General features: G+C 50.3%; 5 protein-coding genes and 3 non-coding genes across 13 annotated transcripts; 5 read left to right on the top strand and 3 right to left on the bottom strand.

Annotated features, from left to right (window-relative positions):
* Positions 1 to 12404: 12404 nt before the first annotated feature.
* TRNAH-GUG (transfer RNA histidin (anticodon GUG)) lies at positions 12405 to 12476 on the bottom strand. The gene has a single exon. It is a non-coding gene; the product is annotated as a tRNA-His (tRNA).
* A 660-nt stretch (positions 12477 to 13136) lies between these two features.
* On the top strand, positions 13137 to 13208 carry TRNAH-GUG (transfer RNA histidin (anticodon GUG)). Its single transcript has one exon. It is a non-coding gene; the product is annotated as a tRNA-His (tRNA).
* Positions 13209 to 14739: 1531 nt separating this feature from the next.
* On the top strand, positions 14740 to 14811 carry TRNAH-GUG (transfer RNA histidin (anticodon GUG)). The gene has a single exon. It is a non-coding gene; the product is annotated as a tRNA-His (tRNA).
* Positions 14812 to 20053: 5242 nt separating this feature from the next.
* Positions 20054 to 39582, top strand: SHF (Src homology 2 domain containing F). 5 transcript variants are annotated; one of them, XM_019756651.3, is made up of 7 exons: positions 20054 to 20189; positions 29367 to 29508; positions 31755 to 31961; positions 33504 to 33644; positions 34892 to 35063; positions 35208 to 35327; positions 38787 to 39582. In XM_019756651.3, exons 1-7 carry the CDS (start codon positions 20082 to 20084, stop codon positions 38971 to 38973), a joined length of 1077 nt encoding a protein of 358 aa, XP_019612210.3. In that variant the 5' UTR covers positions 20054 to 20081; the 3' UTR covers positions 38974 to 39582. The 5 variants fall into 5 exon arrangements, with proteins under 5 accessions (XP_019612210.3, XP_074183904.1, XP_088653313.1 ...); XM_019756657.3 differs by lacking the exon at positions 20054 to 20189 and adding an exon at positions 20272 to 20904; XM_074327803.2 differs by lacking the exons at positions 20054 to 20189; positions 31755 to 31961 and adding an exon at positions 20241 to 20904.
* A 1786-nt stretch (positions 39583 to 41368) lies between these two features.
* On the bottom strand, positions 41369 to 72557 carry DUOX1 (dual oxidase 1). The gene is made up of 33 exons (XM_074327807.2): positions 71829 to 72557; positions 69281 to 69364; positions 68917 to 69081; positions 67932 to 68119; positions 67547 to 67748; positions 67219 to 67385; positions 66786 to 66846; positions 66562 to 66658; positions 65497 to 65587; positions 64320 to 64422; positions 63756 to 63928; positions 62454 to 62629; positions 62130 to 62248; positions 61364 to 61501; positions 60530 to 60643; positions 59568 to 59767; positions 58722 to 58907; positions 55989 to 56214; positions 55624 to 55717; positions 55180 to 55355; positions 53180 to 53249; positions 52659 to 52784; positions 51917 to 52095; positions 51408 to 51638; positions 50761 to 50860; positions 50475 to 50524; positions 48973 to 49100; positions 45223 to 45376; positions 44582 to 44811; positions 44181 to 44339; positions 42865 to 43020; positions 42517 to 42645; positions 41369 to 41826 (listed from the first exon to the last, which is right to left on the bottom strand). The coding sequence occupies exons 1-33, from the start codon at positions 71884 to 71886 to the stop codon at positions 41704 to 41706; spliced, it is 4653 nt and encodes a 1550-aa protein (XP_074183908.2). The 5' UTR covers positions 71887 to 72557; the 3' UTR covers positions 41369 to 41703.
* Positions 72558 to 73805: 1248 nt separating this feature from the next.
* Positions 73806 to 84494, top strand: DUOXA1 (dual oxidase maturation factor 1). The gene is made up of 8 exons (XM_088797186.1): positions 73806 to 74423; positions 74742 to 74819; positions 80637 to 80813; positions 81127 to 81184; positions 81850 to 81984; positions 82235 to 82448; positions 82697 to 82914; positions 83594 to 84494. Exons 3-8 carry the CDS (start codon positions 80667 to 80669, stop codon positions 83848 to 83850), a joined length of 1029 nt encoding a protein of 342 aa, XP_088653312.1. The 5' UTR covers positions 73806 to 74423; positions 74742 to 74819; positions 80637 to 80666; the 3' UTR covers positions 83851 to 84494.
* Positions 84495 to 84549: 55 nt separating this feature from the next.
* DUOXA2 (dual oxidase maturation factor 2) lies at positions 84550 to 88631 on the bottom strand. The gene is made up of 6 exons (XM_019725307.3): positions 88480 to 88631; positions 87306 to 87363; positions 86895 to 87029; positions 86434 to 86647; positions 85909 to 86123; positions 84550 to 85297 (listed from the first exon to the last, which is right to left on the bottom strand). The coding sequence occupies exons 1-6, from the start codon at positions 88624 to 88626 to the stop codon at positions 85104 to 85106; spliced, it is 963 nt and encodes a 320-aa protein (XP_019580866.2). The 5' UTR covers positions 88627 to 88631; the 3' UTR covers positions 84550 to 85103.
* A 319-nt stretch (positions 88632 to 88950) lies between these two features.
* Positions 88951 to 108761, top strand: DUOX2 (dual oxidase 2). 2 transcript variants are annotated; one of them, XM_074327808.2, is made up of 34 exons: positions 88951 to 89087; positions 89693 to 89769; positions 90063 to 90152; positions 90402 to 90566; positions 91125 to 91312; positions 91461 to 91662; positions 91825 to 91991; positions 92378 to 92438; positions 92576 to 92672; positions 93112 to 93202; positions 93470 to 93572; positions 94134 to 94297; positions 94891 to 95066; positions 95264 to 95382; positions 95744 to 95881; positions 96093 to 96206; positions 96387 to 96589; positions 96861 to 97046; positions 98159 to 98384; positions 98464 to 98557; positions 100318 to 100505; positions 101111 to 101180; positions 101612 to 101695; positions 102214 to 102392; positions 102485 to 102715; positions 102894 to 102993; positions 103712 to 103761; positions 104021 to 104148; positions 104402 to 104555; positions 105666 to 105895; positions 106141 to 106299; positions 106633 to 106788; positions 106892 to 107020; positions 107326 to 108761. In XM_074327808.2, exons 2-34 carry the CDS (start codon positions 89706 to 89708, stop codon positions 107446 to 107448), a joined length of 4629 nt encoding a protein of 1542 aa, XP_074183909.2. In that variant the 5' UTR covers positions 88951 to 89087; positions 89693 to 89705; the 3' UTR covers positions 107449 to 108761. The 2 variants fall into 2 exon arrangements, with proteins under 2 accessions (XP_074183909.2, XP_074183910.2); XM_074327809.2 differs by having other exon boundaries at positions 88994 to 89087; positions 89699 to 89769.
* Positions 108762 to 116599: the final 7838 nt, after the last annotated feature.

The raw sequence follows: 116599 nt of genomic DNA, 5'->3' as shown, positions 1-116599 counted from the left end.
TGTTTCTGCAGCCTTTCATAGTCTTTCAAAATATTTTTCTATACTTTCACTGTTTATCCTCATAACATTCCTGTAAGCAAGTCAGCTACTAATCCTATTTTAGGTACAAAGAAAAATGGACTCAAAAAAGATGAACAATTTGTCTGAAGTCATACAGCTAATTAGGACGGAGCCAAGATTAGAGGCTAGCTCTGGTCATTTCCATGGAAGCTGGGCCTTAACTCTCCTAAAGCCTGGGGGTTTCTCCTGGAAAATTAGGTGGCCTACCACAAACCCATCTGGGAAATAAGTAGGGAATAAATAATATATGATTTTATTCTCCCTGCTTTTACTTCTCTCTTGATTACTGGAAGAAGCAGGCAGAACTAGAACTTCCTCAGGAACTTCCAATGTTGGTCTTAATGGAGTAGTTTGTCTTTAAAGAATGACAGATGTATTCTGAGGGATCGCATCTGAATTGGTATTTAGAATTAATACCAGTCTTCTCAAACACTTCCAAACCTTCCTCCTGAAGACAACAAAAAAAGCTAGATAAAATATATAAAACAGCAGTTTGCAGGCATTGCAGAGTGACCAATGGAGACAGAACTTGAAGGTCTATGATCCTGAAGAAAAGGGAAGCATAGCAGTTGAGTTCCACATTTGTGCTAGCTCTTTTTCTGAGGGCATTTTATTTTCCAAATCACAATGCAGTGAAATAATACCCAAGCAGTCTTATAAGGTTGAAGACAGCTAGAGTTTGGAGTTTGGGGCAGCCAAAATGGCTGCAATTTGAGGGGAAAATCATCAAAAGAAGGAAAAATCCTGCAACCAAGTTTTCAAGTCTTGGTCAACTTACAAGTTGTATATGTTCAAAACAAGACACCAAGAAACAGCAAAAAACAGTAGCTGGCATGCTAAAGACCTGAGAAGAGATTTCAGCAGCTGTGTGGTGCTGGTGAGGTAAGTGTTAGTTTCAAGCCCCACTGGATGTGGACCTTGATAAACACATCAGTCTTTCTACTGAGACCCTAAAAGGGCCATAGCCCAATAATAAGAAACATACCTTAGGAATAAAAGCTATGCCCTAAGGGAAAGGCAAAGCTGAAATAACAAGCATAAAACAAAGCCTCAACAGGGTCAAGTCAATCCATTTCTACCCTATACACCTGACGAGAAATACTAACACTTTTCAAGTATATATAACATCATCCAGAGCCTCCATAAATTTACAATGATAATGTCCAGCATCTACTTTAAAATTACAAGAGATATTCTAAAAAAATAGGACCAATTGACCAATACCAAGAGAGGAAAAAAAAACATATAATAGAAACAAATTCATAAATGACTTAGATATTGGAGACATCAGACTGCAAAGCAAATTCAACAGTACATGAAAAGGATCATCTACCATGGTCAATTGTGATTTATTCCAGGATGCAAGGATGGTTCAATATCTGAAAATCATTCCAACAATGCGAGGGAGGAATTGGGAGTATATTGACTTTAGGTGCATGAAGAACGTTTACCAAGATAGTCCGTATTCTGAGCCCTTAGAACATTTAAAAGAATTGATATCATACAAAATATGCCCAAGGACAAAAAGGTATTAATTAGGAATCATTAACAAAAAGATATCTTGACAGTCCCTAAATATTTGGAAATTAAACATGATACTTGTAAATAACCTGAGTCAAAGAAGTCACAAGGGAAATTAGAAAATAATTAAACGGAAATGAAAATATATCAAAATCTACGAAATACAACTGAAACAGTACTTGTATTAGAAAAGAAAAAAGGTCTAAAATCAATTATCTAAGAAGACATCATGCACTAAAGAAAGGAGCTAGGTAACTTTGAACACCAGCATCCTTCTGGCACCCCTGAAGTCTTCCCACGTGGGTGACCCCCTTCTTGAGCTTTAAGAAGTTCTTTACACTGTTTTGGTCTGCCAGTGTTAATGTAGTGCTAATGTCATTTAGCCGCCTCTGGAGAAAATGTGAAAATTTGTTAAAACGAGGTATAGAGCTTATATTTAAAGCCTTTCTTCTCTATTATCAGAGGGGAAGTTCCTTGACAGGAAAGGCAGAAAGCCAACAAACTGAAAATTCCAACTTTCTCATTAAACACAGAGAGCCAACAAACTAAAAATTCTAACTTTCTCATCATTGGCTCTTGAGTGGATATATTACATTATCTTGTTATCTGTTAAGCACGAGGAGAGATTTGAAAATTATACTACTTCCAAGAAGATGGTTGAATGTATCAAAGTACCAAGGAGGAGTCCTTGGAGTCCCTCCTGTTCCTTCCTTGCTCAATTCCTTCTGGCCTCAGCAACAGCCAGGATCATAAAATGTTGTTATCTGGAGGGTGTGGAACAGCAAATTATAGTGTTATATAAACTTTTAGAGCAAAATGGACCTTTAACATCTTCCTGCTGCACATAACTGCAAGTCAGCAGGTATTGTAAGTCATCAAGCCATAGGCAGTGCCTGGTGGGCATGGCATAAGGATTCTGCGTTCTGCTGATTGTGCATTCAGGCCCTCAGTGAACCCAACAGCCTATCACTCACCTCCATTTTTATGGAGATGACATCCAGTCTCTCTCTATAACCCTGACCTTGAGAAGTCTCCTCCCACAGTTCTGTATTCCCAGAAGCCTGAAAGTCATTTGCACTTAAATGACCCACTGGTGTCTCAGTGCCAATATGTGCTAAACAAGAACTTACTGTTATCTTCTCAGATACCACCTCATTCCAAATCCCCTCCATTATCCCCTAAGTAAAGCATTCCTTATAACTTCTCTCTTTGTGTCACCCCACCCACACCCCCACTGGCACTTTCCCTCACTTGGCCTTGTGTTGAAGTTACGTATGTGTTAGAGCTAGGTATAGAGTTTGTATTAGAGCTAAGGCCTTTGTTCCCTGTCACCATGGGGGATATTCCTTGAGGGAAGAGCATGTGAAGGAGAAAAAGAGACATGGAGTAGAATGCAAAGGAATTTAAAGATACATTTCTTCCATGTCACAAATTGGATAGGGTTGACCCTGAATCCCAAAGCCATTTGAATTACTGGGGGCAGTTAAAATGGCAGGTTTTAAGTGGTGGTGATAACAAGTGCTTTCCAAGGACTCCATTATTTTTATAATGTCTTATATATCTAATTATAGTTTATTTCTTGAAATGTTTGCCATTTCTCATGTAATCCTGATGCTTTTTGAATTTTGCCTGCAAGAAACTTAAGCTTTTCTCTCTAGCTTTGTCCCATATTTGGGTTCCTTTCAGAGTGATAAGACACTGAATGTGTGAAGGGTATGGAAATAGAGGATGGAGATGATAAATGCCCCTTCATACTGCGACACTGGGCTTGGCCAATTCAATGACCATGTGCTGGACAACCTGTTTTTTCAGCAGAGATTTTTAAAATACTGTCGTGCGGGAGACCCTGCTTGCTGCGCCATTTGTCTTGCCGGGCGACCTGCGGGGTCTCTGCTCCCGCTCCCCACACAAGAACGCAAGATATGGTGATGCCAAAAAGGAACACCCACGGAGCCATAGGTAGGGGAGTCATACCACTATATTCTCTCTGGTGGCACTTATACTCTTACTGGAGGCTGGATCCATACTGTCCGCAAACCGCCATCCACGCTTGCCAGCCCAGCCGCCATCTTCTTGCTAGCCCCCATTCTCTTCTCCTCTCTTCTAGCGTAGCCACAGCAGTTATATTAGTGGCCAATGGCTCACTGGTTACAGCTGACGGCCAACTAGCCACAGCTGATGGCCATCCAATCACATTGATGGCCATTTACTACCTGAGCCAGCACCTGACTATGTGAGGCTGAGAGCCTGGAAACTACTTTCTGGGGCTCTGCCCCCACAAATACCTAATTGAAAGACCAGTCAAATGTTATCTGACCACAGAAAGCAGAGTGAGAATACGGAATAAGGAGTTATAACTTGTCTGCCCTGGTATTAGGGATTTCTGTCTTCTTTCCTGTCCTCTGCTTTTACTTGCCGTTCGTAATTTATCTCTCTGACTCTATCTTCCTCCCTCCCTCTTTTCTGTCTCTCCCTCAAACCCCTTCCTCTCTGTTTCCCATCTCTCCTTCTATTTAACTTTGCAGTGTTCCACCTGAGAAAGCTGTGATAGAGAGAGCTCTGGGAAAATAGGTTCCAGAACACCTGTGGGGGCTGCCTCAGTTCTTGCAGAGCAGAATTGGTGTCCCAGGCAAACAGTGCTACGGGCATGTGTGTCAGGGAGCAGGTGGGCAAGCAGTCTCAGCTGTGTGATGGGAATGGACGAGGCTTGTGGAGAACCCAGTGAGGCCCTACAAGCAAGCTCACATCTTCTAGAGACTCTGCATCAACAACCATCTCCCACAATTAACCATACTGTGGATTAGAATCTTTGATCTCTATTTGTTGAACTCCTTGGGAGACTTTTGGCTTGGATTCTGATTAGAAAAGCCTGACCTCTAGTATTCCTTATTGATTTACAGTTGACTAATTTCCGTGGCTAACCTGTGAGGTGACAAAGTCTAAGAAAATTAATGTTGGTGTCCTACTCCTGACCTTTCTCCTAGATACTCTAACTGTATCCCATTGGTGAAAATCTACCCTTGTTTCGAAAACAAGTGATAACAATTAATCCTATTTGTTATGAAGCATTTCGGGGTTTATCTCTCTTGGGGATTTTTACTTACAAGACATGATTGGAACGATTTGGAGTCAGAGGCTCCGTGGGTACAGTGACCTCATGACTTTGGAAAAAGTATTTAACTTCCTTGAGCCTTAATTAACATTTCTGCAAAATGAAAGTGTTGATAAGCACATCTGCCTACAAAATTGGGCATGATTGAATTAGGAAAAAGTGAAAAGAAAAAACTATTTGTATAAATGGTAAGGTGCTCCAAAAAATTTAATAGCTAAAGTGTAAAGATCCCAATATAGATCCTTTACTTTTTTTTAAAAGTTATATTGTTCACTTATCATATTTCAGGCAATGTTCCATGCCTGAAATGCATTTCACACATTTTCTTATCTAATCCTGACCACACACCTTTGAGGAAAACTGCTATCCCTGTTTGCCAGATGAGGAAACTGAACCTTAGAGAGATGAAGCAATTTGCCAAAGTACCAAAGTGAGCAAATAATAGAGCCAAGTTTGAGCCCAAAGTCCTTGCTCTTACACAACTCTCTACTCATCCTGCCCCAGCCTCCCATGCCTCCGTCATCTCTTCCTGTTCTCATACACTCGTCTTTTAAGATCTAACTCAGATGACTCCCCTTTTCCTGAAAGCTTTTGGACTCAATTTCAGGCCCTAGTGAACTCAAAATCCTCTTTTATTGCCTGAGCTACTCATGTGTCAATAATACGGCATCTTTTATAGTTTTGTCTAACATTGCTGTTTGTCATAATGTTTTATATTGTAGTCTGGAAGGGGAAAATGGCAGTAGAATTCCTCATTGCAAATTGTGGGGTTTTTTTTTTAATTATCTTGATTGACTCTTTGTCTCTGAAGTTCCATTAGAGCAGACACCCCAGAACCTAGCACACACAAGCTGTGTAAAAATTATTTGTTGAAAAACAGAAACTCTTAGAATATGTGCCTAGATTGTCTGGAGCAAAGGAAAGTGAGAATGTCTGTTATTCGAAAAGTATACAGCACTTAGCATAGTGCCTGGTACAAAGTAAGCATTCACTGGGTGATGGCTATCTTGTCCTAAATAAGTAATATTGCAGGAATTATTAGGGCATCTTAGGAGGAGCAAGGAGAAAAGGAGAGACAGAAGTGGAGTAATATGGTGGTTGCTGGGGCTCTACGTAGAGAGAAGGTCATGCTTGTTGAATTTGGTCTTTTTCTCTCTAGCTTTGTTCCATATGCAGGTTCCTTTTAGAGTGATAAGTCACTGAACGTGTGAAGGGTGTGCTGGGCTTGGCCAATTCAATGACCATGAGCTGGACAACCTGCTTTTTCAGCAGAGTTTTTTTAAATACCTAATTGAAAGATCAACCAAATGTTATCTGACCACAGAAAGCAGAGTGAGAATATGGTTAAGTCCTAAGGATTTATAACCTATCTGCCCTGGCGTTAGGGATTTCTGTCTTCTTTCCTGTCCTCTGCTTTTACTTGCTGTTGGTAATTTCTCTTATCTCTCTGACTCTATCTTCCTCCCTCTCTCTTCTCTGTCTCTCCCTCAAACCCTTACCTCTGTATTTCCCATCTCTCCTTCTATTTAACTTTGCAGTGCTCCATTCTGGCCTGGAGAGTTTACTGGTGTATTAGTCTGCTTGGGCTGCCATTAACAAAACACCATAGAGGGGCTTAAACACCAGAAATTTATTGCTCGCGATTCTGGAGGCTGGAAGTCTAAGAACAGGGTGCAGCATGCCTGGATTCTGAGAAGAGCTCTCTTCCTGTTTTGCAGATGGCCTCATTCTTGCTGTGGCCACACATGACAGAGAGAGTGGGTGAGCTCTCTGGTTTTTCTTCTTCTAAAGTCATTAATCCCACCAGGAGGGCCCTACTCTCATGACCTTATCTAACTTAATTACCTCCCAAAGGCCTCATTTCCACATACGGTAACAGTGGGGATTAGGGCTTCAACACTCGAGTGGTGGTGGGTAGAGGGGATACAAACATGCAGACCAGAACAATATGCAACTACCACCGTACAGCTTTTATTTTACTTTAGTCTGTACAATTTTGACTATTAAAAAGAGATCTTTCAGAAACTTGACTTTGTTTCCAACCACATGAAATGCATACTTTTGAAAGCACAAAGTTCATTTTTTAACTGACACAAGGCTCAAAGATATTTCACTCATCAGTTTACAGATTTCCTTATGAATGTGACTACAAATATCTTCCCATATATTTGATGTAGGAATTGAAACAGAATATTAAGTCTGCTTTTTAACAAATTTAGAGCAGCAGGATCTTTGCTGAAACCATATTTCTTCCTGTCAAGCAAGAGCTATTGTTCCCTTAAGGGAAGTGGACATTATGTCTGTAACATTGACTATCTTAAAAAGAGAAATTAGGGGGAGCTCCTTTTCCCATGTTACGAGTCCTAGGTTTGAATTCTTTGTCAAAAGATCTTTTGTGATTTAGAAAATGCACAGGATGATAAGGTGCATTACCTTAAGAAAATAGCTGTTCAGATCTATTGCATATAATAAACTATATATGAAGTCTGACAGTTAAGTTCGCGAAATTGTTGCAATGATGTTGCTAACCTTTTTTGATATCAGAGGGATTATTCATTATGAATTTGTACCAACTGAACAAACAGTTAACCAAGTTTACTATTTGGCAGTGCTGAAAAGGCTGCATGAAAAACTTAGACGACCTGAACTTTTCACCAACAATTCATGGCTCTTGCATTACAACAACACACCAGCTCACACGGCATTATTTGGGAGGGAGTTTATAGCCAGTATGGGAGCACCCTCCCTATTCACCTGATCTGGCCCCAATGACTTCTTTCTTTATCTGAAGATAAAAGAAATATCGAAAAGAAGACATTTTGATGACATTCAGGACATCAAGGGTAATACGACGACAGCTCTGATGGCCATTCCAGAAAAAGAGTTACAAAATTGCTTTGAAGGGTGGACTAGGCACTGGTGTCAATGCATAGCTTCCCAAGTGGAGTACTTCGAAGGTGACCGTAATGATATTCAGAATGAGGCATGTAGCACTTGTCCTAGGATGAGTTTGTGAACTTAATTGTCTGACCATAATTGTGTGTGTGTGTGTGTGTGTGTGTGTGTGTGTTAATTACATAATGAATTATTGGTGGATTAGGAGCAAATAAACGTATTGAACATAAACAGTCAAATAATCCTTTTTTAAATTTTTATTAAGAAATATAGCTAACATACAACATTATATCAGTTTTGGGTATACACCATAGTTGTTCTACGTTTATGTACCTAAAGAAGTAATCACCATAAGTCCAGCAACCATCTGACACCGTACCTGCTATCACAATATTATTAACTACATTTCCCATGCTGTACATTACATCCCCATGACTTATTCCAGATTTTACACCTGGAAACTTGGACCACTTATTGCCCTTCACCTTTCCCCCGCTTTAAAAAATTTTTCAGTTACAGTTGACATTCAATATTATATTAATTTCAGGTGTGCAGCATAGTGATTAGACATTTGTATAATTTAAGAAGCAACCCCCTCTGACTAGTCTAGTGCCCACCTGGCACTATACATAGTTATTATATGACTACATTCCCTATGTTTTACCTGACATCCCCATGACTATTTTGTAACTACCAATTTGTACTTCTTAATCCCTTTGCCTTTTTCACCATCCCCCAACTCCCCTCCCATCTATCACCCAATAAATCTAGTATCCATCTGACACCATACATAGTTATTATAATATCAAATAATCCTTTTGCCACATGACTATAACATTCAGACCAAAAACTATATCTATTATTCCTTAATAATTATATAGCCAAATTAAATGATATACTTTCTCATTTAAGGTAACTAAGCTTTTTAAAAAATTAATCTTCCAAATATCCCTGACCTTTAAAAAGTGCTGCAATACATCGTAAGCCTTAAAAAGTGTTAGTTTTTTGTTTTTTTAATTATTTTAGGAACACTGCAGGATATGAAAAAAAAAGCACTCTGAGGAGTCTTATTTTTATAAAAGAAAAACACTCCATGCCATGGCAAGTGAATGCTGCCTGCCTTGGAGGCCCGCTTGAGCTTGGCACCCAGGCACCATGGGCCCAGTGCAGACACTGGTGAGGTTTTGTCAAGTACTGTCTATGTCAGAACATTAGAGTTTGACAAAGTCCTATGGGGGAAGGAGAAAATGCTCACAGAATCCATGTCCTAGCATGATCATTAATAAATTCAATTATTAATTATCACAGTTAACCTTTATGGAGAGCTTACTTGGTGCCAAACTCTGAGCCAAGGGCCTTTCATACATTATTTCACTGAGTCCTCCCAACCCCCTACGAGGTAATGACTGCTTTTTTAAGCCCCTGTTTTACAAATGCTGGAGCTTAGAGAAGTTAAGCAACTTGCCCAACTGCTGTTAAGTGGAAATCTTAGATATGAATCCAGACAGTTGGGTATTTTCTCAAATAGAATTACAAACCTCCAGTTGGTAGGTACCACACTTGCCCCCGGCTCCCCTGAAGTCCCAGAGGGCATTGATTGAGCATTGCACAGTTGGGGGACTGATTCAGCCCCTCGGTTCACATCTTCTCAGGAAGTTGCTCCAGTTCCTGAAAAAGCCTTCTGCAAACAGTGTTACAACAAAGATAAGTGTAATCCAGCATTCTGCTAAAATGAATTAAGATAACTAATTAATAATAGGAAAGGACCACCAGTCTGGCACCAGGTTTGAAGTCTACAAACTCCACGTATAATTCAGGCCACAGGTTGAGTTCTCAAGAACTATTCTAGGTGGAGGGTCTGCACTCTGTAGCGTAAAAGAGTGGAACTGTGCCTGCGAGAAAGTTGTAACGGAATGGTGGCTGCCATCTTCTCTCTTCACTCCTCTCCCACCTCCGCAAGCAGTCCCAATCCAATCCTGCCCAGGGAAATCACTGTCCATATCATCTTTTTGAGAAAAGGAGAGGGAAATGGAGTCCAACCTGGATCAGACTGGAGCATGGAGAGGAGGGGCCATACCTGAGACATGTACTGAAGAAGGACAGCACAGATAAATGGGAAGCCAACAGTCTTTAGAGCTAATGCCCCCTTTCTCTTTTCCCTTTTCTCCATCCTCTGTCTTCCTCTTTCCAGCCTGATCAAAATCTGTCCTCAAGAAAGGATCTGAGATCTGCTTCCTCACTGGAAACAAAGTCAAGAAGTACCCATGTGGTTTCTGTGCCCTGTTAAAGGGCTTTTAAGAATCAATGAGCAAGTCAGGTAGGTAGGCTTTGTCTTGTTCAGGATTAATTCCCCAGTGCCTAGATCAGTTCCTGGATCCTTCAACTTTTGTAGGCCAGGGATTCCTTCTTGGGAACCTAAAATCGCACACCTCTTGGGACCCTAAAATCGCACCCCTCTTGCCTCTGGGCTGTGGGCCACAGGTGCGGGATAGAGCTTCCAGCCTTAGCACTCGACACCCACTTCCTGGGATGCAGCGCCTCCTAGTGGAAGTCCAGAGCTGCTGCCTCCTCCCTAGATTCCCCCACACATGGGCCTTTCTGCGACTCCCCCTAGATATCCATCTTCTCATCCTCAAAACCTCAGTGTCACCCTCATCAATGAGGCCCAGTAGACTCGGGCAGGTCCCTTCTAGTAACCCCAAGTACTCACAAGATGAACGATAAAGGGCTGCAGTAGTGCCAGGTAGTTCCTCTAGACGAGGGCAGCACTTCTCAAACTTTAAAGTGCAGATGAATCATGTAGGGAAGTTTATAAATCACAGTTAGCATCTTCAGGGTTTGCCCCTTGAAGGTTTGCCTGCCTCTTGCCCAGTGCTGAGACCTAAAGAACAGATTGAAAAGACCACATTGCCAGAATCAAAAACTACAAAACATGGGTTTAAAATAAGAGGTCAAGGGATGGAAAGTGCTGACTGACTGCTCAGAGAGGGTGTCTCAAAGAAACAGATGAGGTCATCCAAGGTCAGGGTCTCTAACTCTCATCTTTGCCAGCCTAGAAACTCCATTTTGTCAGTGTACCCAGAGATAAGAAGACTCCAGGGAAATGAATCATACCAACCAGATTCTTAAGAATCTAAATAAAAAACCAACAGTAAGAGCAGCTAAGCTTGTTCAGAGCAATGCTCTGCCCTACAGGAATGTCTACATGGGCAGTCAAATCATTATCAAAAGTCTATTTTGTGGCCTGAAATCAGAACAAGGGGAATCAAGTGAGTGACCTTAGAAAAGGGTATAATGAAATTTTGAGAGCTAGATGCAGCCATCTGCAGGATAATAGTTATACCTGCCAAGAAGATTAGCAGTTGGAAGTGCAGAAGAACACCTTCCCCATCTATTACTCTTCCTGCAACCAGGAACTTTCTGTTTAGCTCTCTTTTGAGCGTTTCTGCCCTGAGAATACACTTCAGTCACCTTGGATGGATGTGAATGGCTAGAGTGGGCTACCTCAGATAGTGTGCTTGTGGTTTATATTTTCTTGGTTGACTGTTTTTACTGATAATACTATTAGAGAGTGACTATTCCAGACTTTCTCTCCAGATTCTGGGGGCAGCTCATTGCCCAGTACCCAGGCAGCTGCAGGAAAGGAGTAGGGGGATGGGGGCAGGGCCATCAGGGTATAAAACAGAGTCTGTCCTTGCTTCCCACCCTGACACCTTATTCCAGCCTGAGGATTTAAAAACCTTCAGTGTAGTTATTTGATAAGTGATCAGAGGAATGAGTTATCACATTTCTATTGGCCGGTTTTTTTTATTGTTGGTGATGTTGATTTCCTATATAAAAAAGAACCTTAAATCAGTCATCCAAAGTCTGGTAGTTTCTCAGGCTCACCTTCCCCATTCTGTTCTCTTATGATCTGAGCTGTCCTGTTGTGTGGCTTTAAACTCGTTAAATTTAGGAAACTGTCAGTGGGACGGTCTGGGAATATTACAGCCCTCAACAGTATTTTCCTCTTACAAGCTATTCAGTAAGTCTTTGCTGATAGAGTGGGTAAAGGGGGCACAACCCCATTGCAATGTCCATCTCTCCCAGGAATGCTTCCTGACTTGCTTTGCCATCTCCCAGGTCCCCTGGGAGTAGCTAGAGAGACTCATTCCTCACTACCTCATTCCCTCCTTGACATTGATACAGATACTGCCAGCTTGAGAGCCATATCCAAAACTTCCATTTTGCCTAATGCCAGATGATAGACCTAAATTTGTTGAGTTTGGATTTTTTTTAAGTGCTCATAAGCCAACTAACAAATAAAATTGGCTTTAAACCTGAGGTAGATTAGGAAAAAATCCTCAAGGGGAAAACACTGTCCCACCTAGGAAGTTGTGGAGATGGAGGCCACAAACTCATTAGCATTCCTCATAGTGGCTATGGAAACCAGCCCCTCCAGTGCTGTCATGTTTTCCACTTGTCACAGTGTATTGTCTACTCTGAATCTTCTAACCCTTACTAAGTGTTTGCACATTGTTCCTGTAACCCCTACACTCCAAAATATTGACGAATAGAGAACGCAATGTATGATTTGACCCTTGATAGGGGCCAAATGAGAAAAGAGAAAAAGCACACAGAATAACGTCCTAAAACAAGAACACATCACGGCGAAGGTTGGCTGATTCACCGGCAGATAAAGAACTAGAATGAGAAAGTAAAGCCCCGTAGTTCATTTTTTGCCGCATTTTAATTTAGGTTCTGAGTAAAGTCGAATTCAGATAGGACATAACAGATGATGTAAAAGGGCGCCCTTGCCGTGCCATTGTTCCCACAATGCCGTGACTCGGATTCGAACCGAGGTTGCTGCGGCCACAACGCAGAGTACTAACCACTATACGATCACGGCGAGCTACCGGAACGCCGCGAGGGTGGGGGCACCGAATGCTGTACTCGTTCACAAGACTGCCATTCTAGTGTTCTGAGACTGACCGTTGTTAACTAGGTCCTTCCAACCCCAACGTCGAGTAGGGGCGCCGTGAACTCCAAGGCCCAAGTCTCCGCTGGTCGTCCGCACGGACCGTAAAAGAAAGGACAGAAAAGTGCTTTGCAAACGAAAGGACTCCTATGATGCTAGGCCTACGATCGGACTCTCGCGGAGCTGGCACGGATGTGGGGCCTCGGAGTCGCCCAAATGGTGGCCCTGGGTCCCTTTCACACCCACCGTGTCCTGGTGCTCACATTATCTGAACGGACTCTGGTTGGGAATGGGGCTGTCTCTTAAATTCTACAAGTAGGAAGATCAGCTCCGACCCACCGCCCAACTTCCTTCGAGATGCGGGGGGAGAGAAGGGAAATCTCCAGAACAGCTTCCCGGGAGATGAAGCTGTGGGATCCAGCCTGCGGGCGAGTGGAGACTGAAATCAAGAAAGCAAGTAGACTAATGCGCCTGCGTACACTGGGGGAGCAGTGATGTGAAATGGGCGGGAACAATGACATGTCGAGGGGCGGAGCTTTCAACACAGAAGATGTCAGGCGAGGGAAGAAAGACTTGAAACCCCGGTAGCTCGCCGTGATCGTATAGTGGTTAGTACTCTGCGTTGTGGCCGCAGCAACCTCGGTTCGAATCCGAGTCACGGCATTGCAAAAGCAATGGCACGGCAAGGGGTGCACCTTTTATCATTCCACTCCGTTTTATCTCGAGTTTTTAACAACATCCTGGGAAATGGATCCTGATCATTTTGTGACCGTGGGAAATGACGTTTCGCCAGCTCTGTCTGTGGACTTGCGACAAATAAAGGCTACCGGTTACTCTAGGGCTACGAGCGTTATCATTCTTGATGACAAAGCACAGAGCACTCACAAGGCTGTGTGGCGACAGATATGTACAAATTTCCCTGGCAGCACTGGAAACGGACTCCCAATACCTAGGAAGAGAACGCTTCGCAGAGATGGTGACCTTTAAAGTAGTTCCTAAAGGCAGAAAGGGTCAAGCAGCCAGGATAATCTCTTGTGCAAAGCCTTAAAGAACTATCCTAATTTCTCTTTGTAAATCTCTCTTGCCCACCCCCACGACGCCCAAAGGCCCTGGCCTGACAGGTAGTAGACGGTTCTCAAGGACCTGTTGTGTGAATGAATGGAAGGAAGGAAGGGAGGGAGGGAGGGAGGGAGGGAGGGAGGGAGGGAGGGAGGGAGGGAGGGAGGGAAGAAGGGGAAACGACACTGAGTTAGGGCCACGAAATGAGCTGGGAAAGGTAGACGAATTTCCTGCAGTCTGGGGGATGGGAGTGAAGGATGGGTAAAAGGATCCGTGTTTAGCAAGATCCCTCTAGCGATTCTGTACGGTGTGTGTGCGGGGGGGGGGGGGGGGGGGCTGATTAGAGCAGATGACATTGGAGGGATTGGTGGTCACTGTGGATTTACTTGTTAAAACCGGTGGCACGTTCTGTTTAGCAAAATGCCACTGCCTACTGTGAACTCGGCCTAGTTCTTAAGAGTCGCGGGGGCACTAATGTACAAAAAGTAAAACCCGGCCCTGGCCCTGACCCTAATGATGCGCAGGGGTACGGCAGAGGTGGGCGCCGGGTCCGGTGGGAGCACTGCGGAGGGAAGACTCGGATCCGTTGGGGGAGTAAGAAAAGCAGTAAAGAAGTGGGTGTTGAGCGGGAGGGGAACGGCAAGGTGAGATGCGTTCGAGTCCTTGCTACAGAGCCCGCCGGGTTCTGGAGGCGTCCACCTCCTCCGCAGAGGCGGCGTTGGGTCACTCCTAGGGGAATCAGCAGGGAAGAGAACCCCTGAAAAACTTCCCCTCCAGGCCCAAGGGTCTCCTGAGTCGTCCTCCAAGGAATGGGAATTACACAGCTTGTGAACACTTTTAGCTCCGGCGAGTCCGGCCCCTGGGTGGCCAAGTAGTTCCCCTTAAACTTCCACTTCATTCACAAGGAACCTGCCCTTCCCCACTGCACCATCACCATCTGCTGTGGCTAATAAACCAAAACAAGAAAGAACTTGAGCAACTGACGAGGGCGCAGTGCGTCTGCACATTTTCAGACTCGGCCTTAGGCTGGAACCCCGCCCCATAGGCGGGCCTTTTGATGACGCGCAGACTACGAAGGCCTATAATTATTGAAGAGGATATTCGGAAAGCCGTGCTCGCACAGCCTCGGTAGCTCGCCGTGATCGTATAGTGGTTAGTACTCTGCGTTGTGGCCGCAGCAACCTCGGTTCGAATCCGAGTCACGGCATTGTGGGAACAATGGCACGGCAAGAGGCTTAGCTTTTTTAATCCCTGTTTTTGAATCCTGACCGGTAATATTTTGTGTATATTATAACTCGCTTCACTTTTCTTGACATAAACCACCGCATCTCTCTACTTTGAAAATTGAATCACCTCTAAGGCAGCCCACCTCCAGTAATTCTCATTTAACGCTCTGAATACAGCTTCAGATCAACCAGTCGAAAACCGGTGTCTAACTCATTCTACACAAGTAAAACAGCGCTCCCGTGACCTTGCAATTGTTTTTCTTTTCGTGCATTTTTAAAAAATTGGGTTGTTCATTTTTAAATAGAGAATACATGTGCACAAGTCCAGCGAAAATAAGTCTCCCTTTCATTTTTCACCCCACCCACCAATTATTGCCGGTTTTCAGTATATCTTTCCATGACAGTCCTCGTGTAAACAAATACTTAAATGTATATGCAAATGCATTCTCCCTTGCTTCTTCCCTCCTTTCTCCTCTCCAGAAGTCAGACAGAACTTGAGGTAATAGATTTGCACTGGTAAGCAATCTCCCTTTACAGAAAAGAGTACACATACCTGGAGGGAATCTCCACCCATCCTGATCCTGTCCTTTTTCTCTCCCAGCCCTGGCTCCCTGCTGGAGAGGGTGGGAGAAGTTTGGGATGGTAAACTAGGGGAAAGGGATTCCTTACTGTGCCCATAAAAACCTTTGGATGGGAGCTTGGGCTCTATGGGGAAGCAGCCCTATTTTGATTTCAGACTGGAAGGGCAGGGAAGCATCCCTGGTTTGGCATTGGGAAGAGGGACTTGACTTGGTAATCCATTTGGAGACCCTCTACTTCCATCTCTTCCCCAATCTTATTGTCAGGATCCAACTGAAGTCATAAAGCAATGAAATTAGAAAATTCAAGTTCATTGAAGGCAGAATTGAATCTTACTATGTTTGTGTTCCAAGCATGCAGCCTCTGCCTAAATATTTGAACAGAGGTTTCTTATGGAGTCCATAAATTAGTGAAGTGGCCGGGTTTGCTTTAAATTATATTCTTTCAACATGGAACCATGTCATTTTCATATAAGACAAATAGAGAAAACTTTGCCCAAATGAAGCTCCATCTACATCCAGAATCTCTAAGAACAGAGTGCATATGTAAGTGTACTAGGATATGTTTATTCTCCCAACATTGTGGACAGAGATGGGCCCAAGGCAAGGCAAGGACCAGACTTAGAAGAAGGCAAAACCCAGAAGGAATCAGAGCTCAGGACAGGACTGGGCATCCAACGTTAGGCAAACAGAAGTGAGGACACCCTAATCAGTAACCAGTAAGAAAAGTGAGGACTAAGGAGTAGGCCTTGGGCATGCACAAATTGAAGAGGTTAAGGGAGGAAGAGAGGATGTGGCCTGAGAGAAAGGAGGAGAAGAAGAGTGTCATTTTACGGAAAGTTTGGGAGAAGGTGGTTTCAAACACAGAGGAGGTCAGCAGACGCAAATGCCACAAAGCAGAAAGAGGATTGGGACAAAATCATTGGGTTTGACGCTTAGAAATCATTGTTGACTTTTAAAACCTTCCATGAGAGCAACTGAGCAATGTGTATCAAGAGTCAGAAAAAAATGTATACTCTTTGCCCCAATAATTCCACTTTTGGGAATCTCGCCAAAGGAATCCTAAGTTTGGAAAAGCTATCTGCATAAATGTTTATTTCAAGTTATTTAGAAAGAAGGAGAATGAAAATAGACTAAAGGCTCAAAAAAAAAAATGCTGAACTAAACTAAGGTATGTTCATTTGATGATCTATTAAACAGTCATTTTTAAAGTATAAAGTCAACTTTTAAATATCATTTCCAACTAAAAAGAGTAAGATTCTCTTAAAGAAATGACTGATTACAAGTCTGCAGCAGGGGAAGTACAAGTTGAGTCTGGAATATCTTGTGTGAGAAAGCGAGTAAGTGCTTGAAGATTGATGGAACCAAGTCAAAAGGACACAGAAGCCTTCTGAAAAGGCTTCTATTGGACAAATTTGGGACAATTTGATCATCAAAAAGAATATTGAATAGCAATGAATTACATCACATTGAATAAAAAGGAATTTTTGAGACCATGGGAGGTAGGGAGGGAAGGGGGGAGAGAGGGAGGGAGATAGAGGCAGAGAAGAAAGGGGTGGGGGGCGACTGTTCTTTACAGAAAAATTTCAGATAATAAACATAGAAGAAATGACAGAACTAGAGAGTCACCATTTTACAATCCCAGTATAATAACAAATGTAAGCATAAATCATCATGGAAGCTAAAACCACTGGGTAAAATATTTTTGGGAGCAAATAGTTAAAACGTCTTAAGACATCACACCAGAACTCACTTTAATTTGTAAGTTGATGAACTCCAACTTAACCAAGTGATCAAGCCTAGCATCACCAATAAAGGGACAAATGTGCACTATTGGCTTGCCAGTGTGACACACTGGGAAGTCCACAACATCCCCTATGTAGGTGTCTTTTCAAAACTGAAAAGTTTTTTCAAAAATATTTAACCTGAATCTAATCATGAGGAAACTATGGGAAAATCCAAAATGTGGGACATTCTACATGACAGCTGCCCTGGGCACTGCAAAACAATCAATGTCATGTAAAACAAACTAGCAACAATAAAATGGAGAACTGTTCGAGATTAAAAGAGACTAAAGAAAGTTAAACAAATGCAATGGGGTAATCTTGACGATATATCGATATATATATATATATATATATATATATATATATATATATATATATCGGTGTATATATATGATATTTTGGGAGGAAAATAGAAAAAATTAATATAGACTGTATAATAGAATATGCTATTGTGATAATGGTCTTATGGCCCTAAAAAAGAATTCCTTATTCTTAGGAAATGACTGCCAAAGTATTTAGAGCTGAAGTGTCATGAGAGTTGCAACTTGAAATCAAATGGTTAAGGAAAAAAAGAAAAACGATAGAGCAAATATGAATCTAGGTGAAGTGTAGACAGATTTCCACGGTACTTTCAACTCTTCTGTAGGTTTAAAATTTTTTGAAAATGTTGGAAGAAAATAAAAATTATGTAACAAAAATGGGGAAATTATTCAATGTTAAGTAAAAAAATAAGGATATAAAATTGTATATACAATTAAAGCTATATAAAATAAGAACAAAAGAAATTATCTTTATCCATTTCAACATTTGTAAAGCTCCTGCCACATGACAGGCTCTGCGCTACATGAGGAGAACACCCTGTTCCACTTCAGAAGCCTGATTCTATGGCGTAATGACTGACATGCTTAACATTAACATGCAACCCTTTGGATCTGGCCAATTCCACCCAAATCTCAGAAGAGCTTTGCTATGACCGCCTCACCTCTGTATCCCTGGTTCCTAGCAAGCTGCCTGGCCCCATGAGGTGCTCAACAATGCCTGCTTCCAGGAGCCCACGCTCTGGTGGGGCAGGAAAATGCATTAACAGATCATTTAAAACAAGATTAAGTACATGATGCATATAGGTATTACGAGTATAGATTTTTAATTATCATTTAAACTCTACCTTTATGATATCTTTCCCCTCTTCATCTAACTTTATTTTCTGCTCTTCCCCACTATGAATCCTCCCCTTCTTTGTGGCTTTCTGGTTCCCACCTCAATGCCTTCGCTCAGTTAATGCTGACCTCCTAGCTTGGAATAATCTTTCACTCCTTTGCTTTACCTGTCTAAATGCTACCCAGTTCAGTTCTACCTCCTCCATGAAGTCTGTCTTCTTTTGTGCAGACTTCATTGATTCTATTTCTCTGAACTGTCAGCTGTACTTCTTAAACATATGTGGCTTCATTTGACACCTTCCACTGAAAGCATTTTACAATTTTCAAAGCCTGTTCACATCCATCACTTCCCCTAATCCTCACACAACAGTCATCATGCCCTTTGCAGATATAAGGAAAGTAAGGTTCAATGGTATTGAGTATCTTGCCCAGAGATCTGACTACGGCCTACAACTCTTCGACTCAGGAGTCAGACACCTGGTAATTGAGACCCTCCAATATGGATTAACTGGACCATTCTTCTGGTATTTATTATTACTGTCAATTTTTGAAGCTGCCTATTTTTACAATGTGCATATGTTATTTTCTCTATATAGTTCATGAAGCCAGGCAGAATATCAGATATTTCAGTATTTCCTACAGCCCTGCTACTCAAAGTGTATGCAGGGACCAGCAGCATCTATACCACCTGAGAGCCTATTAGAACTACAGTCTGGGACCCCACACAGCTAGACTTACAGAATCAGAAACTGCAATTGAACAAGTTAGCCAGGAGATTCATGTTCACATTAAAATTTGAGAAGCACTGTCCTGTAATGCCAACTAGAATATGCATAAAGCAGAAACTCAACAAATATTTTGAGACCTGGGGTCCTGGGAATCCTAGGGGGTTCTCAGTTTTGCCATCACATCATTCTCTACTCTCCCAGTTTTGAGCCCCCTTCCCTTTGAGGGACTCTTCACTCCCTCAAAAGGCAGATATGAGTCTAAGAGTGAGGGAGACACTGAAGTAGTGCCCAGGGAGATGATGGTGAAGTGAAGCTGCTACCTTCTCAGCAGAGCGAAAAGAAAATGTTGGAGTCTGCTTCAGGGCTACAACATTTCTGGGGAGAAATTGACTTTACTTCTAAGACAAAAATGCCTATCGCTTGAGCATCCGAGACTCGGGAGGATAAGAGGTTTATGATAGACAACGTTGGAACTGTTTCTAGACTTGATTTATTGACTTGTCTGTTTCTATTGTCACTAATCTGATTGACAATGAAACCTGGGATGTGACTTGAAGTGATTTCTGCGTGTGCGGGATGCAGTCAGGGCCTGGTGGGCCTGCTCAAAGCTGGTGCTCCGGTGCATGAAAGACGTTTGAGCAAGGGCTGTTTGCTTGTGAGCGGGGGGCGTGTGTGGAAACGACACGGGAGAAGTGGGTGCCTCTAGAGAGTTGATTATAATGGGAGATGTGTCTGCCTGGCTTGGGAAGCAATGTGGGTTCCAGACTGTGGGTTGAGAGCAGTTGAATGGGAGTAGGTAGGTGGGACTCCCACGGTAACACGCGGGATCAGACACATCTTAGGAACAGCCCCTTTTCTCGCCCCCCCCCCCATTTTCCTCCTAGGATATCATTTCCCAGTTAGGGGACCTTGTGGGAGGGGCCCGAGGGCCGGTAACCCTGAAATCTGAGGACTCCCCTCTTGGTGTCGCGCGCGAGCTGGAAGCTGGGGAGCTAGAACAGATGGGGACAGGTGCGCCCCCCACAGGGGCACGCGTGGTGACACGTGGCGGATTCATCCTCAGTCCAGGAGTGGCATCCCCTGCCCTGGGGTCGCCCACTTCACTTCTGGTGAGTCCACACGTCTGGAAGCCGCTGCCCCTCTTCTCCGCCGGGGCTGGGGTAGGTCGACCCTGTTAGGGAGCGGAACCCCGCCCCTCCCTTGTTACTGACGAGCCCCGCCCCCTCCCGCCAACCGGCGGAGCTCCACCCTCTCCCCGTCCCCCGCTTCCCGCCCCCCGCCCCCCGCCGGACCACAGCGCTCCCCTCGCTCAGTCTGGCCGGCCCCATGTTACTGAGCGGAGCTCCTCCGGCGGGCTCCGGCCCGGGGCCCCGGGCGCAGGGGACCGCGGGGAGCGGCCCGGGGGGATCGCGCCGGAGCGCCGGGGGTGCAGGAGCCGGCCCAGGAGGGGGTGGCAGTGGCGGAGTGGCCAAGTGGCTCCGGGAGCACCTGGGCTTCCGTGGTGGGGGGGGCGGCGGAGGTGGGAGCAAGCCGGCGCCCCCCGAGCCGGACTACCGTCCCCCCGTACCCTCCCCGGCCGCACCCCCCGCGCCACCTCCGGATATCCTGGCCGCCTACCGGCTGCAGAGGGAGCGCGACTTCGAAGACCCCTACTCCGGGGGGCCGTCCGGCACCGCTGCCCTAGCCACCCCGGCGGTTCCCGGCCCCACGCCGCCCCCGCGCCACGGCTCGCCCCCCCACCGCCTTATTCGGGTAGAGACCCCTGGCCCCCCAGCGCCCCCGCCCGAGGAGCGGATCTCTGGACCCCCCGCCAGCAGCGACAGGGTGAGTGCCGCGCCCGGTGGGGTTGTCTAGGAGGAGAGGTGGTTGAAGGTCTAGAGCTTTCGAGAGGGACAAAGGTGGCCTGGCCGGGGCCGAGCCCCTCGGTGTCATGATAACTGGCGGACACGTTCTTAGTCCCTGACCCCGGGTCTCGGAGCCTTCATCCACCTTTGTTCAGATTCTCGACCTACTAATCTGGGACGTGCGCCCCAAACTCTGCCTCTATCTCCTATTATCGCCCCAGGACTTGGTGACCCTACTCCTCCCGGATTCTGCTCCCCTCATCGCAGCCCCTCGGAGTCTAATCAGCCAGCCTTTTTCTAACGGGATTGGAGCTTCCCCTCCTCTTTAGGGCCTTTCTATCCTCTGGGAGCAGCAGCTCACCCTTTGATCTCTGACCCTCCCCCCCTCCAGGGCAGAGCCTGTACAAAGCTCCACTCATCCTCCTCTAGGAGCCCAAGCATCTTTGCAGGTGCTGAAACCCCAGGAAAGAGGTGAAGGCTGGGGTTTCTCCCTGTGGATACAGCAAGAGCTGGTCTTGTCTCACCCAGTGGTACTGGAGCTGGGTGGACTGTTGTTCTTAGGAAGCCAAAACAGGCAGCTCTGCACCAAGGATGCTGACCACTGAGGTCCAGGCAGGCCCACTCCTGCACTCCTTCCCTTGTCCCCCCAGGTGTGGGAACAGTCAGTGCTCAGAACCTGTTGCCCAGAAGGAGCTAAGCAGCTGAGCCCACTTCTCCTCTCCTCTTGACCTCTCCGGCAGGGTCCATTCTGAGGGAGGCTAGAGCCTTTTGTGGATCTGCAGGCTTGGGGTAAAGAGGAGAGCCAGGCATTCACTGTTCCGGAGAACAACCACTGTGCCTCAGAGGACCCTGTGGGAGAAGCTACCCCCTGCCCAACCCCAGTTTGGCCTTATCCCTCCTTAACAGCCGAAAGCCATCCCCTCTAGCCCTAAATTCTATGACAATGACTCTGGGCCACTCTGGCTCTGTTATCCTTATTCACCCCTGGGAGCTCGGCTCTGAGGATTACTCCCCTCTCCTCAATAGAGAACACAGTTTTATTGGATTGCGGAGAGCAAAGTTGCCATCTAAAACCACTGACTCCAGAATTGAGACTTTCAGCCCAGAGAGCGCCATTCTGCCTGATTTCCTGGATAAGAGAGATGTGTCAGGGTCAGAGCAGAAGCCTCAGGAATGTGAATTATTTTTTCCCTAATTCCTGCCATGGGGCAGGGCTGCCCATGTTGGGCCAGGATCTTAAGCCTGCAAGAGTTTGTGCTTTCTTCACACATCCTTAGTCTCCTCTCCTTCCTAACTGTCCCCTACCGTTGTGGGATGTGATGGTGGTGGTGGCAGTGAGGCAGAGGGAGCATTAGGCCTTGTTCTTACTATTGACCAGTTAGTCTCCTCCTCCCTGACCACTGCTCACTGGCACGTGGGCCTGAGTGGTCCCTGGCCCTCTTCCTCTGTTCAATATCTTGGAATGGCTTAACAGGCTGCCCACCAAGCTGTGGGCTCCTTCAAGACAAGGACCATGTCCTCCTCATGTCTGTGTCTCCCAAGTGACTGACAGAATGCTTGGCATAAAGAGGGGTGCATAAATACATCCTGAATGGTGCCTGTCCATTGCCAGGGTGACCAACGTCAGAGATTCCCCTAACTACAGCACCCCTTGTACATTTCCCCACAGAGACCTCCCAAGGAAGGGGCTGAACCCACACAAATGTGCAGAGACCCACAGACTCTTTTCAATGAAGGCATCCATCCATGTTTCACCCGGAGTCGGCTCTCTGATCTGTGGACTGTTCAGACGTTGGGGGCCCAGAGGTGTCTGAATTCTTTGTTAGCTGCAGGGATAGGAATGAAATCCAGCAGGATCTCCCAGGAGCCACACATCTGTGGTTTCTTTACAGAGTGTAATGAGAAGGACCCAGGATGCCATCCAAGCCGGCCCAGGTACAAGGAGGCTATCTCCGTGGACCCTGACCTGGGGCCTCCCACCATTCAGAGAGAGCAGCTTTAGGAGCAGAGTTTGGGAACCCCAGAGTCTTCCCTTAGGAAAAGCCCAGACAAGATACCTCAGCCCCTTACCTTAAACCCAGGTGTCAGCACATGCCTGCAGAGCTCACACAAAGTGCTGCCCCTGGGTAGTGAAATGGTTTGACCCTGGCCCGTGAGGCCAGACTGAACTGGTGTTTCTGTTCTGTGTGTCTGCTTTCTCCCTATTCTCTGTTTCCCCTCCTCTCAGACTGTCAGGTCCTCTTGGCTTGTTGCATTTGGGTCACTTCCTGAGGTGAGATGGGGACTGAAGACCAGAAAGTGCCTTCGGTTGGCCCATTTCTCTCCTGGAGCCCATTGACTGGTGCTGGGTGGGGCAGAATCCTCTGAGAAGGGCTGGGTCATGAGGTTTGATGAAATGGGTGGAAATGCTTCTGTGATGAGCCAGAGAGATTGAGGAGAAATGAGCTCAGTGAGTGTGGGGCAGGAAAGAATTGGGACTTAGACAGGATCCTGAGAGGCCCAGGGGGCTCAAGACCATTAGCCTTCTCCCCATGCAGGGCTCTGGCTGCTGGCCCACCCTGAGACCCACTGCTGCTATTGTCAGGGTGACCATCTGGGCAGGCCTGGCAGGGCAGGTGTGGGAGCAGCAGGAGCCGCGCCCTGCACCCGGCGGACAGACAGGGCCTCACCATCTGGCCGCAGGAAGAGCTCCCTCATGGTACTGGGCCCTATCTGGCCGCCAGGCCATGGTCTGGCAGAGGAGTTGGAGAACTGGGCCTTCCCTTGCTTGGCTCCCTTTTCTCAAACCTTCAACAGGAAAAACCTGGTCTAGGAAAGGGGGATGGGATGGGAAAGAGGCCTGATTGGATGAAGCTTTGTGCTGCCTGTGACCATCTGCACAGTGTGTCTTTTGCCTCCATCATTCCAAGATGTGTGTGTGTGTGTGTGTGTGTGTGTGTGTGTGTGAGTGAGACACACAGAGAGACAGAGAGAAAGAAAGAGAGGTGATGTGAACAATAAGACAGTAAGACAGGCACCCTGTCTGAATTGAAACTAGGGCTCTTGTTCTTAGCTCATAGAGGGGCTTCTGGGGTTCATAAACCTCCAGAAATTGGTACATGAGCATTTTTCTGGGAAAAGGCTCACAGCTCTCAGATTCTTCTCATGCAGGTACACAGGGCCCAAAATATTAAGAACTTTAAAAAGAGCTATACCTCATAGACAGTATCCACGTGGACTTTGATCCTCTAAGCCCAAATGTTGGAATGAGTGAATAGACAAGTAGGAAGAGTATAGTAAAATGAGGGAGATATGCAGGTGTCCAAAGTCAAATAAATCAGGCCTGCCCTGGGGTTAGGACGGTGGGGGGCGGGAAGTGCTCTCCTTTAGCCAGTGTTCATTGAGTGTTTGTGTATCATTAAGTGACAGATTAAGTGACACCTAGGCGCTGAAAGGGACTCGCCACCCAGAAGACCTGGTCCTTGAGTTTTTTGAGTTTGCTTGTTTGCTTTAATTTTCCTTGTTAAGACTTCCACAGAGTCTAGGAGTCTGATCTGTTTATCTCGTGCATGTCCTCCAATGAAAGTAGAGGGAGGAGAAGAGAAGAGACCAGATCAAGGGACGTTGGTGGCCAGACCTCTTAAACCTTTGTAGCCTGGGCTGGTCCTCTGTGCTGCTATTGGTGCTTCCGAGAGGGCTGAGACTGAGACCTGTGGGGTTGCGTGGCAGGCCTGTCTGCTCTACCCAGCGCCGCCTCCTCACACGGCAGCACTCATTCCCTCTAGAAGACATCTACAGCTTGTTGGCTTGGCCAGTTACTCAGTGACACCTCAGCCCTGGTGCTCCACCCATGGGGAGCCAGGAACAGCTGGGATCCTGTGGACTGTGGATGGGAGCAGCTGGCTGGGGCCTGGGCTTGGATCGGTACCTGCTGCCTACTCCCGTTGCCCTCACCACAGAACCAGTGTCATATCATGTGAGAGCAGAGGTGGGGCCCAATCCCTACATACAGAGCCTGAAGCCCAGACATGGGGCTTCACAGCACCTCAAGGTGCTTGAGTCTTTTGGAGCTTGTTCTGTGTCTGTCATTGGGAGCTCCTGGAGGATCCAGGAATTTGGTCTTTTCATGTTTAATAATATAGTAGCGGACATTTACTAACACCTATCTTGTGCTTGGTACCATCTTGAAGTGGCCGACATCTATTAGACCAGTGGGTCCTTACAACAACCCTATGAGGACAATTCAGTTACTATCCCCAGGTTGTATATAGGGAGACTGAAGCACAGGAATGTTGAGTCACTCTTGCCTGGTTTCACAGCTAGTAAGTGGAAGAACCAGGCAGCCTGACTCCAGACTGGCTGCCGGCACCATGCCAGGGGACCCTTGCACTTATGGAGAGGAGCCTTGCAGAAAAGAGGTGTTCACTAAGCATTTGCTAGTGAGCAAGGGAAAGGGGGCTCTTACAGGAGGAATGAAGGGTATATTCTGTGCTCAGTTCACCAATTGCTGAATGCTGAAGGCCGGCACTTGTCACCCAATCCCAAGGTAGCCACAGACACATAAAGGTCTGAAAAGGGTTGGCAGCATCGAGTGCATGTCTGTGATGTTTGAATATTTTACAAGCATGGCATTGCTTTGTAATTAGAAAAGAACAATAGCAAATTTGTTTCATGTGCAGGAATTTCCCTGGCAGATAAATTGGGAAGGGCATTCCAATAAGTGGGAACAGAGGGTGCAAAAAGATTGATCTCTTGGAAGGTAGATAATATACCATTACCCAAACTGACAGACTTTCAGTAAAAAAGTCATTTCATGATTAAATACTTTGGACAAATGCTAAATTAAACAAAATTAGACTCCTTTCTTTGTTGCAGGGCTTCTCAGAGCCTTTAACATGCTGACATGTATTTTAAATGTACAAGTAGAGGAGAGAAGATGCTACATTTCCCAATTTTTCTGGAAAATCTGTGGTAAGGCACTGAGAGTTAGGAGACCTGGGTCCCAGTCTTGTTTCTACTGCTCCAACCTGTGTACCCTGGACAAGCACCTAAACTCTGGGGCCTTAATGCCTGAATATAAGAGATTATCATCAAGGCTAACATTTATTGAGCACCAACTCTGTGCTAGTCTCTGGGCTGAGGACTTTTACATTGTCCTCTTCCCAAGCTGATAAGCTAGGTACTAATACTGTCTCCATTTTATAGATCGAAACAAAACAAAACAAAAAACAGAGGCTTCCAGACATTAAATGTAAACTAAGGAAAGGGGTAGTGGTAGATTTTGGAGACACTGTAGAGCCAAATCCTATTATGGCTGCCCCCTTGCTCCCCCTGGACTCACAAGCCCCATGGGGTGGCGTTGGATGCGGGGGTGGGGGGTGTGGGGGGACATTTGTCAGGAACTCAATAGCAAGGCCCAGCTGCAGAGTGGAAGGTCCAACCAGATGGTGGGCCTGTCAGCTACCTCAGGAGAGAGTCAAAGCCTGACAGCTGCTCTGGGAGAGGCACTGCCCAATTGGAACAGGCACAAGAGCCGGCTCCTGGAGGCACCCTGCTGGGTAGTAGGAAGGAGGGGGATCTGGTTGGCAGGAGGTATGGGGACAAGGGGACCCTCTGGACAGCCGCTACTTACAAACTAGTTTGGAAATTTCAACAGCATTCTGGCTCTACCAGAGGGCTTGCCTAAATATCAGCCCTGGTTTTAGTGCCTTCCCTGCCAGTTCCTCCCTTCTTTCCTTGAGTCAAAGGCTTTGATCCCCATTTCAGTGTTGATTCTCCTGAGAGCCTGCTCCTACAGCAGATACTGGTTTGGTCAGTCAGAGTTCGGATGAATTGGGGATCTGAGAATCTGTGTGACTCCAGAAGATGGACTCCAGGGAGAAGGAGGCTTTTTGAGCCTCCAGGAAATGGGCACTGAGCACCCACTGTGTGCCAGGCCCTGTGATGGATCCAGTGTACCACAGTGAGTACATCAGAGTTGGATAAAGAGCCCATTTACAAAATAAATCGTGGTAGGGCAAAGGTATCAGAAGCCTACAGGGGCAGCTTCCCCCACTGAGCAGTTTTGCCTCCTCGTGTGATCTAAAAGCCACTGGGAAAACAGATCTGGCCTCTGACAGGGGTCCTCTGTGCCCAGGGCAGGTGCCCATTCTGCCAGGCTTCCCAACAGGCGTCTCTCCTGCTGCTCCTGCTCTTGACTCCCAGCCCTGTGGGCGTCTTCTCTGGGCACCCCAACCCACGGTGGGGGGCCAGGGCTTCCTGGAGCAGGGTGTGGAGCCAGGAATGGAACAGAGGAGCCATTGAGCTGCCCGCAGAGCTGACACCTGGGTGCCCACGGGCACCAAGGGCTGGTGCTAGGGATGCCCACGCCAGCCTGGGAGGGGTCAGAGCTCTGGGCACTGGCCCAGGACTCTAGAGCATGCAGCTCTGACCAGGCTGGGGGTGCTCTGCGGAGTTGAGGGGGTCGGTGCTTGGGCCAGGTGCTTCTGCTCACTGAATTGCTTCCAGGGCACTCAGCCCCCCTGCCTGACCCCCCACACACACCCAGATAGATTCATGCTTCCTCCCTCTTTTGAATGAACGAGGAAACATGCTTCCTTTGTCCATTCTTCCTGCTTGATGTGAACTGATTTAACAAATATTTACTGAGCACTTTCAGGCACTAGGAATTTAGCAATAAACATGGTTCCTGCCCTCAGGAAGCTCATAGTCTGCAGGAAGACAGATAATAAAACAAGTATTTACTACACATGTGATGATAGCCCAGCACAGAGGCACCTAACCAGACCTGAGGGGAGGATGGACAGGCTTTCTGAAGAAAGAAGAGAATCTGACCCGGGCAGAGGGAAAGGCTTTGAGGGAGAAAGAGAGCAAAGAGCTTTCAGGTGGCAAAGTGATCTGAGACGGGTAGAGAGAAACCAAAGAGGAAAGTGGAATCATTAAATCTCTTTTTTATTGTAGGCACTGGAGAGCCATTGCAAGGTTTAAGAATAGCATGTCTGTTGATTCAATTAGTGTTGAATCAATTACTGTGCCATGTATGAGTGTGAAGCTTGGTGCGGACTGGGCTGGGTACTGAACAGGCTGGCTCCAGAGCCCCCTTGGTCAAGTGGGTGGGGCTGTGGGTGCCAGTTAGCCTGGGAAGAAGCAGCTTAGGGTGGGAGGGAAGGAGTGGCTTTCTCTTCTCTGCTTCCTGGAGGAAGGAGGACAATGTGTGGTGGGCTCCAAGGGAGATAGGTAGTGATCTACTGGAAACATTTGTCTGGTGCCTACTGTGAGCCAGGTGCTTTTGGAACTAGAGAGACAAACATGACAAAGACCTCCAGGCTAGCGGATGGTCTGGTGGCAGGGATGGGATGATCTGAGATGGTGGTCTTCTCAGAAGCAGGCAGAGATTCAAGGGAGGAAAGAAACTGGGTGGGTTGACCGGAACAAGGTGGGAGCTGAAGAACTGAAGGATGAGATGGTGGAACTGAAGGAGCCTTTGGGACGTGCTTGAAAGACTCTTAGAGGGCCTTGCAGGGGTCCAAGAAGCATGCAAAAGGGGGTCTCTGAGATGGAAAGATTCCTTTATCCATCTCTTGCTAGGGTCCCAGATCCTCTAACCCAGGGCAGAGAGGTCACCCCGACAGTCCTGATCTGTGGGATCTTGGCCCAGAACCAAAGCCTCGACCAACAATGGGAGAGAGGCAGGAGTGGCCCATCCCCATGCTGCTGGCCCCACAGCCTCCTCTTGTCAATGCCTGTCAACCCACTGTGCGGTGCACCTCCAAGGGGCTGGCAACCCTAGGTGGGGTGGGTTCTGTCTCTGCCTCAGCCAGTCCTCCCCTGCCCACCCCCTGGAGCCTGTGCCTAGCTTGGAGAAAGGCTCTATTGTCCTCAGCTGCGCCCCGCCCTGAGCACCTTGAACTCCTCTGCAGGGTGTGCGGCTTGCGGTTCCCTCTGCCTTGACTGGGAGCAGGGACAGAGGGTGGCCATGAGCCACTTGTGTGGGAGAAAGCGTGGGTTGTGGAGGGCCAAGGTGAGGTCCTTCCTGTTTCTGTCCTCTAGGAGCCCAGGGGATTTCAGCAGAGCCTACATCCTGGTTTTCAACACCTTTGTAACCAGTTCCCTGAATTAATCCCCTCTGTTGAACCAGCTGGTGTAGGCTCTTGTCATGCCTGGACCCTGACTGAGGCAGGCCTTAAGGCCCAGAGCCTCATCCTGGCCATTTAGCCTAGAGGATGGCCCAGAGGCACAAAATTAACAGAAAAGAAAGATGTGTCACTCTTTGGCAGCCTAGTGGGGGACCCCTGCAAAGGAATAACCAGAGCTTGTCCTCATCTAAGCTCAGAGCCTGCCCTTAGACACCTGGGGCTCTGGATCTTAAGGCAACCTGTCCAGGACTCTTGCTCCCATGGATAGAGCATCTGAGGAGAAGCAGAGCTGTCTCTCAGGTGTCTGAAGCCTGCTCTCTTCCCATAGTTGGCAATCCTAGAAGACTATGCGGACCCGTTTGATGTTCAGGAGACTGGTGAAGGCCCTGCAGGAGCTTCAGGAACCCAAGAGAAGGTTCCAGAAAATGATGGCTACATGGAGCCCTATGAGGCCCAAAAGATGATGGCCGGTGAGTGATATAATTGGGTAGAGGGATTGGGGTGGGGGTGGGGGGGGGGGTGTTCCCTGAGGCCTGGGTATCTGTAGGACACGCTCTGGGACCCACAAGTCTAAGAACTGATTCCTTGGTCTCTAGAAAATATGATGAATGCCTTTGCTGGGTCCTCGGGGAAGTTGACCACTGTCTTCAAGATAGTCACTTTGGAGAAGGAGCTGTGATTTGTGGTGCCTGAGACTTGAGGTGGTGGAGAAGGCCACATAACCAAAGGTCAGACAGATAGAAGTATTTGGAATAGTCAGGGAGGGCAAGATAGTGGTGTGGGCTGGGAGTCATTTGTTCCAAAAAAAAAATCACGAGGGAGGCGGTGAGTTTTAAATGATGTGATGTCAAAGTGAAACCTCTTTATGGCAATACCTGACTATAAATGCAGATGTGATGCCCATGAGACTGGCAAGTGGTTCAGGGAATAAGGGAAGGGAGAAATGAATAAGACCTGGCCCTGGGGAACAGAGGTCAAGAAAGGATCCAGGGAGCAACCAAATGGGGACAAGCAGACAGGACAGGGCTGAGTCAGTCTAAGCCAAGGCCCAAGGCAGGATGAGAGAAAGGTTTGTTCAGGGGCAAATAATCTCAGTGTTGGGCATACAGGAGGCAAGATGAGAGAGGCCAAGAGGGGCCGTGAAAGGCCGTGAAGGTTTGAATGAAGCATTTGGACTTGCTCCAAAAGGGGGAGGGGAGCCATTATGGATTCTTGAGAAAGAAAAGAACAGGACAAATATGGTGTTTTAAGAGGATTACTGAGGCTTTGGTGTACAGAACAGACTAGAAGAACTGGGCATCAGAAAGATGAGTTAACAGGCTATTGTGGAAATTGCTGAGGCTTTAAGGAACCAATAATTAACACCGTTTTCTTCCCCTTTGGAGCTTGGAAATAATTGAGAAATAAGATCAAGGAAAGAGATAGAGGGAGCTAATGATGTCAGCTTTATTACTGATAAAGTTGATTGGAGAACATTACTTAGCTATATCACCACAATAGGCTTCTTAATACTTCCGCACAGAATTAAACTTCTCCACCCAGGCTTGGGCAATGTAGGACAGCTGTAGGCCTCTGCATGGGGGCAGGAGAAGAAAGCACCAGAATGTTCTCTCTTTGCAAGAAGGTAGATCTGAGAAAGAGAGCACACAGCCATTGGCCGATCAGATAAGCTGCTCTCCTTCCTGTGAGAGGTGGGTGAAAGGGCAGAAAGTGGTCAGGAATGTTATTTCATGGAGCCCATGAAACAGGAGCCTGGAAAATGGAGATTCACCCTAGCAGTAATCAAGATATAGAGAGATGAGTGGGGAGAGTCATCAGGCATTGGCAATGCTCAGATGGGACTCAGAGAATGAAGGATGGCCAGGACCAAGGAGAGCAGTGTAGTGGACAGAAATGGAGAAAGTAAGAGGGTGGCTACCATATTTAGATCAGAGGGGTGTGCCCTCCTAGGAGGTCCATAAGTGCCCTGGAATTGATGAGAAAATGTGCACATTTTTCTGGGGAGCTCCATGCTTTTCAGATATTTACTGGGGTCAGTGATCCCAAAGAGATCATCACAGAACAGACTAAAAGAACTTTGGGGAAAGTGGTGAGTTTGAAACATCAAAGTGACACATCTTTATGATATTTAGAAACATAGATGCAAAGTGTTCCATGAGACTGGTCAAGTAGTTCCAGGAGTGCGAGCCAGGAGAAATGAATAAGACTTGGCTCTTAGAAACAGAGGCCAAGAGAGGATCCAGGGAAAGAGACCAAACGGAGGTGATCAGAGAGGAGGACGGTCCATGAAAATAACTTGTCAAAGGGGACAGTTTCAAGGAAGGGGTGGTCAGCAGTATCTGAACAACAGAGAAGGATTTTCTGATTGTGAAATGATATCACTTGGGACACAGGGAAATAAATGGAGCTGGGTAGCAAAGAGGAGATGGACTAGCAGAGGACCCTGCCTCAGTTTCCTAAATGTGTAAGCCTCAGCTCCCCAGCCCTTGCTGGCCATCACAGGATCTTTTTTTCTGTCTTTCACTCTGGTACCTCTCTGCCCCTGCCTCTGTTGGAACCCCAGAGGTGTTTTGAGAGAGAGGGACCCTCGACGAGTGGCCACTGGGCTCCCCCAGAGCCAGCAGCATTTCCTCTAAAGGAGGGGAGCACTGCTGGAGGAGTTGAGCCAGCCCGCCAGAGCTGCTCTCACACCTCCCTTCCTGCCTTACCCTGGCAGAGATCCGGGGCTCCAAGGAGACAGCAGCTCAGCCCCTGCCTCTGTATGACACACCCTATGAGCCAGAGGAGGAAGGGGCTACCCCAGAGGGTGAGGGGGCCCCCTGGCCCCGGGAGTCCCGCCTGCCAGAGGATGACGAGAGGCCCCCTGAGGAGTATGACCAACCCTGGGAGTGGAAGAAGGAGCGGATTTCCAAAGCCTTTGCCGGTGAGTCCTGGGTGGAGAGGGCAGGCCTGCTGGGGCCTCTGAGCAGCTTTCCCTGCTCAGGAGTGGAAAGAAGGGAGCCATAGGGTCAGCGGAGGCTCAGGAGCTGGGCTCAAGGGAAATGTAGTTGAGTCTGCACCACGGACAGAGCCGTGAGTTGGGCAGTGTGGACGCAGTGCTGTGTGCAGGGTCAGGGAATGGGCACAAAAGAAGGACGAAGGCGTCTCCCTGCATCACCAGCTCACAGAGGCCAAGGAGGTTGGGCCACTTCTGTCTTTTGGGGGGCTGGGTATATTCAAAAATAAAGAAGTTCAAAACAAAATGATAAAGCTTGTGGCATATGTTAAATACTTACAAATAAAAGAAGGCATTTAACACTCCACACAATGAAAACAGCTGTGTGTGTAAGCTTTGGCGATACCAGCCCTGAGTTAGAGGCTGTCCCCAGCGGTGGGCCATGCCAGACCAGGGTGCCTTCTTCCAGAGGGATTTCCGAGGAGCAGCGAGACATGGAACCAGTGGGGAGAGGGAGGCTGTGATGAAGGAGGATCAGGTTTCTCCTGTACCAACCACCCAGTGGCCATCCTGGGCCCGGAGTCCAACATGGAGGGGTGTGTGTTGGTTTGAGTGGGGGGAGTGCAAGAGCCTAGAGTACGGACAGGGCTTTAGCTCCTGGTGATTCAGTGAGAACATAAAAGACTTCAATGCCGTTAGACCTCATGTCCACTCCCATGTCCTCCTCACTCCTCTTTGGGCAAGAGGCTCATCGTGGGGCTGGACCCAGCTCTTCACTCTGTTCTCCCCACCTTGGCAGCCAGACTGAGAAACCACAGATTTCTGATTTGTTTCTTGTAAAGCACATACCATTGAGGATGGGCCGTTTATCTCCAGAAGTCTCCTTGGAGAATCAATACTGTTTGGATTGCTTAATGGGAAAATCTATGCTTGTCATTAGGAAACCTTGTTAGCAGTCCTGTAGCCGCCAGTGGCATCACTCTTCTAATTGTCAAGGCTCAGGATTTAGGGGTGGAGGGGTACATTTCAGTTAAACGTCTGTCCCCACATCTGAGTATTCCTGGCAGCCTGAAGCTGTCTGCTCAGTTAGGCTGCACGAAAAGGAGGAAGGGAGGCAAGGTGCCGGGAGGCTGAGGGAACCTGGGTGTGGTGCTGGGAGGTGTGGGCAGCTCCTTCTCCCTCTTTTCCTCCTTTCCTGGTCTCTCTGGGCCCTGAAGGCCTGTGAGAGAGGTCAAAGGAAGGGGACCCGCAGGGTTGGCGAAGCAAGACCCTGCATCCTGCCTTTTGCCACCGGAGCCTCCCACCCTTTGACCAGGCCACCCCGGTGTGGTCAGTGTTGCTCTGCCTAGCCCGCTGAGAGTCCTGTCCCTCACTCAGAAGCCGCCCCTGCCTCTGCTCTGACCCTCCTCCTTTCTAGGCTGTCCTGTGTCCTGGCTCTGGGTTTTGGTGTCTCAACCTCTGCCTCTCTCTGTCTCTGTCTCTGTCCCTGTCCCTGTCTGTCTCTTTTCTCCCTGCTGCTGCTGGCTCCAGTTGACATTAAGGTCATCAAAGACCTACCTTGGCCTCCACCTGTGGGACAGCTGGACAGCAGCCCCTCCCTGCCTGACGGGGATAGGGACATCTCCGGTCCAGCCTCACCCCTCCCCGAGCCCAGCCTGGAGGACTGCAGCGGTGGGTCCTGTGGAGGCTTCTGGCCAGGGTGATGTGTCCTCTTACCCCTCAGGCCCTGTGGGCTTGGGTTGGAGGAGCTAAGAGGTGGGGCAGAGTTTGGAGAACCCAGGAAGAATGGAGGAAGAAGGAAGGGACAAAGTATACATTCCTCCCTCTCCCAAAGGTGTGGAGAAGGTGTCTCCTAAGGGAAACCCCTTCCAAATATCTTCCCCACCGTGCCACAAAATCCACTCTTCTAAATTCACTTCTTTGGGTAGAGCTTTGCTTTCAGCAATGCAAATAACACCTGAGGTGAGGGTGCTGTTAGCTCACACAGGAATTATCTAACTCCTGAAAGGGAAGGAAAGGATTGGATCCTTGCATCTGGTTTCTGAAAGATAATAAGGGCTTAAAAGTGCTACAAGGAGAGAAAAAGAGTCCAAATGGGGAGAAAGCAGGCGCTGAACACTTCCTCCACGTTCAGTTTTCCCCAGAATGGGCAGCCAAAGGTGTGTGTGTGTGCACCTGTGCATGTGTGTACAGGCATGAGCATATTTATACATTTGTGCCTGAGGGTATTTTATAAACACAGGTTGAAGGAGGGTCCCTGTCACCTGTGCATGTGAACCTATGCCTGTGTGGCAGGCTCAGCAGTCAGGCATACCCTGATCTGGGAAGGCAGAGCCACGTTGGCTGGGCTTCTGTGGATGCTGGAGGGGAGCCTGTGGGCAGCGACCTTGGGGGTGGGGGAGGGGCGGGCCAGCTTGCGGCTTTGGGCAGGATTAGTCTGTCAGGATGGCACCAAGGGGAATCGGATAATTGTTCTCAGATCGATAAGTCATTTCTACAGAATGGCTTGGCAGGGTGATTTGGAGAACAGTAATGAACTCTGAGGAGGAGAAAGAAACAATATTATCAGCGCTGAAGCCACCCTGAGGGGGATGAAATAGGGGAAAGCAGTCTGCTGCTCCAGAGGGAGAAACTTAAGTGGTTTCTTTTATTGGCCCTCTCCCCTCTCCTCCCACAGAGGGGGGACTGGGAGACCCTGTGTGGCACAGGAGGGCTGAGCCCCACCTCTACCTCCCCCTCCTTCCCCTCAGGGAGATGGACCCAGGATTGTGTCCCTAGAGCCAGTCAGGCCCTTGAGCATGTCCCGCCCTTCCAGAACCTGCCTTTGACCCCTTTTGGCAGGAAATGGGGGTGGGTCATTGGCTATAAGGCTCGATCTCTAGGGTCGTCAGAGTCTGTGACTGGAATGTTCCCCACAGCCCAGTTTGAAGGATCTGAGAAGAGCTGCCTGTCACCTGGCCGGGAGGAAAAGGGGCGGCTACCTCCCCGACTCCCTGCAGGGAACCCCAAGTCAGCCAAGCCCCTAACCGTGGAGCCCAGCAGCCCCCTGGGGGAGTGGACAGACCCAGCACTGCCTCTGGAAAACCAGGTGTGAGTGTCTGTGTCCAGCTGGGGATTTGTTCCCCTCTCTTCCCCTACTGGCACTGGCTTGCCTGCAGGGGACACCCAGAATGGGTGGGCCTGGACAGCGAGGGACCCAGCAGAGATGCCCTCCTTCCTCTCTCTCATCCTCAGCTGGTACCATGGGGCCATCAGTCGAACAGATGCCGAGAACCTGCTCCGACTGTGCAAGGAGGCCAGCTACCTGGTGCGCAACAGTGAGACCAGCAAGAATGACTTCTCTCTGTCCCTCAAGTGAGTGGGGCGGGCCGGCTGGCAGCTTTAATCAGGATTAGCCTGTCGGGATGGCACCAAAGGGAATCAGTGGGAGGACAACCACCAGGACAGAAGAAGACTCCAATATCCTTCCCATGCCCAGCCAAGCTGGAAAGAATCCCATCCCCTGCAAAGATTTGCCGAAGCTGGGCAAGGCCCTGGGGATCCGGAGAGGTCTGAGCTCAGCCCCTGATCTCAAAGCGCTCAGAGTCCCTTGGAGGAAACAGTTGAGCAATAGTGTCCAGCTCAGAAAGGTTCTGTCACTTACTAGCTCTGTGGCTTGGGGTGCCCTTAACTTCTCCAGGCCTGTTTCCTTACTTACAAAATGGGGGAATAATAATATCTACCTTATAGAGAAGGATTAAATTAAAGTAATTCCCATACATTTAACCATCATCATTATTAATAGAAGTCCAAGATGTTCTAGAAGCATTGGCAAGAAGATAGGAACTTTGCCTGTCAGAATCTACACATACAGGGTGAGATGGAGGCTCGGTCCTGGAAGGAGGGCAGAGCAGTGGACACAAAGCTATTCTTGTTCACTCTGAAGAAGTGGGCAGGAAGTCTGGGTGCTAGTGGCTGACAACTGTGGATCCTGGATGAAGTGGAAGAGGCAAAGTCCTCCCTTCCCATCAGCCTTCCTCACCAGGAACAGATAAACACAGACCAGCATCGGCCTCCCAGGCTCCTGGAAGGATGGCAAGTCCTCTCCTTGACACCTAGGAGTTCCACTTAGTAGAGCCTGTACCCCACATGGCAGCCTGTCAAAGTAGTTTTTCCATTCACATCCGCCCCACTACTACTGGGGCATCTGCACCACTTCCTACCACATTTTCTGGGGGCATTAGAGTACAGGTATATCCACACTTCAAACAAATCCAATATGGAAATTTGAGGCTACTGAGCAGAAACGTTTGAAGATAATTATTCAGCTTCACTAAAAGATAGTGGAAAAACACCAAACTATAGTCATAATCGGTGTTTTATTCTTAGATTTAATAAAACTATGACCCTAGGCAAATCACTTAAGTTCTCTGGGCCTTGGTTTCTCTGTTTGCAAAATGTGTTGATGGTTACCTACTAGGTTTCTTTCATAACTTCAGGAATGTATATTGCTTTAAAAATTATAGTTAAGATTTATAGAGCATCTACTATGTACCAAGTAGCATATACACCACCTCCAAAGGAACTATCATCCTGCAAGATCAATCTATTTTCTATAAACAGAAAGTAGATTCAGAGATGTATGTGACTTGCTCAAGGCTACCAACTAATAAAGTTCCAAAAGCAGGATTTGAACCCAGCTCAATCTGATTCTAATAACCACACTGTTCCATTGCACAGCTCTACCCCTCATCAAGTCTAGAACAGCCCAAGGCAAAGGGAGACCTCCAGGGGCCTGGCTCTCTAAGAGCCGAGCAGAACAGAGCCAGGCCCTGCCTTAGCCTGGGGAGAAAAGGGGGAGGCAGGCCTGGATGCCCCACTACAACCCGAGAGGATCTGGCCCAGCCAGCGTCTGTCTGCCAGAGCCTTGTTTGCATATAAATGGCTTCTCAGAAATGCAATTATGGTTTCTCTTCTCTCTGTAATGGAAGGGCTTTCACTGGTAATTAAACAGCTTCCTTCAAAAGCCATGCCAGCCCTGGCCCTGCGGCCCAGCTAGTCCCAGCCCAGCTCCCTGAGGGTCTGGCAAGAGTTCTGCTGTGTCCTAATAGACCCTTGGGACTTTGTCCCAGGAAGTCAGTTATCCAGATGGAGGCTGAGCTCTGAGTTTCCAACTCCAGTCTCTGGCCACTTGTTTCCCTTTTGGGCCAGATCTGTCCCTCAAGGAGAAGATATAATGCACAGTTTTCAGGAGAGGTGATTCTCCCAAGTGGACTGTGGGAAGGGAGCTGTCCCCAAACTGCAAGAGGGTGAGGGAAGGTAGGGCCCATGCTGCTGCCCACATCCTTGGGTCTGGTCCTTGGCATAAGGCAGACAGGACAGGGTGACCACTCACTGCCTCCCCTCTCTACAGCCCCCAGGGGCTGTAAATTTTCCGCAGGCCCTTGGCTCCTATCTCCAGGTCCTGTGTGGTCACTGTCAGCCTCAGCCCGTTATCTCCAACCTACAGATGAAGGATGACCCCACACCCTGACACACACACCCAGGCATAGGGCCCCCATCAGGCTTTAGGGCACTGTACCTGGGAAGGGGAGAGGAGGGAAGGATACAGTCAAGTAAGGGCCTGTTTTTTCCTCCCATCCCTTTCCTCTTTGTGACGATCTCTGCTTTCTCACTGGTAGGCCTAGTAAAATGGGTCCAGTCAGAGTATTCTTTGTACCTAGGCAGGGGAGGTAAGTGAAGTTTGCCAGCTTCATCTCTCAAGGGCGGGGGGCCTCACCATAAGCAGGCTCCCTTACCAGTGCTACCTGCTTCTGAGCCCTGTCCTTGTCCCAGGTAGGCTCTGACCAGCAGAGACAAGTACTCAGGCTTCAGGGCTCTCCCAAGCAGTGCCTACTCCTTACCCCTTGGTGAGTTTCAGACCTGGGACCTGGCCAATCAGGCCTGTGGTTGTTTGGACAAATGTTCTTGCTGGGGCCCCACCCCTGCACACTCTCTCTAAGGCTGAGGGTACCCAGAAGTCTGGGGGTTGGCCAGAGCTCTGAGCAAGGGGGACCTTGTCTTATGGGTAGGGCCAGGCACTAATGTTGATTTCCTGGATTGTGGTGGGGAGATGGGAGAAGCAGTGGGGAGTGCCCTCTCTGAGGGAGGGAAGTGGAGCTGCATCCTCACCAGTGATGTCACCCCTGCCGTCATTGGTTGAAGGGCTGGATAGATGAGATGGGGGCTTGGCCCAAGGCCCAGTTGGCAGGAGGATGAAGGGATGTCCCCAAGACAAGGCAACTGAGCATTCCCAGATTTGCAGGGGGGGCGGGGGGGATCTTCTGGAGCAGCTCGCCCCCTCCTCTAGTCTCTGCAAGAGAGCAACCCAACCAAGATTTGCTTGGTTGTCAAGTCTGTTTACCCACTGTCCTGCCATGGGTGTACCTCCACAAGAGGGACCAAGAGCCCCTCACAGGTGTCCTCCCACAGTTCAGAGAGGGAGAGGGTACACTGACCCTGGCCACATAGGATGGAAAGCAGGAGTGCCTGGATACAAGGATTTGGGGTGGGGTGGGGGTGCTGGTTCCTCCAATTTCCACCTGCACATACCGTGTATACTCACGATGCACACATTCTTGGCACACCTAGTGCCCTCACTACAAAGCCAATGCCTACTGCTACCTACTCACAAAATCCCCTCTGTCCCTTCCCTGCTTTCTGACTGACCTCCACCTTCCCAGGTTATCTCCACGCTCAGCTGGTTTAGAACAAAAATACTTGCTGCTGGGGCAGGGAGGGGGGTGGGTGTTGAAAAGGGCCCCTATTCACCAGGGTTTCCTCTCCTCTTCCCAGGAGCAGTCAGGGCTTCATGCACATGAAGTTGTCCCGGACCAAGGAACACAAGTACGTGCTGGGCCAGAACAGCCCACCCTTCAGCAGCGTCCCTGAAATCGTGCACCACTACGCAAGCCGCAAGCTGCCCATTAAGGGGGCTGAGCATATGTCCCTGCTCTACCCCGTGGCCATCCGGACTCTGTAGATGTGAGGCCCGAGCACTGTGACAGATGTAGACTCAGGCCTGTCCGTCCCCTGGCTGAGGGCTGTGGTCCTTCCCTGGGACATGATCTCCCAAGCCTTTCTAACCCCTCCCCCTGGGATCGAGTGGAAGCTGGAGATTCCTTAATTTATTCTAAAGGGGAAAGTCTACTGGGGCCTTGAAGTAAGAGGTGGTCTGGAGCTGAGGAGAGAGGAATCCCAGAGGAGAAAGCATAATCCCTGGAGGAAGGAGGCTTCAGAAGCGCGGGTCTCGTGAGGAGTTGAAGATCGGCAGCTTCAGCCCCTCTCTGCCCGCAGGGCAGAGGTGGCTACCCCGTTCCCCACCACCCTCTTCTCCCAGGGTCAGTGCGGGGCGGAGCAGGATGCGAGCCCGCGGGGCACCCTGACCATTTCTCCGCCTCCACCCCCAAACCACCGGCGGGCTCTGCCCAGAGTCTTGCGCGGAACTTGGGGAAGGCAGACCCCTGGGATGGCAATGGCTTTGGGGCGGGAAGGGGAATGGCTCGAGAACGGGCCGGAGGGAACTTGTGCGGTCCCCGGACTGCCCCGGCTCCCGGCCAGAGGCAATAAATAAACCCAGTTCTGCCAGGCACAGCCGCGTCCGCGCCTCCAGCGCCGCCCCCGGGCTGACGGGGTGGGGAGCGGCGAAGCGAGAACAGATATGTTTATAAATCAGCTCTCTAGAGCAGACACAGGCCGGCTGTGAAAAGCGCTTTCGAAGCATCAAGTTCCTTCCTCTGACGAGATGTCGAAACATTTCCCACTATCCCAGCCCCCGCTGGAGGTGGGGGCGGAGCGGCCGGCGGCGGCGTGGCGCCCCCTCCCCGCTGCGCGGATGAACGCGGCTCCCCAGGAGCGCGTCCAATTTCCTGCCTACAGCCATTTGTCTGGGAGGAGGGGAGCCGAGGAGAAACAAAGAGGCGGCGCGCCAGGCGGGAGGAGCGGGGCGGTCCTGCTAGCCGAAGCCGAGCGCCCGCCGAGCCGGGGAAAGTGGCGCGGCCGACTGCGTTTCCTTTCCAGAAGAAGTGGGGGGGCTGCCGCGCCTCCCCCATTCCCTGAAGGAAGGGTTCAGCCCCGGAGACCCGCAGCCTGCGGGCCGGGTCTGAATCGCGCTCCCGGCTGTGGCTCGGGCTGGCGGCCGAGGCGGGCGGAGGCCAGCCGCGCGCTCCCTCTGCTGGCCGTGCCCCTAATCGCGGGCCCGGGGCGCCGGGTCACACCCGCCTGCGGCTTCGGCGGTGCCCACAGTTGGAGCTCGCGGAAGCGGGTGGGCCCAGCCCCCGGGAATACCTACTGGGAAGCCAGGCGGAGCCGCTGTCCAGCCACTCAGGCCCGCCCTCCTGCTCCCACGAGCCACCTGAACAGAAACTCCCGGATGGGCCACACACACACCCTTCCAGACGACTACGCTGGAGGGGCAGTTTGAGGGCTCCCTCCAGAACCTAAATCTGCAACTCCCAAGTGTGGTGTGAATCATGGGATTTTGCATTTTCGAAATCGAGGATACATGATCTGATAAATGTAAGAATTCCGCAGGGACAATCAAAAGGATCTGTTGAAATTGGGCACTGCTTCAGAAATCCCCTCAGAGAGCGTTGCCCTATCTTTAAGTAGACTTGGAGGGCATTCAGTCATTTTACAGATAAGACAACTGAGATGATGTGCTCATCTGTCTCCTCGCTCTCATCTCACTACCTGATTTCAACTCTACCATTACTAAGAGAAGGGCTGGTAGTAACTGAAGTCCTGGAGCAGGCCAGACCAACCCTCCCTCCCTACAGGCTCCTGCTGTGTCTCTCCCCACCACCCCACTTAGTGCTCAGCCCACCTTCTCCAGAACCCCCCACACCTTCTCTCCTCCTAATCAGGAAAGGGGTCTCCAGCTGGGGCTTGGGCCTTGGGTGGGTTCATTTATTCAATGGATACTGGCATGCTCAGAGACAGTGTTTACACCAGCCTAGGTTAGCTGGCTGGTAGAGTGGTTTCCTCTGCAGTACCCCACCCCGGGGCAAAAGAAAGAAACCCAAAGGGCAGAAAAGTGGTTTATTTGTAAAGGAGACTATGGAGCAGGAAGAGGAGAAGACGACTGAAGAGTACTACATAGATATTGGGCCAGGTTCTGACTACACTACCTTTTCAAAAACTTGGGAGAGAAGAGCAATTGTGCTGTTAGATTGGGGTGCTGAGGGAATTCCTATAAATTGCTCTCTGAGTCCAACCTCTAACCCCTCCAAGGCATTTGCCAGCCCATTTGACAGTGGGGAGCCCAGAGGAGGAGGAAGACTAGGGAAAGGGGTTCTAAGATGCTCCCATCTGTGCTCCCACTTCATCCTTAGGATCACAGCCCCCCTTCCACACACACCACCACCACCCCCCCCCCCCCCCGCACACACACACACACACTACTTGCCAGCTCCAGTCTTTTGAGTTTTTTCCCTTAGTTTGGAAGAAGAGGTGTCACTTTGCCTCAAAACAATAATAGCTCTCAATCTGTAGTCCCTAGACAGTGCCTTCCACTTCTCCAGTGTTAGTCTTTATGAGCCTGGGGGTCCCTGAGCCCACATGGGGTGACTGACCATGGCTACCTTCCTGCTGCAAGGTTGGGAGGTGGGAATAGGGAAAAGGCTGAGGGAACCTGAAACAGGAAGTACAGAGGTGAGGTGGGGCCCAAACCTCTGCTCAGCGGGGCAGTGGGTGGAGCCCCTGGGCAGAAGGCCTAGAAGTTCTCGTAATGGTGGGAGAAATGAGTCCGGTCCTGCCTGTTGATGAGCTGACAGGCCTTTTCCACATTCTTGGTCATGCCTGGGGGGCCACAGCTAAACACCCCAATCTTCCGGACCTGTTGAGGGAGGAAGTGAAGGCTAGCTAGCTCAGTGTTCAGAAGGAGGGCTAGCTCAGTGTCCACATTAAAGACCATCAGGAGTCCTTGATGAGGGTTCATGCCATGTTCCTGACAGTTTGCTTCTACCATGCATGGTGAGGCCTGGCTCAGTGTTAAGTCTGAGTCAATTTTGGTAGACTTGCTCTCTGTGGGTCCAGTCTCTAGCCCCTCTGAGGCATTTGCCAGCTTCAAGTGAAAGATCAGTGTTTCTAATAGGAGCTGAGTTAATCGATGTTCAAGTTGAGGGATAGCTTAGTGTCTCATTAAGGGCTTACTCAGTATTTATGATAGCAGTAGCTTGCCCAGTGTTCCTGGTGAAGCTTAGCTCTGTGTCCAGGGTGAGGCCTGGCCCAGTATTAGTAATAATGGTAGCTCTGAGTGTATGGTGAGGGCCAGCTCAGTCACTGAGTTCTTGCTTCTGGACATGGCATCATGACTTCAGAAGTGGCAAGTCCCTGTCGCCTGCCTCCTCCCTTAGCCCTTCAGGGTGACCCCACTTCTCTTCTCTCATCCCATTACCCCACCAACCTCCCAGGGGATGCATTCTCATCAGCAGTCAATTTCTTCCCTGACGGAGCAGGTTTGGGAGCTTTGCTCAGACCCCAAATGATAAAGTGAAGAGAACTTGGATATGCGGTGAGGACTGACCTGTGGGTGAACCTCCTGCAGGGAGTTGAAGAAGGGCTCAAAGGGGGGTCGGCCAAAGTGGGTGATGGAGCGCAGACCCGTGAACAGACTCCGGTTCAGCACCTTCTGGAAGTGCCTCTCACAGATGTACTGAGGGCACAAGGGCAGGTCAGGCCAAGCACAATCAGGGGCAGTACTTAGCCCAGGCCAGCCCAAAGCCGGGGGTAGGGCGGGAGCTGGAGGCTGAGTATTGGAGCCACCAGCTCTGTGCCTCCTGCCAACAGCCTGGCTGTCTACCTACCTGCCCTAGCCATCCTACCTTATCCTGCCAACCCACTCGGCTGCCCTGCCTGTCTGGCCCTGACATACCAGCATGGTGGTCCTGAGGTCGAACTTCTCAGCCAGCTGGGTGATGTAGATGTGCACAGACACCAGGTCCTGTTGGTCATTCTCCTCCACCTCCCGGATGATGTCAGCCAGCCACTCGAACTGCCTCTGGGTTCGTGTCACCCAGATGAAGTAGATCTGGGGACACATGGCTGGAGCTTAGGACCCAGCTCAGGTCAGGCTACCTACATCCCAGGGATCTCCACTTAGTAGAACTCTTCTGGTCTTGGCCAACTTGTGCCTCACCCCAGACAGCCTGGGGAGATGGAGTGAATGGAGCCACAGGGCCAGGCTCTGGGGCAGGGGGTGGAGTTGCCCCAGGGCATGGAGAGGTGCAAGTGAGTGACAGCCTGGGGCACTGAGAATGGACTCTTTCTCAGTGCTGAAGGTGTGCTGGGGTGGCAAGCAGCTTTGTCATGCTGAGCCTGCCCTGCCATTCCTTCCAGTGGGCCTTCCTCAGGCTGCCAGGCTCCCAACCAACCTTAGCCCAGAGGGAGAGAGTCCCACCAAGGGGCATGTCACAGAACAGCCTCAGGGAAGACCCAGCTGGCTGCCTGAAAGGGATGGGAATGGATTCAAAGAGAGGCCAACAGGATGTAAGCTGCCCTCAGGGAACCCATCTCCAGCTTCTGATGCGGAAAAGTGGGGCTGTGTGGGTTAAAAAGCAGAGGCAGAACTGCTATGAACAAAGGAGCAGGGAACTGTCTGCCCCCCTCGCAATGCTGACAGCAGGTGGGCTGGGCTTCTGCCTGCTGCATTCCTGTATCCCTGACTCAAACTGCCAGACCTAGAGAGACAAGCAGGGGCCTGCCACCAGGTCCAGGCTGGGGTGAAGGGGCCTGGTGTATAGGAGGCCTGAAGGCCTAGGTTGTGTTCCTGGAGCCAGCTGTGCCCGTCAGCCCTGCCTTGCCACCTCCCTTTTTTTTCCTCTTGAGAGCAAAGCCAGTTTCACTTGTGCCCCACCCCAAGTGTGCCCTTCCCTCTCCCAGCCCAACAATGCCTTAAGTGCTAGCCTCCTCTGTAAGAGGGAATAGATTTCTTCACCCCTCTCTGATCCTGCCTGGAGAGGCTTCCAGAATCAAATCCTATATGGGGTGTCTGTATAACTGAGGGAAGGAGCCTGGGGGCATAGCAAAACAACTGTATGCTTTAGGGTCTGAGGATATCCTCACCCCCTGGGGTCAGGGCAGCTTGGCCTTGCCCAGATCAGGAGACAAGAACAGAGGCAGGGAGACGGGCACAGATGGGCAGTGATAGGGAGCAGGGTCACGGGCTGGCTGGTGGGGGGGGGCACTCACCTTCTTACAGAACACTTGGCGGCTGACTGATGACTTAAAAACCAGGTCTTTTAGGATGGAGGCAAAGGGGGTGACCCCAATGCCCCCTCCCACCAGCACTGACACCTCAAACTTATGCCACTCCTGGTGGCCCTCTCCAAACGGTCCATCAAGGTACAGCTGTAGGGAAGCGAGTGGGTTTGAGTCAAACTCTGCTACCACCATAGTTCTGAAGCCAGAAATGGGAGGCAAGGAAAGGCAGGTAGATTTATGGAGTGAGGGCAAGAGGGGCACTCTGGCATTATCTGAAACAACCAGTCTCTGGATGGTGGGGGGACACAGTGGGGAGTCTGGTACTGCAGGGGCAAAGCCTGCTAAAGGGATGTGGGACGATGTGACACGTCTGGCCTGGGTCTGAGTACCTTCGGGTATCTGGCACAGCCGTCCGTTGGAGGTGAGTAGATCTCCCTGAGGCGAGTGGTCCAGGGTCCAGCCGCCCGGATGTGCAAGCTGAGCGTGTCCTCATGGGGCGCAGAAGTCAATGTGAAGGGGTGGTACTCGGTGGTCCCCAGAGCCAGGCAGGCGATCCGCACCCACTGCCCAGACTTGTACTCAAAGCCTTGGGGCCGCTGGAACTGCAGGTGGGTCACTCCTGTGGAGGGGAGGTGGGCGGGAGGCTGCTGTCCTGAACCCTACAACAGTGTGGCCTCTAGAGAGTGACCCCACCTGCATCCTCAGTTCTACTTCTGGAATATGACAAGGGAGATCTCTCCCCATCAGAAGTCATTACTCCCCTCCAGTCATGTCTACCCTGAGGAGGGGCTGGATAGCACTGGGGCTAGTAGTCAGCAGAGGAAAGGGCAACCTGACCTGAGCTCCTCTTCTCTGTTGTGTGAGAGGCTCATGTCTCCTGGCAAAGAGCTTCTCTTACCAGCCTCCTCATCTCGGCCACCCCAAGGTGCCTGGGCCAGGCTAGGAGATTATGAGGTCCAGACTCTGCCCCTGCTCTGTCAGCTTCCTCAATACCACCAGGCTGGCCCCTTGACAGCCTCTAGGCTTGTACCTGAAGGCAGCAGCTCCGCCTTCACCACGATGATCTCCACTTTCTTCCGGCTCAGGCTCACCAGCTTGTCCCCCACATAGATTAGTGCCGGGACCAGGAAGAAGATGTGGAAACGGGGCAGCTGGATCAGAGCGAAGCTGCCATGGATAATGAGCTAGATAGAGTGAAAAATACAGCTCAGACCCAACAACACCCACTACAGGGTCTGAGGCCAGCTTGGAGCTTAGACCCCGGCATCCTTCCCCCACTGATATATCCAACCTCTACCTCACTGTGTGCCATGATCCTTCCAGGTTCCAAAACCTAACCTCTCCCAACCCCATCCTCCAAAGCATCCATGATCAATGAGACTATTTGCATCTGACACCATCCTAGACCAAACCTAGCTTCTCACCTGCCCTCATGCAATAGCCTCCTAACTGGTCTTCCACTGGGTTGCCCCACTGTGATCCATTCCCTTCAGCCAGTGTGACTTTTTAAAGTTCGTTTTATGTCATCACCAGCTTTAAAAACCTACTGGACTTCCCATTGCACCACAGGGCCTTATGATTCCTGCCAGTGTTTCCCTCTCCCTGATCTTCAAACACGGCAAGTCTTTTCTGCTTCAGAACCTTTGCACCTGCTGTTCCCTCTGCCACAGATGCCCTCCCCCAGTTCTTCCCATGATTATCTCCATCTCATTTTTCAGGTCTCTGCAAAAACACCACCTCCTTAGGCCTCCCCTCAGTCCTCTCTGTCACATCATCCTGTTAACTCCCCTCAGAGCACTTGTGATCCACAATAAGTTTGTTTCATCATTGACATGTTTACTGTTGTTTCCCCCAGTGGACAGTAGGAGTAGGAACTGCATTCATTTTGCTTGCCACTATACTCTCAGCAACTAGCAGTTAATGCCTGGCACATGGTAGGCATTCAGTAACTGTTGAGTCGATGAAAGGAGTTTCCCCAATTTATCCTCTCCCTTTGGAGTCTAAGAATACCTAGCCAGTCCCCCTTTTCCATGAAATAACTGACAGGTATTGTCCAGCTCTGGTCCTGTCCCCAACAAGCTGGTCAGATGCTACTTGTTCCATTCTTCCCACTTGCTTGCTCCTCAGTCTGGCTCCGGCCTCCACCTCTTCTCAGGACCTGCTCACTGAGGGCTCATGAATGGCCAAACCCTGAGGTCTTTCAGACCACTTTTGCTCCCACCTTGCCACTTCTGCAACAATGTTCTACTAGTTCTCCCTCTTTCCCTCTCAGGCCACTTACTGACTCATCTCCTGCACTGACTGTTCCTTCTCCCATCCCAGTCCTGTATGTTGCACAAGCCTGATTTCCTCACTCTCTGCTCTTTCTATGCTCTCCCACATGGCATGACCTCTCAGCTGAGCCAGAGACCCTCAGCTTCAGCGCAGCCCATGCAGGTTCACTATGTCCTATTACCACCTAACACCCTGTGGCCACCCATAGCCAGGCCCGTCTCCTACGTGCCCTGAACATTCTATCATCATTCCCACCTTCGCACCTCTGTGAATGCTTTTTCTTTCTACCTGGAATGTTCTTCAGCTTCCACTCTGTCCTGGCAAACCTTAGCTTATTTCTCTGTAAGGCTTGGCCCAAGTCCCATCTTCTCCCTCAAAATCTCCCCTAACCTGTTTGGCCCAAATGGAACTCCCTTCAATGAGCTCTTATAACTTACTGTTTGGAACACTCAGCTCAGCAGTGAATCCTGTATTGTCCTGCTCATTTTGATCATTTCACATGCATGGCACTTATCTCTGTGGCAAATCCTAAGTTCCTGAGGGCAGGGCTTAGAGCCTCCCCTTTCTTCTACACGGCTTGGCACAGAGCTAGGATGTAACAGACCCTCAACACATAACTGTTAAACTGAACTCGGGTTCCTCATTTAGCTCTTCCTCCCTCTGAGTGTTGTCAAATCCTTGAGTCTTTCCCCACAGGACTAACTAAAACCTCTCCGGGCTCTTCTCTGAACTGGCTCCAGTTCCTCAAGTTCTTCTCTCATTGTGGAGCCCACATCCATCACCAAGGCTTTCTGAGCATCCAACCAGACTGACAGCAATGTCGGGGTGACCTCATGCTCCTCTGTTTGGTGTTGGCTCTACTTTTAAACCACAAAGCCACTGCAGACTTATGGTTGGCTGAGGAGCTGAGGGAGCAGCCCGCCACCTCAGCTTCTGCTGTGCTAGTCCGGCCTGCTCTAGCCTGGACATCCTTCCCCGGGACCTACTCCACCCTGGGTCCTTTACTTGTAATTCTCTTTCTGTCTGAGGTCAAGTGGCCACACCTGGGATAAATGGTAAGGAAGCAGGTGGTTTGGGCCCTGGTCTCTCCCCAGGGGAGACATTCCCGAGCTGCCATGGCTAAGACTGCCCAGGAGAGGGGCCTGCACCTTTCTGAGCTGCTGACTTCACTGATGGCAGGAAGGGTGGCTCTGAATTCCAGTGATCCCCCAAACCAGGGATAAATCAGAAAGGGGTCTTGATCTCGGGGAGCCAGTCTAGCTACTCTTCTGGATCTCCCATCTAGTGCAAAGGAGCTGCTTTTTTGCCAGGAACAAGAACATCATCTCTACCCCTAATAGAAACAGTAACTCAGGATGGTAGGGCTCCACCCATTACTGAGAAGGTAGAGAAGGAGTGATAAATTAGCCACGGCTTCCAAAGAAGAGGAAGATTTCTTTGGGAACAAATATCATCAGTTCTAGGAAACAACCTAAGCCAAGGCTGGTAGTCATCTTCAGAACTGTGAAGTGCTGAGCCTCACACAAGATGCAAACAGGCCCTCCTACTTATCAGTGAGGACAGAACTACACGTGGGAAGAGGCAGGGCTGACCACAGGCGCCAGCCTAACCCAGGCAATGATGGACTCTTCCTTTGTCTCGTGACAAGGGAGACCCCTGTGTGCAGTTCTGCTGGAGCAGGGTGATAGAGAGGGCAGCCATATGCACTCTGCACTTCCTGAATGCGGGCAGCCAAGCTATCACCACTGGGGACATATGGACCTTGGGATTTAGTTTAAGCTTCCCAACAAGGCCGTCAGGGTGCCCTTTGGGAACTGCTTGTCTGTGAGGAAGGTAGGTCAAGCAGAGCCATGAGACAGGGGCACAGATCAGAGTTGGCTCTGTAACCAACTAGCTGAGGCAGATGATGACAAATCAGGGAAGGGTGAGGTGAACAGGACAGGAAAATGGAGGGAAACAGAAGGAAGGCAGGAAACCAGATTGAGGAGAAGGAAAGGGGACAGGTGGAGTCTTAAAAATCCATTTTATCCACAGTGCAAGAGAAGATATTTTGAGCAAGCTTATTAACTTTATAGGTGGCATTTAGCTGGGTGGGGTGGCTAACAACCCAGAAAACAAGATCAGAACAGAAGTGACAGAACCCAATTGCTAAGTTTCTCTAAAAAAGGGTGATGTGCCCTTAAGTGTAGGTAGTCCATCCAGGAGACCAAAAATGCTACCCAAAGTGGGGAAAGATTGGCTGGGCAGAAATGATGTTAGGGTGTCTGCAAGGAATGTAGATCGGCCTGGTAGAGGTCCTACTGCAAGACCCACGCCAGCGAGTTCATCTTCCAAGTGCTGCATATTGGGGTCAGTCTACTTGAGAGTCTCCATCTTTTTAGTGAGAAATGAAGAGGATACTTGAAATAACTAAGGGGATGGAAAACTAACGTCTCAGCTCTCACTGCCTCCCTGGGATCGTCTTGACCAGACCCTGCTAGCCTGGCTCAGAGTCAAAAGCTCTCACCAACACGTAGAGCAGGATGTAGAGGTGGTGGGTCAGCCAGAAGCCCCGGAAGCTGTGGCGGCGGAAGTAGTGGGAGGCGAAGACGTACATGATGGCCAGGACCAGGAGCATTATGACCCCTGTGAGGCCTGCAAAATGAACAAGGGGGAAGGAAAAAGGAGTAGGGCTTTTCTGATGCTGCCAAGGGTCTGGATCCCTTTCCACTCCACTGCCCTAAGAGGGGGTAGGGAAAGCCCCAGCATCCTCCTCTGCGCCTCCCCTCCCATACACTGATCACAGGTACCTTTCACTTCAACAGACCTTACTCATCCTTCATAGACCTTGTCATGATCGTTATTTTTCTAATACCCATGTCATTATTTGTTTTATGTCTGTCACTTTCCTGACTCTCAGGTCCACAAGAACAGGGACCAGGCTAGGCTAGTTCACCACTGAATCCTAGTGCCTAGTGTAGGGCCTGGCACAGCATCAGCGTTACATAAATGTGTGCTGAATGAGTGAATGCGTGGGACGTCTATTCTAGGCCCTCAGGGTGGGACTCTGGACATTGCCGGCCCTGCCCTCATGGACACAAACCTCTGTGTCCCTGCAACACTCCACTTAGCTGCCACAGCGCACAGCATGAGCACTGGTGAGTAAGTACCACCACCAGAGCCCCCCTGGGTTCACCCTGGAGTTGGTGGGAGGCCCCTCCTCACAGGGAAACAATGCCAGGCCTGGAGGGCAATGCAGGAGCCAGGGCAGGAGCACAGGGAGCACAGACTGGCCCCTCAAGTGATCAAGGAAAAGAAAGGAAGAAATTAGGAAGATTAGAACCTTGCAGTACAGAAAAGCAGAGGTTAAAAAGGGATCTAACCAAAGCACAGCCTTATCCTCTAAATCCCAGTGTGCAGGAATTAGCAAGCATTCTCTGAAGTTCAAAGCAGATCATTTTAGGTTTTTTTAAAAAATGCTGTGGTTCACAGAGGAGCGAGTGTAGAAAACATGTTAGTAACCCCAAGGAGGGAACAGACTGAAAATATAAATAGGTTCAAGAAGTGTTTGAATAGATTCACAGCTAATAGCTCTAAAATGGGTGATTATGGGGAGTTAGGAATATGCCTCTAAACAGCCCTTGTCAAGACAGACTAAAAGGGGTAGAGTGGTGTCTGCCTGGCTTGACAAAGAGCCTGGTGCTTCCGCCATGCAGCTTGGGCACAGTATTCCCTCAGAACCACTGTGATAATAGGTCTGTGTGTATGGAGAGCGGAGGGGGACCGCTCCCATTCCACAGAAGGAGGGACTAGTTCAGAGTTGGTTGGGATAGAAACCCAGCTAAGCTGCTGAGAGAAGGACTGGGAAGCAGCCTCCTACTGCCCACTAGAGTCCTCAGGGCCAGAGGGCAGAGCCTGATTCACCATGACAGCCCAGTGAGTGCAATGAGGCTGCCTGTGGCAGATAGCACCCAGAATCTGGAGCATGGAGCCAGGCCCAGAAATTTACAGAGCAGGGAGGTCTCTCACCTGGCACAGTCTGGAAAAACCACCAGTAATACTTCTGGGGGAACTCCGACCTGTGGGGAAGGGAAAGCAGGGAAGGATCTTGAGAGGAGATGTCTGGGATTTCCAGAAAGAAACCTTCAGACGAGGTACCCCAACCCAGTTACCAGTCTCTTTTTCTGCTGACTTGGTGTTGGGGGGTTCAGGCTGATCATTGTCTGTTCTATAACCTGGAAGGTGACACTTTCCTCTGACCCAAGAAAATTTGCTTCTTTCCACCCACAAATAATACCCTCCCACCCCCACTCACCCGTCATCATGGAAGAGGCCAGGGAAGATGCAGGAGAGGACGCTGAGTGGACTGATGGAGAACAGGTACACATTTACCACATGGCCCACACTGTGTAAGACTAAGGAAGACCAGACAGGATGGGGGTGAGCCTGGGGGCAGCTGGGTGGGAGTGCTCAACCCATTCAGCCCTAGGTAGAGGACTCCAGCCAAGCCAGAGTTGGGGGCCTGAAGAAGGGCCCTGGGGGTCTGGAATTCTGATCTCCAGTCAACATCTTGTTCCTCCCCATGCCCCATGCACAACCACATAAGTCTAAATTATATATTAGAAGTTCACTCCTGTGGTTTCTTTCATAGGATTATGTTTTAAAACACAAAAGATGGAAGATCACACATTATGTGCACTCATTCTGGGGTGTTAGTAACTTGTCAGAGGGAGGCTGGTGAGGTGACCTTAAAAGCATGGGAAGAGGCACTTGGGTGGAGTAGTAAGGGGCTCCTGGGCTTACTTCACACCATTGCTGGGGCCACCACCATCCTTATGAAAAGGATATCCAAGACTTACACTCAAGTTAAGTGCAGGTAGAGAAAAGGGGGCTCTCAGAGGGGGGAAGGCATCAGGGGGTTAGGAGGACAGGGAGAGGATCCCCAGGGCTCCCAGGCCCTGCCTGTGAGAACGATGGCAGTGGAGGCAATGAGGCGATGAAAGTCCACGGCAGCGTCGAAGGGCACGTAGCGGTTCAGGAAGGTCTCTCGTAGGAAAGTGATGAGGTTACGGCACATGGTGAGCAGGATGTAGGAGAACATGAAGGAGATGCTGGCCGCTGTGCCCCGTGATAGAATGATGCCCACAAAGGTGGTCTCTGTGATGCCCGAGGGTGGCGAGGTAAAGGTGTAGTCTGTGGAGGGGCCCAGGTAGGAAAGGGGGGAGAAGTGCAGAGGAGAGAGTCCTGCTGAGGGAGGTCAACCACGGGCCCCAGCAGGCTACCACTCACCAGTGCCTCCCCAAAGTTTTCATTTAAGCGGGCCCACACACCCACAGGAGGAGGCCCTGCTCTCAGGACTGTCACTTACTGCAAGCCCCGCCCCAGGTCCATCTTTCATTCATCGCAGGCCCCGCCCCCAGAGCTCTCCGTTTTTGCCAAGTCCTGTCCCCATCCCTGAGGCTGTCACTCACAGTAGGCCCTCTCCAGAAAAAGGCCTGCGGCGATCGCGTAGAACACAGCCACGCAGCCGATGTGGCGACGGTAGTTCTCTATGAAGCGCTTGAACTGTTGCACAGTTTGGTGGCGACGGCTTCGTTGAAACTTCTCTCTGTGAGCCTCAGTGAACAGCAGGGTCTGGAAGGACGTTACCCTTGGAGACAGGAAGTCTTGGCTCTCAGGTAAAAAGACTCAACGCTAGTGCAGCCCCTCACCCAGTTACTTAAGCCAAGCAGGGTTCAGACCCCAGAAGTTATACCATACTCCTCAAGTGGGCTATCAACGTAGGGACGGCCTCGCAGTGCTCCCTTGGTCAATCCATACCAGGGAATGTACTCCATCTACCCCAGTTCCCAGTCACTCAGACAGCCCTCTCCCCTCCCACCCTGTAACTCCCAACTCCCACTGGCTCTGTTCTCACCCACTAGTGGAGGCTGAAAGGACACCTCCTCCAGGAAGCCTTCCCTGACCTCCCAAGCAGAGATGAGCATTCCCTTGAGCTCTGAAGCCCCTTGTTCTTACCACTATTATAACATTCATCAGGGGGACATTGTAATTATCAGTGTACCAGACTAACTCATGTTCTTGGACAGGCACTATTCATCTTGCCCCCCCACCCACCCAGTGCTTAGCACAGTGCCTGGGACCCAGTTATCAAAGTGTGCAAGGTGAACGGATGGATGAACTGCCTGGGCTTAAGTGGAAGAGCAGTCATACTTCTTGCCAAACCTCCGTCGAACCTCCTGGGAAGGGTCTGTGTCCACAGGGCACTGCAGTCTCTGTGATGTCGGCTCCACCTCAACACCACTGCGGGAACATCGAGCACTCACTCTGGGAGAGGGACTAGGATGGGAATGCAGGAGATAGGACCTTTGTTACCTAAGCCACTTGGTCCTCTGCTGCCCCAGATCTGCCTCCAGACCCACTCTGTTGAGGAAGGGTCAGAGTTCTCAGCCAGGGGACAGCAGGAGTCCCACAGAGACCTAGTGAGAGAGTCAGTCACATCCTGTATGAGCAAAGGCATCTGACCCAGGCCGCAGGTAAGTGCCGAAATTCAGCAGGATCTCTGCTCTCCCTGGTGCAGGGCTGTGTCTGCCCAGAGTAAGAAGTGCCTTTTTCTAATTTGTACGAAGACATGAAGTGGGCTAGTGGGGGCCCTGATCCCAGACATTCTGGGGAGAGAAAAGGCAACTCCCCTGCCCCAGCCCTCCCTCCAACAATCGTAGATGAGAGCTCACCAGAGTTTCTCCTGGCTGATGTAGGAAGCTCTCCGGCAGACGTCCTTGATGACTTCAGGCACCTTCACCCCTGCAATACAGAGCTGGGCTAGGGAGCAGCTCAAGGCCCAGAGCCCAGGAGGTCCTGGCTCAAATGCACAGCATCCACCCCATGTCCAGACACTGCAGAGGGTACCTCAGCCTCAGCCCAGGCTGCCAGTGAGAGCTAGATCCAGCCATGGGCAGACAGGTAGAAGGCCTGAAACCAAGTTGACCAGACAGGTTCCCGAGTGCGTGTCCACTTTCAGTCTCACTCCTGGGACTGGAATCAGGCTCATGGGATGGAGTTCAGGAATTGTATGCAATCTACCTGCTAAGACCATTCTTCCACAAAACCCTGCTAACGACTCTCCAGCTTAAAACCTCCCAGGAGTTAAATGTAGAATCCAGGTGATGCACATATGGGAGGTCACTATAAAATTCTTTCTACTTTTCTGTGTTTGAAAATGTTCATAAGAAAATGTTGGGGGAAAAACACACTTCCAGGAGCCACCTATTGTTCCCTGTCTGGGCTGAGTGCTGAGGGGCAGGGCAGGACTGAGCTGCAAACCCAGGTTCTCACAAAAGGCCTGGCAATCTGCAGGTAACTTCCAAGTGTTAAACCAATCCCGAAGATTACCCTGGTCTATAGGACAGAGGCCAAAAGTGATTAACCTGAATCTAATGAAATCAGAGTGTTTAAAACAAAGTATAGATGTCTATTTTCTCAAATACTTCAGCAAACAGCATATGTGTCAAAATGGTAACAAATGGCAAATCCAGGTGAAGAGTAAAGAGATGCTCCTTATACTATTCTTATACCTTTTCTATAGGTTTAAGAGGTCTCAAAATAAAATTTGGGGGAAACAACAAAGCACAACAATTAAAAACCAAACAAAATAGTACTCAATGCTACCCTTCTACTTAATCCTCCTTCCCCAAGCCTGGGCCTCCCTGTCCCCCAGGTGATGGATGTCCCTGGGACTCTGGCCTGGGCTCACTTCAGGCACCTGTCCCTACTCTGACCTCAAGCCCTGGTGCCCACTGCCCTGGCTGTCTGGGAAAAGTGAAAAGCTGCAGAATCAGTAGTGCTGGGTCTATGCTCTACCAAATCTCCTCCCACCCTGGGAAGGGGAAGTCCTGGCCAGAGGCCTAGCTATGCCTCATCCAACTCACCTTTCTCCCCCATCTGTACTGCTCAGCTCCCCCAGGTTCTCATAATCCTGGGAGGGGCTGGGTTTGGTCTTAACATGCCCAGGCTGTGAGAATCCCAGGCTGTGAGACATCATTAAGAACTCAGAGCAGGTCACAGGCAGTCCCTCTGCCAGCTCTCTGCCCCTTCCTCACCCTGATTCTAGCTCCCACCCACCTGAGTCAGACACAGGTAGAGCAGGAAGTCGGAGGAGGGACAACAGAAGTGGTCTCCATGCACTCAGCAAACATTTACTGAGCACCCTTCCAGGGGATAAAGTGGCAAACAAAACCAGAGCACCCACCACCACCAGGCACTCCAGCTAAGGTGGGCATGGCCCGGGTCAGGCTATAACAAGGAGACACTGTTTTCCCCCTGCACTGGGCACCAGACATGGGGACCTTTGACAAGGAAGCAGAATTCCAGCTGCCATCCCCACCCCATCCTGGCCTGGCCCACCCCACTGGCGGGGCCGCATTATGACTTTTTTTGGGTCCTAGGCACTGTTGCCTTCCTGGGTCCCTCCTTCCATTAAAAAAAAAAAAAAGAAAAGAAAGAAGAAAGAAAATTATATTTTATAATTGTGTTGGTATAAAGAATATAATCCAGTCTGGATCCATTATTACATAAGTATTATTATTATACGATATTATATATCGTATTTATTTTTTTCTTCTGATTTTTAAAAGAAATGAAAACATTTCTATGGGCTCCTAAAAATATGCGGGCCCTAGACACTGTGCCTGCTGTGTCTAACCAATAAGTCAGCCCTGCCTCCAGGCCACCTCACCTTTGACGCAGAGCTGCGTGAAGCGGAGCTCGCTGTCGTGGTCCCGCAGCATGAAGTGGAAGTCCTCCCATGTCAGCTCCTCCTTGTCCTGGAAGCCTGACTCCCGGAACATGGACTCCACCACCTCGGCCAGCTGGGCCTTGGACAGGCAGTTGTTGGAGATCTCGATGAAGGACCTGGGGCCAGGGGAAGGGAGCCATCAGGCCCTGACAAGAGGCCTGGACACAAGGGCCCAGTGGCCATCCCCCCAGCCCTTCAGAGCCAGCATGGAAGAAGGGCCTCAACTGGCCAAATCCCAAGCCCCCTCCCCCTCCAGGTGTAACAGTCTCTGACTATATGGGTGAGGAGAAGGAGGACCCTGCTCTTTAGCCTCTTGCTTCCTCTTTCATGTCCCAGCTCAGCTCTCGCCCCTGGCCCACTCTCCTGCTGTCCCACACAACCAACCTCAGCATCCTGATGAACTCGTCCTTGGAAATGAGACCATTCCCATCAAAGTCATACATGCGGAACATAAGGCGAGACTTCTCCTCAGGGGAACCTGGGAGAAGGAGGACCCCATGAGAGTCCTAGCCCACCTGCCTAAGCCCCAGACTGGCCAGAAGGGGCCTCACTCGAGTGTGACCCACTGCTGAACACAATGAGGGGTCACTCTGCTTCCTGACCCCTACCTGGGCATTCCCAGATGTCTGCCACGGCTAGAGACCTGGCACCAGTGTTTCTCCATCTCCAACAGGTGAGCTACACTCCAGACTCAGTCTCCAGCCCCTTCAATCTTCTCCTATTTGGACAACCTCTTCCTCCTCCCTTACCTTTCATGAAGACCACCAGGATATCCAGGAACTCCCGGAAGGACAGGTAGCCATTGCCGTCTTTGTCAGCCAGAGAGAACATGGACTCCACAAACATGTCCTGGGGCTTGAGGCCCAGGGACTCAGCAAACTCAGCCCTGCTCAGCTCACACGTCAGGGCTTCCTGTACCTTCTGGGATGAGTCCAGGGGCAGGGTCCCTGCATCCGCCTGGTCAATGTCCAGCACCTGTACTTGGGCCGTAGCAGAGGGAGGGAGAGAAGCAGACAGGGATTCCTTGACTTGAAGACTAGTTGAGGCTTGCAGGAGCCACCTTTTAAGGAGTCTGTCCAATACCCCCTCACCTAAGTATTACCCTATAAGACCTGAGGGTGGTCCCTCTCGCCATTTGTTCTACAGAACCCTGGTCCTGTGCATTAGCTGATTGGACCAGGGATGCTTACTTGAGTCAAGCAGGGGATCTGGAACTGGGACTGAGAGGTCCCAAGCCTGTCTTGACTTGAGCACAAGAAAACTCAGAAGTTGTGGACCACCCCATTGCTCCAGGTGCTCAGGGACACAGAGAGAGAGGGAAGCAGAGGCACAGAAAACGGAGGCAGCCTAAGAGAAAAGTGGCCTTGTTTGCTGACAGCCTTCTCTTTCCAGGTACTTTCCAGGCCAGGTCACAGTCCTCCCTTTGGAACTCCTGAGACACCACTATATCCTCAGAGCCAACTGACCCTTTGTCAATGCTAGCTTGAGTGGGTTGCTCTTACATCCAAAGGAGTTTTGACAAAGAAAAAGCCTCACCTGGGTTGAGAAAAAGTTGGGCTTGGAAAGGGAAAATTCTCATCGTGGGCCATCTCCAGCCCACCCAACGGGCTGCCCCACCATAAGGAGAACAGACTGCTAGGGAAGAAGGTAGGCTGCAAACCATAACACCTGTTTTTCCTGCCTATCAACTAGGAGCCCCTACTTCAGGTAGGCTATGGTTTCATGAGGTAAACCTTGTTGCTTGAAACAAGGTGCTTTAGTGGAAAGAGCTGGGGCTGGAGGCAAGAGACCCTGATGGTTCATGTCCCAACTGTGCTACCCGCTCACTGAATGGCCTCAGGCAAGTCTCTTCAGTTGTCTGGCATTCATTTCCTCACCTGCCTTCATATCTCACAGGGTTATTATGAGAATCAACAAGAGAAGTTGTATGGAAAATATTTTGAAAGTACCATGCAGATAGAAAGGGTTGGCAATTACCCCCAGGACACAGTAGCACACCCTCACCTCCCAGCACAGGGAGTGCTCAGGCCTGACAGATCCTGAACTGAGCGGAGGTGCGGGTCCTGTCTGGGCTCTGGCAAGGAGTCAACCCAGCTGGGGAACCCTCCATTCTAGGGCATACTCAAGTTCAACTTGTTTCAGGAGTAGATGGTAGCTTCCCTCATGAATCCTCTCCCCAGCTAGCCAAGCCTGTTCCTCCTTGTGGGGACAGAGCCAGGAGTGCAGTTTCCAGACTCTCGGCCTGGCCTCACGTAGAAAGGTGCTGGCTCAGGTAGTAAATGGCCATCACCTGTGATTGGATGGCCATCAGCTGTGGCTTGTTGGCCGTCAGCTGTAACCAGTGAGCCATTGGCCACTAATATAACTGCCGTGGCAATGCTAGCAGCAAAATGGGGGGCTAGCAAGAAGATGGCGGCTGAGCTAGCAAGCGTGGATTGCAGTTAGCAAGTGGAGTCGGTTGGTTGGCAGGCAGAAAAGCAGACAGCAGATCGCATGTCGTGTGAATCCAGCCTTCAGTGAGACTATAGTGGTGTGACTCCCCTACCTATGGCTCCGTGGGTGTTCCTTTTTGGCCTCACCACATCCTGCGTTCTTCTGTGGGGAGCGGGAGCAGAGACCCCGCAGGCCGTCCCACATAACACTCCTCAAACACTAATGTTTTTGCTCTTTAACCGAGCACCTCTGCTCAGTCTTTCCTGCTTCTTTCTTCTAAGCCAAAACTTTGCCAAATTTGAATTCTTGTCAAATCTCATTTCCACCATGACTTTACACCAGCCTGAAGCCTCACTACCTTTTCTGAACTCCTAAACCACTTATTTCCTGGGTCATTTTTGTAGCTGTCATTCTTTGCCAGTTATCTTCCTTTCTGTACACATCCCATCTTCCCAGCGGGATGATGAACTTCTTCAGTGGGAGCCCATGCTGTATTTATCCTGTATCTCCCAAGCTTCTCCTCTCCACTGTTCTGCTCCTAGGCTGCCTTTATTTTCATGCCAGATATGGACTCAAGTCCTTGCATTTCTCTTCCTCACTTATTTCCCGATATTCTCCCAATAGCTTTCAGAAGTCTGCAAGGTGGGCCATAATGCCCCATGGAGGCCTCTAGCAGCTGCATTCACCCAAGGAGGGGTGACCAGGGCTCTCATTACCCCACACTGCCTGTCTTGCTCTAGGTTTCTGCAGCCTTTTGGGAGGTAAGTGAAGGCAGAGAGCCTGAATAACCCTGAGGAGAGAGATAAGGGACACAAGCCCCTTCATAGGCACTGCCTCTCTGGAGTCTCACAGGTGGGGGCAGGATAGGGAGTGGGCAGGAGCATCTCCTTACAGAAAGGTCAGGTGACCTGGCCAAAATCGCAGTAGAGTTGATTCCTGGCTGAGAAATCAGGGCTACTGGCTTTATCTGGAGTCACACCACGGCCTCACGCAGCTAGGGCACCATTGCAGGTGGACATGCTAGAACAGATCTGGTCCCATATACACACCTGGGAGAAAAGGTGCCTGAAAAAGGTCTCCAGGAGGCGGCTCCGCTGCTCCCGAGTCACAGCTGCCCTCATCAGCTCCTGCTCCCGCAGCTCCCACTCCTGGAAGCTCAGCCCGTTCTCCTTTAGAGCACCACGAAGGTTTTCTACCAGTGTCCGCCGCTCTTCCTCCAAGTTAAATAACAGCACCTACGGAGGAGGCAGGAGGGAGAGCAACCATTTGTTAAGGCCTCTTGAGGCCAGGAGCTTTCCATGAATTTTGCGTGTGGTGGTGGTAGTGGTGTGTGTGTGTGTGTGTGTGTGTGTGTGTGTGTGTGTGTGTGATCTGCTGGAAAGAGAACACTTGCAAAAGAGATATTGTTATTCTGGGTTCAGTGGGGTTAAGTGGTTTGCTTATAGTTGCAGAGGTAGCATTCCAAGGCACGTGTACAAAGCCATTCTTCCCTCTCTATCCCACACTGGAGAAGATAGGAGAAGGCAGGGAGTTCCAGGGGTAGAGGAGATGGTGAGCCAGACAGAGCTGAAGATTAGCCTCTGATTGAGCTCCCTTCCAAAATCTCTAACAATTCATTAGAACCTGAAATCAAGGGACAGGGAAGAGGGCCCAGCTTCTTCCAAGGACTCCCAGCTAGGACCTGCCAAGGTGTCCTTAGAAAGGGAGGGGGCAGACTGTGTTTGCATGAGTAAGAGGGGACTGTGGAGACTATGCCATCCAGCAGGCCCAGAGCAGGACAAGTGTGCTGAAGTTCATCTCTCTATCAGGTACTCCAGTCAGGGACGAGACCTCCACTTGGCTGTCTCCCTGGCTATGACTGTGGACAAGGAGCCAAGGGGCCAGCTGGGCCGTACCAGGTCATACTCCTTGGGGATCTTGAGCAGCAGGGTGCGGCGTCCACGGTTGTTGGACAGGATGAGGTTGACCTGCTGCAGGGGCCGCAGCTGGATGATGCGAAGTACAGAGAGCGTGCCGTCCATGACCCGGATCTGCCCAGGCTGCAGGTGCAGGAGCACAGGCCTGCAGGGCTCCTTGCGGCCCTGCCATTCCAATGCTGGGGAGAGAGAGGGCGGGGTCATCTGGGGCCTGCGGGGGCCCGCTGGTACGGCCCTGCCCGAGACACATCCAGAAGAAGAAGGCCAGCTCAAGGCTGGATTGGATCAAGGCCTCCATAGTTCCTTGCCCCTTCTTGGGTGCTGAGTGCCATCTCCCCTCTGACAGTCCCGCTGTGCGCTAGCCCATGAGAAGAGTAACTACTGTTTCCTGAGTGTTTCCTATGTGCCTAACACTGTACCAAGTACTTTGCATGAAGGAGTTCATTTAATCTTCATAAATCTAGGCAGTAAGTGCTATTATTATTCCTATTTTACAGATAAGGAAAAATAAGTTTAAGAGAAATTTAAAAATCTGCCTAAGGCCCAACTGGTGGAACCAAGATTCCAATGCTCAGTCATCATGACTCTAGACCTTCATTAATTACTTCTCTGTTGCCGGAAATTCTAGTGTGAGATGTCCAAAGCAGTAGTTCCTGGGAATTTGTGAGTCACAGTAACCCTTTGAAATGTAGTCAGGGTCCTGTGACTCCTCCCTATGAGTCTATCACTTTCTCTTTATTTGGGACCATTGGGAGGAGTTACTGAGATGGGAGGACTCCAGGTCCAACTTCTACCTAAATAGCCCAGTGGCTCTCCCCACCTGCCCTAGCTGCCTGGAGGCCTAGGAAAGGCAGGCCTTTCCCTTAGGCTGACGAAGTGGAGGTGGGGTTGTCGCCCTGTCATGTCCTCCCCATCGCCACCCCAGCCAGCCCCAGACCTACCTTCCACGCCCTCCACGAGCTTCTCAGACTTGATGCTCTGGCGGTTCTGGCCCTGGAGCCTCTTAAAATTTCTCCTCCGGAGCCGAGCAACAATCCATGCAACAAGCAGGCTCACTGGGAGGGCAGACGCAGTAGGACACTCAGAGGAAGGTGGAAGTAGGATGCTCAGTGGCTCCTCTCCCAGCCTCCTTTCCTGGGCAAGACCCCCTGCTTTCCCCATATCCTAGCTCTATTTGTTTAACTGTCTCAAATTGTAACGCTCCCTGGGTCTGGGGTGGGTGGTGGGGAGAGCTGGTTTGCATCCCATGGGTTGCTTTGGATAGCATCTAACAAGCCTGCACGACCTCCTTCCCTTCTTCCACCACTCATCTCCCTTCCTAGCTAGAGACTGGACACACTGCCAGGCTGCTGGTGTTGATCCACACATAGCCATATCAAAGACTAATTCCCAAGCCTTTGGCCCAGCAACTACATCTCAGCCCTGGTTCTCTAGTAAGGATTTGCCTCTGACAGTTTCCCAGGCCCAGGTTCCTGCAAATAGCTGTGGATTGTGGAGTCTCCATGGCGCCTGACCAATCTGGGCCCTGGGGTGGGGTGGGGAACTCAGGAGAACAGGGGAATAATTCTCCCTGAGCTGACTTATCTGCACGTCAGACACTTCTCATGTGCTTGTCTGCAGGTCAGACACTTCTCATGTGCTCTCCTGTTCTGTTGTTTTCAACATCTACCCAGGGGAATGTACTCTGCATGGTTGGCTCTCACAGATAGATCCACCCCAACCCCACGCTCCAGCTTGCATCTCTCACCCAACCCTGCCACGCCCATCACTTTTACCCAGGGGGAAGCAGCAGAGAGTCCCGATGGTGAGGCCGAAGCCAAATCCACTGCCTTTGAAATAGTCCCTTGTGACTGGGGGAGCACAGGCTGGCAGGCCCTCGGTGCTGAGTTGTCTTGGCTGTGGACAGGGGTCTCCTGGGGAGGCAGAGAAATCTAGAGTCCTGGGGGGTGCCGGGCCACAGGCTCAGTCACAGGATCATTGAGGAAGTTAGGGTGGCCCTCTGAGAGAGTTGGGGGTGCCTCTGGGTAACAGAGGGAAGGGGACTGCTTACCACTGTCATTGTCCTTGCCATTGAACAAAGAATGTAGTGTTTGCCTACTTGGGTAACAAGTGGGGTCCAAAGTGAACCTCAATCTGTGTCTCTCCCTCACATGTACATATGTACACACACACACACACACACACACACACACACACACTTTCCTTGTCACTGCTGTGGGGTTGGGCTATCGTCACTGCACATGGCTCTCCTAATGTTCCACCCACCCCCAGCCCCATTCCTGCTGAACGGGGGCCTCATAATCAGGTCTCTCTGAGTCTCAGTCCTGTCCTCACTTGGGCACCTCCTAGAATTGTGCAGAGGGGAACCTTCACAGCTGTGTGTGGCAACCTTGGCACCCAGATCCAATGTTTCCAAGGGTAGAACCATAGCTCACTTCCCCCTAGGAGTCTACTGTCCAGCCCCATTGAACCAAACTCACAGCTGAGGAGGAAGGAAGCGCCAGACCCCAAACCCCTCCAAGCACCCCCCTGCCCACTCACCTGCATGCCAGAAAAACACATTGGGCTGCAGGGCACTGGGATCCACATTGGTGACCGTCACTAGAACATCCCATAGGGAAGTGTTTCTGATCTCTGAGATCTCTTCCTCAGAGAACAGCCTGGGGGTGGGAGAGGTGGAGAGTTCTCACAGTGAAAAAGAGATACAGGCCCCCAGACATAGGGACACAGACGAGGAAAGAGGCCCAGAGGGGTTGGGAGAGGGTGGGACCAGCTGGAAATCAAGGGCCCATGGGGGCTGTTACAGGCAGAGGGTCTGGGTCCAGGCTGAGGTGGAGTCTGAGGGGGGGCCCAGGCAGGCCTTACCCATTCCTGGTGTTCTCAAACCAGTAACGGTCACCATCCCGCAGCCGCACAAACTGGTCAAGGACTATGGTGCTGAAGAGGGGTCCGGGGTCTCCATGGCTCTCCAGGAGCCCCCCAGGGAGCAGCTCCAGCCGGGACAGGTCCTGGTTGTACAGGGCAGCTGTGGCCTCCAGAACCTGGGGATAGGAGTGAGTGCAAGGACCTGACACCCACCCTCAGGCAAAGAGGTGGTTCCCAGGGATCAGCCTCAGGGATAATAATAATAAATGACAGTGACAATTTTTCACTTATGCCCCAGGCACTGCTCTGAGTGCTTTACATAAGTTAACACATTGTGGGAACTCTCTTACAGATTCAGCTGCCTATTTTATAAAGTTGGAATGAAATAGGCAGTCAGTCCCCTACATAACTTGTTCTTGAAAAGGTATGAAAGTTGAAGGATCAAAATCAGTGCAAATGTTGAATGATAGACTGCTGTGTTAGAAAAAGTTTCTATTCTCAGGGCTACAAACAAAAATGTTTTTAAAAATCAAATCCCTGTTTATACATTGCCTTTTAAAGACAGTCTTCAACAATATATGAGCAGCATATTCTACCTGACCTTTACTTTAGTTCTTTTCCCCACAATGTAAATAAGCACTTGACCAGCCTAATTCCAACAAGACCCAGTTGAAGCTAAAGATTTGCTACTTTGGGTATGTATAGTGATTCCTATCTTTACATTGATTTTATAAAGTTTATGAGCCCCATGCACATATCATTTCTTTGTCAGCCTTTCAATTTTCCACTTTCTAACAATCTTGTAAAATAGTAAGGGCAAAAGTAGTCAAAAAATTGCAGAAACACTGCTGTGCCAAGATAGTACGGTAGCTAAAACTGGTCTGTTGGTTGGCAGGCAATGCCATTTATCCAGGTGATAGCTCAGGTGTGACAGCTGATGCTCCCAAAGCAGCTTGAATATCAGTGCATGAAAGTACAGCTTGTTCCTGAGTTGAGGACCTGCTGTACCCACTCAAGGAGTCATTGGGAAGAGTAAATGAGAAAATACCGTTTAAGTGCCTCGCATGCAATAGGTGCCCAATAAACATTTGCTGGCTCTGCAGTCACAGAGCCTAAAGCCGAATCCTGCTGGTCTAGTAACCTCCATCCTGGTGTGTGATACTGGGAAACTCGACCTGGGTGGCCCTGCCCCTCTCCCCAGGTGCTTCTCTAGTGCCTGTGTCTTGCTGCCCATTTTCTGTGTCTCAGGCCAGTGTGCCCTAGCTCTCCCACCCGGCCCTCTGGGTCCTGACGCCTCCTCACAGCGCCATCACTCTGAGAGAGTGCAGGGTTGATGTCCTGCCATCTGGTAACAGGAGACAGGCCCAGGGCTGCCCTGGCCTTGGTGTAAGAGGGCAGGCCCAGATCGCGGCCCCGCTGCAGGCAGCTGGCCAGGTGGTCTATGCGGGAAAACTTCAGTGTGCCAGGCCAGAAATCTGGAAATGAGATACCAGAGAGTCTGAGGGAGCTCAGCACCACCATAGCTCCTCCAGCCCGTGCCTCAGGCTCCAACCAGCCCCAGGGGTACCTGAGCCATAACGAGGGAGCCAAGGGAGCCGGGAGCCTGGGCTAGCACTCAGATAGAGAGTGCAGGCTCCCAGCCCTTGGCACCCCTCCCTGCCTGACTCTGGAGCTCCAGCTGAACCTGCTCCCAGGGACCAGGGGTACACAGCCTGCGGGGGATGGCCAGGAGCCTGGGCTAGCACTCAGCTAGAGAGTACAGGCTCCCAGCCCTTGGCACCCCTCCCTGCCTGACTCTGGAGCTCCAGCTGAACCTGCTCCCAGGGACCAGGGGTACACAGCCTGCGGGGATGGCCTCAGCCTCACCTCTCAAGTCCTCAACCACCACATGGTCCTCTCGCTCGGCGATCTGAGAGGTCATGCCCAGCAGCAATGCATCCACATCTTCAGCTCTTTGTAGGTTTGGGTGCTATAGGGGTGGGGTGGAGAGGATGTGGCTAATGGGGCCAGAGGTTGGGCAGCCAGACTCCCTCCACCCCACAGTCCATGTCCTGGGTCCGCCCAGTCTGGCTGTTCACTGCCAAACTGGTGTCTATTCCTCCTCTGCAGGCTGCCTTCTCACTAAGGGTGAGTGATGTCCCCACCCAAAACCATGCTGCTGGGAGACAGGTCCCCAAAAGCACAAGGGATGGAAAACTTTATTTCTTCTATTTTAGGAGACTTGACAGTATGGTTGACAAAAGGCGCTAGAAGATGTAGGTCGTGCACCTTGCTAACCATCTGTGTGATTATGGGCAAGTCCCAGGATCTCTTTGAACTCAGCGTCCTCCCCTTAATAAAAAGGGCCTTAGAGATTGATAAAACAATAAAATAAAATTAATAAGATAATGAAAAGGGATCAGGAGGACTCTGAAGTCTCTTTCAGCTCAGCTCTATGACTCTGATCCTATACCTTCCTCTTCTCTCTTTTTTCCTCCCATCTCCCTTCCCCTCTATGAACACTTAACACAAAGTATCTGATTTTGCTTTAAACTAATGATTAACATTCTTGACCCACACTGACTGGTTTGGATGGACAGACTGTCCCCAGTAATCTTTCAGAATCCTTCCTTCCTCCTAACCCCCATCCCACACAAATACATTCACACTCCGCCCTGGGTGTATCTAATTGGGAAGTTTCTTTGGGGGCTGGGATGGCTGGGGTACTCCAAGGCCTATAGGGGACCCAGAGCTGTCAAGGGAGAAGAAAAACCTATGAGAAAGCAATGAATGTAGAGCCACACTTGTGTAGGACCCACTGTCTCATAGCCCTGAGGCGGGAGTAGAGGGTTGACTTTTGACCTCGTACAGCTACCTGGTCATCTCAGACACTGGTAGGGGAGATGGCTGCAGACCCTCAGGCTGTCTCCTCCATCCCAGCCAATCCCAACTGCTGCCTCAGCCCTACTGCCCGCCTTCACCACACACCCTTATACACATGTGTGTGTGCACATGTACAGACCACACACATATACCCACCCACATATATGCCCCCAGCCCTGACCTCTCGGCTCCAGTAGCTGTTGCAGACCCGGAGAGCTCTGGAGACACTTGAGTTCTGATTGATGACCCCCTGGAAGTGGCAGCTGGCATTTCTGAAATGCAAAGAGCAGGGGAGTAGACTGAGGCCACCCGGTCCTAATGTCAGGCATCAGCTCTGGTCTCCAAGGTTGTAGCCAGGGGCCCAGGCCATTGCTTCCCTGAGGTGGTATGTGGTCAGGGTAGGTCCTGAACAATCTGATTTTTGGGAGGTCCCTCTCCCTACATTAGACCAAACATCTAAAAATGCACTCATAGTTCTCTCTCTCTCTCTCTACACATACATATACACATATATATGTACACTTATATATCATATATATATATATATATATATATATATATATATATATATATATATATCACATTTTTAAAGGATTTTTAATTGTTCTGTTGATACTTGTCTTTGGATAACTCAATTGCTATGATCTCTTGGCCATCATCAGGCATATCCAGAAATTGTTCCAGAGTAAGAAAATCTAACCTATGAATTGTTTTAAATTATAATACAATTGTAAAAGGTGAACTGACATGCTTTGTTTCACGTACATTTAATTAAATGTATATTTTTAGTTTGAAGTTCCCTTTCATTATTTTGGAGCCACCATTTTCTTCAGCTCTCACGCATTTTTATTATAATTTCTCCAAAAGTTTTATAAGGCCCAGGTCCTGCGCTTACAGCTAAAAATGTCCCCAGTGTATTGTCAAGATCTTAGTTCAGATCAGCAGGCTTTGTGACTCACCGTCTGAGCCTCAATTAGCCCATCTTACACTGGGTGATTAGTATCTACACCAGCTGCAGGAAAATAAACATAAAAGTGCTTAAAAACCACAATGATGTATCTTTTTAAACAATTGTTTTTCTTCTTCTCCTCCATATTAATTCTTTTCCTGGGGGGAATGGGCAAGACTTCAGACTGATAAAGGGTGAGACTCCCATCCTGAAGACTCCTGAGGGCAATATTTCTCAATGACAAGCTCCCCACCACCACCACCGTGCCTCACAATATTCGTTTGAGCCCTCCCTCACCTCATGTAGACGCCAGGGGGCACCATAGTGGAGAAGAACTGCTCAGAGGCAACCAGGAACTCAGGGGAGATGCTAGGGTCCAGGAAAGGGCGGTATCCTAGGGTAAGGGGAGAAGAAACAGGACAGTAAAACTTGACCCTTAAACCACCTTACCTTCACTCCCACCTCCCCCCTTCCAAAAAGACTCCTGCAAGCTCTCCCACCCTCACTCCCTATCCCCTCACCTGCATACTCTGGGGGCGTTTTCCGCAGGAAGCTGGGCAGCCACTCATACAAAGCGATGTTCTGAGAATCAAGAGAGGGCAAAGGGAAGCGAGTGTTGGAGCTGCCAGGCCAAGAGAGATCTGAGCCCAAGGAAGGCTTAGGTGGGAGATGAGGACCAGGCAGGTGCAGTCATGGGAGAGGCAACTCAAACAAGAAAGACGTGGAGACCTGTCCCCTAAGGAACTGGGGATATGGGGGGGGGGGGGGAGCTTGTCTAAGTGGGGCTTTGCCTCCTTATCATTTCAGGGTCTATTCCTAGGTGTTAGCTGTCTGCGGAGGGGTGTCCTCCGGAAAAGGGCGTTTCTGGGTGGGGGATGTTCAAGGGTGGAGGGCTCCGCGGGAGAGCGGAGTCTCCTGTGGACCAGGACTTGGGAGGAGGGCCGTGCGAATGACCTGGTAGGTGGCGATGACCCTCTTGCGCGCGTGCTGGAACAGCTCCTCGTCCTCCCAGCGCGGGTGCTCGCGGGCCAGCCTCTGCGCCCACAGATTGTGGTAGCGGAACCAGAGCAGGCCCAGCGCCTGCAGGAAGGGTTCACGATTCCCTCGCTCCGCCCCGAAGGCTGCATCCGACGTGGAAATACAGGCGACGAGGTGAGCGGCGGTGGCACCCAGGGGAGTGGCACCTCACGGACCCCCAGGTCTCCTTCTAACCAGCCCTGGCGGCTCTGGTCCCCTCCCCCCCCCCAGCCCCCAGCACCCCTGCCCGACCCGGCTGCCTCACCGTACAGCCCCTGGGGCCCGCGCTGTCCCGTGGCGGGGTCGGGCGCGGTCCATATGAGCAGGGGGTTCTGGGCGACCCGGGGGAAGGCGGGGTCGGGCCCCGACGCCAGCTGCCCCCCGGAGAAGCTCCGCAGCGCGTCGCTCCAGGAGTGTGAAGAGCCATAGATGGCGCTGCCGTCCAGCCAGCCGGTCACCTCGTTGGTCTGCGGTGGCACAGGACAGGTGAGCCGGGGTCGTGTAGCGCAGGTGGGTAAGGGAGGACCAGGGCCAGGCGGGTGTTCGTGGGTGTCGGGTGGGAGCCTCTCCCCACCAGACACTGTCATGCTCAAAGCCCAGGGCCCCCGCCCGCCTCGGTCCAACCTCCACCCCGTCGCCTGCTTTCTCACCACGTCCCGGGGGTTGCTGGGGCTCCGTCCGGTCTTGGGGTCCCAGCGGCTCCTCTGGAAGGGCAGCACCACGTCCCCGCTCTGGTCACGATCGAACACGGGGTCTCCCGACGGGATTCGGATGTTGAGAAACTCAGCGGGGCAGCCGGGTCTCTCCACACTCACCAGGTCAGAGAGTATGTGGTAGCCTGCCCACAGTGGAGGAAGGCATGCTAAGGCCAGCTAAGGCCACTGTTCTTTCAGCACCAGCTATCTAGTGCTCCTCCTCGGACCCTTGAAGTTTCAAAAGACTCAGCAGCCATTATTGGCAAGTCCAGGCCTTCGCCTCCCCCACCCCTTCCCAGTCCTTTGTTATATACCATGGTCCCAACTGTTTTCATTTCCAGTTTGGCCTTCTCCTTGGTAACTGGGAGGTGCCTAGTGAGTGTGCCTAGGTAATCAGCAATCAGATTGGCAGCATGGGCTCCAACACGCTGCTAGGAGCAGCCTGCCCAGCGGGCTGCCAACCTTAGTGGGATGGTGGACACTGGGAAGCAAGTGTGCGCACCCTGGATGGCCAGCAGGAGCCTGGCATTCCGGCTAGGAGCCAACAAGCCAGTCAATGGGGTAAGGTCGCCCTAGCACTCCCATCTGACACCCCCACCCCCCAGCCCTCCTGCCAGTGTCAGACCCCTGCCCTGAGCCTGTCCTAGGAGCCTCAGGGGCAAAGAGTGAGAACAGGGTCCCACCAATAGTCACTACCAAATTATTTCTATGCTCCTACTTCTGTTCCCCACCCCCAACAACAGCCCAGAGTGGGGCAGATATATACCTCCCCTAACCACACTTTTTCCCTCTGCTCCCACCCCAGCCCACCCCATTGCCTGCCCCTCCATCTTTCTAACCCTGCATCACTTCTCTCCCTCACTCCCCGAGTCCCCCTTCAGACATAGAGGTGTGTAGCTGACCCCACTGGCCTCCCTCCCCTACACGTTGAAGCCCTTACCAAAGAAGACCCCCAGCACTGTGCGGTTTTGCACGGAGGCCTGCCCTGCAGGGCCCCTCATGGCCGTGTTACTAAGGTCTCGGGGGTTAGGCAGGTGGGGTTCTCCCAAGGGCTGGTACACACCGTCTGCATAGGTAGCTGGAACCAGGCGCTGCAGCCGAGAGCCTGGGTGGGAGAGGTAAGGACAAGAATGAATCCTCAGGGGGTCTCCCTGATTTCTTCTCTTTCAGGCTTCCCTCCATACCACAGATCCTAAAACCTTAGAAATGGATGAGCCTTTGCGGTGCCTGCCAGCCCTTGCTCCTTACTAGCAGTGGATACCACCCTGACCCTAGGGCTCTGTCTCCACTTTGCTTTCACCTACCTTTGCTGCCCCATCTGTGCTTCATGAGGTTGTTGTACCAGCCATCAAATCGTTGCACCTCCCACGAAATTGAATTCTGAGCTCCTGTGTGAGGGCAGAGGGAAGGGCAAGCTGGGCAAGTCAGTGCCTGAGAGGATGGGTAGAACTGTAGAATATGGGTCCTGTGAGCCTGGCTCTTGGGGCAGCAGAAAGTGCACAGATGTGGGAAGTAGGGTGCAGAGGAAGATAACCAGGAGAAAGTGGTGTCCAAATTCAAACCCAATCTTTAAGCAGCTCAGGGTGGGGATGGGGGTGGACATGGCAGAGAGCACTAAAGGAATGTAGCCAGGTGCAGTGAGCTGACAAACGACCTCAGAGAGGAAGAGGAAGCAGAAGGAGAACAGTGGCAATGGGGAAGGGGATGCAGGAGACTTCTACTGTCCTTACACCTCAGCTCCCTGGAGGACATGGCAGGACAGAAGCCATTCCAAGCCGTAAGATATCACACAGAGAAAGAGCCAGCCACTCTTCCACCCAGGGAAGGACATGTCATTCTGTGACCCATCCCGGGGCAGGGCCAATGTGGAGAGGGACTTGACCTTCTCCTGCTGAGCAGAGCCTAGAGCAAGGATGTGGGCCACAGGGTTATGGCTTTGAGGCCTTGCTACTCTGGTCTTTTTCCTGGTTTTTGGGTGGGATCAAGGACTGATAGTCATATAGACAACCTCACCCCTTCCTCTTTGGGGGCATCATGTCCACCTTATCATTCCTCCTCTTGACCCTACTGTACTCTCAAAAAACTAGGGCCTGGGAGGGAACACTCAGCTGTTAAGGGAAGAGCTCAGGCAGTGGGGAACACAGGGAAAGGTCCAGAATCAGAGATATAGCAGGGGTCCTTCTAGTCAGTAGATCAGATTACCAGCCAGATTCCTTTCCCCAAACTAGGGCTGAGCCTCCCTCTCTGCTCACGTCAGAGAACCGAGCAAAGGAAAGGACTCTCATCAGCCAGAGTCTGACTCTCTCCCTTCTCAGACCAAGGACAGGATCTCAGAGCTACGCTTCTGCCCAATGCCTGACACAAGCGCATGAACCCACGCAGACACACACACAGACACCAGGAAGTCAGAGAAGAAAAATGACTCAGGCCCTGATGTTTGAGCAAAGAACTGAGGGAGAGCAGAGAAGTGACCCCAAAAATATGTCACTTTGGCATGTGGATTATTTTGGCTGAAGGGACTTACAACCCAGCAGACTCAAGAAAAACTTATCTCTCCCTTAACTACCAAAAAGAATTTAGTTAGGGGGCCTGAACCAGAAAGAGGACTAATAAGTACAAAAGATAACTTTTTATCTGCATCGCAGGGCAAACATCTAACCAAACATCTGCTCTTCGTATTACCCTGTGAATACCCCTTCTGCTTTTTGAAGCCCCAGGCCCCTATGCCATTCCTCAGCTCGGGATGGCATAGAAGACTCAACTGCCCAACTTGCCCTTGGGTATCCGATTTTTATGCGGCTCTCATATGTATGAAATTCAATTTGTTTTTCTCCTGTTATTCCATCTTATGCCACTTGACTATTAGACCAGCCAAAAACCTAGATGAGAAGAAGGAAAAATTTTTCCACCCCTACAGAATCCAACTAAGGATCCAGGACTTGGGGCAGGAACATAGGGCAGCCACATACATGTAGCTTCTAAAACAAGACGAACTGGTGGCAGAGAAAGGGGGGACTTCTTGGGGAGGATGTGGGGAAAATGCCTCTTGGGAAGAAGAAGCAGGAGCTTGGGAGAAAAGGAAAAAATAAGGCCAAGGCATGGAGAGGAAGGAAAGAGAATGTGAGCAACTCTAGCAAGGGAGAAGCTACAGGGACCATCTAACCATCCTATGCCTCCAGCCAGGACAGATCATTCCACAGATTTTCTTTGTTCTCTGTTCTTGCATCCCCCACCCCTGACCACCAGGGACTTGCTCTTTTTAACCTAACTTGTGGCACCTTAAGCCAATTTCCCTCATCAGAGACCCACGCTATAGAGACCCAGAGAATGGCCTCAGATTCTGGTAAGATACTGTCCAAAGCTGAAGATAACAAACATAAAACTCTGGTGGATTGTATCATTTTGTTTTTAAATCATATAGTTTTAAAATAGTGGTGATTTCTCTTTGGAGAGGTCAGCTTTTAGTCCAGTCTGATGCCAAGATCCTTACTTTTTGTGTGTCTCATCAATCTTTCTATTTGGGGTGGGGGGTCCTTAATTTATGGGGGGGGGGGAAAGAGAGACAAGATAGGGGAGAGAGAAAGGGCCTCAGACTCTAAGGAATGAAATAAGAAGTGCTGACACAACAGTTGAAGGCTCCCTAATTCTGTGTACTTGGGCAAATATTTCATTCCATTAGTCATCCATGTAGTCGACAAGCTGGAAATGAGCACCTACCATGTGCAGGCTACTGTGTTAGCTAAGGGGTAGGGATACAGAGATGAATATGATACCGCTTCTGTCCTTGGGGGAGCCCAGAAGATGCTGGGTTCCTCAGCTCCTCCTTGTGCTTCTCCTGCAATCTGTACTCACCCGTGAGCATCCATGGCCCAATCAGGAGTGTCCATGCCAGAGCCAGGCGGAAGCCCATGATGAAAATGATAATAGGGCTCAGGTATTAGAATCTTAAAATCTAGAAAAAGACAGAGGACAGAGAGTATGAACCCGAGCAGTTCAGGAAAGTCAGGCCAGGGCCTCTGCAGGTCCCTATGAATCAAGGCATGGGGCTGGGCCACAGCCATAGTGGGTAGGTAGCAAACAGCGAAAGACTCACTACCTCCCAAGAATCTTTCATTCACTCAACAAATACTCGATGGGCACCCACTATGTTGTGGGCATGGACCCAGGCACTGAGACTAAGTAATGAACATAGCAAACAGAAATCCCTGCCTTCCTGGACTTTACCTCCTAAGATTAATTGGAAAACATTATTTTGGCCCAGCTCCCTGCAGTGTGTGTTCCTTGCACTGAGCCTTACTTCGGGGCCAGGACACTGAGCTGAGGGCAGGATATGGTGCTGCTGCGCACCCACTGTGGATCTTAGGCAGGTCACTTATCTGGTCTGGACCTTGGTGCCCTCTTCCAGTTATGGGAGTAAGCATGCCTGAACTATTTACCTCCTAGTGTGGTGCCAGAATCAAATATGAGAATGAAAAGTGACAGATGTTATGTAGTTGTGATATACAAAGGGTGGGCTGAGGTGGCTCCTCTGTGAGGACTCACAGGGGTTCATGTGTTTGATGCCAACTTCTTGCTCTCTCTCCCCAGGCCAACAAATCACCCAGGAACAGTAGGGAAACAGAGGCAGCAGGGGAATCAGGCTGGAACTCCTCAGTGGCACGGGGAGTGCCTATGGCCAGTGAAGACCTCCTAAAAGCACTGTGGAGATTGGGGGTGGGCTGGGGCTGGGGAACTATCTGGTGGAGGAAGGTGGGAACTCAGGGAAAGCCTCATCTCTTTACAAACCCTCAGGCCTCCTGGACAGGTTGTCTAGTCACAGAGGATGGAACCCAGAGGGTGACAACATCCCCACTCACCATCTCCCTTTAAAAAAAATGAAAACATCTAGGCCCTGTCATAACTCAAAAGGTTAGCGTTCTACCTGTGCCATCCCACAGACTGTCCAGGTGCTGGCCTTTGATAGTTTGTGAAGAGCAGGGCTCTGGATAGTTGAAGCTATAAGGCTGGACATGCTCAAGTGGCCAGAGGGCTCCTTCCCTGATCTAGAATGTCCTGCACCTTCCTTCCTACCACTCTGACTTCTGGGTCCTTGTCCCCAGACACCAGTGTCCCACTCAACCCGTGAACGCATGCAGTGAGCTTTCAGGCCAGGCTGTAGGGACAACCTGAAAGGGAAGGTGGACCTGCTTAATAACCACTCCTTGCAGGTGGGTAGCCACAATGATTTACATAGCAACATTGGTTCAGTAACTTCCCAACAACCTTGAAAGGAAGGTACAGCCTCATGACGGCAGTGAAGCCCCAGGCACTGGTGGAACCAGGGAGAGAACACAGGCCTTGCCCCATATGACTACTCTCCCAGCCTGAAGTCCTAGCGTGGTGACCCTGGGGTGGAAAGATGAGTCAAGGACCAAGGGATAACTTGGTCACAAGAGAGGACTGAAGTGGAAAGCCTGGTCTCTAAAAGCCCCAAATTACCCTCCCTCTCAACGTGTGCTGGTGCTAGGAGGCGCTCCAGAGAGATTCCCCTAGGCCCAAGCAAATTAGGCCCCCCAACATTCCCAAGTCTCAAAGAATCCAATATCCCAAAACCTTGATGGGGTGGAAAATAGACCGTAACAGGACTCAGGCAAAGAACAGAGTCACAGGGCGTGGGGGGTTCAGGCTGGAATTCCCCTTCCCTCAAAAATGTGGCGAAGCTGGGGCACACTGCCGCAGCGATGCAGCTGGAGTCCCCCCTCTCCCCCCCCCCACTCCCCCCCACTCCCGCCCCCGAGCTCCCAGGCCCACGGGCAGGCTGGGAGAAGCCCTCCTGGATCTGACCTGCCGCTGCGGTGTCCTCGGAGCCGGGACTGCCGCTTGGCTTCCGCCTGGCTGGAAACTGGGCCCGCGATACCGGGTCTCCTCCAGTTCCCGCTCCTGCTCTGCGCGGGGGCGGGCAGGGCTGGGGGATGAAAAGGGGATGGCGCGCCCCAGTTCTAAGGCGGGGCAGGGCGGAGTGGGGCGGGATAGAAACCCGCGCGCCGGGGACCGCCGAGGTACCCCGAGGAGACGGGGGCGCACGCAAGGTGAGACTGCACGTGCTCGCAGGGCTCAGGTGGGGAAGATGTAGGTCCGTGGCGAGGGCTTGGCTAGTACAGCCACGTGGCCGGCGAAAAGGTCAAGTCTGCTTCTACGGTTCTGCTAGGGCTGGGAGAGGGCGGAAGACCGAGAGGGTGAGGAACGACGGGGAGGCACTCCGTACATCCTGTCCGCACTGTCCGATCTGGGCTCTAAGACCAAGAGTATCGTCAACACCTGCAGACCTGGCCAGGCGTCCACGCAAAGCACCTGTCCTCAGACCCTGTTGAAAGTCTGCGGTAACGACCTCCCATCCCTGGATTCCTCGTGAGATATCGAGGGTCTCACCGCGCCCGCGCCCCGCGGGACCCCGGACTGCATCGCTAGGTCTGTGCTGAAGCTGCCCGGGGTGCTGGACATGGGGATAGGAGAAGGAGGGGTTGGAGGGATGGCTGCGGAGAGGATAGGCACTGGTCCCTCCTCTGTGCCAGGCTGAGGTTGGGGACCGCGCCACAGAGGCTGGGGTGCGGTCTGAGAAGGTCGAGAGTGATTTGGAATGGGAGGCGGGGAAGCACCCCGGACCCGGTTTATCCGGTCATAACCTGGTTCTTAAGTGAATTAGAAGAGTGGAGGCTAGAAGGGAGCCCCACCGAGGGAAAGGGCATGCGTTTTGGTGACAACATCCGGACCGGGTCCCACCCTCAGGAACGCTGCGTGTGAGGTTCCACAGGAGCAGGCCCGCGGTGCAAGCTGCCACGCACACATTGTGTGGAAGAGCGGAAGGTAGGGAACCCTGGTTCCATGTGAGTGGCGGGGATGCGGCTGCTGGGGTCTGTGCGGTCCGATTGTGTTTGGGAGGGGGCATTGAAGTGCCGCCCTCGCCCGGGCCCCTTCCTGTGCCCACCCAGATAAAATTCAGATCTTCAAAGAGCAAGTTTAGTAGGAAATTGAGAGGAGGTAAGAAAAACTTCATAAGGCTATACACGACACAAGGCTTACAGACACCGAATCTTCATCCGGGCTTAACTGGAATCTGATTAGTTTGGCTTGCATGATTCAGCATCCCTGGGATCCTAATACCTCAGCCTTTGCTGTGGGTTCCTGCCTCAACGTGCTTTTCAGATCTTGTTCTGTTTCTACACTTAATTTCTCCTTTATTGCAACAACACACATACACACATTCCCCCACTTCACCCCCACCCCCTTCACACACACAAACGTTTTTTGAAGAGAAGAGGCCGGAACAAGAGTTCCTGACAGGTTCCCCTCTGCCAGCCAGAGCTGTAAACTTTTAATGGAATCAATCCCAACCAGAAACAAACCATCACATTCTAGTAGCTGTATATAACCAATCAGAGCTCTTGGCAACTCCAGGCACTTAAAGAATTAGTGGTCCTTATTCTATGGGTTCCAGAAGACGGGGCAGGGGACAGGAGGAGACTTCAGGAAGGAGAAGTTCTTGTCAAGCTATGAGAGGTCACAGAGCACTAAGAAAGCACATAAGAACTTTGGATGCTAAAGACTGGAGCTTGTACTAGGATGAGTTTTCTTAAAGATTGTAACTATTTCTCGCCCACCCCTCATACATATGCGGGAACCCCACTTCATGCTACGGTAGGTAAGGATTGTCTGAAATACTACTGAGTATGAGAAATACTTCAGTATTTTAAGGGACTTCAGAAAGGGAAAAGAAAGGTGTCCCTCACCTCTCCAGGCCAGGTGAGAAGGGAGGACTCCAAAGTGTGAGGATTGGTCTCGCCCCAGTGAGAAAGCACCCCAATTTTGTCACAGGGGCCTCTGATGGAGGTTTTTATGTCTAGATGTCTGTGTTATTTAGAACCATTTCCTTCTTGTGCCTATATTTCTGTTGACATGAACTTGTAGGTGTATGTCTGTATCTTGTGCTTATTTATATCAATATACATTGCATATATATATATATATATATATATATATATATATATATATATACCAATCATAGTGTTGTGAGCTGGGAGAGAAGTGGGTCAAGTGAAGACTGCCATGAGATTTTTATCAGAATAGAAGAAATTCTACTGCCAGACCCTCCTTGGCAAGCCAGGGAGGAAGACGTTCCTGAGGGAAACTATAAGCTTCGTAGGAAAAGCAGGATTGCTGGATGTGGGGACTTTTCACATTTTAGTCCCACCTCTTCATGCAGAAGGGCTGTTAGCTTAATAATTAAAAGCAAATTAAGATCAGGGTCATGAAAAATTAACTTTAAATGAGTCAATGTAAATTAAGGAACACTTAATTTATTAAAGTAAACAAGAAGAAATGAATCAAGGTCAATTTTATTCACCAACTCTCTTTTTGCTTTTTTCCATCTTCAGTAAATATTTTGGAGAATTGGAAATAAGTTAACATTATTCTTCTGAACTTACCATACAGAAAACCTTTTGTTAGTGTTTCTTTGAAGCACCATGTTAATAGAGATGAGCCATTCTTGTAAAATATTTTATAACCCCTCTTTCAAATAAATGCAGGAATAATGTGGCCTTGACTAAAATACATTATAATTTTTATTTGCTTATATTGCAAATATTTGTTTTTGAACTTCCAGCATATAACATGTATTGTTACTATTAGCAAATTTGCTTTATCTTCTTATCTTCCTAACCAAAATATTCTACATTTTATAGCCATTTCTAAAAAAAAAAAAAAATAGCCTTTTATCAGAATTTTAATAGTTTCAGTGTAGGTGTAATAAATAAAAAATTCTTAGACCAATAAACATCTGCTTTAAAATAAATATCACTATCACATATTACACAACAATAATCCACAAATTCTTAGTTACTCATGTTTAGCTAGAGTTGAAATGTATGTTTCAGATTCAATTAAACACGAACATTCATGCTTGAAGACTCCAACTATTGAAGAGGCTTTCTGAAAACTTTTTGAAAGCATTAAAAATTAACAGCATTGGCCAAACCCTTTCCTGCCCAGTCTTTAGCTCTATACTGGTGATACTCAGTTAATGTTGGACGAGAGTATGTATGGTACCGGGCAATGAGGGAGCATAGCTCCCTCTTGTGTGTGGAAACAGAAGATGCCACCTGCAGAGAGGAACCTATTCATATAGTCATTCATTTGATCCATAGACTGATTAATATATTCTAAGTGCAGGTGATGCAAAGATGGAAAAACAAAGTCCCTGTCCTTAAGGAGATTGGAAGCTAAAGGAGAGAGAGATGTTCAAACAATTGGAGTATATTGTAGTTACTGGGATCATGGAGGTATGTTCAAAATGCAGTCAGAACTCTAGAGGTAGAAAGATCTACACTGACCTGATGGCATCAGAGGAAATTTCACAGAGGAGTTAACACAAGCTGAGACTTGAAGGGTGAAAAGGAGTTTGCCAAGGAGGTAAGAGCATTCCAGACGGAGGAAATAACATATACAAAGGCATGAAGGCTTGAAAGAGCATGTCAGATTCAGGGAGAGGCCAGTAGTTCAGTGTGGCTAGAGATTAGACTGGGCAAAAGGTGGAGATGAAAGGGTAGGTGGGACCAGATCACAAAAGACTTTCTAGGTGATGGTGAAAAGATTAGATTTTACCCAGAGGAAAAAACTGAAATAATTACATTTTCTTGTTAGAAAAATTGTTTGGCACCCGGCAAGACAGGATGAGGCTGAATTAGCTCTGAGGCAGTAGGGAGGGAAACGCATGGATGGGTTCAAGAAATATTTAGGAGGTAAGCTGTTCCAGGTCTCTGGCTTATTTGATTAATGAGGTGGTGAGGCCACTACAGAGACAAAACAGAATCAAAAGCAGAATAGAGACAGTGAATTCAGTTTGGGACCTGTTAAATTTGAGGCACCCAAGGAACATCCAGGTGAAAATGTCCGTGGGATAATGATCCTTTTGTGTTTGGCACCTAGGTAGGAGATCTACTTGGAGGCGTAGATTTGAGAAGCATCAGCCATAGGAATGGATGAGTTTGCTCAAGGAATCATGAAGAGTGCTAAAAGAAGAGAGCCAAGACAGAATCCTGGAGAGCATAAACATTTAAGAAGGAGGAAGAACTAGCAAAGGAGCCACCAAAGAGATGGCCAAAGGCAGGAGACTCAGGAGAACGTGGTGTCATGGAGGTCTAAGGAGGAAAAGTTCGAAGAAAGAAGGAGTGGTCCACAGTGTCAAATACTACAGAGAGGTCAAGAAGGATGAAAAGTGAAAAGTTCTCTGGATTTAGCACATAGTGACCTAATGGAGAATTTGGAGAAGGGGAGAAGTCAGATTGGAATGAGTTGAGGAGATAAGGCAATGGAAATACCAACATAAACTATTTTTCCAAAAAGCCTGGCTGTGAAAGGAAGAGACTGGAAAAGACAGTAGCTGGAGGGGACCCAGAAGGTCAAGGGAGAGAGTCCCTTTTCTTTGTGTTCTTAAGGTTGGAGAAATGTAAATATATCCTTGAGAGAAGGAGCCAGCAGAGAAAGGGAAGCTTCAAAGTTGCAAAGAAAAAGGGGGATAACTGATGAGAAAGGTGGTGGTGAAAGCAGGTAAAATTGGAGTCAGAGCCCAGGAGAAAAGAGCTACTCATTCCTCTGGGATGAGAGAATTAATAAGTTAATAAAAAAGCAAAACTTCATGTTAAAACTGAGACTCAGAGGTTATGTGACAGGATGAAAAATTAAAACTGTCTATCTCTCTGCTTCTTTGCCTGACATCATGCTACCTCCAGAGGGCACATAAGGACGTGGCCAACCCAGAAAGAGAGGGGAAGGCTGGAAGCTACGGTGTGTTGTAGGAGAATCACTGAATTTAGAGCTAGAAAGGACCCAAAGGTCATCATATCCAATTGCAGATAAGGAAACCAAGGACAAAGGAAGCTGTTATTTACCTGCCCAATGTTATAAAATTAGTTACTGAACAGATGATTACCAGAATTAATGGGTGATCACATTGTGAGGTATAAAAATGTTGAATCACTGTATTGTACACCTGAAACTAATATAACTAATATAATATTGTGTACCAGCTATACTTAAATAAACAATAAATAAAATAAGTGTACACATATTTTTGAAAAATTAGTTACTGAAGAACTGGAACCAGAGCCAGAACTGATTTCAGCCTACAAGAAGGATTGGAGAAATAGATAAATGGAATAATAAAATGCCCCCTTCTTTCCAATCTGGTAGCTTCCATTTATTGATTTTACTGTTTCAGGTCGTATTTTTAGAACTTTACATACACAATCTCATTTCATACTCACAATGACACTGTGAGGTAAACATTACTATCATCCCTATTTTTCTGTAAAACCAAGTCTCTATAAGGTCAAATAAATTGCAAGAGGCAGAGGCGGAATTCAAACACGGTTGCTCAATTCCGAAGCTTATTCTTTCACTATATCAGTTAACAAGATACTACCTGGTCAAACTATAAATCATGGAGCCTCCTGGGCAAACCAAGGCCCCAAAATAAATCATATGCAGGGAAATGAGCAGAGCTGGGCTCACTGATTGTAAGATGCATTTTTTTTTCACCTTTTGGCATTTCTGAAATTGAGGTCTATCTTACCAACAATGGCTGTCATGGTTTAATTGGTAATGTCTTCCTTCCTTCCTTCCTTCCTTCCTTTCTTTCTGTCTCTGTCTTTCTTTCTTTCCTTCTTTCTAAAATTTATTTTTTCTTTCTAAAATTTCTCTCTCTCTCTCTTTCTTTCTTTTTTTCTTTGTTTCTTTCTTTGTGGTACATAAAATAATAGCATGTCTTGTAATCCATTCTGTCTGGATTTACCAAAACAGTAAGTGCAGGTACCATTTCCTCAATATCCTATCTGCAAAGGGACAAACTAAAGTCAAACTGGCTCTGAAATTCAGGGAGAGGCAGAGCCAGGACTCGAGCTGAAATGAGGCCTGGGAATTTGAGTCAAGGAGGAAGGCTCCTGTTGATGTGTGGGGTACAAGGACATCTGGCCCCAGCACTGTTCCTGGTGCAGGCAGGCGCTCCTTCAGTGCTTACTGAGATGAACTCAATTCAGCTCAATTGTTCTTGAGTTGCCAGAGCAGGAGCCAGTGCTTGAGAAAGCTGGACAGACCAGTGTGGGCAGTGCCAGGTCTGGGAATCAGCCCTCTGATGTTGTAGTTGGATTATATACTTAGCAGAGCTGTCTGGCCTTTGTTCCTTTGGGGACTGAGGAGGAAAGCCAGTCTTTTTGCAACCTGTACCATCTGTCACCCTTACGCTTTTACTTGATAGTAAATATAGCTCTTTTTATGTTCCGTGATCTGTCTGCTTGTGCTGGAGGCCTGAGGGAGATAAGAGCATTATATTTCTTAGGAAAGTCCCAGAGGAAGCAGAGAAGCCTGCAGGGTAGTGGTGGCACTGATTTAGAGAACCTGGGAGTTAGGAAGGGAGCGTGGGGTGACAGAGACTGATTGACAAGACCCTCATTCTCATACAGCAAAAACATGGGGAGATGGATGGCTGAGGGGCCGTGAAGTGGCAGTAACAGTGGAGTCTGGTGAGCTCCAGAGAAGAGGGGCCTGGTTTGTTTCGTTCTCGGCAGTATCTCCAAGAGCAGTACCCGGCACATAGAAGGCACTCAATAAACATCTATTGTTATACAGCATCTGCCTCTACCGCACAACCCCACCAAAATGGCTGCTTTTGGACACACATTCCCCTTCTACGCTGGCCCCAAGTCAACCTTCCCAATGGACACCACCTTGGCTGTCATCATCACCATCTTTCTGACTGCACTGGTCACCTTCATCATCATCCTGCCTGGCATTCGGGGCAAAATGGTGAGAAACAAACCCAGACCTGGAGACCCCACCCCAAGAGAGAACTTGGCCTCAAGGTGAGGGGGCCAGACTCTGACTATAACCGGTCTCAGAAAGAAGCTCCAGTCCTGAGAAAGCACCCTCCCCCAACAGAAAGCTCCCCCACTCGCTGATTCAACAGATGACTATTAAGGACCAATTTATGTGCCAGGCACTCTGATCTCAACTGACCAAGTGACCTGTTTAAGAGCACCCTCCCCAAGTCTGGAAAGAGGAAGGGTGGATTTGGAAGGAGGGTGCTCCTTCCTAAAACCCCCACCCTGTTATGGTTCAGAGGCTGTTCTGGCTGCTGCGGGTGGTGACCAGCTTATTCATCGGGGCTGTGATCCTGGGTGAGTGCAAAGCACAGCTGACTTGGGCAGTGCCTCCATCCCTTCTGGTTCCCTCAGCAGCTGGCCTGGCCTCTCCTTCTTTCCCCACATCGGTCTCTGCTTCGGGGTGGGCTTCCAGACATGGCCTTATCCCCTCACTCTTACCCTTGCCCTGAAGGGTGTGGGCTCTGGGATACCATCCTGGATGTATCTCTCCAATCTTCCTAACATTTTTATTCAGAGGAAAGTAGGTCAAAATGAATGTCTGTGGGAAAGAGGGTCTTTGGAGACTGGAGGGAGGAAGTGAGGGAGGGCTGCTTTCTTTGCTTTGAGAATTAGGCAAATAGGAGAGATGGAAAATTTCTATGTTGAAGCTGTGTTTGCCCAGCATGGTTTATTATGTTAATGTTTCCTCCCCCAGCTGTTTGAGTAGCTCTCCCTAAATGGGGGGAGGAAGGGAGGGAAGGTGTAAGAGGACTAGACCAAGGGAAATCTTGGATTCTTACCCGTTTATTCATCCCACACATATTGTTGGCAAACCAGCCATGAGCCAGACCCTAGGCTAGTTAATGGATACACAGTTGTGAGTACAAAAGACATGGTTCCCTTGTAGCTCTCCCTCTGACTCTAACCCAGCAATGCCCAGACCTTCCTGAGTTCCTATATGTCTAATTCCCCAACCCCAGCTGTGAATTTCAGTTCTGAGTGGTCCGTGGGCCTGGTCAGCACCAACACATCATATAAAGCTTCCAGTTCCCAGTGGATCAGTGCTGATGTTGGGCTGCAGATTGGACTGAGAGGAGTCAACATCACACTCACAGGTGAGAGAGGGCTCTTATCTGTGAGGGAGCAGGAAGGCTCTGTTCTGTGTCTTTGGGATATAGTTTGGTGTGGTCTAAAGAGCTACAAGATTGGGGAATGATAGGAGGGAAATTCCTAGGCCTTGGATGCTGCCTTCTCTCCATTGAGACCAGCTCCTGTCCCTTTGCCCTGTGTGGTGGGCCTCTACCCAGGCAAATACCCCACTCTGACCCTTGGGTCCCTGCTGAGCACAGCTGCCCCATTTCCTAGGGACCCCAGTGCAGCAGCTGCATGAGACCATCAATTACAATGAGGAATTCACCTGGCAGCTAGGCGAGAACTATGCTGAGGAGTATGCAAGGGCACTGGAGAAGGGGCTGCCGGACCCCGTGCTCTACCTGGCTGAGAAGTTCACCCCGAACAGCCCATGTGGCCTGCATGGCCAGTACCGCCTGGCAGGACACTACACCTCGGCCATTCTGTGGTGAGGGTGGGATGGAGACCCTGCTTGCCTACATCCAGGAACAGGGTTTCTAGCCATCTCTCCTCCACTCATGTGGAGGTCCCTGGTGGGACAGGCGGGCACCAGTCACCACAGTACTTGCTTGGGAAGCCCACAGGCAGAAATCCCTTCCTCACATCTTTGGGGTATCCTTGGGTCCCTGAGCCTCCGCCTGGGCCCCTCCGGGTAGAGGTGCCTGGGCTGGCCTTCACCAGGTCCTGGCTCTCCAGGGTGGCATTCCTCTGCTGGCTGCTGGCCAATGTGATGCTGTCCATGCCCGTGTTGGTCTATGGTGGCCACATGCTGCTGGCCACGGGGATCTTCCAGCTGCTGGGACTGCTCTTCTTCTCCATGGCCACATCACTCACCCCACCCTGTCCCCTGCGCCTGGGCACTGCTACACTGCCCACTCACCGTGGACCTGCCTTCTGGATCACGTTGACTACAGGTGAGGCCCAACCCTGGAGACAGGCTGGAGAGCTCAGGGCCAGGGAGGGAGGGTCAGGGACCATCATGTTGGTGGGGTTGAGAGTCTGGGGGCCAGGATGCCTTCCCCCTCTTTAAAGCCCCATCCTTCTTATATCCCTCATCTCCAGGTTTTCTCTCCCCAGTTCCACCCCCCTCCCTCCTCATGTATGCCTACTGCCCTGTGTCTTCTCCCTTTCTCTGTCATGTCCCTTGTCCCCTAACTCTCTTCACTCAGCTCTTTCCCAAATCTTCTAATCTCATGTCCCCCCACCCACTTTCTCCAAACACTCTTCTCTGAGTCCCCCATTTCTAGAACCTTTCTGTCCCTGCCTCCATTGTCTTAAATTGTCCTGTAGTTTTATTGTCCTCTCCTGTCGCACTATGTCTATCCCTCATGTCCTTTCCCATGCCTCCTCTTCTATGTCCTGCCCTTCCCCCAGCTCTCTCTCTCTCCAATTGAAAGACCACTGGGCTAAGAGTCCAAAACTCACAACAGAGCCACACCAGCCGCATGACCCAAAGCCAGTCACCTCTCTGAGTCCAACTTGCCTTGAAGTAGGGATGCCAAGCCTCCCTTAGATTTCTGATGTCCATGGGAGAAAATGTCCGTGGGAGGGTATCACCATCACTAAGCGAGATGCCTATTGCCTCATCCCCAGGACTGCTTTGTGTGCTGCTGGGCCTGGCCATGGGGGTGGCCCACAGGATGCATCCCCACAGGCTGAAGGTTTTCTTCAACCACAGTGTGGGGGAGAACCCTGGGCTGGAGTGGAATCCTGAGGAAGGGGGACTCCTGAGCCCCAGCTACCAGTCCACAGCTGAGAGTCCTGAACCTCAGGACATTCCTCTGTCAGAGGTTTCCTCCAAGGGATGCTGTGAAGAGGAGCACCGCAGTGTGCCTGACCATGCCCTATAAGGTTCCTCTCTTTGGTGGCCACCCAGACTTCTGATCTGGCTCCAGACCTCATTGGAGCTGCACAAAACCACCAGACCTGCCCACAGGATAAATTGTATCAGCCTCCCAGCCCTAGTCTGTAGGTGGAGTACAAAAAGCAGGCTCTACCTATTGGTGTTAAAAAACAAGACAAAAGCTCTAAGGTGCTGAACACATGTTGGGGCTGCCCGTAAACCTTGTCACATGGTAAGACCAAGCATGGCTGCTCCTTGGGTCCCTGCTGAGCAGTTTCCACATAACAACCCTGCCTTTCTTTGATGAGTTGCCTTTTCGAGGGTCATTTATTGAAACCCAACTTCACCCACATAATGGTGTGTGTGTGTGTGTGTGTGTGTGTGTGTGTGTGTGTGTGTAGAATGGAGGTGGTTACCATGTGATTCACTTGTGGTCCCTCTCAGCCTTCTGCACCTCTTGTTTTCCTTTTTTCTGGGTCACCTTTGTTCTTTCTTTACTTCCCCACCTTGTGTGACCTCTTGGTACAATGAAAAACAGCACTGGGTGGGAGAAGAAACCAAACTTCTCATCCCAGGTATAATATTAACCAATTGTGCCACATTCTCTTTGAGCTTCAGTTCTCAAATTTGCCAAATAAAATTGTAGGACTTGCCAAGGACCTAAAAAAAAAATCCCAGGATTTACTTTTTTAAGCCTTGCTGACATCTACCTTGGGCCTCAGACACCATTCCTTAAACTCCAAAATACCATTCCTTGTTAGCTCGCTTAGCTGGGCCAGTGAAGGGGGAATCCCACAGGGTCAGTGGAAGGGTGATCTGCCTGGTCACTGCGTCTTACCATCCACCTGGGGCAACACAGGAAGATGCTGGCTCCTGTCGGTTCTCCTCTGGGTTCACTAGAGGGCTACCCTCTCCCAGAGCATTTCCCGGGCTTCTCCGGATTCTTCAGACAGAGACGCCGGGTGGGTTCGTGGCAAGGCAGAGAAAGAGAATGTTCAAGGCAGAGGAGAAAGTTCTGTTTTACCTCCAGCCCAGAGAAGTCTCCCGACAGCGCGTGTGCCCCAAGAGCCTAGTGAAGCCATGGAAATTAATGGGGGAAAAGTTTTTAAAAACAAAGGAAAACATTTATTTATGGCGCGTATCTGAGGCTGCCCACCTTTCTCTGGACTCCCGCAGCGCAGCGCTACTCCCGCAGCGCAGCGCTGCTCCCGGAGCACTGCTCCCGGCCTACTGGTGACCGAGGCGGAGTAGGCGTCTCTTCTATAGGTTAGTACTGATCGGTGAGTCCGAGGCCCCGAATTGCTTGTGTATTGGGTTTTTGAAATTGAGAGGCGAGCCCCCTGTTGTCTGGTTACCGCAGTCCTTGACGTTTAGGTCCAAGAAGGTACGAAGAGCGCTGGGCCAAACATAGTGGGAACTCACCACGGCTCCTCCCGAGAGGAGGCACAGGACCCCTGCAGCAGCGCAGACACGAGGAAAGGGGGCGGTCAGGGCTCTGGGACAGAACCCGGCCTGTCCCTTCCATCTATTTGAGGCCGCCCCTCACATTTCCTGACCGACACAGAAACACACACACACACACACACACACACACACACACACACACCTCTAACATGGATTACATGATATAGGGGTTCGTGTGCTAACTGAGCAAGACACCGAACCATTCTGAACCCCCTTCCCCTCATCTGTAAAATGGGCATAACAGTGCCTGCCTCTATGAAATATTGAGAGGGGCAAATTGGTAATATACTGTTTCCCTGAAAATAAGACCCGGTCTTATATTAATTTTTGCTCCATTAGGGCTTATTTTCAGGGGATGTCTTATTTTTTCATGTACAACAATCTACATTTATTCAATTACAATCATGTCATCTTTTAGACCATCGTCATAAGGTACTAAATGCGTCTGTCTGGCTGAGATCTTAACTGGGGCTTATTTTCGGGGTAGGTCTTATTTTCCGGGAAACACTGTAGGTGAACACATTTTATAAACTGGAAAGTGCACCGGTATAAATCGCATCCCCATCCCCAGCCGCCCCAGGCCCATCCGCTCGGTCCTCACCGGTGGCCAGCGTGATCCAAAAGGCGGCACCGTAGTGAGTGGTGAGCGTGGAGGAGCCGAGGCGGAGAGGACAGAGCGGCACACTGGCGATGGAGGCGAAGACCACGACAGATAGGAGCGCGAACGAACCGGTGGCCAGGAGCGCCACGCCTCCATAGAGCGGGACGGGCATGGAGAGCAGTACGTTGGAGAGGAGCCAGAGGCAGAACGCCACCCTGCGGGAGGATCAGCTACGCTGTGATCCAGCTTCTCCCAGCCCTCCCTGGCTCCCACAGCCTCGCTTCCTCTATGGCCCAACTCCAGAACGATAAGCTGGGCGAGGTGGCGGAAGCCCAGGGGAAAACCCCAAGGGGTGTAGCCGACTTCCAACCGTTGCTGGGTCTCTCCGGATTCCGAAGGTCTGTGCAGAAGTCTTGACCTCCTGAGCCACACACACGCGCGCGCGCGCACACACACACACACACACACGCGCGCGCGCGCGCGCGCGCACGCGCGCGCGATGCCTTCCTTCCTTCTATCTCTCACCACAGCAAGGCCGAGGCGTAGTGTCCCGCCAGCCGGTATTGGCGGTAGAGTCCGCAGGGGCTGCTCCTGCTGAATTTCTCCGCCAAGTAGAGAACTGGATCAGGCAGCCCCTTCTCCAGCGCTTCCGCGTACTCCTCGGCATAGTTCTCGCCCAGGCGCCAGCGAAACTGCTCGTTGTAGTTGATGGTCTCGTTCAGCTGCTGCACTGGGGTCCCTGCAGAGGCCGGCGGGGTCATGGGGCTGCTCACAGCCGGAAACCCAGCAACTAAGCTGATTCCGATAGGAAAGTTGGGATGCAAGAGAAATGGGTTTGGCAGTGGTTGGGGGAAAACACAAATCCATGAGGACCAAAAGTTATTTGAGTCTGTGGGATCTGAAAGGTCCTGCAGCTGCCCCTGCCACACTCCCCCAACCATGGTGTCTGCCCACCCCAGGAGTTTGCTTTGCCCCAGCCCCCTCACCTTTGAGTGTGATATTAATTCCCTCCAGGCCCACATGCAGACCGAGGTCTGCTCGGATGCGTGCTGCGCTGAAGGCCTTGTAGGATGTGTTGGTGTTCACCCTACCTACTGACCATTCTGCGCTGAAGTGCACGGCTGTGGGGAGAGATACACGATGGGGGCGGTTAGGGAGAGGATTGGGGAGATGGAATTGAGAGAGTGGTGATGGGAGGTGGGACACTGCAGAGAGAAAGGTGGGGTCTAGGGATCGAATGTGGTGTAGTGGTAAGGCAGAAGAGTGGGCACTAGAAAGAGCCGGAGATGGGGAGAAGGAGCAGGAAACCAACCCCAGTTCTTCATTTTCCCAGTGCCCTCTGCCCACCTTCTTCCTCCCCCTAGGGTCTCTCCCCATCCCCTGCACCACACACTCACCCACAATTTCTGCGCCTATGAACAGACTTAGAAGAACTCTCACCAACCAGAACCAGCGCTGCGGGAACAAGTACTAGGTCAAGCCTCGATACTGCTCAACCAGAGCCCCCGAGACCTCCTTTAACCCCATGTCACCGGGATCTTTAGTACCCCTGCAACTGCCCTATTTTGCCCCACAGTCTTTTCCCAGTTATATTCCTGATGTTTTGAGGTTCAAGTAAGGCTTGCGTTTTCTACATGTCCCTCTGAGCCTCTGGCATTTCTGTTTACTGGCCTTGAGCTTCTACCTCCCCAGCCCCACTCCCAGTTCACCCTGCAACCGGGTTGTCTGCCTGCCTGGTGCTCTTCCACTACCTCCCCCCCCACCCCCCACCCCCGCCCCTCCTGCTGTCCCCTCCCCCCTGCCCCCTTCCCCTCCCCCCTCCCCCCAGCTATCTGGCTCCTGGTCCTGGTTCTACCTCCTTTTCTGGTCACTGCTATGGTGAGGCTCAGTGAGTCCAGAAGTGCTAGGCAGGCAGGCATTACCTCTCCCAAGAGAGGGAGGACCCAGGATTTGGTCACCAAAGTAGAAGAGGTGGGAACACAGCCTCCCAGATATTTCTAGGTGCGCCAATTTCCCAGGGAACCAACGCAAGTCAAGTCTAGATCCTCCTAGACTTGAAAACAGACAACTTAGATTCTGGGAGGGCGGGGAGTCTAAGGGAAAGTGCCCAGTCTACTACAACTTTGAATCCCTTGCTTGAGTGTCTTGAGTCCTTAGGATGGTGGCACCCACACACAGGAGTCTCAACACACAGATATTACCTAGAGGACTGGATGGGGGTGGGGACTAGAGTGGAGCTGCATTCTGGGGAGATGCAGGAGGCTCTGGCATCATGTGAAGATTAGAATCGGCCCCAGGATCACTGAATGGGGCACCCACTCTCAACAGCCTCCTAAATGATCATGCTGGGGTCAGTCTCTAGGATATCTTGAATGGGACCTCTCTCTGTCTTTGGGAAGGGGTTGCTTGCTGCACCAGATTTCTGCGTCTGCTCCACCTATTCTGGTTCAGTGCTTCATCCTGACTCTTCAGACTGAGGTCGTTTCCACAGTCTTACCCGTCCTGGGTCCTCCAGAAATAAGCTGTCCGTGACGCCCTCCATCCAGACCCGAGCTTCTAGCACCCCCTTACCGAGTGGCCACGAATCCCGGGCAAGATGAGCAAGAAGCTGATGGCCAAGCTCAAAAACACCAGAATGACGATGAGCAGCGGGACGCTGAAGCCAGCTGAATGCCGGGACTGGGGGTAAAAAGGCAGCACGCCATCCCAGAGAGTCATGCTGCAGCCCGGCAAGCTAAGTCTGCTTGTGCACGGAGAGCGCGTCCTTGATGTCGGAGCCCGGGTTCCACTTCTTTTTATCCCTCTCGTTGCGTGCAAGGGTGCAACCTGATGTTGACCAAGTCTGAGTCCCTCGACTCGCCAGGGCGGTGTCAGAATTATTTCTCACTTGCTGTGGACAGTTATCTTCGCGGTTCTACAGATTCGCTCTGCGTTTGGAGGACGCGCGGGACTCGGGACCCCTTTTATAGCAGCACCGGCAGAGTGCCCAGCAAGTCGGAACTTGGCAGCCAGGTCCGAGCGGGAAGAGATCTTGCAAATGAGGGGCGGTCTCTATGCAAATGAAAGAGCCCAGCCTCCTCAGGTGGAGGGCGAGCCCGGAGTCCAGATGCTCACACTTGGCGCAGGTCTGGCCAGAGTGGACACTAACGTAGCTGGCCTCAGAGGACCCAGAAAGGAGGGTAAGAGTGCGGTCGGGGAAGCCGAAGATCTGTGGAGTTCGGAGCGGGGGAGAGTGGGGTGGTGGAGGTAGGAAGTGGAGCAGAGATGCAAAGATTCCAAGAGGAAAGAAGACCTGACCCCGACAGGGGCCCTAAACCAGAGTTTGTACCGGGGCTTGGGGCCCGATCTTCCCATCCCTCGTGTCCATGCACAGACATTCATTGCGGGATATGAGGGGCTGCAGGTCCTGGCTTTCCTTTCCCTGCTTCCTCTAGGAGACACAGTTCCTGAGGGGTTGGGGGTGGGGATTCGAGGATGTTGGCGAGCCCTGGGAGGCTAGAGGAAATCTCCTGCCCCGGACTGACATGCCCCAGAAGACTTGTGCCCTGTGGGCTCCTGTAATCCGGGGTAGTTCTTCGAAAGGTGGAGAGTGAGGACCAGCGTTAGTGCCTACTGGGCTGCCAGGTGTCCCCAAAAGAGTGGCGTGCTGGTGCGGGTCCTTGGTAATGCTTCTAAAAGCTTCGCTCAGAAGTGAAAACAGCTGGCGCCTCCTTCCTGTGTGCCGGCTGTAGGCCTGGGGGACGCCAGCTCCATGCCCCTCACATTCCACCCCCTATCCTCCAAGCTGCAGGGTCAGCATGCTCCGCGCAGAGGCACTGGTGCTCCTGGGAGCTCTACTGAGTGGACCCCTGGATCCAGCCGGTGAGTATCAGGCTGGGATGTCACTAGCTTCAGGATGTCACTCAGTACCCCTGGGGATGAGGGAAGGGAAAATTGCAGTCAAACATCTCCCTGAATCTTGGAGTACCGGTCAGATCGCTGCGCCGCTCAGAGGGTTGGGCAAGTTCCCCGCGCAGACTCGACTACGCGCAGGTATCGCCACTTGGGTCGGTTTAGGGGCGCTGCGCGAGCCAGAGAAGCACGGGCCGAGGCCTTCGGGTCCTTGAGGTGTCGCGGGGAGGCTAGCACTGAGGAAACCACTCTCTGCCCCACAGGTGGCCAGGAGGCACTCTCACTGCCCTGGGAAGTGCAGCGCTATGATGGCTGGTTCAACAACCTGAAGCACCACGATCGCGGCGCTGCGGGTGCGTCTGGGGGTCCGGGTGGAAACTGGGGCGTGAGGGACCAGGCGCGGAGGAGCGGAGAGAATCCGCCGCCAGATGCCCGGCTGCCTGCACAGGGAACTCCTAGGCCCTCCTGGGGCCAGAGACCTTGGAGAGAGTGGGGGCTGTCGTCAGTGGGGATGGTGGTTGAGGGAGGAGTAGAGCAAGGTTCGTGGGCTTGTTGGGGACGGAGTGCTCTGACACAGCATCGCTCGCTCCTGCTTCCTGCAGGCTGTCGACTGCAGCGCCTTGTACCAGCCAATTACGCGGACGGCGTGTATCAGGCTCTGGGGGAGCCGCTACTACCCAACGCGCGCCGACTTAGCGACGCCGCTATGCGGGGCCGAGCGGGGCAGGCATCCCTACGCAACCGCACGGTGCTGGGGGTCTTCTTCGGTGAGGGCAAAGGGGGAAAACACTGGGGTTGATGCACTGAGGTCCGGCTGCGGGTCCACAGGAGACCTACCTGAGACTCTCAGCCACCTCCTCCACTCACCAAGCAGCACTTGGAGCTTGTCTTCATCGCGGAGGGATTTAGGGGTGTGATGCAAGCACATTTGCTCCCATGATTTCTTTTATCCCTAACTCCAAGTCCAGGAGTGCCACTGGACCTCCGTGATAGCCCTGAAGAGCTGAGTTCTCTGTCTCCGCTCCCCTCCCGATAGGATCATACTCTCTCCCCCATCCCCAAGAAGGATGGGATGGCAGGATCTGTTAGGAGACCGGGACTGGCTTGGGGTAGCCATTAATATCAATTATACTGATTCTCCCAACAAATTTATGAGTCGGTGAGGAGGCTACTATTCCCCCACTTTGCAGATTAGAAAAAAGCCGCAGAGCTGAAGGCAGAGATTGCTCTCGAACATATCTGCCGTTTGGCTCTTGAGAAACTTTGAAGTTGGCCCTGGCCTTGGGGAGTGGCGATTCTCACCAGTTTGTACCCCTCTCCCACAGGCTACCACGTACTCTCTGACCTGGTGAGTGTAGAGAGACCCGGCTGCCCCGCTGAGTTTCTCAACATCCGAATCCCGTCGGGAGACCCGGTGTTCGATCGTGACCAGAGAGGGGACGTGGTGCTGCCCTTCCAGAGGAGCCGCTGGGACCCCAAGACCGGACGGAGCCCCAGCAACCCCCGGGACGTGGTGAGAAAGCAGGCGGCGGGGTGGAGGTTGGACCGAGGCGGGTGGGGCCCTGGGCTCTGAGCATGACAGTGAACACCCGCCTGGCCCTGGTCCTCCCTTACCCACCTGCGCTACACGACCCCGGCTCACCTGTCCTGTGCCACCGCAGACCAACGAGGTGACCGGCTGGCTGGACGGCAGCGCCATCTATGGCTCTTCACACTCCTGGAGCGACGCGCTGCGGAGCTTCACCGGGGGGCAGCTGGCGTCGGGGCCCGACCCCGCCTTCCCCCGGGTCGCCCAGAACCCCCTGCTCATGTGGACCGCGCCCGACCCCGCCACGGGACAGCGCGGGCCCCAGGGGCTGTACGGTGAGGCAGCCGGGTCGGGCAGGGGCGCTGGGGGCTGGGGGGTGGGGAGGGGACCAGAGCCGCCAGGGCTGGTTAGAAGGAGGCCTGGGGGTCCGTGAGGTGCCGCTCCCCTGGGTGCCACCGCCGCTCACCTCGTCGCCTGTATTTCCACGTCGGATGCAGCCTTCGGGGCGGAGCGAGGGAACCGCGAGCCCTTCCTGCAGGCGCTGGGCCTGCTCTGGTTCCGCTACCACAATCTGTGGGCGCAGAGGCTGGCCCGCGAGCACCCGCGCTGGGGGGACGAGGAGCTGTTCCAGCACGCGCGCAAGAGGGTCATCGCCACCTACCAGGTCATTCGCACGGCCCTCCTCCCAAGTCCTGGTCCACAGGAGACTCCGCTCTCCCGCGGAGCCCTCCACCCTTGAACATCCCCCACCCAGAAACGCCGTTTCCCGGAGGACACCCCTCCCCAGACAGCTAACACCTAGGAATAGACCCTGAAATGATAAGGAGGCAAAGCCCCACTTAGACAAGAGATTTAGCTACACCCCCCCCCCCCCCCCCATATCCCCAGTTCCTTAGGGGACAGGCCTCCTCGTCTTTCCTGTTTGAGTTGCCTCTCCCATGACTGCTCCTGCCTGGTCCTCATCTGCCACTTAAGCCTTCCTTGGGCTCAGATCTCTCCTGGCCTGGCAGCTCCAACACTCGCTTCCCTTTGCCCTCTCTTGATTCTCAGAACATCGCTTTGTATGAGTGGCTGCCCAGCTTCCTGTGGAAAACACCCCCAGAATATACAGGTGAGGTGTTGGGGGGAACACCTGGGCTGAAGGGGGATGTAATCAGGATCCATAGTGGGAAAGAAGACAGATAGGTGTATGTTATGGGAGGATGTGGGTGTAAGGAGCTTATTTCTCTTATTGCTTCCTTGGGGCAGGGTACCGTCCTTTCCTGGACCCCAGCATCTCTCCTGAGTTCCTGGTTGCCTCTGAACAGTTCTTCTCCACCATGGTGCCCCCTGCCGTCTACATGAGGTGAGGGAGGGGCTGGCGGTGGGAGAAGCAGAGGTGGCAAATCAGCAGCCCTGGGGTCCTGGAGCCTTTTATACACCTCCACATGTCATGAGGGAAGGGAAGTGGAGTTTGGAGTCTTGAAACAGGACCCTGGGACAGGAGGTTCAATCTTAACAGGGAAGTCTCCTCAACTCCTCTTAAAGGCTGAACTTCAGTTGCTGAGAGCAGGATTTGTCCAGCAGCGGGGTCACCCTCTTTCCTCCTTCACTCCCACCCTTTGTGGACAAAGAGCAACCTCTACCTTCAGTCCACACACATTGTCAGATCCCTGCTCTGTTCAAGGAAATGCAGGGGCCGTGCCTCAGGCCTGTCCAACCCCTTCTGAGTCCCTCACCTCACTCAACCTCATCTCAGCTTCTGCCCTGAATTCCCTTACCACATCCTTGACTCTCCATTTCAGAAATGCCAGCTGTCATTTCCAGAAGATCTTGAGTGAGGGTTTTGACAGCTCCTCAGCTCTCAGAGTCTGCAACAGCTACTGGATTCGGGAGGTCAGCCTGGGTTCAGGGTTAGGGGAAGGTCGGTCAAGGTGAGTCTCATCACACAGGCAGGGAAAAGCAGCAATTCCTGTTCTTGGGTGTTGCCGCTCCAGGGTGGTGTGAGGTGATTAGAAAAGTATCTGGGGACAACAGCTCATGAGAGTCTAGGACTGGCCAAGGGCCCTTTGTCCTGAGGAGCTGTTGTCCAGGGTGAGAGGGACTGGGCTTTGGGGAGGGACCTGAAAGCCCACCTTGATTGAGTGTATTGTTCACTTCCAGAACCCCAATCTGAACAGTGCCCAGGCAGTGAATCAGCTGCTGCTGGGAATGGCCTCCCAAATTTCAGAGCTGGAGGACAGGATAGTGGTTGAAGATCTGAGGGGTGAGCTCTGGAGCCAGAGGGGATGGGGGCCAGGAGGCTGGGCAGCTTGGGAATCCTTCCGAGTTAATCAACAGGCAGACCTAGGATAGCTACAACGTAGGAACACAGATACACACTGCAAATAGCCATTAGAAGAAAATAAGACTTGAACTTGTTTGCCCTCAACTGACAGCTTAGTGTTGTTTTTATTCTAAATTACCAATGTCTGAGTATGTGGGGGATGGGTGGCCCCAAAATCTCTTTGGTGCTTAGGTCTCTAAAGATTTTCATCCAGCTCTGTCTTGAAGTTAAGGAGGTAAAGGCCAGGGAATTTTCTGCTTGGTGACTAGAATAGTCTTCAGTCTTAGGGGAAGAGTCTTGCCAGAAAAATCACCCCTCATCACACATAGTGACATTGACACCACATCAAGGCAAGGTTGATATGGACATAGGTCATATGAAGATGACTGCTGGGTATGTGTGTGTTGGGGGAGGGTTAGTGCCAACAGCTCAATTCAAGGCTGTTGGGCAAAGAAAGGTTGGGGTGACTGAACCTGTAGCCGGGTCCTCTCTCTTCCTTAGATTACTGGCCCGGCCCTGGCAAGTTCTCCCGCACAGACTATATGGCCAGCAGCATCCAACGTGGACGAGATATGGGACTGCCCAGCTACATCCAAGCCCTGCTTGCCTTGGGGTTAGAGGCCCCGAGGAACTGGAGTTATCTCAACTCCAACGTGGACCCCCAGGTCAGGAATAGTAATGATAATAATAGCAGCTAAAGCTTTCCTGTGTCCATACTGTTCCAAGTTCTTCACATATGTAACTCATTTAATCTACGTCAAAAATGTTATAGGATAGATACTATCATTATCCCCATTTTACCAATGACATAGTTGGTAAGTTAGTCATAGAGGCAGAATTTAAATTCAGCTACCTGATACCAGAATATGGTCCTCACCACTATATTGTACCATTCGTGCAGGATGGTCCCTGGGTTGGGTGCCATTGTTCTATTCCTGCAGCGTTCCTCCCCATGAGGAAGGGTGACCCTGAAGCTGGTAATCATTGGGTCCAAGAAGTCTGGGTAGTGATGGTCATAAGATATGGTCCTTAGGCATCTGACAGTGGTTTCACTGTGGGTAGGGACACACTGGTCCTCCCACCAGATTTGCCACCAACTGAGGGAGCTCCTAGGAAGAGGAGACTTCCTCAGGCCTGAGCAGAAAGCCAAACAGTTGATAGGGACTTGTTTTTGAGGGATGGGGCAACAGTAGCTGCCCTCTCCAGCACACAGATACACAGATACACATACACGTGTACACACACTTCTCACCCCCAGGTTCTGGAGGCCACAGCTGCTCTGTACAACCAGGACCTGTCCCGGCTGGAGCTGCTCCCTGGGGGGCTCCTGGAGAGCCATGGAGACCCCGGACCCCTCTTCAGCACCATAGTCCTTGACCAATTTGTGCGGCTGCGGGATGGCGACCGTTACTGGTTTGAGAACACCAGGAATGGGTAAGGCCTGCCTGGGCCCCCCCTCAGACTCCACCTCAGCCTGGACCCAGACCCTCTGCCTGTAACAGCCCCCATGGGCCCTTGATTTCCAGCTGGTCCCACCCTCTCCCAACCCCTCTGGGTCTCTTTCCTCGTCCTCAAGTTTGAGGCCTGCATCCCCTTCCCATCCTAATGATTCTTGGCTTTCTCCAACTTAGGCTTTTCTCCAAGGAGGAAATTGCAGAAATCAGAAACACCACTATGTGGGATGTGCTGGTGGCTGTCACCAATGTGGACCCCAGTGCCCTGCAGCCCAATGTCTTTATCTGGCATGAAGGTGGGTGGCCTGGGAAAACACAAGCAAAAGTGGCCAGAGAAAGGACCAAGGTTGGGGGAATCACTTGGTGCTGTCCAGGGAGCCAGGCGCCAGGAAATCCATTCTGTGTCTGGTTGGGAGGCCTGCACTAGGTCATCTCCCCCAGTAGGGACTGGACTGATTTGCAGGCTGCACCCTGTGGTCAAATTATAGTGGGTGCTGAGAGATGGGATATGGAAGGGGACTTTATGAGGGGAACATGTTCCAGAGAGGTAAGCCTTGGAGGGAGGCGGGCACCTGGTTCCGTACAGGAGAAAGGAAGGATGCCTGGCCAAGGAGTGGGATCCTCAGGCATTGAGGTTTTCTGTGCCCTCTCCCTCAGGTGCACCCTGCCCTCAGCCCCGGCAGCTCACAACCGAAGGCTTGCCACCCTGTGTACCTGTGACTGTGTTTGACTATTTCAAGGGCAGTGGTCCTGGTTTTGGTATCACCATTGTGGCTCTCTGCTGTCTTCCGCTAGGTGAGCCCTTCACCCCCAACCCATCTCTCTTCTTCTGGCTCCTCCCTCCCCACAGACTGCCCCTGCCCCTCATTACCTGCAGGGCTAGCTCTTTAGTACAGTTGAGGCCAGGTTCAGGGGGCCTTGAGAAGGGAGGTGCAGCAGCCAAAGTCTCAGTGAAGCTGCAGGTGAGGGGCTCCCCTCCCCACTGGCTCCTTCTGACCCCCTTCAGTGAGTCTGCTTATCTCTGGGGTGGTGGCCCATTTCCGGGGCCGAGAACGCAAGAAGCTACAAAAGAAAGACAAAGAGAGCATGAAGAAGGAAGCAGCCAAAGATGGAGTGCCAGGTGAGATGGGGCCGGGGAGTGCGAGGAGGGGGCAGATGGTGGGGAGAAAGAACCAGGTTATAGATGTGGGGTAAAAGTCAGGCTTTAGGTGCCTGCTCAGACTGGTAGAGTGTAATTGACCTAAAATCAGGGACCTGGAGACCTCTGCTGAACTGCTCTGCCCAATCGTCCCCTCCGCAGCGATGGAGTGGGCAGGCCCTAGGGAGAGGAGCTACCCCATCACCATCCAGCTGCTCCCAGACAGCCGTCTGCAGGTCCTGGACAGGTGTCTCTCTGTGCTGCGCACCGTCCAGCTGCGGCCCCCACAGCAGGTCAACCTCATCCTGTCCAGCAACCATGGACGCCGCACCCTGCTGCTCAAGATCCCCAAGGAGTATGACCTGGTACGGCCCATCCTGCCTCCCATCTCACAGCAAATCCCCTCAGGTCACCCTCTTCTCAGCCACAGTGCTCACCTGTGAAGGCTGATGCTGGGAGAGGCACTCCTTTCGGAGGTCCCCACACTCACCCTCTGACCCCCTTGGGCTACTCACCTGGCCTCAGCCTGGACAGATGGGGGCAGCTTTTCTCACCTCTCAACCCAAGATCATTTGAGGGGAGGTGAACCAGAATCTTGAGCTCCAAGCATTGGTTCAGCCTTCTTCTCCCCAACAGGTGCTGCTGTTTAACTCCGAGGAGGAGCGAGGGAGCTTCATGAAGTATCTGCGGGGCTTCTGTGTGCAGTGGGCTCTGGGCCTCAATGTGGCTGAGATGGGCGAGAAGGAGCTGTTCAAGAAGGCTGTGACCAAGCAGCAACGGGGTCGCATCCTGGAGGTCTTCTTCAGACACCTTTTTGCCCAGGTGCTATGGTTGTGCTTTTTGCAGATGGGACCAGCCCAGGGGTTGAAGGGAAGCTGGGCCTGACAGGATTCAACATGGGGTGAACGAAGTTTCTGCTCTGTGGGCTGGAGACAGACAGCCGTGGTTGAATCCTGGCTTTGCCACTCACTAGCTGCATGACCTGAGGCAAGTCACATCATCTCCGCTCTGTATTTCAGAGCGGTGATGAAAACAAGATCCATCTCCTTGCATTGTTGTGAGGATTCAGTTAGACAGTCTACATCACTGATTCTCAAAGCATGGCCCCTGGACCAGCAGCAGTAGCCTTACTTGGGAATTTGTTAGAAATGCAAATCCTCAGCACTCCTATTTCCACAACAGCTGACCCAACACCTCAGGAACGCTGGGGTTGGGGCCTACAAGCCCACCAGGGGTTTCTGATACACTCTCAAGTTTGAAAGACACTGTTCTATGTGCAATGTTTAGCCCAAATGCTTGGTACAGCAGTCCTCAAATGATGTTGTTTCGTTATAATGTTGATGCGATGCCTAGGAACTTAACTCTCGTTTCTGTCAATGAACCTATGGTAAAATTGGTTTCGTTATACTTTGTTTTGCTTAAAGTTGCACAACCTATAGTGACGTTAAGTGAGGACTTAACTGTACATTATAGGCATTTAACAAATGATAGTTACATCTTTTAAAATCTTTGCACAATGGGCAGAGACCAAATCAGGCACGTGACAGTCCTGTCTGAATTGGCAAGAGAACATATTCCTAGCCTCTTCCTGTCTGTCCACCGTGTCTTATACATCTTCTGTCCCCAGTATAGGTTCTCTTCCTTTGCATCTCCAAACTTTGCCCCCTCCCCATTCCCTGCCTGATACAGAAGCAGCACCATTCCTACTGTATAAAGTTCCTGGATCTTGGGTGTAGGGAGCAAATGGGCTCAATGCTAGAGATTCAAATCACCCCCTCTATAGGCGCAAGTCAGGAGTATATCTGAGGACCAGGAGAAAGCCATCACTCACCCTTTCTGAGCTGGACATTGGGAAGATGTGAGGGATCACTAAATTGATTCCAGCACGGGCCTCACCTCCTTCTCTCCCACCCTCTGTTGCTGCCGAAATACAGGTACTGGACATTAACCAGGTGGATGCAGGGACCCTGCCCCTGGACTCCTCACAGAAAGTGCGAGAGGCCCTGACGTGTGAGCTGAGCAGGGCTGAGTTTGCTGAGTCCCTGGGCCTCAAGCCCCAGGACATGTTTGTGGAGTCCATGTTCTCTCTGGCTGACAAAGATGGCAATGGCTACCTGTCCTTCCGGGAGTTCCTGGACATCCTGGTGGTCTTCATGAAAGGTAGGGGGATGGTGGGCCATCCCAGGAGCCAGGGGTCTTTCAGCAGAGAGGCGACCTGCATTCCTCTTTCTCTTCCCAGGCTCCCCAGAGGACAAGTCCCGCCTCATGTTTACCATGTATGACCTTGATGCAAATGGCTTCCTCTCCAAAGACGAGTTCTTCACTATGATGCGGTATGGTCTGGTCCCTTCCAGTCCTGAGACTTCCTGATGTTTTAAACAGGAAAACAAGTCAGGTCAGAGGAGGGTAGGTGAGGAGGTGATGTGGCCATCTGCACTGAGAGCTGGCCCTCAGTGCATCCTAGATTCTCAGAGCAGTCAGCTTCAAACGTTTACCTGGCCAGTCCCCGGACTCCAGGAGGAGCTATATCTGCATTTTTAACACCAGCCAGAAAATTCTCCCTCCCTAGTTAAAACAAAACAAGACAAAACAACACAAAAACCACCAACACCAATATGACCGCTCACAAGTGCACTAACCCCTTTTGGATGCATTTGGCTCTTTCTAAATTCTTTACACAGTGAAATAATAGATGGATGGAGGATGGATGACTTTGATCACTCTTCCAAGGGCTGCATGCCATTAAGCACCATGACAGGCAGGTGGAGAAACATGGAAAGTTCCTCTATTTTTTGTGATGTGCCGATAAAAATCAGCTTTGAGCTCATACGCTTCTTAATCTTGAAGACAGTGCTCCAGTAACACAGCCCCCTTCAGCTCCATAAGGACAGAGCTCATATCTCTCACTGTTCCCTGCTGAATCCACCTCCTTCGAGCTGTGATTGGCACATAGCAGGCATTCAGTACATAGTTAAGTGAATAAGATGAAATAAATGAGCAAATGAATACATAGAATGCATACAACAGCTCAGATCCTTTTAACCTTTCTACTCCTTTAAGCCTATCCATTGATTTCTGCATTACCCTTAACTACCACATCCTTCTTACTGTCCAGATGCCGCAACTGGACATGGCTTCTAGAATGGCTAGGGTGAAACTGATTGCAGGCTGTACGTTGCTGGGCATGCCATTTCAGACCCTGGCCTGGGCAAGGCCTAGGGAATCTAAGAGAGGGTCCCTGCCCCCGAGGGGTGAGCTCCCACCTTCTCATCCTGTATTCAGTGTGGTTCTTGCTCAGTCTCAGTGAGATGATGTGTCTTTTTAATGTGATGGCAGTGCTTGCTGTACCATGTGAGACAAAGTCTTTCTTCTGGACTCATGCAAACTAAAATGCTTTGTTTGTTTTGCCCCAAAGCATAGCCTAAGAAAAGAGTATGGCCACTGCAACTGCCACTCTGGGTGTTGTTAGATTGGGTGTGGAGACACTCCTGCCCATGCCCTGGGGTGTTGGCACAAGGAAGTAGCAGCCTTTGCAGCTATATCCTCTCCCCCAACTGTCTGTGCTCTCACTGGACTGTGAAAGGGGGAGCCCAGCAATGGTGTGGAAGGCATCAACACCAGAGAGGGGGCAGAGAGCTAACCATGTGAGAAGGCCATGGCATATCTGGACGTGTCCCTACACTACGTAGGCATTTATCCCAGCTATTAACCATGTGAGAAGGCCATGGCATAGTTGGATGTGTCCCTACACTAAGTAGACATTTATCCCAGCTGTTAACCATGTGAGAAGGCCATGGCATAGTTGGATGTGTCCCTACGCTAAGTAGACATTTATCCCAGCTGTAGATGCCCCCCTGTTTAAGGGCTACTATCTCTAATTGGTCAAGGTCACTTTCAGTTTTGTTCTGCCTTTTGAGCCCATGGCCACCCCACCCAGCTTAGTATCAGGTGCAAGCTGGATGAACACCTTCTCAGTGCTATTTCCCGGGTCACTGGTAACCACATTAGATCATCCGGGGCTTGCCCCACCCTGTGCCTGCCTGAGCCTGACCTTACTGGGTGACAGGCTGCTCTGTCTCTGGTGCTCCTCCAGGTCCTTCATCGAGATCTCCAACAACTGCCTGTCCAAGGCCCAGCTGGCCGAGGTGGTGGAGTCCATGTTCCGGGAGTCAGGCTTCCAGGACAAGGAGGAGCTGACATGGGAGGACTTCCACTTCATGCTGCGGGACCACGACAGCGAGCTCCGCCGCACGCAGCTCTGCGTCCGAGGTGCAGGTGGAGGTGTGTGAGTATGTAAAGAATGGTCAGAGTCAAGGAAGGGTGTGTCCTCAAAATGAGAGTTCCTGGTGCACAGGACTCAGATCTTAGTCCTCTCTTAGTCCTTGGTGCATGGCACAGAGCCAGGCACGTGTAATCAGGGCATCACATACAGCTGTGCAATTTGTGCAATGCACAAAGATGCCCACTGAGGGGGTCAAGAGTAGACTGAAATCCAGCCTGCATGCTACTCACCAAGCCATATGCATTCGTCTGGGGTGTGTCTGGTCAGAGGAAAAGGCACTATTTTCTTTACACGAAGGATCTTCAGGCCCTGGCATCAACCTGGAGGGGCGTCCCATTTTCTAATTGCACAGAATTGCCCCATTGCCCAGCAGTGGCTGCTCTGTGTACAGTGGGTACTCAGTGTGGGAACTGAGGGAACAAAGCTGGAGCAAGAGATGAGGACATGACCAAGTCACTGGCAAGTGCCGTGACAGCCTTCCTGGAGGGACAGGGGTGGGGAGGGTGATAGAGGGACAGTCTCCCACCCCAACCCACCCCACCCACCCTGCCCCACCCTATCACCCTCATGGGAAGCCAGTCCAGCCTCTTGTTCTTTTCTCCAGGTGTCAGAGACATCTTTAAACCAAACATCAGCTGTCGAGTTTCATTCATCACTCAGACTCCTGGGGAACGGTGAGCAGGAATGGTGCATTGGGAGGACCCTTTGGCCAGGTCCCCTGCAGAGAAATGAAGGAAGTAGGGCTGGCTGAATCCACTCCTGGGGTCAGACACTTCCCTCTGGAAGTAGCTCTTGGTGCTTGGTCAGTCCTAGCAGCATGGGGTGTGGGAGTCCAGCTTCCTCCCATACCTCATGCTGCTCAGGAGCCTGGGTCTCCCCCTGCCGTTCCAGGACAGAACCATCCTACAAAACAGATGACCAGATCGTATTCATTCATTATGCCTTGCCTCCTGCTTTTTCCTCTCTGACTAGTTTTATGGTCAGGTTCTGTGGGTAGGGATGGGCCCCAGGATCCACCCCTACCTCACCCCCAAACTCTGACCTGGTGCTTCTTTTCCTGGCTGCAAAAACAAGGGGAGAACTAGGCCCGTTTTTCTTTTCTCAGCTCCCGCTTCCAGGGAGTGGGGCTCCCTGCCTCAGACACCTCAGAGCTGGGAGGCCCTGGGCTGAAGAAGAGGTTTGGCAAAAAGTGAGTATTTCCTAGACCCCGAGCCCGAAGAGACATGGGGAGAGGTCTCAGGGTCTCTGAGCCTTGGCCACACCCTGTGACACACAAGGGACCATCCTAAGTCTCATTCATCTGTCCCTGACCTGACTGGCAGGCTGTAGAGTCGAATGATGAACACCCTCAGGCAAGGGGCCTGGCACTTAGATGCAACACCAAGATGGCAGTAAGGGGTCTCCTGGCTCCTGCCTACTTTGCGTACAGCAGTGAGGCTGGTGTGAGGAGCAGGAGGAGGGAAGGACAGAACAGACAGGAGGGAGAGGAAGTGTAGTAGTGAGGAGACAGAAAAGGGGGTGGATGGGACAAATACCGATGAAAGGGAAGGTTTGGTGCATTGGGAGTCTACCCCCAAATGTTTTTTTCTTCCTCGGTTGTGGCCCATCCTGACCCCTGCCAGGTTACCAGGTCTCCTTCATGGGGTGGCGTTTAGGGGAGGCCAGGATGCCTTGACCTTAGGGTCACCCTGCCTCCCCCTGCTGCAGGGTGGTGGTGTCCCCTCCCCGGTTGTATACAGAGGCGCTGAAGAAAAAGATGCAGCAGGGTCTCCTGGCCCAGAAGCTGCAGCAGTACAAGCGCTTCGTGGAGAACTACCTGCGGCACATCGTGTGTGTTGCAGTCTTCTCAGCCATCTGTGCCGGCCTGTTTGCAGAGCGTGCCTACTGTATGAGTTCCAGGTTGCGGGCAGAGGGAAGGGAGATGTGGAGAGCCCTCTGGTTGCTTACCCTGCTCTTCAGCATCCCACTCTGTCCCCAGACTATGCCTTTGCCTCGCCACCCTCGGGCATCGCAGAGACCACCTTTGTGGGCATCATTCTATCGCGGGGCACAGCGGCCAGCATCTCCTTCATGTTCTCCTACATCCTGCTCACCATGTGCCGTAACCTCATCACTTTCCTACGAGAGACCTTCCTGAATCGCTACATACCCTTCGACGCTGCCGTGGACTTTCATCGCTGGATCGCCATGGCTGCTGTTGTCCTGGCCAGTACGTGGCTCCCGGGCATCCTCCCCACTGCTGCAGCCCCCTGGGTCGAGCTGTGAGGGAAACAGTGAAGCGACTGGAGCTAGTTATACCTCCATCTCTCCCCTCTGTGCTTCCTCTCCCTCAGGGTTGGACATAGAGTTGGCCACAGGTAGCATATCTCATGGTCTGTCTCTTTCAGTTCTGCACAGTGCCGGCCATGCAGTCAATGTCTACATCTTCTCAGTCAGCCCCCTCAGCCTGCTGGCCTGCATCTTCCCCAACGTCTTTGTGAATGATGGGTGAGTTCTGGGGAGGGTCCCCTACGCATACCTGGGCAGTCCTAAGAGTATAATAGAAAGCAAACAGATGGCCCTAGACACGCCACTCTCACTGAGTGAGGGTGAGAAGCCAGCCCTCTTGGGGAAGCTGAGAAATGACTTTCTTGCTCTCAGGAAGGAAGCTGGCCATTACTGGCCAGAAAAAGAGTTTGGGAGATGAAGTTGGAGACTTTTTCCCATATGTACCTGACACACAGTTGCCATCTCAGCCATTCACTGCACAAACATTTAGTGTCCATCCAGAAGCCAGAGAGTAGGGATGCCAAGATACATGTAATCACTCAGCAGAGACTGAGTATTTACTATTTGCCTGGCATTGTTTAACATAGGGATAGGGCCATGAGCAAAACACACACCCCTGCCTTCACGAAGCTTATAGAACATGAACCAAGCGCTCAAGGGACACTTGGGAAGGCCTAAAAGTATAATAGAAAAGGAAGCAAAGATCAGCTGCAGTAGGAGAATTCAGGGTAAACAGGAGGAAGAAGAGCTGAAAGAGCAGAGGTTGGACGTGCAGGAGGCTGGGTGCCATGTTTCTTGGAAGGATCCCTGGCCATCTGGGTGGAGTTCCAGCAACCTCAGCAGTCAGGAGTCAGGGCTGGCAGGAACAGAATCACACTGTGACAGTGGTGGAGCCCCTCCTGCTCCAGTCAGAGGCTCTATGTACCTTTTCCTACAGGTCCCAGCTTCCTCAGAAGTTCTACTGGTGGTTCTTCCAGACAGTTCCAGGTAGGGAGTAGGGCTGTGTGTGGGGTCTGGGGATTCTGTCTGCTTTTATCTTCATCTTTCCATAAATGCGCACTTGTCTATAGTGGTTCTAGGTTCCCTGTCTAGCCTCCAGGACAAGCCCCAGCTGCAGCCTGTTCAGCAAGTTGTTCTGGAGGCCAGGGAGGGATAAGGGAGGTTCGAATGTGGGGAATGCTGTTGTATTCTCAGCCCAGGTGGAGGTCCTGAGACTATTCCCTGACCTCGTCTTCCTTACCCCCAGGTATGACAGGGGTCATAATGCTCCTGGTCCTGGCCATCATGTATGTTTTCGCCTCCCACTATTTCCGGCGCCGCAGCTTTCGGGGCTTCTGGCTGACCCACCACCTCTACATCCTGCTCTACATCCTGGTGAGGGACGTCTCTGGGCAGGGCTAGGCCATGGGACAGGGATGAGCGCTCAGGATGGGTGGGGGGAGAAGGCTGAATTGGACCCAAGATCTCAGACTGAGACCCTGAGATCTGAGACCCCAGTGTCTCAAGCTGATACCAGCCCCATCTACCCAGACCAGACCCAAGGCCAAAGCAGGAAGTGTCTGGGCAAGGGACAAGTAGGAAGGGGTCCTGTCTGGGCCTAAGCTATACTAACTGGTCGTCTCTCTAGCTCATCATCCATGGCAGCTATGGCCTGATCCAGCTGCCCCGTTTCCACATCTTCTTCCTGGTCCCAGCACTAATCTATGTGGGGGACAAGCTGGTGAGCCTGAGCCGGAAGAAGGTAGAGATCAGTGTGTTGAAGGCGGAGCTGCTCCCTTCAGGTATCAGGCCTAGCCTGACTCTGGGTGGGAGCACTGGAAGTTGATCAGGGACATGGGGAGACATCTGCTCAGACCACTTGATCTTCATCTTGGCTTCTGATAGCTTGGCACCCCTGCAGCTTTCCTGATGCAAATGCAGCCCCAGAAAGCACTGTGCTTAGTCCCCAGGAGGACTTGAAGACAGAGAGAAGTGACTACAAGAACAGGTGGCTGAAAGTGCAGACAGAGGGGTTTCAGGACAAGAAAGACCCCATGTGTGTGGCCTGGGTGGAGAGCAGGGAACCATATATCCCTTTCCCAACCCTTCTCACAGAATACCCCCTTCGGAGATAGGCGAATGACCCCGATTGCGAAAGTCTGTTGTTGAGAGTCAGTGTCGGCCAAAGTGTGGATTTGCATCCCTGTAGAGGGTTGCTGAAGACGACCTTAGGTGTCGAGGGTCTATCTAACCTTCAGGACTCACATATTAAGAAAATTAACCTCATTTCAACTTTACTTATAAATCTCCTTTTTCCACAAAAAGAGAACAGGCCTGAGGCTCAGCTGAGCTCAGGCCATAAACAGTATCTGGCTAAAATGGGATAAAACACAGTGCCTTCTATTTAGAGCACATTCCACTGGTTTTCCACCTCCCTTAGTGATCTAAGCTTGTTGTTAAGATCAATCCAATTGAAAAAGTAAGTCACCTTAAAGAAAAACATTAGATAAATGATAGAGCAGGAGGTGTGCTGATATGGCCCATTATAGCGGTAAACCTCAAATGGTGGAGGTTTGGTAAACACTGAGATAGATGGTCCCTGGGGAACTCAAGGTCCCCTGACCCAGTAGGCCGGTATCCAAGACAGTGGATTGGGTCTGAGTCCTTTGTGGGAAGAGGGAGCTGAGAGGAGGAGAGGTGGCTGGAACAGGGGAGAAGAGAAACCCACCACTCGGGTTACCCAGGAAACAGAGGAGGGGGCCCTCCAACTCCCAACCCAGGAGTCCCTCTTGCTCAGACCATATGACTGCTCCCGGTGCCTCAGGCATGTGGAGAGGACAGGGTACCGGCCAGTCCTCAGGTACTAGGAACAAGCCTTCTGATTCCTGCCCTTCTCTGCCCATGACCCCCAGGAGTGACCCACCTGCAGTTCCAGCGGCCCCAAGGTTTTGAGTACAAGTCTGGGCAGTGGGTGCGGATTGCCTGCCTGGCTCTGGGGACCACCGAGTACCACCCCTTTACACTGACTTCTGCGCCCCATGAGGACGTGCTCAGCCTGCACATCCGGGCGGCTGGACCCTGGACCACTCGCCTCAGAGAGAAATACTCACCTCCAATGGACGGCTGTGCCAGATACCCGAAGGTACCCAGACCCAGGCCAGACATGTCACATCGTTCCACATCCCCTTAGCAGGCTTTGGCCCTGCAGCACCAGACTCCCCACTGTGTCCCCCCCCCACCATCCAGAGACTGGTTGTTTCAGATAATGCCAGAGTGCCCCTCTTGCCCTCACTCCATAAACCTACCTGCCTTTCCTTGCCTCCCATTTCTGGCTTTGAAACTATGGTGGCAGCCGAGCTTAACTCAAACCCACTCGCCTCCCTACAGCTGTACCTCGATGGACCGTTTGGAGAGGGCCACCAGGAGTGGCATAAGTTTGAGGTGTCAGTGCTGGTGGGAGGGGGCATTGGGGTCACCCCCTTTGCCTCCATCCTCAAAGACCTGGTCTTCAAGTCATCTTTAGGCAGCCATATGCTGTGTAAAAAGGTGAGTGTCTCCCATTCTTTGAAGGACTGGGGACAGAGGACCTGATTGTGTCCCCACATCATGGCAGAGTAGCATGAGAAAAAGCCCCTGGTTCATAGGCACTGGGTCTGCTGGGGCCATTCTTACCAAGTTTTCCAGATGCGAAACATTTGAGGGAGGGTAGGAGGGGTAGCCAGAAGGGCCTCTGCTGGGATCTGTTGATTAGAAGCCTTGAATCAGGTTTGTGGCTCCTGCTAGAGGTTTGGTGTCTGTGGGGAGTCTGGGGTTTCCCAGCCTCTCAGGTGAAGGTGTCTGAGCTGAGCTGAGCCCTGAGCTCCAGCCATGTGTCCCCAGATCTACTTCATCTGGGTGACACGGACCCAGAGGCAGTTCGAGTGGCTGGCTGACATCATCCGGGAGGTGGAGGAGAATGACCAACAGGACCTGGTGTCTGTGCACATCTACATCACCCAGCTGGCTGAGAAGTTCGACCTCAGGACCACCATGCTGGTATGTCAGGGCCAGACAGGCTGGGTGGGTGGCCACCGTCTGGGCTAGGAGCTGACCCTATCTCTGCTTGGCTCTGCCCTTCCTCCTCCACTCCTTCCTACAGTACATCTGTGAGAGGCACTTCCAGAAGGTGCTGAACCGGAGTTTGTTCACGGGCCTGCGTTCCATTACCCACTTTGGCCGACCCCCCTTTGAGCTCTTCTTCAACTCCCTACGGGAAGTTCACCCACAGGTTAGTCCCACCCCTACCCAACCTGAGACTCTGCCCTTTTCCTTCCAGGATATCCTGGCCCTCAAGTACCCTGTCTCTCTGTCTGTACCCCAGCCCCCCCCACCCCCACGATAGTGTCAAGCATTAGAGGGAGGCTTCAATTCCACCTGCCATCCCCAGCTCAAGCCTCCTCCTTGGGGCCTGGGGTTGATGCCCTGGTCATTCCAGCCAGGCTTGAGAAGCAGCTTCTTCCTGGGAAATGAGCCTTTCAAGTCTATAGGCCTCTCCTTCTTTCTACAATCACTCTCCCCTGACACACTTGACAGGTACGGAAGTTTGGGGTATTCAGCTGCGGCCCTCCAGGAATGACCAAGAATGTAGAGAAGGCCTGTCAACTCATCAACAGACAGGACCAGGCCCACTTTGTGCATCACTACGAGAACTTCTGAGTTCTCCCTGGCTCCTGCTTCCCCTCTTTGAACCAGCCCTGACATCAGTTTCTCTGTCAGAATCCACCTCAGCTGGAGAGCTGGACGAGCCTCTTCCTCATTGCCCCATATGTTCCATGCTCTAAGAAGGTAGAGGAGACCCCTCCAGCTCAAGTCACTGTAGGTTGTGACAGACCAAGTGGGAAAGGGACAGCTCCTGCCTTGTGACAATTGTAGAGGTGAAGAGATACAATAGCACTTGCCTCTGACTGGACCCCGTTTCTCTTTTAGTATTGCAAAATTGATGTATTGCTTTGCTATTTTCTTGGCCTTGGCACTTGAGGGAGGATGGGGTAGGGATACCTGATGTGAAGAGAGGGCTGAGTGAAACTCTCCTCAGAGTCCGGCTCAGCTGTGATGCTTAGAACCTGGACAGCCCAACTGCCTCAATTCAGTCCATGAGGCCTTTTCCCTCCAGCTCCACGCTACCTCTTTCTGGTCCTAGAGGGTCAGGAATCCTGAGGAAGAACCTGGAAACAAAGATGCCTCCTCAGCCCTGATGTTCCTGGTGTCAGCCAGTAATGCCCACTGCCCTGACCTCTTGGTGGGCCCTCTCTGAGCCCGCTGGAGCAGTCCTGGGACTTTGGGACCAAAGGAGTCCAGTCTGTCTTCCACACATCCCAAACTCCCTCTCAGTTCCCCATTTGCACAGCATTTGGGTGACCAGCTACCCTGGTTTGCCCAGGACTCTTCCACTTTTAGCACTGAAAGTCTCTTGTCCTAGGAAACCCCTCAGCCCCAGGCAAATCAGAACAGTTGGTCGCCTTACCCAGGAGCCAACCTGGGATGTCACCTCCATACTTGACTTTTTTAATCCCTTATTTTTCCTTCTTCAATGGGCTTTTTCCTAAAAAGCTGAGCTTTAACATTTTTTAGATTTAGGTATAATTTGCACACAGCAGTATATAAATCTTAAAGTTACCATGTATATGAGTTATCACTACATTTCCATCACCAAACTTTCCTTGTACGCACCCCTTTTAGTCAGTCTCCCTCAGCCCCTAGAAACAACCTCTGCTGTGATTTCTCTCACTCCAGATTAGTTTTGCTCATACTGAATGGACTCTTTTGAGACTGGCTTCTTTCGCACAGCACAATGTCTTTGTGGTTCATCCATGTTGTTGGGTTTACCAGTAGTTCATTTTTATTGCTGAGTTGTGTTCCATTGTAGAGATGTATCACAGTTCATCCATTCTTCTGTTCATAGGCATTTGGGTTGTTCTTAATTTTTTACACTGAGTAATAAAGCTGCTATGCACATTCTTATGCCTATATTTTGGTGGAAATAATGTGTTCATCCCTCTTGGGTCTATATCTAGGAGTGGAATTGCTGGGTCATGGAGTTCTCCAGCCAATAGTTTCCATGACAGGGGGTTTCAGGCCATCTCCACTTCCCTGCTCCAGGATCCTCTTCTCATTGGTCCTACCCTACCTCTTCTGATAGGCCAAATGCCTTTGGCTCCCAACTCTCTATATTGAAGGAATCTCTTTGACAGAACTAGAAGGGCACTGGATCCGGAGCCAAGAGACCTGGATTCTAGTGCCAACTTTACCCCTAAGTAGCTACAGACAAAAATCCCTTACTTTCTCTTAGCCCATTTCTTTATGTATTAAAATGTCAACGTGGGTATAAGGAAGTCAGATAGTAATACCGGCCCAAGAAATTATACAGATGAAAAAATATATGTGTTGTGTGCTGATCTCCGCCTATTGATAACCAACGTTGAGGCTGAACTGGCCCTTCTAGTTCTTACTTTGATTGCAAGACACCTTTAGTAATAACCATTAGGAAACATTGAAAGCGACAGGTTTATTACTTAGAGGTCCTGGAAATTACATGGCACACCTGTAGCCACACATTGAGATCACAGGTAGAGAAAGAGAGAAGGCCTAGGTTGTTTTTATTAAGGTTGAGGGTGGAGGCCCAAGGTATCACAGGCTCACTATTGATGAAATTAAAACATAAAAGTGTGAATTTAAAGCACAGGAAGAGAAAAAACAGGTAGCCTAAAATGTCAGTGATTGAATCAACCATGATCTCTAAAACAAATGGGGATGGGGGAGGGGTGGGGTGGTGCTCACGGCCTGGCTCTTTATCTAGTTGTGGGAATGGCATGTGTTTATTTGAGATAGCCATCTTGGAAGTGGATGCCAATCAAAACTTAAGTCAAGCACTTGCATTTAAAAAGAAAGAAAGAAAGAAAAACAGTCGTCGTCAGGGCTTACACTATAATATAAGAATATATTATACAATTGGAAATGTGTGATGATTATTAATATACCTATTTATTAATATCATGCCAACAGGCTTCCAGCTTTCTTGTCCCTCACCAAGTGCACAACCAGTCATTAATCCTAAACACTAGCCCCTTAAGTCTCGGCCTTAACTTTATTCCCCAATCTGGCCCATTAGTTCCTACCTCATTCCTTTCTAAAGACCACTCAAAATATTTATCTGTCCCATCCCAATTCACCTCTTCTTGCTAGGCTAGAGTATGTTGCTAACAGAGCTGCCCTGATTATCCAAAACACTATTCAGCCCTGCCCTCTCTTCCATGGTAGGGCCTGAGTGAGGGTCTCCTGAAGACTCCATAATCACTCTTGTCCAGATGCCAGACGATGCCAAATGCATCTCCAGCTGGACAGAGAGACATGCCATCATGAGATTGGATGGAAGGGCTTTGGGGTGGGTGGGAAAGGAGTGGACAGGGAGGTACTGAGGCTGAGCTCTGTAGGAGAGAAAAAAAGGTTAACTCTTTGGCTCTTTTTCCAACTTTCCGGGCCCAGCTTCTGCCCCGATTGAAAAGGGAGAAAGTTGATAAACTGCAGCAATTTTCCCATCCACTTTGTTAAGGATTTTTGAGTACGAGGAATGACTCTAACATATTAGTTAAGAGTAAGGGCTCTTGAGTCAGATTGGGTTTGAGTCCCAACTGGGTGACCTTGAACAAACAAAAGAAACTCTTGGTGCCTGTTTGCTCCTCCACAAAATGGGCGTAACATGAGTATCTTCTTCATAGAATTTGGGGAAATCCAATGCTATAATTTAATTCAATGCAACAAATATGTACTGAGCATGGATTGTGTCCCAGGTACAAGTCCAGCTCCTATGAAACTGACATGTTAGTGGGAGCAAGCAGACAAGACACAAGTAAAAAAGACAAAGATGGTAATTCCAGATCATGATAAAGAATTTGAAGAAAATAAAACAGAATATATAATATGATAGTGAGTGACTAAGTGGGGCACTTTAGATAAAATGGTTAAGGGAAGGCCCCTGAGCAGGTGACTGTAAGATTATAATAACTAATGCACACAGAACTTGCTGTGTGTTCGGTGCTATTGTAAGTCTTTAGATGTATTAACTCAGTGTTTAGAACAACCAGTGTGGTAGGTGCTACCCTTTCTCCCCATTTTACAGAAAAAGAAGCTGAAAAGGGTTCCCGGACCCAATCCAATGTGTGTGGAGGCTTCCCCACACCAACAAGCAATTCTCGGACACAAGTAGGGTGTCCAAAAATTCAACTTAATTCTGACACTATCTACCCAGTGATAGAATCAGATTCCACAGGTTAACGGCTCAGTCCCACAAGATGGCCCTCCACTTCAGGTGCCAGTCACAAGCCCAGGTTGTTACCTGTACTTCTGATCCACTGGCTACAAATTAGAGGTTCCCATGACCTCACTCCTTGGGTTTGATTAATTTGCCAGAGTGGCTCACAGAGCTCAGAAAAATCTGTTTACTACTAGATTACTGATTTATTACAAAGGATATTAAAGGATATAAATTAACAGCCAGATGAAGATACATAGCGTGAGGTACCAAACAAAAGAGTTTCTGTCTTCGTGGACAATGGGGCCCAGTAAGGTAGCATGGGGAAGTGCTCTGGTTCGACAGAGTGGAAGCTCTCTGGAGTCCATATTCTACTAGTCTAGACTTTAGCTATGTTCCTCTTCCACAGTGAGACCTTCCTAAAAATGGCATTCCTGTCTCCCAGAAACTCAGCCCTAAACTCTCTCAGAAGGAAAGAACATCTCTGAATTCCTATTACCTTTGAATCTGCCAACACCCAGTATGCCAGTGACTTTGACGAAGGGTTGTCACCTTAGCACATTAGGGGATATAAGAGTCACACCTGGTCTGGGTTCAGGAGAAGTTGACACCTTTGAAAGTCACAGGCTTTGGGGGATGAACTGGAGTGGCCCCACATGGGGAGGGGAAGTGCTTAGAGCTGAGTTTCCTGAGGCACAGGGATGTCATTATCTGGAATATTTGAAGGGGAGAATAGGCATACAAAGTAATGAATTCCTCTGCAAGTCAGACCCAGGGCTGGTTCCCTAATATGTTCTGCCATTTAATTCTCTCAGCAACTCTATGAGTCAGCCATGATCATCTGGCTGTCCATCAGTAAGAGATTAGTTAAGTAAACTACACAACCAAGTAGAATACTATGTAATCATTTACAGTGAAAATTATTAGATGAGCAATCTCGTCTCAGGAAATTGGGTAAAATATCTCAAGAGTTTTAAAATATTTAACCCCCCCTTTCCCACTAATTTCTCTTATAGGAACCTATGCCAGGAAAATAATCAGATATCTGGACAAAGATTTACATCTTATAGATGAAAATGCACCAAATTGTAACAGTGGTTATTTCTAGGTGATGACATTATGGTTGATCTTAGCAGCCCCACCTAACACATAGAGACACATAGAAACTCTCAAGAGTTTTAAAACATTTAAGCCCCCCTTTTTCACTAATTTCTCTTATAGGAACCTATCCCAGAAAAATAATCAGATATCTGGACAAAAAACTATACAAACAAAAGTCTTTTTGGAAAAACAATAATTGCAAAGATTTTGAAAGTGTATAAAATGGTTAAGATTTATTATTAAGTGAGAATAAGTTTCAGCTGTGTTTTGATGGTAACTATGAAAATATTTATTCATAAATTGTTAACAGTGCTTATCCCTGGGGATGGAATAAAACAAAGAGTGACTTTCCATTTTCTATCTTACACAGTTTTTAATAACAAGTATGTGTTACTTTTTTAATCATAAAAATTAGAGATATTTTAAAATTATAATTACATTGGTAGATTTCTAGTCAAGATGGCAGAGTAAGTAAACGCTGTGTTTAGCTGCTCTCACAACAATATCACAATTACAACTAAACTACTGAACAACCATCATTGAGAATCACCTGAAGTCTAGCTGAACCAAATCCCTACAACTAAGGAAATGAAGAAGCCACTTCAACATGGTAGGAGGGACAGAGAAGCAGAATGGGATGGTCCCACACCCAAGAGTGACCATTAAAAATCGGGAGGGAGAAGTCCTCCCCAGAGGAGTGAGGGATCCCAGCCCCACACCAACCTCCCCAGCTCAGGGTTCCAGTGTCAGGGAGAGAAGTCCCTATAACTGCTGGTTCTGAAAACCAACAAAGATTGTGGCTGAGTGAGACTAGGGTGGCTGCAGTCCCAGGTGCTCTAAAGGGCTTGTGCATGGACTTATTCACTGACGGACTCACTCACTCTGAGATTCAGCACTGGAGCAGAAGCTCAAAAGGCGCCAGGGACATACAGGGAGGAACTGAGTTGTCTGGCTTCAGGGTAAGTGTTGGAGGGGTGGCTTTCTTCCAGATGGAGGAGCTGGTGGAACCCACTGTTTTTTTGTTGAACCCTACCCCCTCCCAGTGTGCAGACACAGGTGGCCACCATATGTGAGTCTCCATCAACCTGATTGACACTGTTGTTTGCCCCAATTCCCTGAGACTCTGCCCCACCCAACTTTCAGGCCCACCCAAGCTGTTTTCAGTGGCTTTTCCATACAAATGTCCTATCTTGGCTCATGCTGCAGACTGTCCTAAAATCTCTCAAAGGTTCACAAAATCCAAACAAGCAGCATCTGGCTTCAGCATGTCCTGTACCTATGGGTGAGCAACCCTAAGCCCATCACTAGCAATAGCAGGCCTTGGTTTGCAGCTTGGCCTCTCCAAGCACCTCCAAACCCAGCATGGGTGGCAGCCATCTGTGGATTGTTTTGTGGCTCATGCCAGGTGATCTTAGGTAGGGCACAGGATGCTGCTGAACTTGGCCTACAGTGAGGCCCCTCCCAGGAGGCCCTGGGGTTGGCACACCCAGTGGCTAGCTTTGGACAGAGCCTAGCCAGAACATTACCTGGCTGCCTTCAAGAATGACACACCCAAGAAGACTGGGCAGGCACCAGAGCCCTAATAAAGTGAATCCTGCTCCATAGGATCATCCCCTTCACAACAGCTCCTCCACTGTAGTCATAGCCAGTCCTCAACCAATCAGCCCAAGGATAAATCCCTCCTATTGATGTGCAAACAGTAACCAAGGTTCAACTACAACAGAAGGGCACACACAACCCACACAAGGGGCACCCGGCTCTGGTGACTCTGAGATTGTGCCACTGAGCCCCACAGGACACCTTCTACATAAGGCAACCATACTAAGACCCGGAGCCATAGCAGCCCCACCTAACACATAGAAACAAACACAGAGAGGCAGCCAAAATGGGGAGACAAAGAAACATGTTCCAAATAAAAGGACAGAACAAAGCGCCAGAAAAAGAACTAAACAAAATGGAGACAAGCTATCTACCAGATGTGGAATTCAAAACATTGGTTACAAAGATGCTCAATGATCTCAGGGAGAATTTCAACAAAGAGATAGGAAACATAAAAATAGAGATAGAAAACATGAAAAAGAACCAGTAGAGAAATAAAGAATACCATAACTGAAACAAAGAGTACATTAGAGGGAATCAACAGTAGATTAGATGAAGCAGAGGATCAAATCAGCAACTTAGAAGATAAGGTAGCAGAAAACACCCAGAAGATAAGGTAGCAGAACAGCAAAAAGAAAAAAGAATCCCAAAAGATGAGGATAGTTTAAAGGGCCTATGGGACAACATCAAGCATACCAACATTTGCATCACAGGGGTACCATAAGGAGAAGAGAGAGAGCAAAAAATTGAAAAACTATTTGAAGAAATAATGACAGAAAATTTTCCTAATCCAGTGAAGGAAATAGGTACACAAGCCCAGGAAGCACAGAGAGTCCAAAACAGGATGAACCCATAGAGGCCAACATCAAGACACATCATAATTAAAATGCCCAAGTTTAAAGACAAAGAAAGAATCTTAAAAGCAGCAAGACAAAAGCAGTTAGTTACCTACAAGGGAACTCTCACAAAACTGTCAGCTGATTCCTCAACAGAAACTTTGCAGGTCAGAAGGGATTGGCATCAAATATTTAAAGTGATGAAAAGCAAGGACCTAAAATGAAGATTACCCTACCCAGCAAAGCTATCATTTAGAGTGGAAGGAAAGATAAAGAGCTTCCTTTTGTTCTTCTTTTTCTAGTTCTTTAAGGTGTAATGTGAGGTTATTTATCTGGGATTTTTCTTGTCTCTTGAGATAGGCCTGTAATGATATAAATTTCCCTCTCAAAACTGCTTTCACTGCATCCCCAAAATTTTGGTAGGATGTATTTTCATTCTCATTTGTTTCTATGTATCTTTTGATCTCTCCTCTTATTTCTTCTTTGATCCGGTCATTCTTTAAAAGTGTGTTGTTTAATCTCCACATATATGTGATTTTTCCTGCTATCTTTTTGCAGTTGGTATCCAATTTCAAAGCCTTGTGATCAGAAAATATGCTTGGTATGATTTCAATCTTCTTAAATTTGCTGAGGCTAGTTTTATGTCCCAATATATGGTCTATCCTTGAGAATGTTCCATGTACACTAGAAAAAACTGTATAGTCTGATGTTCTAGGACGATGTGCTCTATAAATGTTAATTATGTCCATTTCATCTAATGTGTCATTTAGGGCTGCTATTTCTTTATTTATTTTCTGTTTGGATGAACTATCCATAGCTGTCAATGATGTATTTAGGTCCTAAGAAAAAAGAACAACGGAGGTATCACACTCCCTGACTTTAGCTTGTACTACAGGGCTACAATAATCAAAACAGCATGGTATTGGCAGAAAAACAGACACACAGACCAATGGAATAGAATTGAGAACCCAGAAATAAACCCACATAAATATGGACAGATAATTTTTGACACAGAAGCAAAAAACATGCAGTGGAGAAAAGACAGCCTCTTCAATAAATGGTGCTGGGAGAATTGAAAAGACACGTGCAAAAGAATGAAACTGGACTGCTATCTGTCACCATGTACAAAAATTAATTCAAAATGGATCAAAGACTTAAGCATAAGACCTGAAACAATAAACTGATAGAAGAAAACATAGGTACTAAACTTGTGGACCTTGGGTTCAAAGAGCATTTTATGAATTTGACTCCAAAGGCAAGGGAAGTAAAAGCTAAAATAAATGAATGGGACTATATCAAACTTGAAAGCTTCTGCACAGCAAAAGAAACCATCGACAAAATAAAGAGGCAACCAACTGAATGGGAGAAAATTTTTGCAAACAATGCCTCCAATAAAGGGCTAATATCCCACATATACAAGGAACTCATACAACTCAACAACAACAAAAAAACCCAAACAACCCAATTGAAAAATGGGCAGAGGACCTGAAAAGACATTTCTCCAAAGAGGACAAACAAATGGCAAATAGACATATGAAAAAGTGCTCAACATCACTAATGATCAGAGAAATGCAAATTAAAACCACAATGAGCTATCACCTCATCCTAGTCAGAATGGCTATCATCAACAAGACAAATAGTAACAAATGTTGGAGAGGCTGCAGAGAAAAAGGAACTCTCATACACTGTTAGTGAGAATGCAGATTGGGGCAGCTGCTATGGAAGGCAGTATGGAGGTTCCTCAAAAAAGTACGAATAGAATTACCATATGACCCAGCAATCCCTCTCCTGGGTATCCACCCAAAAAATCTGAAAACATTTATCCATAAAGACATGTGTGCTCCAATGTTCATTGCAGCTTTATTTACGGTGGCCAAGACATGGAAACAACCAAAATGTCCTTCGATAGATGAATGGATAAAGAAGTTGTGGTATATATACACAACAGAATACTATTCGGCAGTAAGAAAAGATGACATAGTACCATTTGTGACAACATGGATGGATCTTGAGATTATAATGC

Source organism: Rhinolophus sinicus, chromosome 3 (genome assembly GCF_057876585.1).
Source record: "Rhinolophus sinicus isolate RSI-liver-muscle chromosome 3, RSI-T2T, whole genome shotgun sequence".
Taxonomy (NCBI): Eukaryota; Metazoa; Chordata; class Mammalia; order Chiroptera; family Rhinolophidae; genus Rhinolophus; species Rhinolophus sinicus.
The sequence above is the reverse complement of the archived record's forward strand: the minus strand, read 5'-3'. Positions and strand labels throughout refer to the sequence as shown.

Coding starts and splice junctions, on each gene's coding strand:
- DUOX1 (XM_074327807.2), bottom strand. CDS start 71,886: ATGGGCTTCCGCCTGGCTCTGGCATGGACACTCCTGATTGGGCCATGG. Junction 68,120..68,916: donor AGTGCTGGGGGTCTTCTTTG/GTAAGGGCTTCA, acceptor CACTGTGGGCAG/GCTACCACATACTCTCTGAC. Junction 43,021..44,180: donor GCCAAGTGTTCTGTAAGAAG/GTGAGTGCCCCC, acceptor ATGTGTCCCCAG/ATCTACTTCATCTGGGTGAC.
- DUOXA2 (XM_019725307.3), bottom strand. CDS start 88,626: ATGACTCTCTGGGATGGCGTGCTGCCTTTTTACCCCCAGTCCCGGCAT. Junction 86,648..86,894: donor AATTAATATCACACTCAAAG/GTGAGGGGGCTG, acceptor CGGCCTCTGCAG/GGACCCCAGTGCAGCAGCTG. Junction 85,298..85,908: donor TTGGATCACGCTGGCCACCG/GTGAGGACCGAG, acceptor GCGCTGCTGCAG/GGGTCCTGTGCCTCCTCTCG.
- SHF (XM_019756657.3), top strand. CDS start 20,407: ATGTTACTGAGCGGAGCTCCTCCGGCGGGCTCCGGCCCGGGGCCCCGG. Junction 33,645..34,891: donor CAGCCTGGAGGACTGCAGCG/GTGGGTCCTGTG, acceptor TGTTCCCCACAG/CCCAGTTTGAAGGATCTGAG. Junction 35,328..38,786: donor GACTTCTCTCTGTCCCTCAA/GTGAGTGGGGCG, acceptor TCCTCTTCCCAG/GAGCAGTCAGGGCTTCATGC.
- DUOX2 (XM_074327808.2), top strand. CDS start 89,706: ATGCTCCGCGCAGAGGCACTGGTGCTCCTGGGAGCTCTACTGAGTGGA. Junction 94,298..94,890: donor ACTCCAACGTGGACCCCCAG/GTCAGGAATAGT, acceptor TCTCACCCCCAG/GTTCTGGAGGCCACAGCTGC. Junction 101,181..101,611: donor ACTCAGACTCCTGGGGAACG/GTGAGCAGGAAT, acceptor TTCTTTTCTCAG/CTCCCGCTTCCAGGGAGTGG.
- DUOXA1 (XM_088797186.1), top strand. CDS start 80,667: ATGGCTGCTTTTGGACACACATTCCCCTTCTACGCTGGCCCCAAGTCA. Junction 81,985..82,234: donor AGTCAACATCACACTCACAG/GTGAGAGAGGGC, acceptor CCCATTTCCTAG/GGACCCCAGTGCAGCAGCTG. Junction 82,449..82,696: donor TACACCTCGGCCATTCTGTG/GTGAGGGTGGGA, acceptor CTGGCTCTCCAG/GGTGGCATTCCTCTGCTGGC.